At 41.2% G+C, this 144,179-nt stretch overlaps 2 protein-coding genes across 9 annotated transcripts; both read left to right on the forward strand.

The window, feature by feature from the left end:
- Positions 1-6,574: 6,574 nt before the first annotated feature.
- Positions 6,575-41,898, forward strand: TNNT3 (troponin T3, fast skeletal type). The gene is made up of 14 exons (XM_078387284.1): positions 6,575-6,635; positions 10,329-10,346; positions 16,657-16,668; positions 19,218-19,232; positions 20,967-20,984; positions 25,559-25,580; positions 26,957-27,002; positions 29,064-29,180; positions 29,766-29,843; positions 30,150-30,263; positions 32,504-32,613; positions 33,392-33,482; positions 38,575-38,615; positions 41,525-41,898. The coding sequence occupies exons 1-14, from the start codon at positions 6,575-6,577 to the stop codon at positions 41,571-41,573; spliced, it is 792 nt and encodes a 263-aa protein (XP_078243410.1). The 3' UTR covers positions 41,574-41,898.
- A 2,628-nt stretch (positions 41,899-44,526) lies between these two features.
- On the forward strand, positions 44,527-62,506 carry MRPL23 (mitochondrial ribosomal protein L23). Of its 8 annotated transcripts, none has more exons than XM_020788747.3 (6): positions 47,080-47,170; positions 49,904-50,026; positions 53,786-53,868; positions 54,049-54,122; positions 59,597-59,726; positions 61,721-62,506. In XM_020788747.3, exons 1-6 carry the CDS (start codon positions 47,097-47,099, stop codon positions 61,777-61,779), a joined length of 543 nt encoding a protein of 180 aa, XP_020644406.3. In that variant the 5' UTR covers positions 47,080-47,096; the 3' UTR covers positions 61,780-62,506. The 8 variants fall into 8 exon arrangements, with proteins under 8 accessions (XP_078239824.1, XP_020644406.3, XP_020644407.3 ...); XM_072985664.2 differs by lacking the exon at positions 47,080-47,170 and adding an exon at positions 47,638-49,781; XM_072985666.2 differs by lacking the exon at positions 47,080-47,170 and adding an exon at positions 48,680-49,131.
- Positions 62,507-144,179: the final 81,673 nt, after the last annotated feature.

A 144,179-nucleotide genomic window follows, 5' to 3' on the forward strand; every position in this document is an offset into this window, starting at 1 on the left:
TATTTGCAAGTATACATAGGCACATGTATATTTATAAATGGTTTCTGCAGATACTGTCAAAGAAACAAATTACTTTATTAATAAATATAGCTCCCAAACTATATTGTACAAGCCATAGTACAATCATAGTGTTGTTACAGTTTGTGATGTCCTGTTTGTTTCACTTGCAATTTCACTTAACCTATATGTGAAATAAACTGGATGAAATCCTGTTGCTTTGTGTAGTAAGTCATACTAGAGTAGGCCCATTGAGTCATTTGGGATTTGGTGAGTCAACTCCACTATAAATTCTACTGATTCAAATGGGCCTACTCTAGTTGTGACCTACTTTATCACAGTAAGTCACAACTAGAGTAGGCCTATTGGAATAAATGGAATAAATGGAATTTACTTCGTAAATTAGCTGCCTAGAGTCCTCTTTTAGACCAGATGGGTGGAGTATGTATAAATAAATAAATAAATAAATAAATAAATAAATAAATAAATAAATAAATAAATAAATAAATAAATAAATATAATTGTTTCAGCCAAATCCCCATTGAATCAGTGGGCCTACTCTCATATGACTTATTTTGCTAAGCAACAGGATTTCAGCTGTTTTGTTTTATTCCCAGTCTGTTCATGAGAATTTCATGACCAAACATTTAAAAAGATATGGGAACATTTCAGCAAAGTTTTGGTAGAGGAAGAAAGTGAATCTATTTGCTTAAACCGATGTGTTTTTAAAAGGCTTATATCAGATCTGTAAAAAATGAGCATAGCTTTCCTATTGATGCAATTTGTATTTGTACTAAAAACAAATAATCTTCTATGTTGTTGTGATGTGCTGCTAAGTTGATTCTAGCTTATGGCAGCCCTAATAGGGTTTTCAAGGTGACAGTATGTGGCATGTCTAAAGAGTGGTTTCAGCAGTATCACACACATCCCGACTTTCCACAGTCAAGCAGGAGAGTTGAACCCATATCTTCTGAGTCCTAGTCTGACTCTCAGTGCACTTCAGCCATTCTCAACAGGGGCCATATGGCTTCTTGGGGGACCATGGCACATTTGAAGAGAGCCATAGACTGGAAACAGTTCTTCACACACCACCTTATAAGGTTCGTTAAGCAACTTATACAATGCTGATTTGGCCTGATTTCGTTCATATTGTGTTTATGACTGTGGCCAAAAAAAGGTTGAGAATGGCTACACATCTCTCTGGCTGTCATTTAAGTTGCTATTGTAACCAAATGAACATTCAGGTCAGCATCAGAAACTTTGAGGAGCAGCACAACCACTTCCCACTTACTCACAGTTCATTTGTCCCTCCAGCAATGTCAGATGATATACCCTTGGTCTTTGACCACTTTCTACTTAAGAGCCAAAATTAGCAGCAACCTGTATACTGCCTCTCTAGCTGTTATTTATTTTTTATGTCTAAAGAAAAGAAATCCCAAATCCATGAAACATTAAAAGGTCCAAATAAATGTAGTGGTCAGAAACCTTACAAGATCAGTTTGGGAAACAGATTGGAAAGAAACTTTGACGGATCATCTGTCCCGTTCTCTTCACTAGGAATGGCTGTCACTCTGTCCTTTCTCTAAACCAAATAATAGTGTCTGCCTGCTGTCCTGTTGTCAAGAGTTTATGTTTGGAATCTTTGGAGTCCCCCAGCATAGTGCAAGGGGCTGTGCAGGCACACACCATTCTGGCTGTTTACATGGTATCACTCAGTGTTGTCCCTGGGAACCGGGTAAGATCCCTTATATGGCAGGACTGTTGCCTCTGGGATTATTGGATCCTTCTGAAATAGAAACCTTGTGAGCCACAGATGTTCCTTTAGGACGCGCATCCATCTGCCTCTTCCTTCAAGACTCTTCTCATGTATCAGCTGAGTAATGAAGTCAAGGCAAGGCTTGGGTTTCCCAAGGAGGAGCTCTGCTTTCTAATTAAAGCTCCATCCATCATGGATTTAGATGGTTGTGGGATAACGTCTCTCCTGCAGGGCTTATCCCTGAACTCCTTGAGGTTCTGTGCCTCTTTCAAAATAGTTTCTGCAAAGGCATAGCTAAGAGTCATCACAAAAGGGTTGGCTCTGTTGTTGTTCCAACTGCTTCTTCTTTTGGGAAATGGGGGCCTCTGCATTACCTAGCTTATGCAGGAAGTCCTGCTGATGAAATGGAGGAACATGAAGTCCTTCTGAGCAAAAATGATACTGTATTTCTCTGGCATCCTTAGTTGTGCAGAGCCATTTGTTGCAGCTGGGGACTGAGGAAGCCCTTCTGTTGTCAAGTGAAAATAGAATCGCTTATGATTCCAGCCTTTTCCAGATATTACCTGGAATATAAAAGTTGAGTGTAGAAAATACAAGAGCCAGTCAAATGACATTACCCAAGTAATCCTGTGAGTTCTGGCATTTTTTTTGTCCATTTGTTATAAATGAGAACATAGCTGATATACTCATATTTGTCACTGTATGAACACAAACCCTGTAAACTTAACAACTACTAATGTCTGTATACATCTACATGTCCATCATGTATATCTACTGCATTCCATATAGCAAGTCTGATCAGTGAGGCCAGAGGGCAGAATGTTAGGCTGGGACCTAGAGTAAAAAGCCAGATCATCTCCACCCACATGCAGCCTCTATTTCCCAGTCTTTAAATCTCTTTACAGGAGTGATTTGAGAATATATATGGAAGGAACGATATAATGCATTGGCTAACATTCTGTTGTATAGTGTACACTTGCAGAAGATGATTAAGTCACTAGCAGGGGGACAATTTTTGGTAATTGTTTCTGTTCTGTGGCTTTTCCAGCTCCTGTGTAATCCCGTTCATCACACAGAAGCTGTGAGAGCTGCAGGATGGAAGGAGGAAGTATTTACTGAAAACTTCCTCCTACCATTAATGTCATCCGCAACAGACATTTTTCGTAATTAAAGATTTCATCCTTGTGTCCCACAATTTCCACAGCTTCTAGGTGATAAAAGGGAGTCAGTAAATCTTCAGGACAGAAGAAAAATTTTAATTACCAAAAATCACCCCCTGCTGGTGAAATTACCACCCTTCCACAAGTGTAATTATGTCAACAGGAATCCAGCCATTGTGCATAAATTGTTATTAGTGGTAGTTAATTTTATTGCTGTTTTGTAAAGATAGAAAAAAACTGGGTTGTTGCCAGGTTTAAACATTGTTGGAAACCATCTACATGGCGTGGTATAGGACTGGTTTCTACAAGGGCTGCATTAGCAGTGTGGAAATGCTTTGGTGGGTTTGAAAAGTGGCCTTGGACATTCACTCTTTTCTGGGTGTTAAACATATGATGTGTTGTTGCAAAGGAAAGATTCTGGTTGGGCATATGACAGGTTAAAATACTGTTTGGTTATTGGTTTTGTCATAAGTTTATTGTTAAAACAGTCTCATTTACAATGAGTTAAACTGCTATCGCTCTACAGGTATTCCTCTCAATGATAAACATGCATGCAACATAACACTTATTCTGCCTTTCATTTGTTCTTTCATCTAGAAACCTACTGCCAACATGTCTGATACCGAAGAAGTGTAAGTAGTGATCCTGGGTATTAAAAGGCTGTGTGTGTGTGTGTGTGTGTGTGTGTGTGTGTGTGTGTGTGTGTGTGTGTGTGTGTGTGTGTGTGTGTGTGTGTGTGTGTGTGTGATTTTTTTTTAACAGGCGCCATTTGCTCCCACAAATTGAAAGACTAAAATTCTGTTCCACAGTCAAGATCGTATGTACAAATTGCCAATTAATTTAACAGATTCATGGGACCTAGAGTTCCTAGAGCCAAGTGTCTAAATTCAGGGACTAAGGAGACCCTCTCTTTTTTTCAAGACACCTTCCTAACAAGTAGTAACATTAATCTCAATATTAGGAATGTGTGTTGAGTATAATTTTATAGATATGTAATTTGGACTGAACACAGAGAAAGCTGGAAGTGATGTAGTGAGAGAACATAAGAAAAGCACTCCTTCACTGACTGATAAGATAGGGAGAATCCTATGATCTTCATAACTGATCAGAAAAAGGATATGTACATGCTGCACCATGCTGTAGTGTAATAATACAAAAGTGACACTAGTTGAAAATGGTACTTTGGCATACTGTGTAAGGTATGTAGTGCCTTGTCTTCTTTTGGATCCAGACATTTGGTTTTATCTGAACACCAAAGGGAGACCAAGAGATGAAGGTCAAAACAAATGAGATGGAGAGCTTTGCAATTAGGAGAAGAGCTGATTGAAGAAGTAAACATGTGACGATCTTCTAACAGTTGACAAGCTGCAAATTAGCATGCTTTATGTTTGATTAGTCATCAGCAGGAAGCAAGGGGCACTCCTTGCATGCTGATTTTCCAAATATGACAGCTTCGAAAGAGTGTCTCTTGGACCGTAATGTATTACTACCTCCTTATTGGACAGCTTCCCTGTTTGTCTGTTTGGGCTGCAGTACTGAATCTTCTGATAGTGTGACAGTTGTTTTGAGTTTTCTGTGTGGAATAAGGATGAGCAGCAGCAATATACTGTACCCTTGAAGCTTTTCTCTGATTCGCACTAGAACTGCAGATTAAGCACAAGAAATGCAGAAGTTAATGACAAAAGAAAACAATCAGTACTAACAGCTTGGCTATTCAGTGTGTTATATCAATTAGTAATTTAAAGAAGAAACCCCAGCAAAGGCATAGATTCATAGAAAAGTGAAGTTGTAAGGGGCCTACAAGGTCATCAAGTCCAGCCCCCTGCTCAATATAGGAATACAATCAAAGCACATCTGCCAGGTTTATCTAAGATTTTCTTGGATGCCTTCAGTGTTGGAGCACTCACCAACTCCCGAGGTAACTGGTTCCACTGTTGTACTGCTCTAACAGTTACGAGGTTTTTCCTGATATTCAACTGAAATCTGGTTTCCTTGAACCCATTGTTGCGTGTCCTGCAGTCTGGGATGATCGAGAACAAATCTTGCCCCTCCTCTGTATGACAGCCTTTCAAATATTTGAAAATTGTTATCATACTCCCCCCTCTGTCTTCTTTTCTCAAGGCTAAATATGCCCAATTCTTTCAGACTTTCCTCATAAGGCTTGGTTTCCAGCCTCCTGATCATCATTGTTGTCCTCCTCTGAACTTGTTCCAATTTGTTAGCATCCTTCCTGAAGTGTGGTGTCCAGAACTGGACACAATACCCGATGTTAGGCCTAACCAGTTCTGAATAGAAGGGGACTAGCATCTCATACGATTTGGAAACTATACTTCTATTACTGCGAAAGATTTATACGATCTGAAGAGAAATGCAGCCAAAAATAGCATTTGCCTTTTTTGTAGCCATATCACACTGTTGGCTCATATTTAGTTTGTGATCTACAGCAATTCCAAGATCCTTCTCATTCCATCCTATCAAGGCCATTTTGAATTTTGTTTCTGTCTTCTAGGGCAGGGGTCCCCAACCTTTTTAACCCTGCAGACTGGGTGGGCAAGGCGGGGCACCCCTTTGCACTTGCACACATGTGCAAAGGAGTCGGAGGGTGCTCATGCAGGCACGTGGGCACTCATGCACATGTGCAAACTGAGAGGCAGCCCTCGTGTGCATGCACAAAAGGGTGGGGGAGCTGTTGCATGGGCACTGGCACACGCATGCATGTGCAAAGGGGCTGTGGGGGGAGTGTGTGCAGGGTTCTGTAAGAGGTCTGTCTCCGTGGCCCGGTCTGGCTCAGGCCACAGGCCGGCACCAGGCTGCGGCTCAGGGGTTAGGAACCTCTGTTCTAGGGTATTAGCTATTCCGCCCAATTTGGTATCATCTGCAAATCTGACAAGCATTCCCTGCACTCTCTCATCCAAATCATTAATAAAGATATTGAAGAGCACCAAGCCCAGGACTGAGCCTTGGGGTACCCCACTTGTGACCTCCTCCCAGTTAGAGAAGAACCCATTAATCATCACCCTCTGAGTACAATTCTGTAGCCAATTGTCAATCCACCTAACACTTGATCTATCCAGCCCACATCTAGTTAGCTTGCTAATCAGAATATCATGGGGCACTTTGTCAAAAGCTTTCTTGAAGTCAAGATATACTATGTCTACAGCAGTGGTTCTTAACCTTGGGTTACTCAGGTGTTTTTGAACTGCAACTCCCAGAAACCCCAGCCAGCATGGCTGGTGGTGAAGGCTTCTGGGAGTTGCAGTCCAAAAACACCTAAATAACCCAAGGTTAAGAACCACTGGTCTACAGCATTCCCTGTATCAGGGAGGTGGCCCGATCAAAAAATGAGGTCAAATTAGTTTGGCAGGATTTATTCTTGACAAATCTGTGTTGGCTTCTACCTATTACTGCATTGTTTTCTAGGTGCCTGCACAATGACCGCTTTATGATTTGTTCCAGAATTTTGCCTGGGATGGATGTCAGGCTGACTGGCCTGTAGTTCCCAGGTTCCTCCTAGTACAGTGCTGGGAAAATGAAGATTAACTGTGACATTAATGAGTTGGCAGGGGAGCAGTAAGGCAAGGCAAAGGTAGAATGGTCCATAGAAGTAGCATTGCAAGGAAATTAAGATCTGAGGGGAGACTTGAAGGACCAGAATAACGAGATGACAAGCTCAAAAATCACAAAATATTTCACAGACTTTTATGTTCTACAGAATTCTCCAGGTTAGTCAAGATGTTAAACAAGTTCTGATTTAAGTTATTGTATCAACATGGGTTTCTTTTAGCTTACTGACAGGTTACCTTTGCTTTTTAACAAAATGGAAGGGGGATGCTAGTGAATATTTGAGGAACAGGATTCAAATACACTGCCTCTAGGCTTAATGTGTGGTACATTCATTGTTTATTTTTTCAGCAACTAGAATAAATTGTGATAATTCAATTTTTTATATTAGCTACTTTGAAGCTAAGGTTAAAGTGTATAACATGAATTAGATTTATGAGCAGCAACTCAGTCAGACAAGAGTTAACATTTAAGAAGAATATAGGCATCAATCAGATGTAGTTAGACCTGTTGAAAATAGTAAGATTTATTTCCAGGTAAACATCCACTGGATTACAGTGTTAACAAGTCTGAACTTTCTTTCTTTCTTTCTTTCTTTCTTTCTTTCTTTCTTTCTTTCTTTCTTTCTCTCTCTCTCTCTCTCTCTCTCTTTTATATAGGGAGCAAGTAGAGGGTGAGTATGAAATGCCACAAAATGCTTCATTTTTCCTGATTTCCTTTTTGAACGTGCATTCATTTTTTAAAAAATGTACTCAGTAACATCTGATATTAAAATTTTTTTATTCAGTTAAAATTATCTATGTCTTGAAGATATCTCTTAACTTTTTCCAGCCCCTTTTCCTTATTCCATACCCCTATTTTGTCTGTGACCCTGTTTGGTCAGAGGAGATGGCTGTGGAATAAAGCAGCTACTTGGCATGAACAAGGGTACCTAATGCACAACCTAACGGTGCCCTCTCCTGTTGGTACCATGGCCAGCACATGTAGCATGAGGCAAGCAAAACAGAGTTTGCCCAATAGCCACTGAAAAGCAAGTGGAAATCCTCCAACTGGCACAATGCTGCTGCCTGCAACCCCCATTAGGATCAGTGAGCCTAAGTGGTGGACTTCAAAGATGGCAGCATACCTGCATCCTGACTGGAATCTATATGCACTCTGTTTATTTTTCTACATTTCTCTCATTCTGATTTGTGTTGACATTGTCATAAAACCAACATTCTATTTCACATTTTTGGATTTCATCTTCCATGCTTGTTACTCATCCCCCCATCATATCAAATATCTAGCCCCATGCACTGAGTTTGCTCTTTTCCTGTAGAGCTGTCACTGTTGGTGGCCCCCTTTTTTTAAACTGTGGAGCCCTTGAAAAGTTCTCTTTTTTGTCTTGCTTATTCATTTCAAGCTCTGTAAAATTCTGCAGTCCCATGGAGTGTATGTCTTGACACTCTTCTCAAAGATGTTTTGTTTTTAGACTGACTCCAACTTTTGCATTTTGAAACACATTGCTTTCTTAAGGTACTTAATGTATACTATATATACAATTGGGGAACAAATAACTAGATAGTTCTCTATCTTACATCCTTCATGCAAAATTATAGATGGAAACCAACTATTTCAAATATATATATAAAGGTGTGCATTGTATGTGTGTTACTCTGTGCTTGTTAATATGCACATGTTCATTGTTGAAAGCAATATGTTGCTTTTAAAAGCCGCTAAAAGCTGTTGGCACTGGCTTTTCTGTACTGGAGCCAAATGTGAAATTACTTTATCAGCATTGGATGTCTGCTCATGGCAACATAGCTTCTCTTCTCTTTGGACTGAAGACCAATGACATGAATGTCTAACAAGCCTTTCCCTTTTTTTATGAGGAACCTGAGTTACAGAACTGTGAAGTTGGATTGGAAGACAATATAGCACTGACTTTTATACGGAGGCATATCTTTTATGCTTAAAATACTTGATGGAATAGTTCATATCATGTAACAGAATATAATAGACAATTGCAGCTTGTACTCATGCACCTCAAGTTGTGAGCTTTGTCGTAATACCTTTTCTAGATGTGTGATCTGAAGTATGGTTACATGTGAACAAAATCCCAAGGATTTCAGCCCAATGGATCATTTTTTGGTTAGTATGCTGAATTTAGGATTTATTGACAAACCAATCTGTAATTGGACTCCTGCAGAATTCAAGGAGATAGTATGTCAGAATGATTCCCCCCCCCCACATAATGCTGTGGTGAGAATGTATAATAAACCTCATCTGGAATGTTTCTCCCTGCTCACATGTGATGCCAGCAGCCTCAGAGATTGTATCATAGGAAATGGAGGATAAAATATATCTTATTATATATTATGCACTAGCTCCATTACCAAAAATAATTAGGATAGCATATTCCACACTAGACGCCTCTACTGGAAATGAAATATACAGAGCTGTGAAAAGTTAGTTCTTGAATTAAAACTGCCAAGAAACCTCATGGCTATTAATCATAGAATTATAGAATAATTGAGTCTGAAGGGGCCTATAAAGCCATGGAGTCCAACCCCCTGTTCAATGCAGGAGTCAAAGTCAAAGCAGATCTGACAGATTGTTGTCCAATTTTCTCTTGAATGCCTCCAGCATTGGAGTGCTCACCACCTCCTAAGGTAATTGGTTCCATTGTTGTACTGCTCTAACAGTTGTGATCCCCCCCTAATATTCAGCCTAAATCTGGCTTCCTGTGATGTGAGCCCATTATTACATGCCCTGCACTCTGACTTGATCAAGAACAGATCTTGCTTCTCATGTGCATGACTACCTTTCAAGTATTTGGAAAGTGCTATCATATCCCCCCTCAATCTTCTATCCCCCTTCAGTCTTCATGTTGGCTGGGGGGTTCTAGAAGCTGGCGGTGCAGCATAGCCTCTCCCAGTTTGAAGAGACACTTGTTCAGCAGGCTGAGGCAAAGAGGCAGTCCCAAAACCAGCAAAATCAGGGAGCTTGTCAGGGGACAGATTGTATTTGTCTTCCGTGTGGAAGGGACTTTCACTCTCAAATTGGCCTTCTCAGCCACACTAGATACTCTTCCAAGACCTCTATTCAGAGTATGTTACCATAGTTCTCGAGACTGAAGGATGCCTACACTGACTCCAAAAATGTTACTTTTCCCAGCTATAGAAATATTTTAATGAAATAAACCCAGATTTTTGAAAAAAAACAGCAACACCAGGATTTTGCTATTGATGGAACAGCTTCACAAAAAAAATTATCATGGGTTTTAACAGCCTCTGGTTAATTACACTAAGGAGTTTCACAAAGGAAATTTCATTAACATCAGGCCTTAACTTAGTGATCCGTGAACCCATTCCATCACCTAGGAGATTGTATGAATACAATCACATGGGTCTAACTGTACAACAGTGAACAACATTATTCTCTGCAGAAATCATTTGGTGAGTGGAGTTTGTGGATTGTTCTTCATCTTACCCCTGTTTTACAGACACAAGTTATTTTGGTGAAATCTGAGGCTGAATCTTATTTCAGGGCACGTCCAAATCTTTATTAAAATTTCTTAATGTACCTTTTCAATCTCCACCAAATCTCATATTATCACAAAGAACAACACCCAGCTCATTGTTGTTATTATTCCCTTTCAGTTGCCTTCAGAGATTTGAGTTAAAATTTCTCAGAAAACCATGGAAATATTTTTGTCTGTTTTGTATTGTTTCTGCTTTGTATAAAGTAAGCATGCTTATATCCTCAGTGAAGTTTTCCTGTGCACTTCAGTCCTTTCAGTCCTTGTGTTGCAATTGCTAAGCAATTTTGTTGATTCTGCTGCTTTTCTTGTTTTCTTTTTTATCTCAATGCAGAGGAGTATGAAGAAGAAGGTAACCACCCCACCCCACCCAAACTGTAGCATCTCTTCCCCCTATTATTCCTTGATAGTCAACTCTTTCACTGCCTGTCATTTACCCCTCTCTTTGTCATTGCCTGCTAAAGATGATCTTGAATGTTATGTAAAGAACCAGTCCAAACACTTTAGGTTCAAAACTGGAGTGAAGGCCAGATCAAGCCCAAGATGTAGATCTTGACATACAGTATATTATATGCATGTTACAGAACTAACATCATACTGAAGTATTTATCTGATTGTTCCACTCTGTGTTGAACTGAATTCACTTTCTGTCCTTCATAAGTGCAGAATTAGAATCAAATTTGTGATGGTAGAAATTTAATATTTCCATTCAAAACAAGCTACCATCTGTACAATAAGTAAAGTATACTTGCTGATAATATGAGACTCCCTGGATATCATCTTGTATATCATCTTTAGCTGAATAATGATTTGACAAGTTCCTGTACAGCTTTACAGAAAGGCTTAGAAGATGGAGTTTAGAAGAATCCCTCCTGTATAGGTCCATTATAGCTGAATCTATTGTTTGTTGGATTTTAACGGGGAGTCTTCATTGCTCATTTTGTTTATAGGTTTCTTATTCTCACACATGATTGTGCAAATGTGTCTTGCAAGTTTAGTAAAAGGAAGTTATTTTCCTCCAAGTTTAATGTTATCACATCTTATAGGCTTGCCCAGATGGGGCAAATGTTCGTGTCCCTTGGTTCCAGTTTTTTCCCTGTTGGTTGCAAAGAGGCATGGGGCTTACCAGGATTTGCACTCAAAGTGCACTTTTAATATTTATTTATCTGATGCCTTTTCTAAGAAAATGTTGCAATCCTCTTTAAAAAATAGTTTAAAAACAAATTCCTGTAGCTTCCATTCTGTGACCTTTTGAAAATATATATTTTATGCTTGATTGAAGCATAACTGAATTCTAATTGAAAGCTTCTGACTGGGGACTCTAAGCATGGGAGTGAACGTCTCTGCTTCTTTTCCAAGAAATGTTGAAATCCTTTGAAAAATATTTAGAAAAAACAGATTCCCTGAAGAAATTTCTCTTCAGAAGCTTTGCTCCTTTGCTTTTGTGTCTAACCAAACAACTTAAACCTTCTGATTGTCTAGGAAGCTCTGACTTTGGAAATGAAATGAGGGGTGCTTTAGTAGTGCTAAATTTCACCCTAGAAGAAAATGAGATAAGGAAAAAAAAACCTTCTCATGGTGACAAAAACATAGAAAGTATCATATTTTGTCACTGAAAATACTGAGACAAGATTTATGTTATGTAGATGATGGGAAAAATAGCAATATAGTCAGTGTCCCATAAAGACCTAGTTATTTTAGATTTCTACTATGTTGCTCGGAACCAATGCATTTCCCTAATCTGCCTAAATTTTAAAGCAGTATCATAAAGGTAGTCAAGAAAAATACAGTAATTTTTTAGGGTTCTTGTGAATGATGATACTTTTCAAACTCCATCTTCAGCTACTTGTCAGTTTTACAAAGAGACTGTCAAGGGTGCTAACCAAATACAGGCTACTTCTCTCAGGAAAGAAATGTCCTTTCCCTATTTTTCTTTTCTTATCTAATGTTCTTTCTTCCTTTTTGTTGGATGAAAAACGTTAATTTCAATGTGAGATTACATGGCTAGATGTTTCTCCCCTTTAATCTGCATGTACCTTTCTATGAAGAGTGCCTTCCTGGTTTCTGGATTTACATCTTTGCCTGACCTGCATCTGTCTTCTCCTAAGGTGGTTGGTCCCTGTTCTATACTTTGTATTTCTCTAATCCCTCCAGCCTCAGCTAGCAAAAGAGTTTCTAAGTCCTAGCAGCTGTATTAATATTTTTTCTCTCTTTGTTCTGCCTCTTATTCCCATGGCATTTCCCATCTGAAGAAGCAGAAGAAGGTATGTGATGTTGTCTTTAGATTTCTCTCTTTTTCTTTTCAAAAATGTATTTTGTTTGATTAAAGGGATCTTGTGATGGCAGAAGAAAAGGAACAAGAGAAAGCAAAGTATTAACGTTAAAGCTTAATCTAATGGCATTAACACAGAAGGACTAATCTCCCTTGGCAAAACTGTGTTGGTGCCACAGACCAGATGACTACTCAGTTAGAAACTGACTGTATTTCAAAATAGGTGGACAGAGAAATATGGGGAAGGCAGAGAAGGGTGGATTTACCTTCAGTCAATAAATTCATTCCCCAGGAAAAGAACCATGATGGTCTTTTGCTACCAAAGCAACAGAGAGACTACCAGCATCTAAAAACTTTTGAAGACTTTGATCCTTTGAAGTACCCCATCACTCTTTGATCTGAAACCAATGTATACTTCATGTGCTGTTTGTTAGGCCCTTAACATTTAACTCCAGTCAAAAATATCTGGTCGTCAGAGGGATAAATGTGTCTATTGCAACAAAAAGAGGATATCTCCTGGCAAGGTGCTTTGTTTTGAAACCATGTGTACTACTTCAGTTTTGTTTGAAAGAATAGTGTGGACTAGAGATGGGGGTATTTGTATTCGTACACAAATACGAATACCCATGCATAGATGGAAATAACGAGGGTCTGGCCCCATGGGGTCGGACTATCCACTCACGATTTCGCCGCTGCCACCGACTCAGCAGAGGCTTTCTATCCTGTTCTCCGCAATGAATTAGCCACTCTCCAACCTAGTAGAGAGGCTTGTCATCCCGCCTCCTGTCAGGACTGGGTAATCGATTGCAGACAACGGCGCAATAGGAAACCTCTGCAGGGTCAGTAGCAGCGGTCCGACCCCATGGTGCTGGACCCTCATTATTTCCACCCTGTGTGGGAATATTTGCATTCATATATGAATACCCCCATCTCTAGTGTGGACCCATTGGTTGAAGCTTAGGAGAGCACCATCTCTTTGGTTTCTGCTCCAGTTTATGGCTGGAAGCGGTCATGTCCTTTTCTCGAAAAAGGCAGATACTGAGTCCCCTGTGCCAATAGTGGAAAATCCACTTGTGAAGAATGTTTGAGACATATTAGTGTCATCACACCACATCCATACCATTTGAAAGAACATGTACATGTGAATGAGGGGGAACAGGAGGCAATGAACCATTGGCCCACTTACGCTGTGGAGCTGATTGTGCCCAATGAGTTTCCCTTATCCCCATAAATCTGGTAGAAGGGATGCAACAGCTTTGTCAGTAAACCAGAATAAGCACTTCTCAGCTTTCACATGATTTGCATGCCCTAAACTATTTACATTTCCTATCCTGCACCTGTGTGCTCTGCATTTTTCTCTTAACTCTCCAGCGACATCATGCTATATTCTATGATCTAACATTTTGCTTTTGCCTAGACACATTTCTTTATCGCTATTCATATTTAACAGCATTAACTTGCTTTTCTGTAATGAGCTGATCTTATTCTTGATGCCATCTTGAATTACTTCAAGGCTGTTATAATCGTGCTGTTTCCCCTTTCTATGATATTTTCATTCTCTATTGCCTCAATTTTGCTTGATCCATGATACTTCTTACCTGGTGAAGCTCATGAACCAGGTATGTGACCTGACTTCCAAATTTTTCTCTTTCCATCCTATTTTGATATGTTCAAGAATTTGAAGGTGATGGAAGAGAACAGGAAGGCAACACAATACCTTAAGATTTACATTTGTAACCATTGATCTCTCTCTCTCTCTCTCTCTCTCTCTCTCTCTCTCTCTCTCTCTCTATCTATCTATCTATCTATCTATCTATCTCTCACACACAAACAAATATGACATGGATCAAGCAGTATCACAAGAACACATTGTTACTTGAGAAGCCAGATTCTCAGCATATATGAACCACAGTTTTTCCATTGACTTGTGATCTAACAGGTGTATGTCAAGTGAGGATCTGCTAAGGAAGGTGTTTTGTTAGGCGAAGGATGTTTAACTGCAAAATATTTTAGATCAGGCATGGGGAATGTTTTCTGGCCACCATCCCTTAAGTGGATCTGTGGCAGATACAAAAATTTATTTATTTATTTATTTATTTATTTATTTATTTATTTATTTATTTATTTATTTGATTTGATTTGATTTGATTTGATTTGATTTGATTTGATTTGATTTGATTGATTTGTATCCCATCCATCTGGTCTGGTCGACCACTCTGGGCGTGAACAAGTAGATATTGCCAACCCACATTGTCACCTCTGATATCAAAAGCAGCATGTTTTGAGTTGCTGAAGAGCATAAGGAAAATGAGGCTGTTACCTTCAATGGGCTTTCAATGGGCATCTTTTTAGTCACTGTGCTGGACTAAACAGAGCTTTGGCCCAATCTAGCAGGCCTTTTGTTACATTCCTATGTTCTGACATTCATATGGACTGTCTCATTGGTATACTCAGCACACATATTGGCTGAAATACTGTTGCTTAACATAGGAAGTCACACTAGAGTTGGCTTGCTGAGTCAGTGGGGAATTGATGAGGCAATTCCTCAGGAAGTTCCATTAAACCAAAGGAGCCTACTCTAGCTGTGACTTACTTTGGAACAGCAAGTCCTCACTGATTCAGTGAGCTTACTGTAGCATGACTTACTACGCTAGGCAAAAGGATTTCAAACACTGTGTTCCTGTTAAAAATAACAAACATAAATCTTGAAGTAATATGAGGAGTTGGTGGAAGTTCTTTCAAACATTATTACTGTAAGAATGATATGACATTGGTATTGTATTGATTCTGAAGTCTCTCCTTTACAATTCCATGTTCCTCATACAGTTTGAGGAATTCTAATGTCATGTTTCTTATTTTAATAGTCATTTTTTCTCTTGTTCTTTCTCCTCCTTTTACAATGTTTATCACCTGAAGAAGCTCAGGAAGAAGGTATGTCTTATGGTGTCTCAGTGCTGAATTTGTAAGTGGAAAACGTAGTGCCTTAAGCTGTCTCTTAATGGCATTTATGTCCACTGGTTTATATTGCTGCTAATTCTAATATAACGTTTCCCCTACTGGGGAATCTATGTACAAGAATGCAGGTGGGAAAACATTACATTGGATTTGAAACCACAAAAGCTTTTTTTTTCCTGGCATGGCAGCGCTCACATATGTTCATAGATGAAAAACGTGTTGTAGAAACTAGCTCTTATATGAGATTTAGGATTGCCCATATAATGGAAACTGTGTGTGAGTATGTGGCAAAATGCAGCCCAAACTTTGAACTCATGAATATGAATCCACCTGGATGATCCAGTTTGCTTTAGGACTAGCTCTCTCATCCCGGTTAGATAGGTCATTCTATACGATTCTGACTAGTATGAAGGATGATTTTTAAAACACATCAGGCATAACTTTAAAATATGGTTAAAATAAAATACATATTTGTTCTGTTCACTTTTAACTGAAATCACTTTCAAGTTTGCCCTGCATTTTAGTGTGTTGCTGAATCTCATCATGTGCTTATCATGTAAAACATTATTTACTTGCCTATGTATATGCCGTTAGGTCACCTTCAAACACTAGATCCATTCTTCAGAGGAAGGGGAGATTTTCATCATCCATAGACTGTTAAAGCTTGCTGCCTATAACCCTGGTTCAAGTCAGGATTTAGTTGTAAAGATTAACTGTGTCCTCCCACTTCCTTATGGGTCAACTGTGTCCCTCACCCCCTCCCCCAACTCATGGATCTGGGTTGAAGTCCTGTGCTGAAAGTTCCATACAATAGACAGACAATCATGACAGCATGTGCAAAGACTGCATTCTTGACATCTCTGTGTCTGGAAGCAGCAGCATTGGCACCAAGTTGGCTGATGGAAAAGTCAGTTGAGGAGAATGCCTGGGGCATATTGGTGTCACCACAGTTCTCTGTACCATCTAGTGGAGTGTATGTGTGAGGGGTAAAAGAAGGGGATGAGCTCTTGGCATATCCAGGTTGTTTTGTGGATGTGCTCCATAGGTTCCCCCAGTCTTTGAAATGTGTAGATGTCTGGTAAAAGGAATAGAATAGCTGCGTTAATAAAACAGTAGAAGTGCTTTTCAGCTTACACATCATTTGCATGGTCTAAACCGTTTACATTTCCTGCTCTGCATCTGCATGACCTGCATTCTCTTCTTTACTATAAAGCATTTGCATTTGCTTATACACATTTAATCCTTTCTGGTCGTATCTAATTACATTGATAAAAGTTATATTAATATAGCATTATTATAATGAACTGGCATTATTTCTGTCACTGTTTAGAATTACTTTAAGGCTGTTGTAATGCTGGTTTTTCCTCCTCTCTAATATTCTCATTTTCTATTGCTTCAATTTTGTTCCATCCATGATACTTCCCATCTGGTGAAGTTCATGTACCAGGTATGTGATCTGACTTCTGAATATTTCTCTTTCCATCTCATGTTAGTGTGTGCAAGAATATAAAGATGATGGAAGAGAACAGGAAGGCAACACACTACCTGAACATCAATATTTGTGATCATAAATGGTTTGTCTCTTTAAACTAGCAAAGGGTAACATCAGGCATAAAAACAGTCAAGTTAAATACAGAGCAGACACTCACTATGTATCAACAAGGATGTTTGCATAGACTTCAGTGATCTTTTGTATGTTCACCAACTGAGAACCTGCTAAGGATGGGATTTTGTTAATCACAAGATTGTTACCTACACAAGTCTTTAGACACAGGCAACCTGTGTTCTGAGCAAGGGAAGGCACTACATTTGGGGAAAAGGCGCCTGCTTTGTTGGACCAGAAGCTACTCCTGGCATTAGACCAGACATAGGAACCCTTTCTGAGCCACAGTTGTTTCCTGTGAATCTTCCAGGGACTGCTCACCAGAAGCACCCCTAGGACAGATGAGTGATTCTTTCCCACATTCCTACTCTCTCAGGCACGTGCGCATGCACATGCATGCACGCATTCACACGCACACACACACACACACACTGTAAACTCACATTACACACACAAAACATGCAAATACATAACCCAAAACTCGTAGTTATGTCTTTCCCCCATTTCACGTGTGTGCATATGCATGTGCACGCACACATGGATGTAGAACCACAAGAGTTCTTGAAACTCTAAGTACCAAGGGACATGCTATATTTTTTCTACAGCTGTACAGCCTGCTGCTGTGCACACTTTCCTTTAAAAATTAGACCAAATCTAATTTAATTTGAATGCCTAATTAATCCAGGACATCAATTTTTTAAAAAGGTTGCATAGTTAGCTGACCCTTATGAGTATAGGGTCTCCTACACATTTGGCATAATAATGATATGAATAGTTTAGTTGCTAAAAAAGCCAGTGTGGTGAATCAAGTGATTGGCTACGACTCTGGAGACTTGAGCTCAAATTTTCATTTGGCCATGGAAACTCACTTGGGAGATGTGTGGCAATTATAAATCCCTCTTTGGGCATCTCACTTACCTGAAGAATCCTCTCAGATTGTCATAAACTGGAAGTAACATGATGGCACAGGACAACTGCACATTCTACTTTTCTGACAAGGGGAATTAATATGTAGCGGCCAAAAAATTTTTCTTAGTGTAATAAATTGCACTGGATTAGGCCGATTAAATCAATGGGGATTTAACTCCTCAATAAGTCTGATATGCCATGTGGTGCAATCCCTGTCTCCAAATGGCATATCAGCCTCAAGTGACCCTATTCTGGTATCCTGAAGTGGCAAGTTATGCAAAGCTAGAGTTTGGGGGAAAGGAAAGGGGTGAATGGGTTCAGGTATAGGCAGAGGAAGAGAGGAAGGGGAACACTACAAATCAAATCGCAGTACAAGGGAGGGAGCTGCTGGTCATTGGCCAAAAGCAGACGGAAACCTGTCTGCCCTTTGCACTCTGCTTTGGCTACACCAAGTTTGGAGACGGGGAGGGAGGGACAGGGGGAAGTAGCAGGAGATGCAGAGAAAAGGGATGTGCAATGTCCCATCATGCCCCAGTCTCACCAGTGGAGACAAAAGAAATGTTTTTCACATGCATGTGAAAAAAAATGAGGGGGAAAAAAACCTAACAATGAATGTTAAGAAAGCCTTTGCTTTCTTAAGTGTCTAGTTTGTTGATATCCTGAACCAGCACTTTACGATACCAGAAAATCAAACCGGAAAGAGTCTCAGCAGTTTTGACAGTTGCAGGGCTCGATTTTAGTCTGTTGCTGGCGACTGCACACCCTTGGAATGGTGTGCCCCAAACCATGCCAAAAAAGGAGAAACCCCTGACACGGGCTTAAAAAGATGTGGGTTGGGATGCCCAGGGGGCAAATTGATTCACTTGTCATGTGGGAAAAAGGGTGGACAAATTTGCAAGCAACGCACCAAACAGGGACAAATGCCTATCTGGACATGCCCTAAGTTACAGAGCAAGCCCATGGGAATCCATGAGCCATGTGGAGGCATTGGCTCACCAAATCCTCATTCAATGGGCCTACTCTAGTGTGACTTACTGTACTAAGCAACAGGACTTTGGCCTTCGTATTGTACAGTAAATGCCTTTAGCTGTACAATAAAACTTTTGTCCCACTTGATATCCTTTTAGGAAAAGCAGCATCTGAAAAGATAGTGAACTTCACCTGTGCCAATTATGTTTTAAAGACATGAGTAGTCTCTGTTAACACTTGTAGATCGAGGAGATGTAATCTGATATTATTATATTATTATACTTGTTTGCAAGTCTCTCTTCCACCTCACCCTCTTTTTGTGTATGCCAGTGCTCTTTTCTTGTTCATGCTTGCTTCCGTCCTGTTCATTTTAAACACATAACTGATTTGATTTTTGTTTTAACCTATTCATAAACTATATATTTTAACTCTGACTTGTGAGAGTGCAAGGTTGTAACCTGTATGTCTAACTTGTTTTCCTTCTTCCCGATTGACATTCCCCCTTCCACCTCAAGAAGTTCATGAACCAGGTATGTGACATGACTTCTGAATTCCTTTCATTGTGTCAAAGGATAGTGTGTACAGGAATTCAAAGGTGGACTAGGAAGTAGGAGGTGACATTAAATAATTCTTAACTTTGCTCGGTTTTAACTATTCTCCTTTAACTTTCTTGATTTAATAATCCAGTTTAACATCTTTTATTAAAATTAAGTAACTGAAGAAAATAATGCCTTTTAATATTTCTTATGTGTAAGCGGGGGGAGGGGGAGGCTGTCAAACGTCTGCAAAAAAGAGAGAGAGAAATCTAGAACAGAGGGAGAAAAGGTATATGGTTTTATTACGTGAGCAGCCAATGGAGGACTGTATGAAAGTGTGTGCGTGTGCGTGTGCGTGTGCGTGTGCGTGTGTGTGTGTGTGTGTGTGTGTGTGTGTGTTCTTATTACAAAAAACATGGGCAGAGAGGCAGGCAGGGTCACACTCAGTCTCTTTGTTCCTGTCCCTATATGCATTCAGCATAATACATAGGCCACACTTCTATAAGCACACGTAGAGATCTGAAGTGAGATCTAGAGGTACAGTCTTGTTCCCTTACTGATATCTGATCCGTATAATGTGATGAGACTAAAACTGAGGGTATTTTGAATGGTTTCCATGTGTTTTATTACATACAGTGGACCCTTGACTTACAGACGGCTTGACTTACAGACTTTTTGAGTTACAGACTTCTCTGGCCGCAAAATTTAGGTTTGACTTGCAGACTGAGATTTGACTTACAGACCAGAAAAAAACCAAAATGGAACAAAAACGGCCTGTTACGGGATTAAGCGGTTTTCAATGCACTGTAGGTCAATGGAGACTTGACTTACAGACTTTTTGACTTGAGAACCGCCTTCCAATACGGATTAAGTTCTCAAGTCAAGACCCCACTGTAGTCCATATTTACACACACACACACACACACACACACACACACACACAGTCAAGATAAACATGATAAACATGATGGTGAATTCTTCTTGGCTGTGGTGATAGATGATTCATAAACAATATTAATCCTCTCACCTGATAGTCACTGTTCACCTTCCCCATTTGCTGCCTTTACAAGGTCCTTATTAACTGCACATCCCCTATTCAGTCAAAAGTAGGCTCCATTGAGTTCAATGGGACTAACTTCCAGGTAAGTATGTATAGGATTGCAGTGCTTAATGCTCTTAGTTTTCTTTTCCCACTAAGTACTGATATGCCCTGCTGCTCTCTTTTCTCTCCCCTGACCCCAATCCTCTGGACTCTCATGGCAGAGTTCAAAGACCTTGCATTAACATGTTCCTCTTGTTTTCATCTTTGTTGCATCTTGTTCCATGACACTTCTCACCTGATGAAGCTCCTGAGCCAGGTATGTGGCATAACTTCCAAGTTCTCTGTTAGCTCTGACATGTACACAAAATATACATATGTGTGTCAGTGGGACATTGGAAGAGAAGAAACAAGATCAACAAATATTATTAACAAACAAACAAACAAAAACTTACAGACTACTGTACCTCCCCCAGCTTTACCTCTCCCAGCTATATTAACCTGGTCTTTATTTTTTTTAACATTCCCACAGCTTTTCTGGATGTCTATGCTGCATTTTTCTATTACTTGTTCAACTAGTTTCCTTTTCCTTTATCCATTCCTTTTTCAGCTCATTCACTTCAAAAGTATTTACATACATGTTCTTTTCCTCTTATTTTCTGTCTCCCACCACTGCTTGTTTCCACCAGAAGAAGTCCATGAAGAAGGTATGTGCTATCCACTCAACAATTTATTTTTCTTTTCTTTCTTTTCTCTTCTAGGTTGCTGCAAACCAAAGTAAAAACATATTTTGTTTGCAGATAGTGAGGAAGCACTGGGCAACTGTAGAACACTAAGTTTTTTTCCTAGCAAATTTTCACAGGATGGTCTGCATGAATCCTTTCTGTTCACCTACTTCAGTAATTTGCCGTGAGCATAATGTTTTGAAGGCCGGGATAAGACTCGTGTACATTGCTGCCTTAAATTCCTTGCAGGATAGACAGCCAAAAAAATGCAGTTAAATGAATGGAAAGTCCGACTGGATAAACCAAAGATCAAAATCTTCACAGTACGAAAAAAAAGTCTTTAGAAATTTAAAATGAAGTAATAATCTTGAGTTTTGAAAAAGATGGACTGCCTTGATATTACTAGAGAGGACAGTGCATTAAGAGATACTGTTATTTTCACAGGGTAACTATATCTTGCTTTATCCTGACTTATTTATTTATTTAACTTATATGCCGCCTACATTACCTAAAGGTCTCTGGGTGGTTTACAACAATTATTGAATGTATCCTATGCAAAAAACAAAGGGATGGCTTTTTCAGTGGTATTATATAAAGAGCTTCTAAAGGAGTAGCCATGTTAGTCTGTTGCAGCAAAGATAACAGATCCTGTAGCGTCGGAAAGATTAAAAATATGAATTTTCATTGACTACAGAGTTTCATGGCATGTTAACCAGAATTTGAGATATACAGGAATAGTCCATTGAGCAGTGGTGGCTTACCTGTAATGGTTGGATGACCCTTTCCCCACTCAGAATACAAATCACTGGTGCAGGTATATAAAGAGACAGCACTCTTGATTGAAGGTGGGACTTCAGACAATAAGACTGTAGGGAAATTAAATCAAGAAAGTAATTATAGTGCTTTTAACCCCCCCACCCACCCTTTTTTCCTTTTACATTTGTTGTTGGTAACACAGTTCATAGGAGCAAAAATAGGTCCATGCCTCAAGAGACTGACAGTCTAAATAAATACACATTGCCACAGATCCTACCAAGTTTTTGTGTACAACACAGTTGATACAAATCTCTGCAACAAATTACCACAAGTTAAGAAGTTAGTGTAAGCATTTGCTGTTGAGCACCGAGTTACATGACTTGGCACATAACAGCAAATGCATGTCCTAACATCTTGTGGCAATTCACTGCTGACTTTTATGCCAATTGTGTTATGCCTGTAAGCGTAATAGAATTTTTGCCATTAAACATGACACTTATTCACACATGCATATGTGCAAGGAACGTAAGAAGTCCTTGGGTGGAGAATAATGGAATTTATGATTTAATCCTCAGACACTGGAATTTCTCACATTGGACACACTTCTGATTTTCCTCTTGTGTTTAGAGAGCATGAAAAGCCACAATTCCAGAGATCCTTGAATTTACAAACAATGAGACAAAGAAAATAGTGAGTTAGGCAAACAGAAAAAAATAAGATATATATATTGCAAACATATTGATTGGATTACTTTCTTTGCATTTCATCTACAGCTGGCGAAGAAGGAGAAAGTGTTGATGGTATTTTGGTATCATTTAGAGAAACAGTATATTCTAACACCCTTTTTCTCCCATTGCTTCTAATCCTTACCTGATGTAAAACCAGGAACCAGACCAAATCATCAGAGCTGCAAATGTACAGCCTTTCATGCCTTTCATGAAAGGGATTTGCTTTGCCTTAAACTAGGTTTTCTCATAACAAAATATTCCCTTTACGACCACAAATATTTGTGGCAATCCCCAACAGATGTCAAAGAACATGGATTCTGGGTCAAAATACATGTGATGTGACATCAAATGCATCTTTGCATTAACATGCAAGTATGGTGGATAAAAGATGAATGATTTTTCTTCCAATAAAATTGATTTAAATTGTGATTTAAATCAACTTGGTTTAAATCAAATCTACCCTGCAAACAGGTTTTTTAAAAATGCAGATAGCATCAGTTTTCAGTCTGATGATTGTTGGGGAAAATAATTATTAGTGGTACAGGGCATGTAACCCTTCCTTCTCTTGATGCCTTTGGAGAAAAATCCTTCTTCTATTTGAACTGGCAGGAAATCCTTCATGAATACTTAGTGTCAATTCACATCTTGGCATTTATTTCTGCCAATGATGTTTCACTAGACACTTGAGGTTTCCTAATGGATACCTGAGGTTTCTTAATAGAGCCACTAAGTACAGGAGAAGAGAAGAACTTTCTTTACTGAAGAACATTTTTACCGATTTTCAGATTCTGAGGGGAAAATTCAAGTTTTTTTCTTGTTTTATTGGCAAACCTCCATTAGCTTCCTGTCTATTTCCATGCCAAATTCAAAGTACTAGCCCTGAATGGTTTGGGACCTTGGTACTTGTCCGAGTGTCTCTTTGTAAGATCTAATACCTAGGCCCTCCAGTCATCTCAAGCTGTATTGTTGTGGGTGGCCACCTTGAAGGAAGCCTATAAAACGTCTACCAGGAACCGGGCCTTCTTGATGGTAGCTACAACATTATGGAAATCGCTGCCTGCAGATGTGCACCAAGCTCCCTCCCTTCTCTTCTTCAGGAAGCAAGTGAAAACAGTGCTATTTAAACAGGCAATAAGGTCCATCATCACCACATGAGAGATGCCTTGGCTCATTTTGTGTAAATGTCAATTGATCTGTTGTTGCCATATCCGGGGAGTTTGCTAGTTTATGCTTAGGATGATAGTTTATGCTTAGGATTAGAGATAGGCAGGAACTGTCAGTTTGTGCTGGGTTGTCCAACAGGTGTTCTGTGGTTCTAAGCCCTGCATCCTCTGGTGTGCATCCACTCAGAGGCAGCACTCTGGCTTCCCTGCCCCGCCTCCTCTGGGTACTGCCTCTGAATGGGTACCTGCTAGAGGAGGCAGGGCTTGGAATCACAGAACACCAGTTGGACCAACAGATGAACTGGCACAAACTGCTGAACCAGTGGTTCATGCCTTTCTCTACTTATGTTCTTTGTTTTTTATTTTGTCATTCTTAGCATGGCTATATAAAACCCAGAGATAAAGAAAGGAGCATCAGAGGAAAGGATTTTGCCACAGTGATTGTGGGGCTTTCTTTCCCAGTTCCTGAAGAAGGAAACAAGCCAGCCAACCAAGTTTTAAATATCAACCTTAATCTCTGTGTCTACACTGCTTCTCTTGCTGTCATGCACTTGAACACTTACTGTTGGTTATAGAAACACATAACATTGACTTGTTCTGTTTTGTTTTCCCATGATCTGAAGTGTTTCTAGACTAGGCTTTTGTCCTCACTTGGAATTTTACAAGGGATCCAGTGGACAATGTCTTCTGTTTGTAACTCTCCCACATTTTTCACCCTTTCTTCTCTTTTTTTCCCCCCACCACAAAAAAGAAGGAAAAGATGGAGCAATGTCTTTGTACTGCTAGCATTGGGAGTTCTCTGTCTGGAAGCATCTCTAGAAATACCAAAACATTCCTTTTTATTCTAGAATCACTAAACTAAGTTTCCCTTACCACATGTTCATGGAATTTATCCCAAAGGTGCCTACATGGATCAGGGATGGTGAAGGAGGATATTTGACCAATGGTACATGACGTTCAGAATGAAATGTATAGAGCAGACAGACAGAAAGACAGACAGACAGACATAATTTCTTAATGAACAGGGAGTCAGTATATATTTCCATATATTCCTATATATACTAGCTTATTGATTCAAGATAAAAAGGGAATATAGAGGTCATTTTTTTAATATAAGAGGTTGAGGGAATAGAACTTCTGTGTTTCTGAATAATGGCCATGAAAAATTGTTTGGCATATTTTCATCCTGTACATTTCAGATCAAAAAGTTCACTGCTTAATAGAAGAAGAAAATTAAACTATAAAACTTTTGCCCTCATGATAGGGTGACAGTTTTTCAATCAATTCTTCACATGAATTGACTTGTAAATTCAGAAGCAGAAAGTTCACAAGTCTTCAGACTGGGTTGCATTAAAATATTAATATCTGGCCAGTAGGCGGAGAGGTTTTTATTACTGAAATTTCTGCACAAAAATGAATCATTCAGAGTGCATTGTATGACTGAATTCTGTGAATTCATGCATAGCATGTGGTTATAAAAGACATCCAGGTTTGGAGAACTAGAATTCAATACACCAAAGCCAGAGTAGAATATCTCTGACCCTCCAGATGCTGGCCTGCAAATATCATCATCCTTGGCCATTGGCTGTGCTGGCTGGCACAGATGGGAGCAGGCACTGAATAACTTCTTAAAGAGCATGCCACCCCCATTAAAGGAAACTGTTATCTTCCAGATGCTATGCTGAAACTTTCATGCAAGCTTTTGATTCATTTTTCTACATTGTTTTACTTGCTAAGGACTGTTTGCCAGGAGTGTGGCCAAGTGCCTTTAGAATGTTACTTAAGGTACATTGGACATTCCGTTTGTTCTTGCAAATCATATTAGCTTAGATTCTGTTTTTCCTAACATTTTCTTTCTCCATCTTTTCTTCTCTTTCTTTTGTTTTGTTTCCTGAATTGTTAAATTTAGAGAAGAAACCCAGAATACCAACGTAAGTATGTAGTAACAAATGTTCAATATATTGCTAAATATATGAAATATTTAATATTCAGTATAGCAAAAATATTTATTTATTTCTTCAACTTCTATACCGCCCATCTGGCTACAAAGCCACCCTGGGCAGTTTACAAGATGATGACGACGTGCAGTCAAGTCAATTTGGACTTATGACAACCCTTTCCAGGGTTTTCCAGGCTAGAGAATACATAAAAGTGGTTTACCATTCTCTTCTTCTGGTTTTGCCCTGCGACTGTGCAACTTGCCCAAGGCCACAAAACCTGGCTCTGCTCACAGGAGACACAGTGAGGAAACAAAACGCCGGCCTCTGGCTCTGTAGCCAAATACATAATTACTGAGCTGTCCAGCTAGCTACAGTGTTGCTATAGCAATTCTTTTTAAAAACATTGACTTAGGATACAGTTACTTTATGAAAAGTAGATAGATTGAGGGGTTTTGAGGTTGGTTTAAAATCATAGTAACTTTTAATCTGGTTTTAAACGGTGTCATATACCAGTCAAGGGGACTACATCGGTTTTTGGAATTGTTGTATTCCCGCCTGCCCTCCCACTGGCTGCCTCTCACAGCCACTCACCACTGCTGCTGTGGTGTTATTTTTAATTTTTAAAATTTATTTCAAAGTGGGATAGCACTAGATCAATGTTACAGATAGAAAATTTTTTAAAAAACAGATCAGTTTGCAAGGTTTCCATGCAGCACCCCCTCTCTCACACACACCAGAGTGGAGAAGGAGGGGATGGAGGAACTGGCAGCTGGGACTGAGGAGTGGGAAGACACAAAAATAACAAGAGACCAGAGCAATTGGAAACACCGACATCTGCTAGGCTTGCAAAGGAGGGAAAGTTTTTCCCTATTCAACCTTTCTCTCTTTAATCAGACTACAGTGTTTCCCTGCAGCCTGAACTCATGATCCTGGCATCCATTACTTGATGAACCCCACAGACACAATTTATACTGACAGAGGCATTCACATATGCCAAAACAATTTAAAATAAATTGATTTCACAAGTGATTTAAAATAAATGACCCTCTTGTGGTGGAGTAAAATGCCTCTCTTTCCAACCAAAAAAGTATGCTTCCCCAGGGGAAAAAAACTTGCATGTGCATCATTTTTAGTCTGAATTTTAGTCTGAATTTTTTAAAACTGGCATTACCACACTTGAGTTTAGACCTCTTATGTTCAAAGTCATCATAAAACAAAGGATGTTTTAAACTGAGGTCTGATCAAGCTTCATCACCATTATGTTTTCATGTGTATAATTCTTTCTAACAGCAGCAGTACTCCAAATTCTGAGAATGCTTACTACTGTTACTCATATATCATTCTTTCTCTTTGCCCCATCCTTAAAGGCTGACTGCACCTAAGATTCCAGAGGGTGAAAAAGTAGACTTTGATGTAAGTACTGCTGGCTTCCAACAATTCTCTACAATTCCTTCCAAACCTTCAAATGACTTTAAATTAGAAGTTTAAAAATAAGGACTTCCATTTAAATCCTAATAAAATTTCTGAGTAAGATCCATAATTATTAAAAGAAGTGAGTTGTTTGGAGTAGAAATAAATGAGGACACAAAATATTCTGGATTATACACATAAACTGGTATAAATCAGGGGTGTTTAATTATGATAAAGATGAAAAGAAGACAATTAGGAAAAAAACATGATGTTAATATTTGAAAGTCTATTAAATATTTGAGTATAAATACTCCAAAGAATTTAGTACTTTTGAAAGTGCAAAACGTTAACAAATTGAAGCCAGAAATAAATTAGATGATTTTTTTTTGGGATGATTGGATTTCATGGTTTGGTAGAATAACAGTATGTAAAATGAAGATTTTACCCAAGATGACGTTCTCAATGAAGATAACTGAAGAAGAGTTGAAAGACTGGTAAAATATAATTAAGACAATGAAGATTTTAAAAAGTAAGAATTAGTAAAAAAAAAAAAAGAGAGAGAGAGAGAGATCGTATAAATCTCAAAAAACTTCCTAATTTAAGGTTATCTTATATAGCTAACCAAATGATACATATGCTTGAACTTATATCTAAGTTTAATAATTTTTTATGGTTAAACTTGCAATTACAGGAGGTTGGTGGAAATCCTGAAGATGGCTGGCATCTTCAGAGGACAGGAATTAGAACTCTGTCTGTGTTCTGGCATAGTGTGTGGGATAGTTCAGTATTTGTAGCTGTGGGATCAGCTTTTTGTCCTTTTCAGGAGATTGGGTGATTGTGGTGAGCAGGGTGTCTTTTGTTATGGGTGTATAGTTCTGATAAGGGGGAGATTATCTGTCACTGTGATTGGTGGGTATCATTAGCTAATCTTTTTTGTGCAGTGATCACCGGTCCTTATGTCTGGGTAGAGTTCTTTGATCTTTTTTGCAGGCTGTAGTTTTCAGTGCTGGGAGCCAGGCTTTGTTGAGTTTTAGGCTTTCTTATTTTTTGTTGAAGCTGTGCTGGTGTTTATGGATTTCAGTGGCTTCCCTGTATAGTCTAACATAATGATTGCTGGTGTTGGCAAATACATCTGTGTTTTGAAATAGGATTTCATGTCCAGCTTGTTTCAGGGCATGTTCAGCTGATTTTTCCGGTTGTTTTAGTTTGCAGTGTCTTTCATGTTCTTTGATTCTGGTGTGGATGCTGTGTTTTGTGGTCCCAATATATACCTGGCCACAACTGCAAGGTATCCGGTATGCTCCTGCAGTGGCGAGGGGGTGCCTTTTGTCCTTTGCTGACCATAACATTTGTTGCTTTTTTGTGATGGGCCTGAATACTGTTTGTAGGCCTGATTAAAAAAACAACATGTTTTTAGTTATCATTTAAAAATTCCCAGTGAAGGAGCCATGTGGATTTTGAGTGGGAGGTTGCTCCAGAGTTGGGGAGCGACCACCAAGAAGGCCAGGTTTCTAGTCTTCTCTTTCCAGGCTGCTCTCGCGGTCAATACTCTCAACTGCCCTTCCTGGGAAGAGGATGAGAATGACATTGTCTTGATATGGTATTACAAAAGGAAAAGGTAGATGAAAATAAGAAAATGAAGGGGATAATAAGTAGAATTTACAAGATATTAATAGAATCTGAGACCAACAAGATTTTCTTAAAACATCATGGGAATATGATTCGGGAGAGGAAATAGGTAGTGAGGTTTGGAAGAGTATATGAGATAAAAGAATATTAAAGTGCATGTCTATGAAGAGAAAGGGAAACGTTTTATAAATTAGTTTATACTCCAGTGAAATTAAATCAAATAGATGCTAATTATTCTAAGTTGTGTTGGAGAGAATGTCAGAAAATAGGTGCTTATTCTTATATGTAGTGGAATTGTGAGAATATATTGAAATGTTGATGGTTAGTTTTTAAGGAAGTAAATGAAATAATTAAATTGAATATTGACAAGATCAATATAATCATTGTTTTAGTGTCATCATAGACACTGTGACATCTTCTGTCTTATTTTTCCAGGACATCCAAAAGAAAAGGCAGAACAAAGACTTGATTGAGCTTCAGGCCTTGATTGATTCTCACTTTGAAGGCCGAAAGAAGGAAGAGGAGGAACTCCTTGCTCTTAAAGAAAGAATTGTAAGTCTCTATGATATGGTTTCCACTTCTCCAAAAGAATATATTGCTTATGAAGATTCTTATAGTTATACAGTAATGGGCATAATACATAATAAATGTACTCTTCTCACCAACAAAAACTGAGGGAAGAGAATTTTAAAGAGTGGTCACATCCAGGTCCAAGTTTGTCATTTTTGTAGACATGGAACAATTACCACACAACTGTGTTCCTAATAAATTTGTTTTTCAAGAAATTTTTGTTCCCTGTATGGCTACTCATTTCTATGTCAGTCATTTGACTTACAGGCATAAGATCATGTTGTCAGTGTCAATTCAGAGAGATCAGGTGGCATCATGAAGTTAAGCACATGTTTTTTTGGAGGCAAATGCTGACCATCATTTTGGGATACATCAGCATACACTAATGTCCTTGTAACATTTTTGTGATCTTTATGGGATTGCAACTTAATTGATTTGTTTACACATTGTTATTCAGTCTCGGGGCAATTTCTTCCCAGAAACAATGGCAGATGTTAGGCAAGACCCTTTGTTCTAGCCATGATTAATCTACTCACTGCCTCTTCTCTTTCTGTGTGTAATGGACAGGAGAAGCGTAGAGCTGAAAGGGCTGAACAGCAGAGAATCCGAGCCGAGAAGGAAAAAGAGCGCCAGGCCAGGCTTGCTGTAAGTCTCCCTACATCTCATTCTCAATATCGTTATACAATCAGGTGTGATGCCTTAAGCAACAATCTTCTTCACACAGAATTATTGGTGTTTGGAAAAGTTACTTTACAAAACTACAACTCCCAACATCCAGGCTTGGGATTATGAGAGCTGTAACCCAACAGGTCAACTTTCCCAGCACTAGCATTCTTCCACTGTTCACTGTGTTGTATACTCTACAAAAAGGAAGCACAGAGCGCAACTGTCTTATTGCCCACCTGCAATTTCTGATGCTATTTATTTCTGCTTTTTGTGTGTGTTCCACAGGAGGAGAAGGCAAGAAGAGAGGAGGAAGATGCCAAGAGAAGGGCTGAAGATGACATGAAGAAGAAGAAGGCCCTGTCCTCCATGGGTGCCACATACAGCAGCTATTTGGCTAAGGTGAAGCTGTCACTTGGCTGAGGAAATGGGAATGCAGTTACTGGCAAGCCAATGAAAATCCTCCTAGTTAGAAGTCGATAAGCTATTACAGAATCATTCTTTGATAGGAGTCTTGTTGCCCTATCTTGGTAAGAGCTGGAGAGACCATTCAGCTTGAAAAAAATCCAAGAAACTTGAATTGGAAAGCAAGGATTTTCCCTGTAGAATTGCCATGATTTTGCAAAGAATGCCTTGTATTTTTTTTCAGCATATGCTCCCATAACATGCAGGAGTTCTCCATCTGTCTCAGTTCTCCCAAGGTTAAGGGAACAGCTGTTTTGGTTTCCACATCTGGACTGGATCTTGGGTGGCACTATGAGGTGGGTCCAGAACTGTAGGGTGATACCAGGTAGAGGTGGCACCAGGTTTGACAGCATTCTAGGCAAGTGGCTCTCTATTCTTCCCCATCTTGGTCCCTCTTTGGGAAATTGAAGTGGTTGCAGTTTCTGTAGTCACTTCATTCACAAATCCCTGTTGGACACCAAAGTGAATGCTACTACCTTTACCTATGCTCACCCTTTCTACGTTGATCTGAATGGCATTGGAAAGACGTGGCAGCGGGCCCACCACGTCTACCTTGAAAAGGAAGACACCTGAAAGGCCTTGCTTGCCTTGAGAATCAAACAACTGGCCTGTAGAATGGGCTCAGTCCAGGGCCTGGGTATCATTAAGAAGGGGACTGAAAATAAAACAGCCAGCATTATAATGCCATTGTACAAAACTCTGGTAAGGCCACACCTGGAGTACTCAAAAAAAGACATCATGGAAGTGGAAAAGGTGCAGAAGAAAGCAATTAGAAAGATCACTGGACTGAGGAAATGCTATAGTGTTTGGGGCTCTTTAGTCTAGAGAAAAGGCACCTGAAGTGGTACATGATTGAGACATATAAAATTATTCAGGGGATAGATAAGGTGGATAGAGGAAAACTGTTTTCCGTCTCATGCAATACTAGAACCATGGGACATCCATTTAAATTGAGTGTTGGGAGGGTGAGAATAGAAAAAAGAAAATGTTTCTTTACCCAGTGTGTTGTTAGTCCGTGGAACTCCTTGCCACGGGATGTGGTGATGGCAGCTGGCCTAGATGCTTTTAAAAGAGGATTGGACAGATTCCTTGAAGAAATGTCCATAGCAGGTTACAAGCCATAATCTCTAAGGTGAAAAAGAAGGTACCTCAAAATGCCAGATGCAGGGGAGGGGTATCAGGAGACAGGTATCTAGTTGTTTCATGTGCTTCCAGAGGCATCTGGTGGGGCCACTGTGAGATACAGGAAGATGGACTAGATGGGCCCTTGGCCTGATCCAGCGGAGCTCTTCTTCTGTTTATCTGCTAAGACAGATGCTGCAACATAAAATTTGGGGACTCTCCCCCTTAGGGCAGATGTGAAAATTCCCATTTTGAATCCTGGCAGCTTCTGATATTATTTCCTTAAAAAACCAAATTGTTGAACCAGTTGCATAAGCAGGGACCCAATAGCAACTCACCAAATAGCAAAACTGTATTCACAAATGTAGTTGTGCTTGGAGAAATCCCCATCCAGGATAGTGGACAACTTTCCAGGAACTTGCCTCAGTATTTCTTCACCGGAGATGGATGTGAACACAGCAGTTCCTATACAGAATCAGAAAGGGACAAGAGGCTTATGGGCTGCCAACGTAACACAGTTGATCAAAGATTGGACGCCATTGTGAGGAACAAGAAAAAAAAAAGAAAAAGAGGAAGAGGAAGGTCTCTTTGCTTAGCCTAGACATGCAATAAAATAATTTGTAATTGTCTCCTGGGGAACTGCATCAGAACTGGAGAACTGTGCCTCTTGAGCAGGAGTGGGCAAAGTGCAGCTCTCCAGATGTTGTTGGACTATAGCTTGCTACTTTCCTCATCATTGAGTTTGCTGGCTAGGGAAGATCAAGACAAGTTGCAGTCCAGCAACATCTGGGAGGCCAAATTTTGGTTCACCAGGCTCTCTCTCTCTCTCTCTCTCTCTCTCTCTCTCTCTCTCTGTGTGTGTGTGTGTGTGTGTGTGCAGATATCTGACTTTCTCCTTCATAGGGCAGAAACACTTAGAATAATAGAATAATAGAGTTGGGAGGGGCCTATGAGGCCATTGACTCCAACCCCTTGCTCAATGCTTCCTTCAAAGGATTTGAATTAATGCAGAGATGAGTCTTGTGATGCTATAGAAGGTTTTTGTCTCTCCATAGGCTGATCAAAAGAGAGGAAAGAAACAAACTGCAAGAGAACTGAAAAAGAAGGTCCTGGCTGAGAGGCGCAAACCCCTTAACATTGACCATCTTAGTGAAGACAAATTGAGGTAAAAGGCCGTTTCTCCCACTTGGTGACAGATGTTAGTCTGGAATTGTATGGAAGAGAAATTAGTTTTGAGTACTAATTGAGTACTGGTGCCATCTTCTCAGGATTTCTTGGAAGGCCTTGTTTATAGAAAATTAAATTTTGCTATTAATTATGCTTTCCCCCCCTCTCATAATGGAAATAGGATCTCTCTCTCTCTCTCTCTCTCTCTCTCTCTCTCTCTCTCTCTCTCTTCATATCTGAAAGCATAAGCCTAAACCTGCTGCTTGTCCCTACTACAGTAAATCCATCAAATCAGTTGCTCAGCAAATATAAGTCGCATTGACTCAGTTGGCCTACTGCAGTTGGGACCGTGCAATTAGACTTAGGCCATGGCTCTTACAAGGCAGCTGACATAAAAATGAATCATGAACTACAATAACACAAAGTCAACATCAGCAGCTTATTGTCCAAGCAGGGGAAGGTCTCTCACATCGCTATTTCAGGAGAAATTCTGGGAGTTGTAGTATGGTAACACTTTGAAGCTCTGACAAAAAAGACTATGTGTTTGCAGTGCTCCTTAAGCAGCTGCAATATCATTATTTCTTCTTGGTTATATAATGCTCCTAGTTTACATGAACATGAGCCATTTTTGAAAAGCCAAGTCTATTGGTATAATGAGTTGGTGTTTAAGCATATAAATACTGTACCTTTCTTTCTGACATACCAATGTTCTGAGGTTTACAGAATATAAGTGAAATTCACCCGTTTCTTCCCTTTCTGTCTTCACATACCAATAGGGATAAAGCAAAAGAGATGTGGGACTGGTTATATCAGCTGGAAACTGAGAAATATGAATTTTTAGAGAAGATGAAGAGACAAAAATATGATGTGAGTAGAAAAAGTGACCATGGTTGCTCCTTAGTTTAAGGCGACATTGCTTATCTTCCTCAGAGAGGTGTAATCCAAACCTATAAAACTCCTGATTGTAGCCCAGAATAATTAGCAACTGGATTTAAATTTTCACTCAGGACTAGAACTTCTTAACTATACACTCAGAATGGATTTCAGTTTTCTAACAAATTATTTCTCCATGATGTCCCTGGAGAGAGTATGAAAAAAGATTGTAGTCCTTATCAGTGAATTTTCCTGCCACCATTGTAAAATGCTTTCATGGAAAAGTTGATGAATTTCATGGTTTTCTTTTTCATCACAGAAGCCAAGAGAGGGAGCCAAGAATCCCTATAAGCCCATCTACATCCATACTGAACTGAAATAATTAGTGTGGGCAGGGATTAATGCTATACCCTATTATTTTGCTTTTCTTACTCATGAGTCATGATTTTCTTTCATGTGTACTTATGCAGAAAGAGAAGCCAGCATCATATCTTTTGCTGTCTTGATAACTAACCTGTACAGTATCTTCTGTAATAACTGGAAGATGTTTTCCTCATGTCAGGCAAATAATCCTTTAAAAAAAATTAAAAAAAACTAATAATACAAATGTCTGTAACAATTCATAAGAAGCAAAAGGGTATTCCCCCATTTTCACTTTCTTATTTTATTCCATAACAAATATTGCCGATTGCTCATAAAATTTATCTATTACTTGCAAATAATTTATTTGTATACTTTGTCAATTTAGTTAACAGAGCAATGTTCTGGATGTGATTATATCAGTGTGATTGCCAGGAAATGGCTCAAACCATACCATGACACAACCGTCTGATCACACCCTTGCTCTTTAAAATTAAATTTGAATTGGCATTTTCCCAAATTCACTCCGTTCTGTTAAATTTATATTCAATTGCCATTTCCTCATATAACTTAAGGAAGTGGCATTCAAAGATAATAATGTACAAATCTGAAATAATTCAGTTTTCTCTATAAGTTGTAAACACAAGCCCTTCTTTACATCTACATGATGAAAAAGAAGTCATGCTATACATTTATAAGGTGTAATGTGCATAGAGTAAATAAAACAAAGTAGAATCACACATGATCAGCCCTATGCACATTCAACTATACATGCGCATACTTCACGCTGATGAATGTAGGTAAACTGAGCCCTGGAGAGCTAGTGGGCAAAGCAAATGAGCAAAATCTGCTCTACCACTGTTTTGCTAAGAGTCTGTGTCTTCAAGGGATAAAAGAAAAATTATCTTAAAGTCTTGTTTCAGGTACCAGAATGTTAATTTTAAATTAATCTTTGAAATGAGCTTATGTACTTTTTGGATGACGTGATCACTTGCTGATTCTGAGAGCTGAAGTTCAACCTGTGCTCAGAGGACATGATAGAGCAGGGGCTGTAAAATGTTAGACCAGAATCTAGTTGGTACCCTCAACTAGAGTAGACCCACTGAATCAGCAGAATATATATGGGTTTCATCATTCAACAAGGTTCCTTGGATCTACTCTAACTGGTATTAGAAATTGGACCAAGGCTTTAAAATGCAGTTATGGTGTTTGTCTTTTTCTGAGTACATGCAGCAAACATCAGGATTTGTGAAGTGTATTTAATTTTAGTGGAACTTAGCATCTATATGCATTTGGTAAGAATCATAACATGATTTTTTTTTCACAAGTGAAACAATGGTATCTTTTAGCCTGCAGTGAATCATGCATTAATGGAGGGTAGGCCATGGGAAAGATGATTTAAAATCAAATAATAGACTGCTAGATCAGGCACACAACAGCCCTTGAAATGTTCTTTGGGCTTGTTCATCTCTTCCTGAGTACATATTGCAACCATCTGGATTTGTGAAGTACCCCAAAGCCAATGTAATTATCTTGATCTCTCTTAGATTTTATCACTACGTTGCAGGGTGGAGGCACTGTCCAAGTTGTAAGTACAAAGAGTTCACCCAAATGACAAAGAACAGCAAAGGCTGTTTACATGCATGAGCCTCCTGCATGTCAAGAGATCGGGTGCTCCAGGTTCACACAGATGGACAGCAGACTGGCACTCAGTTCCTGGCACAGAAAACAAGAAATTGCACGCTGGACTGCCTTCAGTTTCCCTCTCTTCAATTTATCACAGCAGGCTAAAGCAGTTGAATAGACATGCAACTTTACTCAGTGTAGAATACATGTGCTGTTGTTCTTCTGGACTGTTTAAGGAGGCATCTTAACTAGAGGATGGCAGTAAAGCAGAGTGATGGCATGTAAAGATAGCACCATTACCTTCCTTACTGAGTCTGGTTTACACAACCAGTTGTTATGTCACTTACATGCTTTACAGAGTCAATATACAAAAAGTTAATTTCTCTGAGAAAAAGAATATTTTTGATGTAACTATTTCTACAGGATTAAGCCTGCAGTCTTGACATTATACAGGGAAGTACTGCAAATGTTTGGAAATTAAAGATTGATGAGGAGCAGTGCATAGTTCAGGAGACATTTTATTTTGTCCAAGTCATGGTCTTATGGAAAATCCACAATAGTAACTGGTTGAGGAACTGGAAATATATGTTTACAGTGACCATTGACTTCATGTGATGCTTGTGAGTTTCCTTGAATCAGCAGTCTGGCTGCTGGTTAAAACATATAGTTGGATAAAATGAAGGGTGGATGATCAGTGGTCTGCAAATGTTCAGCTCCAACCATGCCATTTACTATTCTGGCTGGAGCAGATGGGAGCTAGAGTCCTAAAACATCTGAAGGACCAGAAGGCAGCTACCACTGAACTAGATGATGGTAATTGACTCTGATCCATAAAACACAATTCATATAGTTTTTTTAAAGTTTGAGTTATAGAGATAAAAGGCATAATTGATGAGAACTATAGAGATAGGTCAAAAAGCATATAAAAAATGAACAAGGTAACAGGATAGCTGTGCTGCAAGGTTGGAAGACCAGCAGTCATAAGATCGAATCCACGCAATGGAGTGAGCTCCCGTCACTTGTCCCAGCTCCTGCTAACTTAGCAGTTCGAAAGCATGTAAATGTGAGTAGATAAATAGGTACCACCACGGTGGGAAGGTAACAGTGTTCCGTGTCTAATCGTGCTGGCCATGTGACCATGGAAACTGTCTTTGGACAAATGTTGGCTCTATGGCTTGGAAACGGGGATGAGTACTGCGCCTTAGAGTCAGACACGACTGGACTAAATGTCAAGGGGAACCTTTACCTTTACTAGCAGGGTGAAATCAGTAAAAGGAGAAAAAGAAGGCAATTTGAACAAGAAAGTAAAGAATGACAGACAGAAAGTATGGCTTTTGAAGCAAGCAAGGTTCAGTGCTTGCCTATTTCTTGGTTTTCTGTGCGGCCCAGAAGAATGAGTGCCATGTCTGTTATCTTCAACTCACTGCAGGCTTAAGCAGTCAAGGTAAGTCTTGAGCACTGAAGTTAAAATGGTGAGCAAAGCTAAACTGGTTCTATATCAAATATTTGGTCTGGGAGGAAAACGCAAGAGCCATTAGTGAACTCAATTTCATGAGGCAGTTTTTGACGATCCACAAGTAAGTGGCTGAGCTTTCCTTTTCCATGTTGTCTTGTTGCTTCCATTGTCACAGTCTCTTGTTTCTTCTAGACCTCTAAAATCCGAGGTGACAAACAAAGTCAAGATGTGAACCCTTGTTAGTTTAAATACTGTTTATTTTAAAATATCAGAAATGATATTGCTGAGTGATCAATTTTAGGGCTGCAAGTTTGCTCAGAAGAATATGATCGTGGCTAATAAAGCATTTTAACTACAGTTTATTTGGCAGAGGTCTGTTAGGACCCAGATCTGCTTTCTTTCAGGGCATTTCTAATGGGTTGGGAAATAATCACTACGTGGCAACCAGAGAAACTGGAATAGCAGAAACAGCATTGTAATCAATTGTTTAATATTGATGTTATATTTTCCACTGATCTCGATTTCCATTTCAGTTTTGGCTTCTGTCATGAGTAAAAATCCAACATCTTTGTCATCCAAAATGCGAAAGCCATACAGATTTAGAATTTCCACTGTACTTCTCCTTCTATGGTAGATAATGCCTACCTATAATATTTCCTTCCTTTACCTTTTTTGGAATGCTCATCTTGGCTAGCTAAGTGGAGCTGGCATAAAGAGGGCTATTTGGGCAACAATTAGTTGAGAAGGAACCATGTGAATGGCCTTGTCCACATAGTTGTGGTTTTATATGCAATATATTACTACAAAAAGTATTGTGTAGAGGAGGAAGCAGGCATTGTATTCCTGGGATGACATATGAAGAGCTCTTGGTCTCGTCTATATACCAAGAATAGTCAGCAAGAGTATTCATTGTCGCTACTTATATATAGGAGAATTTCCATTGCTATAATAAGTTTGTAGAAGTCTCTTGCTTCTATGGTACCCAACAATTCCAGTTTCTCTTTGCAAATGCAGTGCTCCACACCCCTCTGAGGATGACTGAGTTCCCTGGAATGGCTGTCAACATGGCCTTTATGTTTCTAATGCAGGAACTGGCAGGAGACATCCAGAAACTAATTTCTGCTGAGCAAACCTAAGTAGCTAAATATCTAGCTTCGGAGGGTTTTTTTTTATTTTCAGGTCTTCGTCAACAACAACAGGTCAATCTTTGTCTTCTAAATCAATGTTTGCTAACTGGCTGGTAAATCTCCAGCAAAGATGATGAGTGAGACTGCAAATTGGACTATGAAGAAATAGAAAGGACACATACACATACAGCAATTAATTGATTTCTTAAAAGGACAGCATCCTAATATTTTTTTATTAGGACTAATCAAAAGTAACAAAATTTTCCAACCCTTGGGGATAGAAATAACAGTCTTTCTTGCGTCCAACTTACTCAACCAGTTGTGTCCCAAAAATAACACTTTTTCTGGTGAATTTGCTGCCAGTTAGCAATGTCTGTGTCTCTCAGTTGAAAAAGAGAGAAAGACCTCAGGATTTCATCCAGCTGCATATAACAACTCTTCTGCCAGGTAAAAGCCTTCCCTCCACTAAGGGAAATGAGATCACTTTTGAAAATTTGGTCATGTGTATTGTTTGCAGATCACTACCCTCAGGAACCGGATTGATCAGGCCCAGAAACAGTGAGTACCCCAATGCTTTTCCTGGCCTCAATGTCCAGAAAATCCACCCACGTAGTGGCAGCAGTCACTTCAGTCTTCTTCCCTAGTTTTCTTAGTGAAAGTAGAAAAGCAGGAGGACCTTTTCTGGGCCACCGCTTTCCATTAAGAAAATTCTGTTGAAACTGAAGTGAATCCATAGCTACTGTGCAAAAGAACCTACTTCTCTTCCACCAATCTCAGCAAAGCTCACCTCTAAATATATCAGTCTTTGTACTGGTAGATGTATGAGGAAAAAAAAAGAAGAGGGAGATTTATCAAAGGGGTTCCACAGCTTCTGAGATTGGAAAGAAGATTTTACAGCACTAATCATATACAGTTTTGCCCCACCACATGCTGTGTGCAACATGTGGTTGTGGCCAATGGGTTCTTTTCAGCAAGTCATATGACTTTCCTATTTTCCTCCCCTGTCTTACTTCTGTCTAATTCAAATTCTTTCCTGCTTGTTTTGTTCTGTGTCCTTACTGTTGCATGTGTCTGCTAAGAAACACCTAATTCATCAGAGAGATGGAGGCCTGAGGGAAGCGATGCAGTAGTCAAACAAAAAGGAAGAGTTCAGATTCTATCGTTGTGCGAGGAGAAAGGAAGAGTTACCAGCTGCTGTGATTCTCCATGTCCAAGTCTCTCTTGAATCATGCAGTTCAGTGGATAGGGACAGAGAGGCAGGGGCAAAACATGACTTTGTTTTGCTTTATTTTAGCACAATTCCATACTGAATGATGAGCAGGCACTGTGTTTTTCTATGCTCAATCGAAGGAAAGGTGCCTGCTGGCTGTAACTGCTTGTAATCAACTAAAGCACAGCATACTTCCTCACCAAGAGAAAAGCAAATAACCAAGACATGCCTATTTGTGGGGTTTTGTTTGCTTTACATTACTATATTTCATTTTGAGTTTAAGAAATTTAAATAGTGGGGCATTGCGGCCCTCTCAGTTCAATTCCCCAGATGCGCAATCCCAGGACACCCCCAGGATAAAGGACGGTAAACCACTTCTGAATATTTTATACCTAGAAAAGCTTGAAAAGGGTCATTATAAATCAGAACCAGCTTGTTGGCACATAATAACTATTATTTTTAAAAACCATACCTTATCTAGACAAGATAAGGAATATCTAGACAAGATAAGGGAGACTGGTGTTACCCAGATTTTAAAAATAAAAGGGCACCAGCATGAGGTTTAAAATCTGTGTTTAGGAAGTTGTGACATTTTGCATAAAAGATAGCCTTTCACTGTAACTCAAAGAACAGTTCTGCAAAAAGCATGTGTGACCATTCTGAAATATACCCTAAGGCTGTTTATACTGTGTTTGAATGTAATAGGGGACCCAGTGTGAATAAGGCCAGCATGACAGAACTGAGATAGGTGTAGAAGACCTTGAGCTTCATGAAGCCAATCAGCCTAATCCCAAGTATAGTGAAGATGCACTCAAAAGAAAGCATACAAAATTTGCCTGCTACAGGAGTGCAGAGTCAATGCAATAAGCATTGTTTGTTGCATAGGCATATGGGAGCACAAAGGGACAGGACTAGGGTGTCTCTGTTCTCTGAGAAAGGTGTGGCAGTGGCTTGTCTCTCATGTCTAAGGTTGTTTCAGGACAGAGTGTCCTAAATTAACTGACAGGTAAAGTATGCACTCTGTATGTGTGCGCGCGTGCATGTATGCATTTCACTATAAGTCATTTCGTACGTAAAGCTACAGATGTATAAATCCACTGGTGTTGGAAACCATGTAAGTGTTAAAAGATACACCTTATTGCTGTTGCACTGGAACATGTCCCCTATTCCCTGGATGTATCTCTATTACAAGTTACCTGAGAAGGATGTATTCTTCTAAGCCCCAGACCACAAACTCCTGGGTACTAATCCAGGTTGGCTCACTGGGCAATTTGTAGAACCATCCAGGGATACATAGTGTGCAAACATTTGCACTGCAGGGCGATTCTGTTCTTGTTGGTGCCACAGTGAAGAAACCTTAACATGAGACTAACTTTACTCACTTATTTACATAACTCAAGCAGCAAGGTAAGTGGCATGCATGATTTGAGTGGTGTTTCATTTGCATGGAAAGTCAAGCGATTAAGAAATTATTTGAATCATAGGCAAAGAATTCTAAGATAATACTGTATTTTTATTCCCCATGACATTAATTATCATAAAATAATTAGATTGTTGCTCCCAGTGAAACTCTGAAGAATAGTGCTGTATGAGCCATCATATGTAGTAAGCACGCTGTGTAATTGGGGTCAATTTCTGCACATAGTTCGTATTAATGATTTCAGCCAAGAATGGACAACTTCTCATCCCTGGAGATACTCTGGGACAGAGTGGTGCAGGAATTTGAAGTGCGTTTTCCTCTGCAACACAACCCCTTCATGGTTGATCAGATTGCATAATAAAGTTGGCACAATCTAGGAAAAAGAGGTTCCCTGTTCTGAGTTATACTATTGCACTATGTGTAACATTCTGTGAGGGGGATTTTCATAAAGGAGAGGGGCTTCATTTCTGGCAAGTGTGTGATCCTCTAGGCTAGTTTTGTGTACTCTATGTTAATTACAACACATCTGGTCTAGGGCCCCTGGAGGCAAGATAATATTACTTTGCGGGCTAGATCTGGTGCACAAATGGCCAGCTGGCTGCATCTTAAGACAAAACTCTGATGCCTGTAAGAAAACAGCACACTGGACTTTGCTTCACCAACTCGAATGTTGGTCCCCCAGCCCAGCTGTAGGGATAGCAGATCAGCTCTGTTCTAACAACCTGAAATTTTAAATTTCTTTACTGAAATGCAGAAGTCAAGGTTTGGAAAGAGCATGGCAGTGGCAGGTGCACTGAACTGTTGTATCACCCCCCCACCCCAATATTTGTATTACAGCAGCAAGAAGGCTGGAGCCAAGGGCAAAGTTGGAGGACGCTGGAAGTAAAGATCCAGAAGGTGCCTGCAGGCAGAATCATCAGCGGTGGCATGGCGAAACGTTGTTGGCCTCTCTTTTCCTCTTGCAACGTGAATTCCATTCCTTTGCCTGAGCAAACCCATAGCTGCAACATCAGCCTGGATTATCTACTGCTTCTTTCAAGGGCTCTCACATCATCCAGAACCATTGCCCTGGAATAGAGATGACTCCCTGCTGACACCTTTTATTAGCTGCTTCGTGTGTCCTTTATTTTCCTAACCCTACGCTGCCCCATAGATCGCAGTGTACAAATCCTATGGTTTTGTAAATAAAGTGTGATCGATAATATACTTCAGCCATACTGCTCATGACTAGTCAATCTTCCTTATCTTCTATTAGCATTGACTCAGAGTTTTTCTTTCACCAAAGACCCGGAGTTCAGCAACCCCAACAATGGGTAATATTGAGTAAAATGTCCTTTGAATAAATATTTTCAGATTTATACCCAGCAAAGACTGAACAAGGTTTAAGAGACAACTTATTCTGTGCTTCTGTGCTAGTTTACCCAACAGTAAGACACACCACACTCTGTGCAAACTAAACATACCTAGAATTGCAGCTGTCCAGCTAAAAATGACCTTTGGAAAAGTTGGAGCCGTAATATATAGGCAATATGATTAGTAGCCATTGAAAGCCTTGTCTTCAACGAATTGTTCAAGAGAAGATAAATGTTACTGATTTGGATTACAGCTCTCAAAATATGACAGTGAGCATAGCATGGGATGAAGTTGGCTGGGGCATTCTGGAAGTTGTAGTCCAAAAAACAAATTAACGTTTTCGATCTTTGGATTAATTTCATTCTGTTTTAAAGCTGTCAAGTGGGTGGCTACCACTATACCTTGTGGCAGGAAATGCCATAGTCTTTGTCCATAGTGTAAAGTACTTCATTTTGTCTGTTTTGTATCCCATAATTCCACTTTACTGGATGACCCAAAGTATTGTTATTACTATTGACTTTCTCTACACTGTCCCTTGTTTCTGCAGTTCTACCATGACTCCTTTTTCTGAAACAAAATGGTACTCCATCTTTTAACTTTTGGTCACTAGGGAGTATTGCCATCCCCTTCATAACTTTAGTCACCTTTTGAAGCCCAACAAGGTTTTTTTTTTGAGGTAAAATATTCACAACCATTCAAAATCTGGTTGTATCATACATGTGTACAGTATAAAGGCATTATGATATTGACAGTTTTCTGATACCTTTCCTAGTTATCTACGTATTTCCAACTCTTCATGGCGCAATTTGCTGTCTTCTTTTTCTCTTTTCTGTCCAACACAGTATCTTGCCCAGACAGGGAAAAGAATCCTTTAGGTGTGCACTTCCCACCCCAAATTCTTTTTGCCACAGCAGCTCTCTCAAGATAACATTAATTAACAAGAACTATACATTCTCTGATTCATCATTAGGAACCCACAGGAATATCAAGCCTAATTATTTTTTGCACAAAAATCCTATAAACTTCATACACTGGATTACACCAGCCCTCCCCAAACTAGTGGCCACTAGATGTCTCATTCAATCAAGCATCCTTCCTCCCCCTGTGATTATCATCACCTGAAAGGGAGAGTGAAGATTAGTCCCTCCCATTTAGGTCCCATCATTGTTACTGCAGGAATCTATATACAGTATTGGGGATTGAAAGTCTGCAGTGGGAGCCTCTTCCACTTGAGTAGGCATAACTGAAGATCTTGGATGCTGAGGTTCAGTCTCTGACATATCCAGTAAAAAGGATGAGGTAGCAGATGACTGGAAAACCTATGTCTGAAGCTCAGATGTGAATAGTCTAACCCAGTGATGGCGAACCTTTTTGGGCTTGAGTGCCCAAATTGAGGGGGGGGGGAGGAAAACAAACCAGTAGGCAGTGGGCCATGGAGGCGGAACCGGAAGTAGCAGCAGAAGAGGGAATTTTGGGCATGGAGGTGCCTCGAGACCCCACTCCAGATCTGCCGCCAGTGCCAGCTGCTCCGGATCCTGCCCCACCGGCTGTCAAAGCGCCAGCACTGCAGCTCCCACCACCTCTGCAGGTTTGGCTGGGGGGGGGGAAGTAGCAATCCGGTGACTTATGGCTCGCATGTCCACAGAAAGGGCTCTGCGTGCCAGCTGTGGCACGTGTGCCGCAGGTTTGCCATTGCTGGTCTAATGTAAAACAGCCTCCTATATGTGTATCAATTCCTACAGGGGAAAAATAAGTAAAATTGCAGTTGAAGATAATGCTGATAAAGGCAAAATCTGCTCAGCCACCATGCCTGTTAGAGGGGGAAAGGAGGGCTCTTCCACCATAGACAAGGACAGTGGGGAACTTCTGCATCGTTTTGACGGATATGTTTATGAAACGTCTTCCTTCACAGAAGCACATTTTGGTGGCCAAACATATGGAAGATATTGAAACGAAGGAGAGTGACCACTCCAATATGAATGTTTGGTGCTTTCTGAGTGCTATTACTCGTAACACATATCGACACACAAATCTCTTTCGGAAAGGCTAGAGAGCTGCAATGAGATTCTTCAACCTGAACTTCAAGCAGTTCATATAGAAAGCATATTGGCAAGTCTGTTGGGTGAAGACTATCAGAATGCATTGATGGGAACTAGATCTGCTGATTATCAAAACTACTAAATACTGACTCTAACAATCCCTGCCTGGAGAAGCCTAGCACTGCCCTGGGACTTCCGCCAGAGCCCTGACGCCTTGCAACCTGACATAGATCGTTCTGAGCGTATAGGGCTGGATATATTGTCATTAGAAACGGATGGACTTGCTTAATTATTGCCCAGCTTTGGCTGACTTTCTAGCTTTAGTTGCTGTATTCCGCACCCCCCCAACCCCGCTCCCAGCCCTTGATTCTTGGAAAGAGAGTGATGCCCATTGGATCTGATAAGCCCCCCTGCTTTCTTAGCACTGCGCCTATAGGCAGAGGCCTATAGCCTATAGAGAAAGACCGCAGTGAGTGTAGCTCTTACTTCCGAGCTCCGTTGATCAAATCTCTATGGTGCTCTGAGTGGGAAGAACGTTAAGTAAACGTTATTAAGAAAACCTTAGGGAGTGTATAAAGGTAAGCGGCTTTTCTTCATAGGTTTATAATTTTAGCACCATGCGTAGTCTAACTTCCGAGATTCTTCTCGCGCCTTTTTTTTTTTTTTTGGTTGGGAGGCTTGACAGAAAGCGATGAATTTACACCCAAGATTTCTTGGAACGGCGCGTCCTCGATCGGAAACAGAAAGTGAAAACGTTGCCTTTTTTTTTTCCTCTGGACTACAGCTCCCAGAATCTCAATGATCTGTTCTGGAAATTCAAAAAAGTTAACTGTTCTAAGCTGTACCCTAACAGTTCTTGGATATTTGAAACCTCGGGGACTGCGTGGTGTTAAGCCCTGCCTTTGAGGTACAAAAAGGGATCCGAGGAAGTAATGGAGCAAGACTAGCCTTGGCTGCAACGGAGGGATGATGTTCAGCCGGAAGGACTGGCGGCAGTGCCGAATATGCCTGAGTGTTACCTAAACCAGTGGTTCTTAACCTTGGGTTACTCAGGTGTTTTTAGACTGCAACTCCCAGAAGCCTTCACTACCAGCTGTGCTGGCTGGGGTTTCTGGGAGTTGCAGTTCAAAACACCTGAGTAACCCAAGGTTAAGAACCACTGACCTAAACCACGGGCGGCGGCACAGCAAGGCGGTGGCATCGCCTGTTCTCTCCCTTTCCCTCCCAAACCACGGCGTACGAGCTCCTCTGATACGGTGCAGGGGATTGTCGTTTTGGAAGAAGTAGCCGCGTTAGTCGGTGCAGGCGTATCAGACAAAATCCGAAGAAACAAAACAAGACAAAAACCCGTGGCACCTTGAAGACTATTATATTTTAATATGAGCTTTCGTGGACACGCCCACTTCGTCAGATAACGGAGCCGCACCTCAGTGGCATTTTTACCTGTTAAGAACGTTTAAAATGGCTCTTACATTCTCCACGTCGAATAAGACTGGAGTAAAGGCTCAGTTCCTCCTCTTTCCTGCTACATTTTGTAGGGAGTGGGGAGGCACTGCCACACAACTGTCTTCTACCGACTCCTTTCCCAAGGAAAAGCTTTCCAAGTGGCAGCGGTATACTGTAAAGCTCCAAAAACAACTTGCGTCCAAACTGCCTGAAATACTGTATCACTATAAGCCTGCCTGCGTTTTAAGATCATCAGAGGTGGTCTACCTTTCAGTCCTGCCACCCTCACTTGTGCTTTTGGTGAGGACAGGGGAGAGGGCTTTTTCCGTCGCTACTCCCAGACTCTGGAACTCCCTCCCACAGGAGGCCAGACAGCCCCCCCCCCTTTACTGTCCTTCTGCAAGCAAAGACTTTTCTCTCCATTAAGGCTTTTTCTCAGTAACTGGCTGTCTATGGGCTTTTAAAACGGGCTGTTGTCTTTTTTCCCCTCAATGTGCTCTAAAAAATTGTTTTCAGATTTTGATGAACTAGTTTGAATGGGATATTTGTTTAATTGCTTTTTAATTTTGAAACAGTTCATTGCATTTTTTAAAGCTTGTAATGTGGTCTGTTTTAATTTTGTAAACTTCCTTGGATCCTTTTGGGCAGAAAGGTGGGGTGCAAATAATAAAAACAAACAAAATGTTTAAGCATAATACTCATTGTCTGAAGAGAAAGGTGGGTGATACCTGTTGTTTATGTGCCACCAAGTCACCTCTAACTGATGGGGACCCTATGAATGAATGATCTCCAAAATGTCCTTTGCTCAACCCTTGCAGACTCAAGCCCATGGCCTCTAATTTTAGGGAGTCAGTCCATCTCATATTTGGTTGTCTTCTTTTCTTGCTGGCATCCATCTTTCCATCATTTCCATAAAATTCTGCCTTCTCATGATGTGGCCAAAGTAGAGCAGCCTTAGTTTCAACATTTTTTTCCAGAGATAGTTCAGGCTTGATGTGAGCTTGGATCCAATTAGTACAACATTGCCCCCCCCCCCCCAAAGGCCAGATATAAGTACCAGGATCCTCTTCTGAAAGTAAAACTCAGGCTGGAGACTTGACTTAGGTCAGAGACGGGTAGGTTTCAGATTTCACCTCTGACGGTGTGGATCAGAATGTCCTCCTTCCCAATCTTGTTGGACAAACGGTTGTACAGTGCCCATTGCACAACCAGGATCAGCAAAAGGCAACGTCCCAAATGAAAGGACATTGACTTAATATTCCTATTTTTTTTTCTGCTGCTTGAATTCCTGTATCGTTCTTCTTAAAAGTAACTTGTCAAACTCCAGGCAGAAGAGGATCTAAGGCAGGAATGGCCAACCTCTGACCCTCCAGATGTTGTTGGCTTCCAACTCTCCTTTCTCCCTCACCATTGGCTGTGCATCGCAGCGCTGATGGGAGTTGCAGTCCAAGAATATTTGCATGGTTTTCACGCCTCCGAATCGAAAGGGACCGAAAAGTTTTCGCCCTCGGCGCAACGACATCATGAGTCTATTTTTTCACCCTATCTCTATAGTCTTCTTCTTGAACCGGATGTCCCTTTTTTTCTTCCGGAAGAAGTGCGGTTGCTGGTGGAGCGGGGCTGGCGTCATGGCTAGGCGAATGATGTGAGTCGGGCGGCGGGAGAGGAGGAAGGAGTGCCTTGTTTTTGCACGCGGTGCAACTCCCTCCTCGGGTCGGCTTGGCTTGGCTTGGCTTGGCTTTCCTTATGGACTCCGGCGGGCGATCCTGGTTCCGGAGGGGGGGGGGGAGAGCCGTGTCGTAGAGAGCCGATGAGGCACAAGACCCACGAGGGAGGCTCTCGGGTTCGAGTTTGACCCGACGTCCTCCAGGCAGGGCATGACGCCTGCTGCCGCCGCCGTGGGGTTTAGGCCTTTCCCACTTCGTTCGAAAATAGCCTTAATTAATTACAAAACAACATGGGGATGAAAAATTTAAATTGCGTTTTTTTAAAAAACAAAAGTCCATTGAGAGATGTTTGAGCAGAATCAACAGTGCATTTCCTTTTCCAGAGATACAGTATCTTGTTCCCCACGTTTGAAAGGCGAAGCTAGTTTAGGACTCCATCCCCCCCTTTTTTTTTGTCTCAGCTAGATCAACCCACTGGAATCAGTGAGAGTTTAATTAGCATTGATTTAATAAGTTCCTAGGGACTGACTCCTGGAAACAGTGGTTCCCTGCTTTGCGTGTCTGGATGTTCTTGGGCAAAAAACTCCCAGAAGCCTTCACCACTAGCTGTGTTGGCCAGGATTTCTGGGAGTTGTAGTCCATGAACATCTGGACACTCAAGGTTGGGAACCACTGTCCTAAAGGAAACCACAGGCTTGAGTTTGCAAGAGCTGAGCAAAGCTGTAGAGGACAGGACATTTTGGAGGTTGCTCATTCCTAGGGTTGCCAGAAGTCGGAGGTGACTTGACAGCATATAAAAACAATTCATTAGTGCAATGCAGTTGCAGCTGTGTTTAAAATTGTGGCCCACTAAGACTCATGCATGTGATTGTTCTGTCTAAATGTAGTTAAATTATACTTTTTAGTTTGTCAGCATTTTAAAAGTTATTGCTAATTGGGTTTTTTTTTTAAGTTTTATGTGATCACTTTAATTTAACATGTACTATAGGTCAAAGATTTCATTGCAAGATAAAGATTAAAAATTCTGCTTTCATATTATGAGCTAGTGGTCAGAATCCTGCTACTTAGTGTTGTAAATTGTACTAGAGTCAGCCCATGGAATCAATGGGGGTTTGGTGAGTCAGTGCTTCTGTATTCCTGCACTGAGCAGGAGGCTGGACTTGATGGCCTTATTGGCCCCTTCCAGCTTCACTATTCTATGATTCTAAGTTCCATTGATTCAAATGGGCCTACTCTTAACTGTGACTTACTTAGTACCCCTAGTTAGAGTAGGCTGCGTTAAATTAATGGAATTTATGGCCAAGCTGACTCACCAAATTGTCATTGATTTTGGTTAATGTATTCAAATAATATTTTCTAAAATGTTTTCTAAATAAGTGCTAACATGGATTGTGCATGTTGTGAAATTTTGTAGCTTTTGCATGGATGGATTATGTTCATCTTTCTATCTCCATTAGCACCCAGTCTAGTAGGTATCCTTAGGGTAATCTGAATTTCTTAGAATCGGTTTGTGTCTTCATGAATTAATAGTATGTGGAAATGAGAAGTAACCAATGTGTTCAGTCCTATTTTCCAACTCTAAATGCTGTTATTCCTGCAGCCTTTTCTGTGTCAGTATTATATTATGTTGGAAATTTTTGGAACCCTTTTCAGAATCTCCAGGATTGCTTGCAGTGGTTTTTCTTGAGTGCTGCAGATTCCTTTAATGTGTCTATATGCATCTTTGTGTAGACCAAGTCCAGCCCTTACCTCTTTCCCAAGGGCACACTGGAAGTGTCACTTTCTTAGAAGTGACTAAAATCAATTTGATATAGATCAGACCCATCCTGACTGCCTATATGTTGCCATTACCAACAGTTTTATTTGGACACTGCTATCACAGCTTCCTTGTGATTCAGAAGGAAACTGGCTTGCATCAGAGTTCCTTCTTGAAAATATGGTAAATAGTTGATGGGAAAGAAACAGAAGACTTTATCACAAGGTGTTTCTTGTACTGTATATCTTCTTACTAGAAACTGAATTCTGTATGTAAAATAGCTGAATATGCAAATTTCTGGGTCTCCATCACATTGCTTTCGTATTCTGCTATAGTTAAAGAGAAAACCAATTTAACCAGATAATTAGGCTGTCTGACAATAACTGTGGGCTTTTTATGACACACAAATGTTTTCTGGGCTTGTTTGGGATTGGAGGGAACACAGTGGCTGAAACCCTGTTCTAAACATAAACCAAATGATAACTTTATGTCCATTTCTCCCAGGTAAACAAGATCTCCTTACTATGGGTTCTTGAGAATGTACATGCACATTGGCTTAGAATTGGGGGTGGGATGCTTTATTTACTGGGTAGGAATGGACAAAGTTATGATTTGGCTTGCACTACAAACAGTATTTCAGACTATGTATTCCTTTTAATTTATTGTTATCTTTCTTTGAATGTCTACATAAGGCTTAACATATTTATGTTAGTTCTAACAACAACAACCTTACAACTGCAGAGATGGAAGGAACCTTCTGGTTCATCAAGTCCAACCCCTGTCAGAGAGGCACAGTGGGGAATCAAACTCCCAACCTCTAGCTCTGCAACCAGGTGCCTAAACCACTGAACTATCTAGCAGTTCTGATTCCTGTGTCATGGTAATAACCACATCCATAGTAGTTTTGTAAGAACTTCAATTTTTTTAAAATGTGATTTGCTTTCTTTGCTTATAGTTATCCCCTGTACCAGTTTGGCAATCCTCAACTGAGGGTTTTCCGGACAGATTACTTCTTGACATTGGTGAGGCCTGGAGTTCCACTGTCAGAAGACACTGTGCAATTCCGCATCCCTATGGAGTAAGTAGATGGGGGGGGAGAGAAGTTTTGCTTGTTCAAACAAGAGATAATGTGATCAACCTCTTTCAGCTGTCTTGCCATCAATAAGTAAGTATGCTGAGCCCAGGGCATCTGTAGTGTGAAGAAATAGCTTATGCCTGGCTTTTCCTGCAGAGTCATCCACAGTATCAAAGGGCTGCTAAAATCCTCCACTGTCTTTTGCTTCAACCTCAAATCAGTGGATCTTCTCTGCTTCATAGGTTGGGAAAGCTATTCTGAAGTACTCAGATTCTTAGTTCCTGCAGAACATTTTCTGCCCTCAGAGAGAAAGAGAGTTTCTTAAAGAGAACTTGGTTACCTTCCTTCCTATCTATCCCTGACATAAATACTTTGTAACAGATGGAAGCTCCTCCCCCCCCCACGACCATTAATAGGACACATTTATTTCTGGTTATATGGCTAACTCTTTGGAAGGTACAGTTTATAAAGGAAGTAATTGCTTGAGGAGCTAAAGCTTGAAAGGTTTAATTTTGCTTACAATAAACCATAGGGTTTTCACAAGGGACACTGTCCAGTCATATCTTTTCTAATATGGCACAGAATAGAAGGCAAAGGATGAGAAATTTGATGTGGTTTGTAAGCAGAACTTGCTGGCCAGAATCCTTGTGATTTGCTGTTGTTGTTTAGTCGTTTAGTTGTGTCCGACTCTTCGTGACCCCATGGACTAGAGCACACCAGGCCTTCCTGTCTTCCACTGCCTCCCGGAGTTTGGTCAAAGTCATGTTGGTAGCTTCAATGGTACTGTCCAACCATCTCGTCCTATGTTGTCCCCTTCTCCTCGTTCCTTCACACTTTCCCAACATCAGGGTCTTTTCCAGGGAATCTTCTCTTCTCATGAAATGGCCAAAGTATTGGAGCCTCAGCTTCAGGATCTGTCCTTCCAGTGAGCACTCAGGGTTGATTTCCTTCAAAATGGGTAGGTTTGTTCTCCTTGCCGTCCAGGGGACTCTCAAGAGCCTCCTCCAGGACCACATGTGATTAGTTATATTGATAAAAGTGCAGCATTTCAAATTGCAGTGGTGAATTGTCACTGGTGACCTAGTTGCTGCAAGTATTCCTTGTCATGTGCCAACTTATGACAGGTGAATGGCAAACAAACAGCAACTTGTTAACTAGTGGGAATTCACCAGTGAATGTTATGTTGCTGTATTTACATGGTTGTAACTAACCAGTAGATTCTATTCACTACATGATGTCAGATGCATGCTCATACATCCTGATGTTGTTGTGTACTGAGCCAAATCCTGGGGCGGTGGGAGGTCCCACCAAGCAAGTTAGGAGGCCTGGCTTCAGTCCCACTTCCTTGCAGAGGAGAGTCAGGAAAGGAATTCCTTTGGGCTTCAACCCATGATTAGCAACAGATGGGTCTTGGAGATGAGGCCATTAGAGAGAGCAGAACTTGTCTGGAGGTTTCTAGAGGTTGAACTGGGAAATAATACATACCTGTTGGGGCTACCTGTTGACTTCTAGAAAAAGCATTGCTACTGGGCTGAAAACCATTTTGTCCTCATTGATGAATTGGAGAAGGAGCAGTTCTAAGGAGCTGGTTTTTCCTTCTTCCCTGCCAGAAACAAGACTTGGAATTTGTGTTTGTTAAGTCAATGTGACATAGAGTGTCTTGATGACGAAATGCAGGATATAAAGCCTCAATGCACACATATAAATTTATTCATCTCTTTATATATTTACACATATAGTAGAAAGTGTTCATTTTTAGCCCCCTTGGCAGATCTGCATCCAGAATAGCAGAATGCTGGTCACTGAATTAAACAAATAATAATGTCTCAGAAAAATAACAGCAGTTATCTTTGAGTCTAGAGAGTTGACAACTGATGGGAGGGGTCTTACTTCAGAGCGTTTCAATCACCATCTTGGCCAAAGTATTCTAGGAGTTGCAGGGAAAAGGAACTGTCCATTTCTGTACTTAATGTAGGCATATAACATAAACATATGGTTCCATTATTTCAATTAATAAGCATCACACTTTCAGTTACAGTTCTTTACATGGATGTTTGGTGTCTGCTAGAGCGGTGGTTCTTAACCTTGGGTTACTCAGGTGTTTTTGGACTGCAACTCCCAGAAGCCTTCACCACCAGCTGTGCTGACCGGGGTTTCTGGGAGTTGCAGTTCAAAAACACCTGAGTAACCCAAGGTTAAGAACCACTGTGCTAGAGGGTTCCATGAGTTTCTGTTAGCTCTTAAAATGCCTCTTTTCGAAGATTTTTCACCAAGCAGCAGGAGGAATGAGTATCATTCTTCTGAATCTTCTAATGAAATTGTGAGTGCGTTTTCTTGGAAGGAAGCCACCGATTTCAGTAGGGCTTCCTTCAAAGTAAATAGGTTTGCAGAAAGCCTTAGCAAAAGCTAACAAGGACACGGACTTTTGTTTTCCAGGTCACAAGTCTGTTTTCGGAAGTGCCAATAGCTACTGCCAATGACGATAGTGTACTGAAAGTAAACACAGTCAATGCTATTTTAATCAGTGTGATTCTTTTGCCCATGGCTGTTCTTAAAAAGTGGCTAAAGTTTGCTCTGAAGTCATATTATAGCAGATGTCCTGGACCTACTGCAGGAACTGCTGCCTGAATTCCTGTATCATGTTGTGCTTGGAATGGTTGCTCTGGGACTTTTGGTTGTTATTGTTTGGTTTCTGCCGTGCCTTCCCGCAGAAGTATTCAAGGTGGCATACTCTAAGCAAAACAGTATCATGAAAAAAAATCGGCAAAACAACATCCCAGTTGCAGAAAGGAAGAGAAGACAATATTATTCCAGATTCTAAAACAGCCCACACTAAAACAAGCAACAGCAGTCTGAAATAATAGGAGAGCAGTGCAGTCCCAATGAGTAAATCTAAAATGCTCGGCTTAAGAAAAAATGTCTTTGCTGCATGTCTAAAACCAGGCAGTGCTAGGGTCAGATTTAGGCAAAAACCTTCTCACGGTTGATTGCCTGTTGTACACTTGACGGGAGGGGATCCTGATGAGAGGTCTACTCCAAAACTGCAGTATGGTTGTTTGGCAGGCTCATTGCAGTGTGGAGGCAGTTGTTGGGATATTCCACACTCAAGTTGAGGGCCCCAGATCAGTAGGCACTCAGCACTTTGGCAGTCACCTTATAGACCAACGTAAGTATCTGGGCCCCACTGCTTGAGCCTCCAGGAACAGAACCAGTCCAAAATGTGAAGCTGAGTGTGTGAGAGAGTGTGTATGTGTAAAATTCAGCCACATCCTGGATGGTCTAATTAGTTCCTCTTAGATTGGTAGAACCCCCAACAGGTCACACAGGTTTGTGTGGAGTAACATTTTGCCTTCATTTCTGTTAATAAAACAGTTTTCCCCATCTCGTGCAGTAGTACCCTGTTTCACCCAAAATAAGCCCTAACCTGAAAATAAGCCCTAGTATTTTCCAGATGCTCATAATATAAGCCCTACTCCCCAAATAAGCCTCAGTTAAGTGAAACCCCGCCCTCCACTGCTGTGCAGCAACCAGAAGAAGATGACATGACTGTATTTGAATAAATGTAGATGGTTGTACATGAAAACAAATAAAACATCCCCGAAAATAAGCCCTAATGCGTTTTTTGGAGCAAAAATTAATATAAGACCCTGTATTATTTTTGGGGAAACATGGTATCGATAGTGAAGTTGGGGTAGTTATTTTAGCAGTTTAAAATGAAAATGTTGTGTTTCTGTTTTAATTATTTCTTTACATTTGACACAGGATGACAAAAGTGGAAGTGAAAGATTACCTTGAAAACATCTACAACGTGCCTGTTGCATCTGTAAGAACCAGGATACAGTATGGTTAGTCTAATGGATTCTATTAGAATGACTAAAATTCTATTTTTTTTGAAATACATTTTCGTCTTTTACAAAGGTGGACTTCATAAAAGTCCAAAGCTGACTGTAAGTGACGAAACAATCAATTAGGAAAGGAAGGGTTTTTCATTCATGAGGATTTAAGGCCAACCATCTCTTTAACAGGATCAATGAGGATGAGGGACTACAAAAACTGTCGAATCAAAAAGCCAGACTACAAAGTTGCCTATGTACAGCTGGTGAGTAAATTAAGTAGTACAACTGGAAAATTAATGGTGTTGGAGTAACTTTGTTAGGCAGCTAGCCCATGCAATCTCTGAATTGAATTTGTGTGTCACAGTGATATTAGGATAAGGCTGACCAGAAGGAACTGAGTAGCATTGGTTTGCCACTGTGGGAAACAAGATGCTGGGCGAAATAGGCTGATCCAGTATAGCTGCTTTTATCTTCTTAGCAGAAACTACCTCTTAGGTGTATAGGAGCCATTTTGGTTCCTGGTGAGATGCATTGTTGAAGGAGCAAAATGTAGGAATTGAATTGATCCTGACCAAGGGTTTAAATCCTGAACATTCAGACCAGGGTTACATTCATGTGTTGACCAGTATGCAGGAGAGAAATATTTTTCTTACCTTCTCTATATCAGCCTATTAGAACAAAAGAGATTTCTGGAATTGTTCTTGGAAGAGGTTCATGGTGGGCCTGCACTGAAATGTTAAATTACTTCAGCTGCTCTGTTTTCCTCACAAACTACCATCAGATTCCTGAATACAGGATTCTGAGCTTCCTCGGAGACTTCCCAGAGTCTTTAGGGGGAGGATGTGACACTGAAACTCATCCCTTCATTAAAGAATGTTTACTAATTTTCCAGTGTCTTTACATAAAGATACCAGATCCTATATGTGAAATAAGCAGCGGCACTTAGGCAAATTACACATAATGTTTCTTAATTTCAGCACTTGTTTCTTCATGAATTTTTCCTAGATTGCAAATTTTGACACCCTGCCCCTGCTTTCAGAATTCTTAACTTTCTAATGCATTTTTCTTCTCTTGTCAAGGGGAGAGGTGGGGTCAGGCTAATACCACCACGAGGACTAGAAAAGGTGATTGAAAGATGGTATAATCTGAAAGATTCTGCTCAGGCAAAAGAGTAGCCAGGAGGGATGGGATATACAAATTATTGCAACACAAAGACCAATAGCAGCTCTTGTGGCGGCAACAGACAAGGAGGGTTAGTATTAATATTGGGACTTCTATTCCTTTGCATTTCCCTTGTGGTACAGTAGTTTGTAGGCTCCAGATGTTAATCCATTCTGCAGAATGGAATAGGGTCTGCTAGTCTTATGGTAGGTTCACACAAACCTTCAAGACCTGTGAAGTCATTTGTTCCTGTTGCCAGTATCTGTACCTGTTTGCTCGACCTTGTTTACTTTTTCTGGTCTTCCTACTGGTTAGCCAAATTTCTGTCATCATTAACCTTCATCCTCCCTCAACATAGGCAGGATGCATTGGATTTCCTAGGATTTTAGAAGCAGTGAGAAGCCTTGCTGCTGCAGAGTACCTCTGAAATTTAGTGTAACTAATAGATGAGCCAGGCTTGGCAGAATGGGAAATCACAGCTGAATTTACAGGGGATCTTGAGTGACTCAAATACCTAGTTCTGAATTACCTTTACTGTATACTTTAAAAATATTTTGAGTTCTCATTCTTCTTTTTTTCTTTTAATTTGCTGTCACTTTACTTGGAGAAAAGAACAGATCATTTTGGTTCCTAAGACTTTGCCATAATATCTCCACCAGTAATCACTGAAATCTGATAGGACTCCTAGTTATATTTCTGAAACAACTCCTTTAATTAAAAAAATAATAATCAAAAAACATTGTTATTTAGACTTAACTAGTTTGCTATATCCTCCTAATATTTCTTTGTTGACCTTGCTCTCCCTGAGATCTGGGGAATGTCAGGAAATGCCCCCTTCCCTGGACCCTCCAAAGTTGTCCACCTCTTCCTCAGCCAAAGGTGGGAAACCTTTGGGCTTCCAGTTGTTTTGAACTTCAGCTCCTATAATCTTTTATCCAGTTCCCCCATATTGCTTGCTTATGATAGGTAGGGCTAATAGGAGGTAAAGTCCACAATATCAGGAGGGTCAAAGCATTACTCTCCCCTGTTCTGAAGAATGTCTTATCTTTGGTTAGTCCTGACGAAGCTTCTTTTGATTAGGTTTTAATTGGTTGCTAATCCAAGGAATTTCTAGTATGTTTTTCCAGACAGAGTAGTCTGTAATTCAATATTCCATAAAATTGATTTTGCTCATGAATTATGTGGGAGGAAGAACATTCCTAGAAACTGTTTTATAAGATTCAGGATACTGTTTTCCACGTTAGAACTGATAGCTGTATTCTCAAATACATCAAATTCTCAAATACATTCATAGGTAATAGCCTTGATTAGTCCAACCGAAAAGGCACAGAAAGTGTGTAAAAATATAAACAGCTGTGCAGGCTTCCGTGAAAGCCTCTTTATCAGGCAGATGTGAGGAGTAAGCAGAATGGAAGAAGGGCGAGTGGAAAGTGAGTTCTTTAAGTCCTTGTTGTCCACATTTAGCTATAGGAGGTGATGCAACAAGATTTGATTTCATTGCTTTTTACATCTGCCTGATGAAAATGTTCTCTCAAAAGATTGCATATTTATTTGTGCTTTTAACACTTTCTGTGCCTCTTTGATTGCCCTAATAAAAGTACCATCTTAGTGGGTATGTGGAAATTAATTAGAAGTGGTTATCCTCAGTGAACCAGCTCAGTTAGGCTTTGTTACATTAGATAAACTGTGTTGTTTTGGCATGAATTGTCTGCTCATTTGGGTGACTTTCTACCTATGACAACATGGTATTATTTTCATGGGATTAGTCCAGGCTGAAGCAGACAAGGAAGAAATCCCCAGTCATGCAGAAGTTCCTGGCCTTGTTTTTCTTTTGCTTCAACCTTTGGTTCACCCTTTGATTTGTATAAACAAAGCCATGGCTCAAACAAGTTTGTGTTTGTTGCGAGTTTCAGGTAATCCTGTAAAGAAGCCATCTGTTTGGGATGGTTTTCATGTTGGCCTCCTTTAAGAATCAGTAGGTGGCAGTATTCTTCTTCTCTGCATTTCTTTCTTTGCTAGCCAGTATTCTTATGTATCTGAAAATATTGTTTTGTCTTGAAGGCAACAGTTACGTTTCCCTACTCTGGAAGTCATCAGCTTCTGGTTTCTAGGCCAATTTATGCAATATAATATGCACACATTAATCATTGCATTCAAGTGTTTGGAAGATGAAAAGGCTGATGTGTTAGACATCATATAACACATAGCTCTATGGATGAAAGTAGAAGATTGACTTGTATGTATAAGAATTGGACTGTCTTGAAGGTTCGGGATTCATACTCCTCCACCCAAACTTGGCAGATGAGGATTTTTAGGGCAGGTGGTATTTCTCTCCCATTGCAGATGACCTCAAATTAGTGTTTGTGGTCAGTATCACCTTCTGGAGTTTCAGACTGTTCTTGGTGTGCTTTTTTCACCCCATTCTAAGGAGAAAACATTTTGTAACCTTGGTTATGGTAAAGAACTACTGCTTTCCGTTTATGTCTCAAAAGTTAGAATTAGGAGGGGGGAGGTTATCCATAAGAGAAGAGTGTTGGTGCCTTCAGGATCTCTCCTGTTCTTTGCCCTGAATTTTTCTTCCTCTTGTTTCTATCATTTGGCTCTGGAAGATACATAGATGCACCATTTATGCTGATGCCAAACACATCCCACATGTTTTTGTTTTTGCAACCTGCCTGTAGTATTCCAGAAAGTTACGTTCATAAAATTAGCATGCCGTCAGTGGAGACTTCCCTTATTACAAGATTCAGATCTAGTGACTGTCATTTATATATTTAATTCCTTAGGGCTAGATTATTATGTAGGGCAATTGATGGATTTGCCCTTTGATGGGTCTTTGAAGCTTCATCCCCAGGAGTTTGTTGGAGCAGACATTGCTGAAGAAAAATGGGCCTTGAGATCCTTGTTCCCAGCCTCAATAGTTTGTAATCTTAAATGAGATTGGTCTTAAAATGTCCATTGTTGTTACTGAGATAAAGATTTTGTTCATTGGATCCCCCCAATAACCACTATAGCAGACATGAAGCTTAACTTTCAGCAAGTAAAAATAAATCTCTGTGTCCATATTCAAGTTGATTCTGACTTACAGTGACTCTCCTTGGGTCTCCAAGATATGTGAAACATTTAAGGAATAGTTTTACCAGTGCTACCCCCAGTTAGTTTCTATAGGTGAGTGGGGATTGGAACCCCAGTCTTCTACATCCTAGTCTGATGCTCTGTCCACTACACTGGCTCTTTACACCCTTTAATATCTTAGTGGACATGTCGGTGGACCTCAGTCTTTAGTCCCCAGATGCATTGGGCTTCAGCTCCCAGAAAAATCCAGTCTGGATGGCCGAAGAGCAGGGATTCTGAGAGTTGAAATCCAAAAGTTCTGGAAGACCAAAGGTTAAGAGTCACTGGCATGGCTATTTATCCCTTACTGTACAATCATTCCTCTGGGAATAGTTGAAGTTACAAAATGGTAAAGGTACACTAGCTACTGAACATGCACAGTAAGTATTTTTCATGAAGCTTTCAGCACTCCAAAGTCTAAACTAGTACAAAATTACTCCATGGTATTGTGGAGGATTTATAAGGCTTTCAGTTCTGAGAGTTCAATGTAATGTCTTGGCTGTTTCAAATCCTATCTGGCTGCCGGCCAAGATCAGCAATTCTCGGCAAAACAAGAGATGGAAAGAGCCAAGTTGTCTGCACTGACTTTTATTTATTAAAAGGTTCCAGATACAGATTGACTTTGCTCAATATTTGATTTCGTCTTGCCCTGAAATGGGAACCAAGAGCACTTTCGTAGATGGCTGAGAGAACTTTGTCTCGTTGCACTGTCATGTCTGGACATTCTTCATGCCCTTTTTCTTAACACAAAACAGAAAAGATGGTGGGAAAATGTGTAGCAATTCCTAGAAACATCTGCTCTGAGTCATTTTGCCTTTAACCTCCTCAAGTGCAGTGACAAATATTGGAAACATAAAAGAAAGATGGGAGGACTGGCACCTTGGCTCGTTTTTATAGGCCATCTCCTTGTCCTTGGTTGACAGAAGTGCTGTGTCTACCATAGACAAGGCCTCCCAGTTCTCAGCTTGGCAGTCGACCCAGCCCTAGTTTGTGTAGCAGCATAACTCAATGACAACATTGTGCACTACAAGTACGAAGGGCAGATGGCAACTGTGCAAGCATTGCTTGATGGTTTTCCAGTGCACCCCTTGGTGGTGTATAATGTATATATATATATATATATATATATATATATATATATATATATATATATATAGAGAGAGAGAGAGAGAGAGAGAGAGAGAGAGAGAGAGAGAGAGAGAGAGAGAGAGAGAGAGAGAGAGAGAGAGAGAGAGAGAGAGAGAGAGAGAGAGAGAGAGAGAGAGAGAGGGAGGGAGGGAGGGAGGGAGGGAGGGAGGGAGGGAGGGAGGGAGGGGGGGGGGGCTGCTGTCCTGATCCCTACAAAGGAAAGTGTGCAGCAACAACTTTAAGTAATATACAATGGAAATACTCCCCCCCCATCCCCTGCAGCCATTACAAGGTACTTCAATTTTTCCTTAAAACATAACACCGTTGTTTATAGGAAGTGTCCAAGCTTCGTCTTCTCTGGCAGAGGGGAACGCTAGAGTTACCCAGAAGTTTGCCTGATCCTTCCCAGCAGATATGTAAGGAGACCGTGTCAAGGAATTGCCTTTTTCATATAATTCTTCCAGGTTAGTTATGGCCTCCCTTGTTATTAAGGCCTCAGATGCTGTATATTAAATAAACATTTCAGTGACCCAACAGTGTTGTGCCTTGAGACTTTGTTCCTTTTAATTGTAATTAGAACGAATCTCAAAGGGACTGGTACAAGAAATCAGGTGCTGTGGTGTCCATGTAGAGAGTGGGATTGGAATCCAGAACTCTCATGGAGGCAGCAGGCTGAGAAGCATCTGTTGCTTTAAATCAGGTTTCCAACCTTCGGTCCCCAAGCATTCTTGGAGTAGCTCAGTGGCTCAGCTGTGGAGTCAGAGGTTGGGAGTTTGATTTCCCACTGTGCCTCCTGGACAGAGACTGGAGTCAGAGATCCATAGGGTCCCTTCAAGCTCTGAAATGATGATCATCATGATGATGAAACTCCCAGAAGCTTTCACCACCAGCTATACTGGCCAGGATTTCTGGGGATTGTAGTCCAAGAACATCCAGGGACCCAAGGTTGGGAACCACTGCTTTAGATGGACAGAAGCAAACAAAGCAGAAGGCTCCACCTAAATCTCTGCCAGCCTTCCTTACATGTAATTCTAGAGTAATTCCAAGTGCTGCTGGTTTGGGGGAAGGGGAGAAAAATTACTGGTGAGTTTGCAAAGCATTTTTTAATTTGTAAAATGGCAGCCAAAAAAAAAAAAAAAGGCCCATGTCTTCTGAGTTTATACATGATTTCCTTCTAAGCTCTTTAGGGGTGGGCTAATGATGTTAAGGTGTTTTGGAAAATAAGTTTCAAAATAGCCCCAGACATTATTTTTATAACACATCTTTGTATGCCATGTTATTGGCTGATAGTTTTATTATGCCGGGTTCTCTACTTGGAGTGAATAGAAAGCTGACAGAGTTGATTTTAACAAGGCTGTCAACACTGCATACAGTATGGAAAAATAAAGAGATAGTGTCAATGGAAGAGAATGCTATCCTCGAATAATAGGTTCCTGCTGTTAAATACAAGCTAAAAGGTCAGCCGAAGATTGTTTTCCAAATGGGAGACGTTGAGTCTGTGGAAATGCTCTGTGTTGGCATTGACTCTCTTCATTATGGAGAATGATTGCTGTAAATTTTAATGCTGCATTTCAGGAATTGCATGAATTTCACAAATCATGTTTTATTTCATATCATTATAAAGCTTTCCTCTCTATATAATTTTCTCTTTCTTTCCTTTCACCGAGGCACTAGATGTGGTCTGTGCTTTAGTAAGCATACTCCTTTGCTTGCTTGCCGCCTTTTGCTCTATGTTTCAGCGAGTGCTGGAGCTGGCTGGCACAAGGCCAAGGAGATCACCCTGACTGTGCCTGAATTGGCCAGTTTCCGTTGTAGTAGCTCCTCATATGCCTTTTTATAACTATCTTCAAGACTTTTGGACTCTGAAACTTGCATGTAAATATACGTCTTTTTTATATAGTCCTCATTCAACAAACCAGAATCTTCCACAAACCAGAGTCCCTTCAATTTCTGTTGCCTTTATCTTTCTATTCTTGTCCATTTCTCTTAGTTTCTCTCAGAACCATGAGTGCAGGTCTTAAGCTATGTGAAGGTGTGTTTGTTCTAGAATTATTTTCTCCCTCCCTCCCTCTAAGGGAGCTCCTGATCCTGAGAAAACCCATGAAACAGAGTCACTGGAAGCCCATAGCCTTTAGAGGGTCCACCTGTGATTGGGAAGTCTCACATGGGAATGTTTGTTTTGCCATGATGCTTACTGTGGGTGACCTTGAAATAGTCACTCCTTTAGCAAAGTTGTTTAAACAGAAAAAGAAAGAAGAGGAGGAATGGAGTTTGAATTTGTTGAAGATGGATTTTTAAAAAGCATAATGCCTATTCTGCACAAAACATACTGAGTCCTGCTGAACCTCTTGGAGGTTGGCAATAGACCTCTGGACCAGCTGAAACTTCCCACAGCTGTCTAAAGAGTGTTGGAGCTACTACTGGAACGTAAGCTTAAGCATTTGTTTTCTGTCTTTAGGCTGCAGGAGAAACCTTTCAGTTTCCGGACTTGTTTCCAGAGACCAAAAAGACCATTGAGCCCGGCTCTTTTGAGGACGTGCAGCAGAAATATATGGACAAAAAGAAAGAGAAGCTGAGTGAGGATGTCAGACGATCAGGAGTTCCTAAATGGTTTGGACTATGAGAAAATCAACCTCTGTTTTTTTTTAAGTTTCTATGGAAGGACTTGAACCATTGCATCAGATGTTGGTCTGTCTCTTGTAATGCCATGATCTGGGTTTTTTAAAACCATGTAACAAGTTGTTGTTTGTACTCATTTTGCACAATGGAATTATTTGCCAAAGAAATGGATAGGTACATGTGGCAAATCAAGAACAGCCCTTTTATTTGCAGCACATAGGTTTCCCTTCTGTAAAGGAAAAGAAGCAGCCAGGTTCCTATCTGTATGGAGAGGGGACCATCCAACCCACCACTGTCTTTCTTCCTGCTCCAGATCAATTATTTGAAGGTTGTTTACTGGAGCAGACAAAGTATATGTAAGGACTGGGAGAGGCAGCTTCTGTAATGTATGAATTGTGACAATTTAGCTGCTTCTGAATGGTTAAAGAGGCTAATGCTTTGGACATCTTGTGTGCAAGTGATGACACTTTGGGAATACATGGAATTATGGTCTCCTCAGCATTCCTTATAACTGGAATTAGAAGGCAGCATAAAATGTGTTTTCCAGACCTGAAAATAACATTGAAGTTTTGAAATATGGATGCACCAGCTGAAACTGACCCAATAAAAGGCATTGCATTGCCCACTTCCTCTCTCTGTGTGTTGACTCTTAATCTGATTCTGAAGGACTTACCTATTGTTTCACTGTTCTCCCCTTTTTCCTATGCCTAGTAGTGAAGCAAGTTGACTTGGAAGAAGAGCTTGCTTTTTCATCTTTTCAGGAACTTCTTCATCCTTTGTAGAGGAAAAAAATATTTCAGTCTGATTTCTCTTTTCTACTTGTGCTTTCAAGTTTACACTGCAGTTTTTAATCAAAACAGGCCCATGGGAACACTGCTGTATGTAGAAGTTTTGATTGCTTGCTTTTTGAGGAATTATTAACTCAGATATAGAGGTCTGTGGCTGGATATCCTAGAGGCTTGTTCAGATTCCGAACCCAACGGTGTGTTCTGGTAAACATGCCCTTTTGGTTTCACCAGTTTTTTTTTTAATTTAGCAAAACCAATGCCACTTTTGGTATGCACCAAAACATGGAAAAGCAGGTTGGCCATGGCAACCTTAACTATACAGGCATCCTTCAGTTGTGCAATTCTAGGGCTGCATTGTACCTTGATGGTGGCTGGTGTCATATGGGTTTCACCTACTGCAGTGGCCAAAGTCCTGTCTGAACACGAGGTCAGAGCATACAAAAAATACCGTAGCTGTTTATGGAAAACACCTCTCTGTATCAGTCTCAGGAGTAGATGTGAGGAAGGCCCCTCTAATTCCCTGCCAATTAAAAGGAAATCCATGGAAAAATTGTTGCCACCAAGCACTGCAATCCTTTTCATTCTCACTGGGAACATTTTCATTGTTGCTTTTATTGATGTTAAGTGCTGCCAAGTCATTTCCAACTTACAGCAACCCTACGACTTAACAACCTCCAAAAGGTTCTACTGTCAACAGCCCTGTTTAGGTCCTGACTACTTTTCTTGAGTCAATTAATTTTAATGTTGAGTTTTCCTCTTAGTGCTTCATGACCATCTCTTATTGAAGTTATACAATTCTTCTGTAGTCCTGATTTTTGTCTTAATATTAGAGTTCGGATATTCGTATATGAATATTGGCACCACAGGTGACTCAAAGATCCAGTCCCTGCCCCCCCCCCCCCGAACTGGCTGGTCCTCTCGCTGGTCCCCATGTGGCACACATGGCTGACATCCACATTGCTGTGCCAAACATGGATGCAGCCTGGCTGTTGCTTCCATGCTTCTCCATGCAGCCAACCATTCCGGTGAGGAAGTGGGATAGAGTCTTCCCACTCAGCTGTTGGATGGTCAGCTGCACAAAGAGCTGGAGAAGCACCAGTCAGGATGCTTCCATGTTTGGCACGACAACATGGACAACAGCTAAAAATTTTGCTGATTTTTTTTCCAGATACGAACCTGGAAGTTGGTGGAACAGTTAAGAGGCAGACAAGGAACAGACAAAAATATAAACCCTGCCTAGTTTTCCATGGAGTCCACACTGTGGAGCCTTGATAGCTGGAGTTTTTTGGGTGGTATTTATTACAGAATGTTAGCATTACTTGGGGCATCTGTTGAATTCTTCCATGGACAGTACAATATATTAAATGCTTGAATATCTATTTAATGGATATTAGTGGCTCTAATTCTATACTAAAAAGCATGTTAGTAGCTTACTGTTCTTCTTTGATCTACCCAGGTAATGGAATATAGTGCTGGCTGCTTCAACCTAGTTTGTAGTCCAGCAAAATGAACATACATTTTTCCATCGATTTACATGGGTCTAAACAGCACGGTTTTGGTTATACAGAAGGTTTTTTCAATCAATAAATATTCAACAAATACTTGCCGAATACAAGTATTTATTGAATACTTACATTCAATAAATACTGGGTGGCCCCTAGCCACATAGAACCCCAAAAGGTCAATACTGAAGGTCTACTTATCTCCAAACACAACATCTCTAATTCAGTCTCAATCATAAGGACCTTTAAGGATCATTACACATGGCATTATAGAAACGGTTATCAGCACTATGGAAGAGAATTCTGAGAGAGAACTGTTGTCTCTCTCTGTTTCTCTCGCTGGCTCGCTGGCTGTCTGTGTGTGTCTGTGTATGAATGAGCTGTTAATGTTTTGTAGTTAAGGTTTTGGGAACATAAAAGTTATACACAAATGTTGAACTACTAACCCTAGCATCATTGAAGGGAGAAGTGTATTCACCTGCCTATGAATATCTTCAAAGAGTAGACTCTGTATCTATTCTCTAAGTGTTCTTTGGGGAGGCAAATTGCTCTGTACTCAGTCCTACTTTTCCTAGTAAGTAACATATCAAAACCTTTAAATAGCAAAGAACTATTTTAAATTTGAAGTGTGTGATACTTCTGTTCCCCTTGAAGAAAAGAGTACCAAGATCTTTCATCTTTTTAATTGACTTGTGTATGTACCAGGCATGATTTTGAATAATCTCAATAATTTTGTAGGATAGTATTGATAAATAAGATGTAGTAAACCTTGATTCATCTGCTTAAATGAAAATAGGTGAATAGATACTCTCTTTGAGGCAACTGTAAATATGGCCTTGATTTGCATGCATATGTGCTTGTGTGCACAAACACACACACAATGTTTTTGTTTGTATTAGGCTGCTAATGTTGGGCGCAATTTGCTTTGATATCTGGCTTATTATGCCTTTTTTATTTATAAATTTTTAAAGATAAACTGGTGCCTTCCTAGAGAAGTTGTCTTTTTGCAACTCTCATACAACGTGCATAGAATTAGCTTCTACACCATCTTACATGTAAATCCAAATTGCCCTGAGCATGTTAGGACAGCCAGCTAGTTCTGAGCTCTGTCATTTGGGTTAAATCCCATTCCTGCATCTGATTTTTTTTTAAAGGAAAAGGTCACCAAAATGTATATTTTCATGCACATTTCTTCTGATGCATGCATTTGTACGTGCTGTATGTACCAATTTTTTCAAGCAGTTACGGTGTTTTAAAACTTGGATTTGGTTCTTCTTCGTGGCCTTTGTGAATGCACACATATGGGTCTTGACTGCGCCTGCGCTGACATTCTCAGAAGATTCTAGAGCTAAAAGTAACAATTTTATGGTGCAATTCCCCACGAGGCACATGCTCCTCCCACCCACCACTCCTCTCAATTCCTGGTTTGCATAGTTTTAGTATAGTTCTTCATGTTTATACAGTTTCCCCACAAATACACACATTTTTATACACATTTCCCCCTGACATATGTATTTTGGAGGTGAGTCTAAAGTCAACAAAACATGTTATTCTTTAAACTGCTGCAAGACTTTTCTGTCATTGCCAACTTCCTTGGTATAAGGAGGTGCTTTTATCATTTCAGAACTGCTTTGCAAGGTGAAAAGTGCAAATATTGAAAGATAATTATATTGCTCTGTGCATGAAATTTGGAAATTCAGGAATTTTGTAAATTTGTATCAAGTAATGGAATATCAAGAATGGAATTTTCCCCTTTCTCTAGCTGAGTGTAGAGAGAAAGAGATAAAGTTTCTTATTTGAAAGGGAATTGGGGATTATTGACACATAAACTCACTTACAGTATGAGCTTCTATAGGTGAATGATTCTTGGGTTACATGAGAGAACTCTTATTTCTTTACATCATTTCAAATATGTCATTTTCCAGTGGAGCCAGTTCACATATTCAGGTACTTTATCTGAAGTACTGTATTTTTTGCACCATAAGACTCACTTTTTTCCCACAAAACAGGGGTGTGGAAAGTCTGTGCGTCTTATGGAGCTAAGAAACAGATTATATTTTCCTGTTTTCTTCTCCTAAAAAATTGGTGCGTCTTATGGAAAGGTGCGTCTTATGGAGCGAAAAATACGGTATATCATAAACAAGCAATGTGCACATAAATTCTAAGTTAGATCTATAGGCTTTTGTTAAGGGAAAAGAACAAACTGTAGGTGGAAGATGGGAAATTATGGAGTAGAAGTAAAATCCCAACACACAGTGGTAGGTCAAACCCAGTAATCTGGAATCTATGTCTTATAAAGTGATACAAGCATTGGAAGTCATCATCATTGAATCATAGAAAAATTAAATTAGAAGGGGCCTGCCAGGCCATCATGTCCTACCCCCTACTCAGTGCAGGAATACAATCAAGCCATATAATAATAATAATAATAATAATAATAATAATAATAATAATAATAATAATAATAATAATAATAATAATAATAATAATAATAATAATAATAATAATAATAATAATAATAATAATAATAATAATAATAATAATAATAATAATGCCATCAGATCGATTTTGACCTTGGGTAACTTTTTCCAGGGTTTTCTAGGTAGAGAAAATACTCAGAAGTGGTTTGCCATTCCCTTCTTCTGGGGCATCCTGAGACTGTGCAGCTTGCCCAAGGCCACACAGGCTGGCTCTTCTCTCAGGAGGCACAGTGGGGAATTGATCTAAAGGGGCAACAGAGGATGGAATAGCTTCCATGTAAGGAAATAGCTTCCATGTAAGGGAAAAATATGACTAAGGTGAGGTGGTAGAAGTTTATGAAATTATAGATGAAAGAGAGAAAGAAGGAGACTTACACTACTGAAAACTCACAAGGTGCCAATGAGATAGATGAGCAGTAGGTTCAAGGCAGAGAATGAGCTCTACCATTTTAAATGGTGAAAAAATAGTGAAGTGATGCAGAGTGGGAAACCCCTACAGAATCACATTCAGGAAAGGGGATTTGTTTTCCAGACAACCCATGGCCATGCTGATGGGTTTGGGGAGTTGTAGCCCCCACCCCAATAATTCTTTGTCTAGAGCAATGTCCACTTGCACTGTTTGCTTTCTCTGAAGAGGGGACTGGGTCCTTAAGGAGGCTTCATTTGAAGTTGCCCTGCTACTTGGAAAAGCATTGAACCTTCCCCGTGGACACCTTATTTTCTCCCTAACCCGCCTGCCTTTGGCCACAACAAATGTTTTTCATTCAAACTTGAAATCAGAACAACTCATAAAAATGTTTACAAGAAGACAGCTGTTCCCCTGAGAGGCACTCTAAATAGGATTTTACGCACACCCCTTCTGCTCATTAGCTGCCTTTAACCCTCACCCCCCCCCTTCCATTTCCCCTTTTGACAGTCTGATGTGTGGTTTGTTACTTACAACTCCTATGAACTGCCTACCCCCCTTCATGTCCCATGACCAAAACAAATATTGCAGAGTGCGTCATGATCTACTTAGGCTAGCAGGTTGATCCAAAACAGAGGACGATCGGGGAGACCTTGCCATACAGTAGTTAATGAGAAAAAGCACTGGATCCACATACAGCAATTCCTAAAAATCAACATATATGCAGGTTTTCTAAACGGATGCAGCGTGGAATTTACAAGGAAATGGCTTAATGGTTTTGGACATGACTAGTTTGGCAGAATATTTGATCTTTAGTATTCTGTGCAATGTATTTGCTTTAGGGCCACTATATAATGCCACCTGTGTGTGAGATGCTGCTGTTGGCGATGTTGTTCTGGGATATTCCTGGGTGCAAAGCCAGAGGTTGGGAGCTCAGTTCCCCTTTGTGCCTCCCAGGAGGAGAGACAGTCTGTGTCAAACAAGTGAATGATAGATCACTTCTGACTTCTTTCTACCTAGAAATCTCTGAAATATTCCATTTGGAATTGACTTGATGGCATGCAAAGCCTGGTGGTATGGAAGATGCTATACAGGGTAGAGAATGTAAAATGCCTGCATGGGGCTTTGGAACAGAGCAGTGCATAAGGATACCAGCCCAGATAGTTGAAAGTAGGACCTCCATTCTTACATTGAAAGCCAGTATAGCATTGCTTATTGGTTGCTAGGAAATATAGCAGGAGATGGCCCCCTCTGAAGTTCCCTGGGACATCTGGTTAGCTGGTTAGTGTTGGAAGCTAGACTTCAGATCCTCCAAGATAATTCTTACATTTCTTTGTTCAAGTTTAGAGAACAAAGAAGGGTGGGTGTGGAACAGCAAAAACTGAGAGATGCATAGTGTGATTTCGGTAGGGCACACATGAATAGCAAGTAGGGAGATTGTACGAAACTAAGGTAGATCAGAAGAGCCAGGCTTTACTTTAAAAGTAGGTTATGTAGATAGATGGGAGAGATTTTTTTGCCTTTGGCCCTGCAGATGTTTTGGAGTTCAGTTCTCAGAAGCCTCAGCCAGCATGGCCAATGGCCAGGGATTCTGGGAAGTCTAAAGCATCTGGAGGACTAAAGGTTGTGTACCCCTGTGTTTTGGACCAGAGGAAAATGGGTTGATAAATTCACAGTAGAGGTTGGCGGCCTGGGGCCAATATGGCAGAATCACGTAGAATGAGAGCTTCTTACTTAGAAGTTTCCTCTCTGAAATCTTTTTCTTAGGGTATCTGAGTGGCACTCTGCAGATGCCACAGCTAGTGTTTGTGTTGTGTGTGCTTTTTGCTTTGTCCTAGATAATTTGAAGTTAACCATTGGACTTCAGATTTGGTCTTTCTATCTACTGTACAGAGAGAATCAGGATATCTTCAATACCAGCTGGCTCTGGAGCAGTTGACAAGACCAGCTGACCAGCAATGGTGACCTGGTCTTGGGGGAGAGCCCATTGGCTCCTCACTTCAAAAAACATTCAGTGCCCGTGAATGATCATTCTGTAGTCAGAGCTCTATAGTAGAAATTCAGCATTAGGTTCCAAAGTCTGTATCTGCACAGTAGGGTTGACTCAAACCATATTGCTACATAAGGAAAGCTGGCCTATTACATCTTAGGAAAGAAATGGATGAGAGAACAGCTTTACAGTTAGAAGCATAGATGTATTTGGAAGTAAAGAATATCCAACTACTCTCCAATGTTTTCTAGCTTTATTGTTGTAGTGGTGGTTGTTGTTACATTTTGTCAAGTCACCTCCTACTTAGAGCAGCCCTATAAAGGAGCAATCTCCAAAATGCCCTCTCCTCAACGGCTCTGGTCAGCTCTTGTAAAGCCTGTAGCTTCCTTTAGAGCAGGGGTTTTAAACTCAATTTACCTGGGGGCCGCTAGAGGCTGAGTCTGGGTGAGGCTGGGCCGCATCAGATTTTCCGCCAAGCGGAGGAAGAGCCCGAGGAAGCCGGCCAGGGGTTTCCTTAGCCGACAGATAGGTGGGCCAGCTGGCAGGCTGTAGTTCTGGATGGAGGGTGCAAGAGGTGCTGTCTTGGGAGAGAGCCGGTGAGCGAGGCAAGGCTTTTTTTTTTACTCTTGACAGCAGAGGATATGAGGGCGCTTTAGGGGGGCAGGCAAAGCGAGGGCCACAAACTATCATCTGGGGGCTGCATGTTTGAGACCCCTGCTTTAGAGAGTCAGTCTATCTCATATTTTCTCTTCTTATTCTGCTACAGTGGGGTCTTGACTTGAGAACTTAATCCGTATTGGAAGGCGGTTCTCAAGTCAAAAAGTTCTCAGGTCAAATCTGCATTTCCCATAGGAATGCATTGAAAACCATTTGATCCGTATCTGCTCTTTTCCGTCCATAGAAACTAATGGGAAGCTGCTATTCCGCCTTCGACCACTAGAGGGGGATATTTTGTTTCTTTTTTTCTTAGGTCAAGAAAGGTTCAAGGAAGGCAGGGAATATACAGTCCAGGGCAGTACAGTACCAGGCAGTCTGAAGACTGTCTCCCAATCCACTCTCTAAACGCTGGGAGGAGTGAGGAAGCAGACAGGCACCCTTTTCACTGGCCAACAGTTAACTGAAAGTTCAAATTTTGCACTTTCCCTGGGTTTTTTTCAGTTCTTAACTCAAATCTAAGTATGTAAGTCAAGTCAATATTTTCCTATGAGAGTGGTTCTTAAGTCAAAATGTTCTTAACTCAAGCCGTTCTTAAGTCAAGACCCCACTGTACCTTCCAACTTTCCCAGCATTATTGTCTGTTCTAAAGAATCTTGTCTTTTCATGATGTGGGACAACATCAGTTTCATCATTTTTCTTCCGGTTTGATCTGGTGTCTTTTTGGCAATCCAGGGCATCTACAAAGCTCTCCTCTAGCACCATGTTTTTTTTCTTTCTTTAGCATCCAGATTCCACACCCTCCTGAGGCACCCTAATTGACTAAGCAACCTAAGAGGTTAAATTTTAAAACAAAAAGGAGTCAGAATGAAACTTGGTTAGAAAACGGCCTAAACATCAGACACAGACAAAACTAAATATGAGCTGACCCACCGTTCCAGTTTTCCCCTCTTAAGAGCCCCCTTTCCACAGAAATAGGATATGCAGGCCGAGCCAGGAGACATTCATCATTTTTATGAACTGGCTGTTGCTTTGCTGACACTGGGCACTCTGAATACTTTACAAATCCCAGTGTCACTCTTCCCCCTCCAGATTTTAGGAAACAAAATGTTGAAAGGTATACATATACTATTCTTCCTGGAGTGTGCTTTGATCCCAAGAATACCTACTTTTCTGGGTGGTTGAAGAAAAAAGAGAGAGAGAGCTTTCTTGGGGTAATACATGCAGGAAGACTTGACATGATTTCAGAGCTTGGAGGCCTAAACTTGTTTTTTGTTTTTTGTTTTTTTTTACTACAGTTCCCAGAATCCCCAAGGCAAGATGATCATGCTGGTTGGGATTCTGTAAATTGTAGCTCATGTGTAAAATCCCCAGATTATGACTGCTGTAGCACAGCTATTCTATGCACACACAGACAACCACCCTTCTATTTACAAGAAGTGCTACATGGAAAGAAAGAAGCAACTCAGCTGCTAGTTGGTATTTGGCTGTTTTGGGTGGCTCAGGAGGCCAGCAGCTGTATCTTTGGGGGTCAGGCCCTGGACACAAAAGTGGGTGCATGCCTCCAAGGAGTGAAGCGAGGATTTGACAGAGAAGTGCCTGGAATGAAGCAACCTCATTTCTGGAGTGACGCACAAAGCTGTTCCTTAAATTTGGCACCGGGAGGGCTGCAGCTGCCGGCCTGCCTATGAAGTAGCATAGCTGCGAAAGGGATCCTTCCCCCCTCCCCCCCCGCTTCAGCGCGCACACACACACACACACACACAAACACACACACACACACACACACACACACACACACACACACACACACACACACACACACAGATCTTTGATAAAAAGTGAACCAAGGAGAGCCTGAAAGGATTAATGGTGTCTTCTTGCTTCATCTACTCAAGGCTGATGACTCTGTGTCTGTGCATGTGTGAGGCTAAGAAAAAATGCAGAGAACATTACACTGTGTCATAAGATTTTAATAATCTTAGAACTATAGAACAAGGGGAACCTTTACCTTTACCTTTTAGAACTATAGAGCTGGAAGGAATCGTATGGATCATCAAGGCCAGCCCCTGTCAAGGAAGCACAGTGAGGAATTGAACTCCCACCCATACCTAAGCCAGCAAGATATCCAGCAGTTCATCAAGTGATCCTTGCATTACACCTCAGGAAGGTCTGACAACAATTTCCATTGTAGGGCAATTTGAGCATCTACAGTCTGCCCATGGTCTCAAATCTAGCGTAGACTTCATTGGGTGGGTGGGTGCAAAATTTGCCACTATTTTGAAGACATGATCTCATGAAGCAGGAAACCAAGTAAGCCTGGATTACTCTGTATTTACATGTTGGGTTAGGTTTCCAATTCCACCATTTGCAACAGGTACATGTTACAGCAACTTTTTCAATGGGATATTCAGATGGGGTTCATTCATGGTAAGCCGCATACTTGACTGAGCTGCCAGGTTTGCAGCCAGCTCTTGGTTTCAGACCATTTGTAGATTTTCTTTTCTTGATTGCAATCATTGTCCAACTAGGTGCCCAGGAAAGCTAGCCTGGAAAGTTATGGAAATCTGGTTTGTGAGCCATTCTAAAGAATGTATATTATCAAGTGATCACAGTATATATAAGTACTGTATGTGTATTTCAAGAAAAGGAAGAAAGCTTCAATGCCTAAATGTTTTTAAAGCCAATTTGAATCAAAGAGCTTCCAGTGATTTGAGAGCACAGCAGTAGGGATTCACTCCCAACTCCTACAATATCCATCCATCCATCCATCCATCCATCCATCCATCCATCCATCCATCCATCCATCCATCCATCCATCCATCCATCCATCCTTCCTTCCTTCCTTCCTTCCTTCCTTCCTTCCTTCCTTCCTTCCTTCCTTCCTTCCTTCCTTCCTTCCTTCCTTCCTTCCTTCCTTCCTTCCTTCCTTCCTTCCTTCCTTCCTTCCTTCCTTCCTTCCTTCCTTCCTTCCTTCCTTCCTTCCTTCCTTCCTTCCTTCCTTCCTTCCTTCCTTCCTTCCTTCCTTCCTTCCTTCCTTCCTTCCTTCCTTCCTTCCTTCCTTCCTTCCTTCCTTCCTTCCTTCCTTCCTTCCTTCCTTCCTTCCTTCCTTCCTTCCTTCCTTCCTTCCTTCCTTCCTTCCTTCCTTCCTTCCTTCCTTCCTTCCTTCCTTCCTTCCTTCCTTCCTTCCTTCCTTCCTTCCTTCCTTCCTTCCTTCCTTCCTTCCTTCCTTCCTTCCTTCCTTCCTTCCTTCCTTCCTTCCTTCCTTCCTTCCTTCCTTCCTTCCTTCCTTCCTTCCTTCCTTCCTTCCTTCCTTCCTTCCTTCCTTCCTTCCTTCCTTCCTTCCTTCCTTCCTTCCTTCCTTCCTTCCTTCCTTCCTTCCTTCCTTCCTTCCTTCCTTCCTTCCTTCCTTCCTTCCTTCCTTCCTTCCTTCCTTCCTTCCTTCCTTCCTTCCTTCCTTCCTTCCTTCCTTCCTTCCTTCCTTCCTTCCTTCCTTCCTTCCTTCCTTCCTTCCTTCCTTCCTTCCTTATTTATTTATTTATTTATTTATTTATTTATTTATTTATTTATTTATTTATTTATTTATTTATTTATTTATTTATTTATTTATTTATTTATTTATTTATTTATTTATTTATTTATTTATTTATTTATTTATACCCCACCTTTCTCCTAAAAAAAAATCACCCAAGGCAGATTATATAATTAAAAACAGTAAATTAAACATTTTGAAAAGATTAAATAAACATATTAAAAATGTTAGGTAAAACCATTAGTAGAACAAATTTAAAAGCAACACAAGTACACCCCATCCTGTTTTAAAACCTTTTTTTAGACAGACAGCCACTAAGGAAAAGCCTTTGTAAAGGGAAAGTTATTCACCTGCTCACAGAAGGACAGCAACAGACAACGGAACAACTTGTCTGTTTATAGAAAAAATATATATCCCATCTAGGCTTCCGGTTCCGGCTCAGCCAGGCAAGACGCTCATGGCTACGCAGCGGTGATTTTATCTTTATTTTATGTAATTTTATATGGTTTTTATAGCTTTTGTTTAGTTGAAGTTCCTATTCTACTTCTTGGCTGAAGGCATGATTTTAACCTTGGTAAAAGTAAACACAGAGATAATGACCACTGGAGCTGCCGAGAGATATTAGAAATACCTCTGTACGACAAAATTACACAACTGCAGCCTTGGGAAGAAAACAGAAGAAAATAACACCGCTATTGTGGACAGTAAGCACCTGCTTGAATTAAGTCTGCAAGAAAAACATTTACTTTGTTTAAGAAAAGCCATCTGCCTTCGGGGGTTGTTTGGCATACAGCAGGGGCTGATCCGCTGACTCCGTCAATCTACAATTGACTCACAGTGAGTAAAAGTCCTCCAAGGAACGGGTGGAACAACCTGCCCTTTAATGGTTTATGTTTGAGTGTTTACCGGAGCTAAGAAGTGTTTTTATACAGCTACTACTGACCGTAACTGTGAAACCCGCATTCTTCTCCCTTTGAGTGGTAGTTTGCACCTGCAGAAGTAGAAGGGGACACTAAATAAGCTTAATTTGTGGAGTATAACTATGGTCACTACTAGGACCAAAAAAACCTATGGCAAGTTAAAAAAGGCTCCCAAAAAGCAAAATCAGAAATCTATAGCAGACTTCTGTGTGGTCTCAGATCAACGTGAACATGTACCCTCCTATAATCAAAGGCCGCTGAGGGAATTTACATCAAGTACCCCACTTACTACGGACAATGTAGGCATAAGTAATGGAGAGACATACCAGGGGGCTGCAGTCGGAACTCCGCACTCCGGAGGAGAAATCGGCAATTGGTCTCTGGACCCAGAACTCCTAGAGAAGGCTCTCTCTGCCTCTATGGAATCATTCTATAAATACTTAAATCTATCAACACCTGGGCCTAAGGAGAACCATATGGAAGGAACAGTAGGCCCCCAAGATGCTCAAGGGCCCGAGAGTGAACAAACTAGGATTATTTACACCCAACTACGTGATCAGTGTCTCCTCTCAGCTAAATCCAACCAGACAATTTTCAATAATCTGCATGATCTAAAGAAAGAAATCGCTGATACTAAAGCAATACTACAATGCATTGCTGACATGATAAAGTTGGGGATTTTAAAAGCAGCACCCCCCTCAAACCCTCAGAATACTGAACAGAGAGGTCTTCAGGCAAAAAAGGAGCTGGGTACAAAAGATCAAACACACAAAGATAACTCCCTAGCCTTTAAAGGTCAGAGTTACCCACAGTTATCAGAAAAAGCAACTCAGGACCGAATGCCCATCTCTGGGAAGACCCCAAAGGCCTGGGCTGATCCATATGTGCGAAATGAGGACACAGAGGGACCTGACCTAACATCCTCTAATCTAGAGCTAATAACCATAGACGAATGGTGGGGAAACACCCCAGAAGAACCCTATCCCCAGCATCCACTTGCTGTGACAACATGCAAGGAAAATATACAGATTAAAAAACCCCAATGGTCAGCAACCTCAGACAGTGAAGGGTCCACCCCTGCTGAAAGCCCATCACTCAAGCCTGTGAACCACATCACCATCTACAACTGGCCACTAAGAAAACCAAATGGCACCTGGGCCTCCAACTCAGAAGTATTGCGGACAATAACAGAAATTCTGGGCAAGGATTGGGATGCTCAAATGAACACAAAATGTTACTGCATCTATCCCAGCAAGCCCGGGCAACTAAGAGGCAGGGTGCACTTGATCTTCGCCAATAGTGAACAGGCCCATCATTTTTGGAGCCTGTTGTACAAGTTTGAAAAAATAGCAGTATCATTCAAATGGGGAATACATACAACTTACTCAAATATCAACCTAAGACCGATCACAAAATTGGACACCTACAAACTAACAAATACATCCAGAGAAATTCAGGTTCCAGAACAAAGAGATGGCCCCACAGCCGCTTCCATAAGGAAGATAACAGCCGAAAATCCTAGCTATGGCCTGTACAGAGATAGGGCTGAAGCTTCCACCATTTACAACAGATCACCTTCCAAAACCAAATCAGATGGCAGAGGAAAGGAAATGCAGATCAATGTTGCAACCTTCCCAAACAATATCCCAATTAACAAGCCTCGTGATCTTACAAGCAAAATCAAAAACCAGAGTAATCAGGTGAAAATGCTCTCAAGGCCAAGGCATCTTTCAAAAGGTATTACATCCTCCAGAAAAAATAGAATATACCATCCATACAAAGAGAAGTTACATCCAGCCTGCTCGATGGGTATTTCCGACTCCACCTCCGAGTGGCATATGGGCAATAGATATGCCCCTTTAGTAGCTTATCCCCAGAACTGACTATTGGAAGGCAAAAAATATAAACATCTTAAGAAGCCTTTGTCCAGGAATATTGCATGGGGGGAAAACAAACAAAAAGTCCAACTCCACAAAGATACCACAGTTCCAAACACAACAACGACTACCTACCTGGGTAGAGCTGAAAGATATCCCTTTAGCAGAGAGACACAAAGAAATCAAAACAACAAAGACTGGGCCCGTAAAGATTGTCCTTTTCCCACACCAGTTGCTCCCCTCACCTACAGAGGATGTCAGTCATCAGTTGTATCCCTGCCTGCTCTGGAGAAGCTAACGTTATACAAGGAAGGGAACCCCATTAAAATGCTCTATGCCACAAGAGGGGAAATGACTCCAAAGGCAGAACAACTGAACATTCAGGAGCGAAATGAGGCACCAGACACTCAAGAATCGCGGTGTGCTCCAGAAAGCAACCAAACATCTGCATCTAAAATTGAACTTTTATCATGGAATGTGGCAGGTTGGACCAGATGTATCTCCCAAACCCACGATACTCCTTTCTTTCGTAGCAAATATGACATCATTCTTTTGCAAGAAACTTGGTCTGACAAAGATATAATTCTAGATGGTTTCAACTCTTTCATGGTAAAGGCAATCCCAGGGCGCGGACCGGGGAGACTGAAGGGGGGACTGAGCATCCTGGTATCAACGGCTCTGAAAGTGAAATCTACGATGAAACCCCCCCTGAGACAGCTGGCCATGGCAGTAGTACTTACAGGAAGTATGAAAACCCTATTGATTATTAACATATACTTACCTCCCACATCCAGAAAAGCTGAAACAGAAGGAAACTGGACAGACCTTGAAAACTATGTAAGAGAGCTTATCATGGAACATCCGGATGCTTTGGTCCTGACTGGTGGGGATCTAAACGCCCGTATGGGACCAGATGATGACTATCTGGGAACCAAATTTAAGATGATAGCCAACATAAGAAATGATAATGTGGGGACCCTGAATCAGGAGAGGGCATCTAAGGACCAACATGCAAATTATGCCGGGGCCTGTCTGTACAAATTTGCCTACAGACTGGGCCTCTCAGTTTTAAATGGCACAATCACAGGTGATACTCCAGGAAAATATACATTTATGGCAGCAACTAAAGCTAGTACAATTGACTACATCCTGGTGTGCAGGGGGCTCCTTTCCATGGTCAAAACTCTCCAAGTACTTCCTTACATGGAGGGGGATCATTTCCCCCTACATCTAAGTTTCCACCTAAACATCAGAAATTTAGACACAGAACCAAGATATCATACTGAAATTACAGCACTAGAAAGAGTGGGTTGCCGAGTAAGATGGTCACCTAAACTGGCACAAAATTTAAAACAACTTTTAACTTTGAAAAATCTGATTGATGCCCTTAATCCAGTAGGAAGCCAGACAGTCCACTGGAATCCCATAGATAAATATGAAATTCTCCTACAACAATTACAGCCACATCTCGTCCATTCATATAGCAGAAACCTTCAGAATTCATATAACCGATCCAAACCTTGGTTCAACCAAAGCTGTAAGGCAGCAAAACAATTAGTTAATCAGACATACCAGGAACACCTGAGAGCAGAAGACCATGTCAAAAAGAGGCCCTCCTAAAACTACTGGTACATAAGAAAGAATACAAACCGCAGATACATCACAGTAAAAGAGAACACACGAGAGAACTATGGAGGAAGGTGATTGAAGCAGCAAAAGCCAAAAATCCATCCCTTTTCTGGAAACTAATCTCAGGCAGACTATCAGAGCCCAAACACCCATTATCCTCTTGTATTCCACCAGATAAATGGGTATCCCACTTTACAAGTATGTATGAGGATGTCATTGTACCCCCTTCTCCAGTAATGCTTGGAAGCACTCCCAAATGGCCCCTGGTGACCCCAGGTGAAATAATAGCTCATATAGATCAGTTAAAAAATGGAAAAGCCCCAGGCCTTGATGGCATCCCACCAGAACTCCTAAAAGAAAACAAGACATGGTGGGGCTCCTTTCTAGCACCTCTCTTCACCCATATTAATGACACAGGCCAAATCCCAATATCATGGAAAATGGCCACAGTGGTCCCATTTTATAAGAAAGGGAAAAGGGAAAATCCAGCCAACTACAGGCCAATAAGTTTGCTGAATATTATAAGCAAACTATATGCAAGGCACCTCCTAGACAAACTCCTGGAGTGGCTCGAAGTAGAAAATATCATTGGGGCAGAACAAGCAGGCTTTCAGCCAGGGAGATCCACAATAGAACAATGCCTAATTATACAGCATCTTATAGAGAAATACTCAGCCAAAGGAGTAACATCACTCTATGCCGCCTTTGTGGACTTTAAATCAGCATTCGATTCTATATGGAGAACACACCTCTGGGACAATCTATCAAACTCATCTATAGACAAAAGACTTCTATATCTAATCAGGGCCCTACATGAAGAAACATACCTGAGAGTCAGGTGCAGCAGACAGGGACACCTCACGGAATCTGTGCAAACACACAGAGGTGTTAGGCAAGGCTGCCTACTGGCACCAGCATTATTCATATTTTACATAAACGACTTATCAAGCTGGCTTAACACCGCCGATCTCCATTCACCTAAACTTACAGATAGAACAGTGCCAGCCTTACTCTATGCTGATGATACAGTAATTCTATCCAGAACCCCCATAGGGCTGAGGAGGGCACTTAAGAAGCTTGCCTCATACTGTGAATATAAATCATTAACGATTAACTATCAGAAGACCAAGATAGTCGCCTTTGGACAGAGACCCAAGAGTAGGTCATGGCAAATAAATGGACACAGTATCGAGCAGGTGAACAGCTTCAAATATCTGGGGGTAGTATTACACGCCTCAGGATCTAGGCTTCAGCATAGTAAATTTGTGGCTGATCAGGGAGAAAGATCGGCAAATAGTATAGTAAAATTCCATCTCTCCCAAGGAGGGTCCTTCATACCAGCAGCCCTCAAATTGTATAGAGCAAAGGCATTAGCCCAGCTGCTGTACGGCTCATTCATGGGGCCACCCAGTTCTCACTTCGCACCACAAGAAATAGTCCAATCCAAATTCTTAAGAACTATACTCCAGGTCCCAAGATGCGTGTCAAATGCAAGGATAAGGCTAGAAACAGGATGCCTTAAAGTAGAAGCCTGGATTAGAATTCAATCTATATATGTGGCTAAAGGGACAGTTAAATCCAAAAGGCCTATTTTCCTTGTTATTTAAAGATAACTATCAATCTAAGTGGGCTAAATCGGTCCAGGGCTACTTGGGGAAAATTGGCCTCTCACCTCAGGCACTTATATCCTCTGGAATAGAGCAGGCAAAACAAATAGTTAAACAAAGAATAGAGGACAATGAATACCAAACAGACCTTTCTAGCATCCAAAATATGGCAGCAAGGACTTACATCAAAAATTGTATGGTACCGGCCAAATACTTAACATCTTTGGAAATTAAAGGAACTAGAAGAGCCTTTACTCTGGCAAGGTGTTTGGCCCTCCCCTCTGCTGTACTAGAAGGGAAGTATAAAAATACCCCTTTTGCTGAAAGGTTATGCTCCTGCCACCTGAGGGAGATCGAGACCATACAGCACATGTTCTTCACCTGCCCATTGTATGAAGCAGTGCGAAAAGAGACTATAACCCCCTTAATAGATAGATTGCCAGGACGTTCGGAGGGAAATAGGCTAGAGTTCCTTCTCTCAGATGTTGATGTCCAGATCACCTGTCGGGTTGCGAGGTTCTGTGTAGCAATTCTTCGATTGCGGAAGTTAAATACCAATTAGATTGCCGTTCCCAGTTGTATGTATGCCAACATGTTCTAATGGAATACTGAAAGTTAGAAATTTTAAGGTTTTATAAGGTTTTATACTTATGTGACTGGTCTAAGCACTGTAAATAAACTATTGATTATTGATTATTGATATCCCATCTATAGATGACCTATGCAGTTAATAGCAGTTAAAATCTGTAATATAGACTATAAAGAACAATAGAAGTAGGATACAGTACAGCAAAATGAGAATAAAAGAGTTGATAAGAGCCTCGTGGCGCAGTGGTTAAAACGCTGTACTGCAAGCTAAAACTGTGCTCACGACCTGGGGTTCAAATCCCAGGTAGCCGGCTCAAGGTCGACTCAGCCTTCCATCCTTCCGAAGTCGGTAAAATGAGTACCCAGCTTGCTTGGGGGGCAATGTGTAGCCTGTATAATTAAAAATTGTAAACCGCCCGGAGAGTGCTTGTAGCGCTATGGGGTGGTATATAAGTCCAATAAATAAATAAATAAATAAATAAAACTGCTGGATAGAGTGGCTGGATAGCTCAGTGAGAATTCACTTCCCCACTGTGACTCCTTGGCAGAGGTTGGACTTGATAATCAATAGGTTCCCTTCCAGCTCTGCAGTTCTAAGATGATGATGATTTGTGAGATAGATGTCTGAACAAAAAGTCTTTCTTGCATGGCAAAGGTTATCAAAAAGTGGGCCAAAGTAGGCTTTTGGGGCAAGGAATTCCAGAGTTTAACTAGCAAAAAGTTACTTCCTCTTGTCCCAATGAATCTTTCCTCCATCTGATTTGTTTTTATGGGGCCTTCATACTTCACGCAAAAGCATACTTTCAACCTGGTCAGTTAAAAGGCAGATCAAGGGATAGGGATTCTGCCTGTGCTGGATGGGGCCACAGACCTTCCAAAACCACAGGTCCACAGTTTGGGGATGCTCCTGGATTCACCTCTGAGCCTGGATACCCAGGTTTCGGCAGTGTCCAGGAGTGGTATTTGCACAATTAAAACTAGCGAGCCAGCTTTGCCCATTCCTAGACAGGTCTGATCTGGCCATGGTGACACATGCCTTAGTTACATCCCAGCTAGATTACTGTAATGTGCTTTGTATGGGGCTGCCTCTGGAAACCATCCAGAAAATTCAGCAGGTCCAAAATGCTGCAGTCAGATTGCTAACAAGGGCTGGTCACAGAGATCACATAACAATGTGTTACAGCAGATGAAGACCTTTCTCTTCAGGCAAGCTTTCCCTTAGTGACTTGGCTGCCTGAGTGGCATTTTTTAATGGATTGTTGTATCTTACTGCTTTAAATGTGTTTTTGATATTGCTTTTGTTTACCATTTTTAATGTGGTATTTATTAGATCCTTTTTAGAATTTGGATACTTATTGTTTTTAGCTTTAACTGTTGTCTTTTAATGACGTAAGTCACTTTGAGTCCTTTTTAAGGGCCCAAACAAACAAACAAACAATACTATCATCATTGTTATTATCTGGGAGAAAACAAACTAGTTAAGAAGTCAGAAGAAGTCCCTGATAATCATGTAGGAAGTTAATGGCAGATTTTGGATGTGAATCATATATTGTAATGTTTTTCAGTTAAACTGTCTGTAAGCTTCACCAGACCCTGGTTGGATAGATATCAATCAGTTAAGCCATCCAACAAACTCATGTGTTTTGACTCTCAGGCTACAACTACACTAGAAACCAAATCAGAGTGATTCAGCTTTGCTGTAGTGTGATTCACAGCCTGCATTATGGTTGAAATGATAGTCAGTGCTCACACTGGGGCCACAGATTGATTCTGGAGTTCACCAGAATTGCATTACTGGATGCAATCCGATTCATATTCCATAGCCTCCACTTCCTTTCTTCCTTCCTCTGGTCCCACCTCTGCCAATCTGATGGCGAACTGACATGGATGTACATACGGTAAATAATAATGATGAAGACCTGGTTATTGGGTGATCTAACACTAATTAGACATTTGTAAGAAATATTATAAAAATATTTTTTAAAAACGGGCTATTGGGGGAGAAGAAAGACTAGAGAAGCATGTTCCCCTGGCCCTGAACATCATGTCCCAGCTGCCTACATCACTGAAATATCACCTGCAGACATCCACCCCCATCTTTACAAGAACATATTACAACTAAGTACATGGGGAAGAGCGTGCTTGAATCATTTTGGCTTGAAAAAAGCCCCCCATCCCCTGCCAGTGGCGGGGGGGGGAAGCTGCTCTAGGAGCAAAAATGGGTGGATCAACTCAAACCAGCCTTTTCATCATGTGGTCAGTAAGAAATACTTGGAATGCACCTGTTTTATAAGCAGGGTGAAACCCACAATATTTTACCATGTAGTCACAGCCTCAGTTTGGTCGTGTAATCAGTCTCTGAGATGGTGCACAAAAGGTCACAAATTCAGCAGTTAAATGCACTCAATCCCACTTATTCCAGTCAGTTCCTAACTATGCACTGGATCATGGCCCAGGTATTTGCTGAGCAACATAGTCCAAAGCTGCCCTTACTGAATTCTGGAAAACAAATGAAATGACAAGGGAAATATTATCCTCATAATGATAACTTAATTAGTCCAATTTCATTTCTTTACTTTAAAATTCTAAGCCTGAGTAATAATTGTGCATATCTCAAAGGCTGACCATTTTATTTTATTCTTATAATTGCTAGATACTTCAAATTGAAATATATTCCCTTTGAGGCCTTGTTATTTCTCTGTCATGCTTCATATTTGACCCCACTGTGTACGGGGACAGTACAGAAGCCCCTTGGTGTGCCCTGTGTTATGCTGAAAGTTGGTCAGCATACCATCTCTGAAAAACATCCTGTTTATTGAAAAGTAAGGGAACAGTTGACTTGCAAGATAAATAATAAAATGAGATTTTCTGCTTGGACCATTTCCCGCTAATTCCAGATAGAAACAAAAGGAATAAATACTCTCTGCAAGACATGTGGATTTCCACACTCTTCTCTCCTCATGAGGAACATTTTGTGTGTGTGTGTGTGTGTGTGTGTGTGTGTGTGTGTGTGTGTGTGTGTGTTCATCATACCATGTGGTGTGGGAGGGGTGTAGCAGCAAAAACATACTCAAATTGCTGAAAGGAAAAGGAAAGGGATCGGACCCTAGGCACAGTTTAGGTTTCACTGCAAAAGAGCACAGATTGTGAATGAGTTGGCAAGAATATTTTATTCCTCCCCCCCCCCCCACAACTCCGCTTGTTTGCTATTTGCTTGTTGCAAGAGGGGAAGTTGTTTACTTTGCTACAGAGAAGGCCAGATGCAAGAGAAACTTTTGCATGCAAAGGTTTTATGAAAGCATTGGGGAGGGGAGGAGGGAAGATGAGAAACATGCCAAAGTCCTTTGTATGAGATTCGAAACATCCAGAGGCCTGTTGTCTTGCTTGTTAAATATATGAGAACTAAGCTGTAATGTCTCCAATCTGGGCAAGACTCAGAAAGATTGAAATGGCTTTCTGTGCCTTGCCCAGTGCTGAACACAAACTCCTCCCCTTGGCTGTTTGGTAGGACCAGGATGGAAGGGTACTGTAGTACTTGAACACCTTCACCTTGAGCCAGGGAATAGTTACAAGTCCTGTGTAGGTGCTTAGTGCATGGAAATCCCCCTAAGGATCCAACTGGAGAGTGAGTGAGTGAGTGGTGAGGAGGCAAAGGCTGAAGAAGGCCATATAAAAGGCCTCACAGGCAGGCTTTGCTCCACGTGAGCTAAATATAGGTGTGTGCTTGTGTGCTGAAACTCTCAGAATTCTCTTTGGAAAATTATGGAAAGTGCATCTGAAAACACAAAAATGCACACTTGGTAGTTGGCTGGCTCAGTAACACCGTGAGTGAGCCTATCCTCCATATTACTTTACCCAGGCTTCGTGCTCTGGAGAGGACACTCCAGCGTCGCGTACAGCGTCAAAACACTAGATGCTGTTCCAAGGCCTCCATACAGAGCACGCTACTATAGTCTCTCGAGACTGAAGGATGCCTATGTGAGGTATCTAGCTGCAAAGGTTAGCTCTGTGCCTGCAGGAGAAGAGCCTGCTTCTGTAGCCCTAGGCAAGCTCCACAGCCCCAGAAAGAGAGAGACACAAAATGCACATGTGGTTTGACTACATCCAATAAAACAAATGGGAAGCTGTTTCTGGAAGGAAAGCTAGGATCCAGTCACTTCATCAAGATGACAATAGAACAGTAATAAAAAGGAGTCTAAGAGTCTAATGTAATGAACTTAAGTCATGTCTGGTTTTGAACGGGTGAGAAGGCAGTGTTGTGACATTTATTCTAGATCTGATACTAATTTTCACCCTCAAATTATCCTTAAGCATTTTTAACTCCTCTGCAAATGTTGGTGGAGAATATTCCTTCAACTACTGCTTTGACTATTTGGTGTTTTCCAAAGGTTTTGTGGTAGTTCTTAACACAGGACAGTACCTGATAGCTGTCATTCAATTCAACTGCCAGCATCCAGTATGTCAGCCACTTACAGAACACATATGCACTAGCATATACTTTCTGACAGTATTCGGCATGCTGCACTTAGGATTTTATTGGTACTGAGCATCAGATACACATTATCAGCCAATGTTTGGCAGGCTGTAATATACAGGAGTCAGCATTTGACAATATTTGACAGCTGAGGCAGTGAATGTCAGCCTTTGGTAACATCCAAGAGCAGATTTCCAATCAAATTTAGTTAACTTCATTCATTTGTTTAGCAAATCAAAATGGGCAAATGTCCAATTCTTATCTTGTACATGATTTCAGGTATTAGATACCCAATCTGCGAGAGCAAAGTTTGACAACAAAACTCAACTTTTGTTATTTGACATTTGCCAGGTATGGCAAGCTGGCAGAATAGCTTAGTGGTTTCAGTATTTGCTTTCGAAACCAGAGGTTGAGAATTCGATTCTCCACTGTGTGTCTTGTGAAGCAGACTCAGCCTGTGTGGCCTTGGGCAAGCTGCACAGCCCCGGGGTGCCCCCCAGAAGAAGGGAATGGCAAACCATTTCTGAATATTCTCTACCTGGAAAACCCTGAGAAGAGTCACCATAAGTCAGAAATGACTCAGTGGCACACAATTATTATTATGGGCTTGCAAGTGTGTAACACTTAGTTTCAGCTCTATTTTCCCACCCCAGTGCTAAATCTATCTAAGCCTAGGTGGCTGTCCTATGCTCAGTATTGAAACAAGGAAAATTTGTTAAAACAGCAGTCTTCTAACTGAGAATGGATCCTGCTGAATTCTAAGAGTGACTACATTGCAAAATATCATGCATATTGCACCGGAAGTGGCATAGTTAAATTTGATGTATTGTCCATTGACATGACATATAGTAAACCGCAAGTAAATCTGACCTTTCCCCCTGGTCATTCATTGTTTTAACCCCTGCCCAAAGGGGCTTCTGGTGTTTTGTTTTTCAGTGATTCAGTTCATATCCATTTCTGGCATGTGTGATAGTTGGTATTGATGTAAAATAGCAATGACGAGCATGTCTTGGCATGGTGTTGAAGATGACATCTTCAATAAGGTATGTTATGCTAGTACTACCTCCTTCTGTGAGCTCTCTGGTCCCTTCCTGCCTACTGTAGCACTATGCCATATAATGGCTGCAGTTCTGGGGTACAATTGTTTTGCTCCTTTCCCAGCTTTCTTTCTGTTCATTTTTCTGATCACTTTCACTTAATTACTTAATGCAATTGCATTAATTTTTTTTAAAGGAAATAACCATTAGGTTTCCACTGCAGACCATTGGGGGTCAAAAGTCCAGGGAAACCATGTCTGTGACTGCAGACGTTTGACAGGTTTTATATGAACTCAGCGCTGTAGCACTTGCATTTTTTTTAAAAAAACCCTCCCCTAATAATTACACTGGATGTAATAAGTTTTGTACTTCCGTTGTATGTGAGCACACAACATCTACCGATGTGTTATGACAAATTGGAAGTAATTCTCCTGCACTAGCACAGCTGCTTCCAGCCATGACAACTGATAGCAGGGGATGAAAGGAAAGGTGGGGAAAGACAGGGGGAAAGACAGATGAATGGCAGAGGAGGGAGAGCAACTTGTGGTCCTGGCAAGAATTGCAGTGCCCCGAAACTACTCAAAACAATTAAACATTCCCGTATGCATGATAACAATGATTTAAATGCCAAAGGAGAGTTCAAACAATGCTGACTCAAACCAATATGTTTCTCCTGCATATTCATCCCCTCAGTAAGACTTATTGCTGGCTAAGTATACATGTATGGGATTGCATTGTCAGAGTTGCTCAGTTTAAAGTAACTGGTGGCCCCCAGCTGGCATTGCCAATGACAAGAGCTCATGGGAACTGCAGTCTAACAGCATCTGAAGGATCACAGCCTGGTTTAGAGCCTGAATTCCATTTTGTGCCAGTCACAATCAGGGGCCTCAAAGACAACAGTAGAAACTGATCCTGCTATCATAACTGGGCAATTGGTCCTTGGCTCTTCCACTCAGCCTTAAAGTTTTTTTTTCTTGTTTGGACCCCTGCACGGAGTGTTCTCTGTCTATGAAAGATGGAGGTTGTAGCACCTTTGGCTTTATTTTGGAACTTCTAATGAAGACAAGGTCTCCAGTTCCCTCCAGATATTTATTAGCTGCCATTAATTACCCAGGCTAGAGGTTATCATTGCTTACCTTTAATTGGTCCTGATTCTAGTATAGGCCAAATACTCCCATACGCCTAGTCATTCATTTTCTACGGAGACCTTTGCTTTGCTTTTTTTGGCTGATGAAGGGACTATGATAAATATGATAAATTCTTTGCCAGGCAGCAGGCTCCAGGAACTCTTAAGAGTCAAGCATGGTGGGTGTTATTTCGGAACTCATTTGTCAATGTATCGCTTGCCCTAGGCCTTTCTCTTGTTTCTCCAAATATTTTCCCCAGATATTGTGTATCAGAATTTTGCTCCCAGAGCCTCAGTGGTGAGGACACTGAAGTGTCATTCATGGGTTGATTGTGCTGCCTTAATGTCACCAAGGGATAAGGAGGCCAAAGGTTTCTTCCTGCTTTTGCTTGGATGAGTCTGGTCCTGAAAAGGGTCTGGGTGGCACAAAAGGATTAGGGAAGTAAAGGAAGGAAAGGGGCCTGGAGAAGAAAAGGGAGAGGGCCAAGGGAAATGGGGAAGCTGGAAAAGAGAAGGAATGCTTTGGAGTAAATATCCTCTGATCTGCTTTATAGCCAAATATTTGCTGTATAAATCAGGACTCCCCACCACACACTAATTTGGGCGTGGCCTGAACGGATCTTTTCTTAGGTGTCTCTTTGTAGTTCTGGATTGAGACGGGGGAAAGTCTGTAAATATGGTAATTAAAGATGGGCACGAACAGCCAGTTTGTAAGTTTGTGCCGATTCAGCGGGCGGCTGATTCAGCGGTTTGGTGCCTGTCCCCTCTGGTGGGTGCCCACTTGTCAGCAGCGCCAAGCTTCCCTGCTCCCACATCCTCTGGGTGCTGCCTCTGAGTGGGCACTGGCCAGAGGGAGCAGGGTGCCGAACCTCAGGATTCCTGTTTGGATGTCTGTGGAAACAGCACAAATGGCCAAACCAGCAGTTTGGGCTCATCTCTAGTGGTAATTGATGGAGAATAATCTGGGACAAGAGCACAATGCAACACTATCAACTTTGGGAATGTATTGGACCTCCAGTTTGTAAGCAAAGCTCCTGCTAAGCAGTCAGTCAATCTGTCAGACCGGCTCCTTCCTTCCTTCCTTCCTTCCTTCCTTCCTTCCTTCCTTCCTTCCTTCCTTCCTTCCTTCCTTCCTTCCTTCCTTCCTTCCTTCCTTCCTTCCTTCCTTCCTTCCTTTTCCGAGAACCATGTTCAGGGAAGAGGTGTGTTAGGACTGTGGAATTTTTCCCCCTTGCTTACCCAAGAGTGCCCACTCACTGCCTAGTCCCAATCAGAATGCTGCATGTTTGGCCTCTGCCCACTCTGAAACACTCACAAGCACTCGCCACAAGGAAAAAAAAAGGTTCTGCAAATAAAGACCAGTGGCAAGCATTAAAATAAATAAATAAATAAATAAGAAAGTGGAAAACAGGGAGTGGGGCACTTTTCCTAGCACTACTTTGACCTACCCAAGCAACAGAGCCAAACAATCATCTATCCCACATTTACCTAGACTCTGGCTGAAATTCGGTTTGTCTTTGTGTTATCTACAGTTATGCCTGTGCAAGTTTGCTGAGAATTAGGCCAGGCAATGAGGATTGTGCAATCTGATTACGCAATTGTTTTCGTGCAGAAGCCCTTGGCCAAGAGACCTTCTGCTGTGCTCCTCTTTTCTGAACCAGTTCTGCAGCTTTGTATTGCACATATAGAGTCATGCAGCAGGATTTGGGCCACCCAGTCCTATATTTAATGAAGATTCAGTGCAGCTACTGAAAAAAAAAAGGCAAGTGAATTCTGGAACATGGCTAATCTAATGAGGAATGTACCACTGGCCTGGTTGGCTGGGTAGCTAATAAACAGAGTCTGTTGAGGATGATCCAAGCCCTCCCCAGGGCCCAGCAGCTGGAGTTTCCAGGAGAGGATATGGCTGTCATGGGGGTTTCTGCTGTCAATCTTTTTCTGCTTTGGTGCCACCTCCTTTCACTGTAGCAAATGGTGCTATTTTTTTCTTCTTCACATTTCAGAATTGGTAGCCTCCAAAACACTTGAGTAGATGTCGGCAATTTGTACAGATGCCCTGAATGACCCAAGCAAGACTGGGGACTTCTTGACTCACCCCAAATCTCCTTTAGTAGCATCCAAATATCCTTGCTTCACCAATAGGGCTTCTCCCCCCCCCCCAAAAAAAAGCCAGTCCACGCTCCTAGTTTAGAGCAATTAAGTGAAGAGAAAAAGCCAGTGGAAGGAAAACGGCATCTAAAAGGGACACAATCAGCTGTTCTGTCACTTTTGAGCCTTTAAATAATTAGGATGGTCAGCTAATAATTAGATGATTACAAATGCAGGGTGTAGACACAGGCATAATATAAAACAGGAGCCACAGTGATGAATTTCCAGAGGATAGAGACTATGCTTCACAGGGACCAGGACTGCTCACCAGCCAACTCTCTTGCATTCCCAGTTGTTCGTAGCAGTACCATAGCATAACTACATTTCTCAGTACTCCTGGTGCCTGGCCCACAATAGCACAATGCCAAACACCAGAAAGAGGGGGTGGGGGAGAGAGAGAGAGAGAGAGAGAGAGAACTTTCTCCTTCCCCAAGTAAGCATCCTAGGTGAGCAGACGGGAAAGAGGGCTTTATTTCTACTTCAGCTTGGATTCAAAGCCAAGCCAGAGAACAACTTTGGGGCCATAATGTTCACATCATATTTGAGGTAGGCATTACGAGTTGCTGAGGTTGGACTTTCAGAGCCAGGAAATACAGCTTTCAGCAATATTACTGCACATTTCACTATTGAAGATTGGAACAAGACTATATAGCGTGACTGTACATTACTTTTTCACACACTTTTGTGGCTGAAAAACAAAAAAATATCAAGAGTCCAAGACATTCCAGTACAAAGTTTTACATCCACCTCAGGAATTGCAGAAGGCCGCACGGAAGGGAAGATTCAGCTTGTCAAAAGGACAAGCTTCCTATGCTCTTATAGGAGCAATAGAGTTGCTAAATCAGCATAATCCCATTCCCTGAGAGTTCACAGTAGAAATATGAGATTTGGGTAGGTCCTTGTGATGTCACAGGGGATGTCTCATGAGTAGCTGTCATGCGTTGCCTGGCTCAGTTCTCTTCAAAGAATGAAGATGAGGGAGATCTGAGTTAGCAGGGAAATATTAGGACAGAGAATATCCTGAGGCCTTAGTTGGCATCTCTCTCCTTAAAGCAGAAGAGGCTGAGGAAGTGTCAGTTACTCTTAGGGAGGACTGACTCCCTTCAGAATATGAGGAAAGCTTGATAAAGGATGAACATCCTGCTGCAGAGTTTTGAATTTTTTGTAAAATTCCTTTCGTTGTGCAGCAGAAGTGCAGGAATTCACAGAGCAGAATAGCTTCAAGTTCACTAGAGTAATCCATCCTTTTCCTCATTAACAGACACTTACATCTCTGTAACTGATGCTGAGACATTAATAGAAGAAGGAATAAAATGTTTCATTTATTTACAGGTCAACAGCCAAGTGACAAACATGACTGCTTTCAACAACAGACTTCAACAAAATCATGAGAGGGAAAGTGACAGAGCAGAGGAGTGGGATTCCCTTTAAATTCAGAGACAGGCAATTTGTTCATGCTGGATAGATTTACAATCATCCAAGCCCAAAAAGGTCTCTCCCAGCCAAACATGCAAAAGGCAGCATGAGAGGTTGCAAAGACTCGTTCATCCGTGAACCCATAGAGCAGAGGTCGTCAACCCCCAGTCTGCAGCCTGGACCTGGTCCATGGCCTGAGCTGGACCAGGCCATGGAGACAGACTTCCTGCGCCCACGTGCACTCCCTTCCCCACAGCTGCATTGCACATGCGCATGCATGAGCATGAGCCCTCCCCACCCCTTCACGCATGCGCCCATGCACCTGCATGCCTGCATGAAGGGATGGGTGGGCATGTGGGTGTGTGTGCAGGTGCTCCTGTGCATATGCGAAGGGGTGGGGGAGTGTTCACACTGGCGCTGGAGGCCACATGCACTCCCCCACCAGTTCGTGCATGCGCCCAAGAGTGCATGCATGTGCGAGCATGGGAGAGCCCGCCTTCCTCAGAGGCTCAGCTGGTCCATGGTCCCAAAATGGCTGGGGACCGCTGCCTTAGAGAACATCAGTAACTCCAAGTGTTAGAAAAGAGAAAACAACCAAGCCGGGGGGGGGGGGCTTCTCAAGGACAGACACCCGCAGTAAACAATTAGAGCCAATTGAATGGGGAACATGTACCAGGCCCATGGGAATAAATACCACAAGCCCAGTCAAATCTAGATGGCTGGAAACAACTTTTGCATTCTCATTATGCCCCAGTCCTCCTTCCACCATGCCAACCTGATTTCAGCTGCTATAGACCTGCTCCTGTTTGCTCCCTCTTGTTATGTCCATAATTTTCAGCTTCCCTCTTGCCTCTGATCTCTGCTTTCACTCTTACATGTTCCTTGAGCCTTGGCTCTGAGGATACGGCATATGCCTTGAACTGACTGTTGACTACCTCTTGCTCCAGTTAATGGACAAATGCTGCCTTAGAATATGACAGGGGGGGGGCCCTCATGATGACATAGAGGGAGAGCAGACAACAGGTGGGGAAAGTATACCCTGCAGAGCCAGTGAGGGCCAGCTAGGAAGGGGCAGAGAATAGTACCCAGGATTTAAACTTGCCTTACAAAATCAGACTTTCTCCTCCTTCTGGGCTGTTTGCCTGGAGATCTGACCTGGGCAGGCTCAGCAATTCCCTAAAGCCAGGCAACTCCACAGGGCAATTAGTAGCCAACTATTTGGCCATTGTCTTATGTATAACTTATTCTTTGGCAAGTGTTTTTAATGTATGATTCAGCAGAGACATGTTCACACTCAACTTTGTTCCTTTATTGTTGTTGTATAGTCATTAAGTCGTGTACGACTCTTTGTGACCCCATGGACCAGAGCACTCCAGGCTCTCCTGTCTTCCATTGCCTCCCGGAGTTGGGTCAAATTCATGTTGGTAGCTTCGATAACACTGTCCAACCATCTCGTCCTCTGTCGTCCCCTTCTCCTCTTGCCTTCACACTTTCCCAACATCAGGGTCTTTTCCAGGGAGTCTTCTCTTCTCATGAGATGGCCAAATTATTGGAGCCCCAACTTCAGGATCTGTCCTTCCAGTGAGCATTCAGGGTTGATTTACTTCAAAATGGATAGGTTTGTTCTCCTTGCAGTCCAGGGGACTCTCGGGAGTCTCCTCCAGCACCACAATTCAAAAGCATCAATTCTTTGGCGGTCAGCCTTCTTTATGGTCCAGCTCTTAGTTCCATACACCACTACTGAAAAACCATAGCTTTGACTATGAGGAACTTTGTCGGCAAGGTGATGTCTCTGCCTTTTAAAGCCATAATATAATAAGCCATAATAGACTCTTTATAATAAGCCATAATAAACTCTTCTAGAAAAGTCCCAGTGGCTGTAAAATGCTGCAAAGCACATGAGAAGCCCTCAAAATGGGTTTGAACACATATGGTTTGGAATGGCCTGTTTTGCATTTGTATTGCATTTTCTTCTCTTTTATTTCTGTTTTATCATTCTCCTCTTTTCTTTATTATTTCAATAGAACTCTTTCTAGTCATAACAAGCAACCTTTTCCACATCTGGCTTTGATTGGTTTCATTCTGCAGATGCTACTTATGGCTGTGAAAAGGGGTGAGGAAAGGAGGGAGGGGGAAGAGGGCAAAAAGGTTCCCTCCACTACTTTGCTGTGGAAGCTGTTTTCACCCAAAGGGGAAAAGGAAGCATAAGCTTGCCAGCTAACTTCATTCACTGCAGTCTGAAATTTGCCTCGTTTGCATATGAGAGCTTATTGATTTTGAAGCAGCCAAATCTGGCTCATGAGACAGATCCACTTCTGGCTATTGTGTCTGAAAGACATAATTGAGCAGTCACCTTGTGACCTCGTCCCCTGCTTTAGTTGTTTAACAACTTATTTTGTTAAAAATATGGTCGTTGATTAAATGTCCTTTGCTTTAAAATCCTTGTTGGTACTTGCAAAATTCCCATTCCACCCCTGCACAGAGAGACATCAGTGCCACAACCACACGAGGGAAATAATGTGCGAAAATGGTATTTGTGAAATACGTGGGCAGAAATGGACATGGAAGATGCCTCACTGAAAACATGAGTGCCCTGAAGACATTCAGGCATCCCCTGGGCAACAACAGCATCATGGTGGCTGAGCCGTCCATTCTGGAAAGACCACTGGTTTGCTTCCAGTGTGAATGATGAAGAAGAAGATGTGGGAAGAGTGACTCAAGAGGCACAGCTTCCATGACATGAAGGCGCTGAATGATGGAGTGAACAGTGGACTGTACAGTTCATACTTTATTTCCTTCCCAAGGCTATAGTATCAAGGCCCATTTTGCACTGCGGAATTTACAGGCAGAAATCTTCTCTTGCCACCAGAAATGCCCCTGTGTTGGCAGAATATTCTTCCTCTGGCTGATCTCAGTGGTTTTGAGAGATTTTGTTTCAGCAATCCATGCCAAGCCTATGCTTGCAATCCTATGGACTAGAGCCTTGATTTTTTAAAAAATGAAAGCTGAATTTCCTCAATTTTTGTGTGGTTTTTTTTTTACTTGTAAAGCATAACTACATGTAACTTTTTTGTTGCTTTTGTTTTCCTCCGGGATGCTTAAGCACCTAATATGAGCAACCTTAAAGGCACAATATTGAACAAAGTAATTTTTTAAAAAGACAGTTTGCTTGTTTACGAGGACAAGATGTATTAACTTCTTGTTACATGTTTCATTGCAGTGAAGAAGCAAAATGAAAGCATCATTAAAATAGGTCCCAAATCTCATTGTGTATTTTGGCTTACAACTGGCTGGACCTTTTCCCCTTCTGCTTTCTTATTTCCCAGGCTGAACTAGGCCATGAAATTCAGGTCAATGTTTTCCAGTTATTCAAGAGTGATTATCTTTCTGAGAACAGTAAAATCCTTGCTACAAATGCTCGTGTTTTCAGATGTTAACCATGGTTCCTCAGTATAAAATGAGGGCAACAACCGTGTGGCAACCAGAGTAAAGGAAACATAGCTACTTCTTCCAATGTTTCATTTTCATGTGTTTTATGATCTTTGGAAAGCAAGCCTGGGAAACATTTGGTCCTCGGAAGTTGTTGCACTACATTTCCCATCAGACATGCCTACTTGGCCAATGGCCACAGATAACAGGAGCTGTAGTCCAGGTTCTGATAGGGCAGTGGTTCCCTGCCCTTGCATGCACAGAGACATTGCTGAACTAGGTCAGAGAAACATCTAGTCCAGCATTTGGTTTTTAACCATTGTTATCTAGGTTCACTTGGAAGCTTACAAGTAAAGCATGACAATTAAGGCCTTCCCAGTGACAGTGATCTCCATCATAACTGGTACACAAGGTACAGGCACCGCACACAGACAGGTCAGGATGCTAATTTTCCATGCTAATTACATTGAGGACTTCCACAGGTGGGTGGTCTTCAGTAGCTTCCTTCTGGCCACCATTATTTAAACCAGTCTTCAGACTGCATTTGTTTAGCATAGCTCAGAGATGTGAGTATCAGGCTGTGGAGCTGGAATTTGGGAGTTTGGTCCCCCCCCCGCCCCCCGGGTGCCTCTGGGGAGAAGAGGCAGCCTGTTTTGCCTTGGGCAAGTTGCACAGTTCTGAAATACTGCCAGTAAAAGGGAATGGTAAACCACTTTTGGAGTACTTTATACCTAGGAAATCTTGGAAAGGGTCCCAATAAGTCATTACATGATGGCATGTGATGATGATGATCACAATGACAACGACAATTCATATGCACAATATATGGTCAATACTTCCGCATGTATGTAGTTGGGTAATGCAGAAGAAAATTATTCTCTCCACATAACTGACACCCAGTCTTAGAACAGCAAAGCTGGAAGGGACCTTATCGATCGTTGAGTCCAGCCCCTGTCAGGGAGGCGCAGTGGGGGAACCAAACTTCCAAGCTCTGGCTCCACAGCCAGATGCCCAAACCACTGAGCTTTTGCACAGTATAAATCTATTCTCCATATTGTGTTCCTCTTAAATCTTTCTTTCTGGATCTGATCCTCATTTCATTATCTAGTTTGAAGAAAGCCCTTAAACTAGAATTTCCGGGTTCTAATGTGACAGGAAAGAATGGTTTTAGGAAACGTTCTTGCTAAGTACGAAATGGGAAAAGGAATGGTAGCAACGAATAAGTGTGCACACATCTCTCTCTCTCTTTTGGTATAATCATGGAGACTGAAGCAATGAACTCTGAACTGGGCCAGTATTTTACATAGGCCTGAAACCTTCTTGTGTAGGTATAGAAATAGTGTAAAATGTGGAGACAATTTGCTCCCAAGTTAAGAAATCACTGTAGAAATTATCAGTTACACAGAGACACAGAACTCAGTATGCAACATATAACGTCTATTATAATTCTTAACATATAATTCTGAACTTCAGACAGTTCACCCTCAGAAGTTACATGGTTGGTGTTAGGCCAGCATAACTACGCAGGAAGACTCAGGCCATGGCCACATGGCTGTCAAACCTCAGTGGGGCATATTTCATATGCCGTGTAACAGAGTAGCAGATTGAACAGTAAAATGTAATGGAGCCAAGTGGAAGCCCGTGATAGCCACAGGAAATTAAATAATAAATAAATTGTGGGGTGAGCCAGCAACAAAGTCTTCTGCATAGATTTTAGCATTAGTGGAAAACGAGTTCCTGAGAACACTCAGTATCCATGGTTTTATTGATATATCTAATGAATGAATAGTTATGCTGCTGAACAAATGGTGGTAAATAGAGTATTAAAATGGCAGTAGGCATGGCTTGCCTTACTGGAATGGGGTGGAGGAGGGGTATGTGGAAAAGGATCTGCCACTTCCAGAGCACTGCCAGATCAGAGCTGTCAAGTTTGAAGGCAGGTAGGTACGCTTCTCTTTGCTGTTTCTCCTGGCATTTCTTTCTCGCTTATTGTTTCCTTCCCACTGAAACATATGTGGGAAGATACAGCTATGACACCCTGAGGATACTGTGATTATGGAGCCTGTTCCTGGCCTCTACTGGAGGGTGGGAGTTAGGGGGCTTTGGGGCTGGTGACTGGCCCCATCACATTGGCTGCCAATCCATTTCTGGGCACAATTAAAAGTCCTGGTTTTAATTGATGAAGCCTCAAATGTCTCAGGTCCAAGCAATTTCAAGGACTATGTCTGTTAAGATCATCAGAAGAGGTCTTGTTCTCAGACCCACCACCCTCAGAGGCACGCTTGGTGGGGACACAGGAGAGGGCCTTCTCTATTGCTGCTCCTAGACTCTGGAACTCTCTCCCACAGGAAGCTAGGCTGGCCTCATCTTTGCTATCCTTCTGCAAACAAGCAAAGACTGTTCTCTTTGGGCAGGTTTTTCTCGTAGTGTCTGGCTATCTGAGAGGGCTTTTTAAAAAGTGGTTTGTTGTGCCTTGCTGCTTTTTAATGTGTTTTTAGTATTGGTTTTATTTACCATTTTTAATATAATATTTATTTAACTATAAATATTTGTACACTTACTGTTTTTAGCGTTTAAATATTGTCTTTTAATGATGTGAACTACCTTGGGTCCTTTCCAAGGAGAAAGGTGGGGTAAAAATATTTTAGATTAATGAAGCCAAAAACGCTTGCACTTGTTCAGCAAGAGTGAGTGGATGCTGTTTGAAATAAAGCAAACTTGCATCATTTTCTCATCTTTCCCAAATGTCTACATTTTCAATTTGCTTGACTTCTTGTGGGCTCATAAACGGGCAACTCAAATGGTAGTAGACTGAATAAGAATATTTTTTTTCCTCTTCCTGGTTGCCAGGACCTCTGGTGCATCCTGTCTTGTCTGCCATCTTTCTCTTCCTGCTGAATGCCTCTGTGCTCTCGTTCCTTTTTCTTTTGCCTTGACCACTGAAGTACTGGATGTGATGAATGTGACATAGATTCTCCCCCCCCTCCACCCCACCACCCTCTTTCATTGTGCATACTGCAGGTGTCCCCATCCCCCTGCCCTGACTTTAACTACTGGAGAAATGATTCTGCAAAGCCCTGTTTGACGAAAAACATGTGCTGATTTGTAGCTCTCATAAAATGCCATACATTTTAGCCAGAAAGGAAAAATTATTGATGCGGCAGAAAAAGATGAGAAACTAATATGCCCTTTCTTCTAATGCACACATAGAGGACAGACGTTAGCAGTGACGTGACAGCGCAGCCAGCGTTCTCCAGATAGTTACCTTACTTTTATGTAAACATTTTAATTTCACAGTCTTAACAAAATTGAGCCTGGTTTTTTTCTTTTACGATGATTTACTGGATGACTGATTTTCTCTGGATTGATACTGAACTTTGATACACCATCTTTTGCTACCTGTCCTTTTTATATCCAATTTCTGTAAACATTGATGATCAGGATTAGATGTTTCAAGGATGATTTCTTATGCAGGTGATTAGTATGGTAAGAAGAAACAGTTCTTGAACATGTGCTAGTCTAAACACAAGGAATCTATGCATGCCAGCCTGAAAGCATCTAATCCAAGCAGATGAATATTCAAGATGGGTAGAACTCAGCAAAAATTGGCTCCCAAAATTGTCTACCTTTTTTGGAAGTAGTAAATCTGGAGCTGCCATTTTGTGAAATGTTCTCCAAAAGGGCAGAGTTTTTCCAGCAGTCTCTTGGTGTGTGATTGTGTGCTGCCACCAGTATCAGCATGGCTTCTTCCTTCCTTCCTGCTACATAACTATGTTGATGATTGTCTGGCTGCCATGTCCCATCAGCCACAACGCTGCAACAAGGAAAGAATTTAGGTCCCCACCCACAAAAACAGAATATCCTTCAGAATGATACTCTTTTTTTTTTGCAGGAAGAGGCTGGATAAGGAGAAATGTAATTCTCAGAAATATTATTAGAAAAAAAATATCTTCCGGGTATTTTTGACTTAGCTCTAATTTGGGATGGTGCATGAAGAAGAGAGTTCATCACATTACCTGGATTATGGCAAGGTGTGTGTGTGTGTGAAAGGAGAAGGCGGGGTGGTAGTGGTCAGCAATGATCACAAAAGATAATTAGTATTTAAATTGACATTAGTAGGGTTTTGTATGCAACACTATTCATGGCTAGTAGATAGTACTATTGGTTAAAAAAAAAACCCCACATACTGTCTTTTGAACCATTCAAATTCCAACAGAGTTGATGGAGAGATTATTTAATTTGGCCCACAATTTAATCTCTTTCTCTGCTGGGTCTCATTGAAAAGTCTTTTTTTGCCAAGGGTATTTTTCTCTCATGTAGACATAGTGAATGAAAGAAGTAAATCACAGGGCTATTGAGCATGGTTTGTAATCACGTTCAGAAAGCACTTGCAAAAGCATTTCAGGGAAATACTGGAAATGAAAGCCACATCTATCAGTCAGAGAACTTTCCAGGAATCATATTAAGGAGAGGCTTTTGAAACACCCATTTCCTTCGTAATTTTCAATATCATCCTTACACATGTCTATTCAGAAGTGAAACCCACCGCATTTTGGCTGAATGGGCAAGCATGTATAGGATCACAATGTTTATACAGTATTGTGTTTTACATTGCATCAGAGTCCAACTGTTGAAGGTGTTACTGTCTGATAGAAAAAAGACAGCTGTTATTAATCCAGTTACCAACTGACGCAAGAACCAGGCTTTTAAGATTATATCAACATTTTCAGCAAGAATACAAGCATGCTATTGCTGAGTTGTCGTCAGAGAATTAGATGATCTTGAAACATCTGTATAAAATAATGACAACGAGTACCATCAAATGGGAGACTCACAGGTTTTGTGGGCACTGACTGGATAGTGTGCCAGATAACCAGTGCTCCCATCTGTGCTATTTCATGACACAGAAGACTGTATTTTATTGCTTTTTAATAATTTTTTTTTTGAGAAGCAAGCACTCCCAACTAAAGAGAGAGAAGGAAGCTGTAACTATGCTGAACCATATGCCCTGGAGCAATCATATGGTTGGACACCTGGATCTGGGACATCATGTCATATCTGGTTTATTTTCAGGCAGACTGGTTACATTTACCATGGTTCACTATAACATAACAGCTACAAAGTGAAAGGAAAACATGCTCAGGGACATTTACTGCCCTGTAAAATTTCTCCCCAATCCCATCAACCCAAGCTATAAGAAGGGTGGGCAACCTTTGGCCAAGAGACCTTTAACTCTCTTTATATAAACCTCCCATCTCCAAAGCATACCCATTCATTGTGTCTGCTCCATGTTATTGGTGTTATTTATTCCATTCTGTTCTATGTGAGTACAAGGAGCTCTGAACAAATTAGAGAAAGAAAATGCCAGCATACAGCTACACATCTCCATCCTACCTGGAAGTGTATACTGAACAAATCTAGGATTCACACCTATAACTCCATCTATGTCTGGTTCTGTCAATGACCAGTGCTGCAATGCATACACTAATAACTTCCCATTGGGCTAATGTGAACTCTCAGAATGGAAAAGGTTTGATTGGTTGCAATGGGAGCTGTCGTAAGAGCTATGACAGCTACCATGTGAAATAAGCCTATGCTTTGGATCAGCTGGATGGCAGTGCAGAGTCAAAGATTTATCTATTTTCCCTGGCATTTTCCTGCCCACAAACTCAGACTATTATCCCTAGTGATTTTAGTCATTTTAATGAAATGTTTTATTACTGTTTTACGGTTTTAGTACTTGATTTCATTTCATTTTTTTGGATTTTAATATATACCATTGTAAATGTCATTGGGATGTTTGGAATGAAAAGATATATAGAAAGGTCTGAATATACAGCTAGAGAAATTAATGAATGACTATCTGACTATATAGGGGAGGGAGGGAGGGAAGGAAGGAAGGACCCATGGAAGGCAGAAGGAAAGGAACTGAGGATTTTATTCAGCCTTGCATCTTCTTGTCAGAGGTAAAAGTACCTTAACCAGGTACTTGTGTCTCTGCATGGGCAAGCCCTCAGAGGGATCCTAGAACTGATGACTCAGGTACACTGAAATCTACTTCAGAATTTTGTTTTTTTACTTCTGTGTTTCTTAAAGTTGCCGTCATTTGATAGGAAGGATTGGCTTAGGATGAACTGGAATGGTACATGAATAAAAGCAAAAGACATTTCAAATTAAAGGATGGTGCATCCAGAAGAATGTGCTCTTCTGTGATTCTTGCAAGCTATCTTGAATATGAGCATTAGAAACAATTACTATTTGAATGTTCTGCCTCAGGCATCAAAGTATCTTGGGCCACCCTGGTAAGGTTCACATCAGATTAGGTGGACAAAGTTAAGCAAGCAACCCACTGCACCTCCCACTGTTAGCCATGTCATTTATTAGTTTTGCAGCCAATCTCTAGATCACTGGTTCCCAGCCTTGGGTCCTCAGATGTTCCCAAAAATCCTGGCCAGCACAGCTAGTGGTGAAGACGTTGGAGAGTATTAATCTAGAAGCATTTGGGGACACAAGGTTAGAAACCATTGTTCAAGAAAGAAGAAGCCATGCATGCCCATTGAAACCTTACAGGTCCCAGGAGATGTCACAGGGGTTCTGCCTAAACAAATACTACTCAGCTTAGAAGGGGCAACCAGGTAATGATCTCTTGATTTGTGACATCAACTGCTCTGCTGTCACATTTACGTTCTTCCTGAGCCAGATGTGTGAAGCAACATTTAGTCATTATGACCAGAGTTCTGTTCACTGGAGGTGGCTTCTGTGAATTCCATCTTGCTGTTGTGTGGGAAATTGTTTTCAATGGGGCTCCTATGTAGACAAGGGGGTAGTGTATCCCTCCTGCAAAATCTCCTTCAAAGCCCCACCACCCCACAAAGGAGTGTGTGCATACAGTATGGGGTAGTATGTTTCTTGCCAATGTTCTCTTCTAGAAACTGAAATGAGTCCATAATCATGGTTCAGAGTGCCAAACTTAGGTTTAAACTTTAAGTGAGTTTACAAACAGAAAAGAACAGAAAAACTCCTGTCCATGTGTCCTCCCTATTCAACAGTAGTGTACAAATTTAGCTGGGCTTGCTGACCAGGCTAAAAGTCTTGCCACACCCAGTCCCTTGTCTGCATACCCTCCATCACACTCTTATGCACACCGATCCTGTGTTTTGCCCCTGACTTTTCTCAAAAGTGTTGGTCTCTGCAGCTGGAAGACTAGCAAAACTGCACCCAGGGTGCTCCAGAAGAAATGAGCCCAGAAGGCCTCCTCAGCACTAGCAGGCAATGCTAGCTTTTCAGTCTGGAGCAGCAGAGGAGAATCAGTTGGGGGGGGGGTGTTTCAAGTCTTCAGAAGTTCTGCTCAGAACCACTCTGCAAGCTGAAGTAAACAAAAGGCACACACAGTGAAGACGTGATGGCAGGAACTGGGCTGAACTGTTTCCGTTTATATCCAGTTTGCTCACGAGTTCAGGCTGCAGGCTGCAGCCCATTCTAAGTGCTCGGCCACAGGGGAACTTCCAAACAAACTGGCTCTTACTTGTACATAGCTTAGTGACTGCATAGCTGATCCTAGCACAGTCTCAGGAAGCTTCCAGAGCAGAAGAACTGGAAGAGAGGAGCTGAAAAAGCTTGCACTCTTTATTTGGCAGGCTGCTCTGTCTAGACCATATGCATCAAATGGCGCCAGTGATCTAAAACAATGCCATTTGTATTCAGTTGTGTGTTTTGGATGCTGCCATCTTCCCATTATTCATACCTGAACAGTTTTATGCCTGTTTACTCAGGAATACATGCCTCTGCAATCAGTAGCATTTACTTCCAATGTTTCTGATTACAGCCTTCATCTGTTAGATTAACCAGAAATTAGTTTAGGGTGCAAACTTGTACCCATTTATTGGGCAGGAAGAGCCTTAGAACTTAGGTAAAAGTAAAGGTTCCCCTTGACAATTTGTCCAGTCGTGTCCGACTCTAGGAGGTGGTGCTCATCTCTGTTTCCAAACCATAGAGCTAGTGTTTGTCTGAAGATAATCTTCCGTGGTCACGTGGCCAGTGCGACCAGACATGGAATGCCGTCACCTTCCCACCGTGGTGGTACTTATTTATCTACTCACATTTGCATGCTTACGAACTGCTAGATTGGCGGGAGCTGGGACTAGCGACGGGAGCTCACTCTGTCGCATGGATTCGATCTTATGACTGCAGGTCTTCTGACCTTGCAGCACAGAGGCTTCTGTGGTCTAACCTGCAACACCACCACATCCCTCCATAGAACTTAGGGAGGCTTAATTCTGAGTCAACCTTATTACGCTTGTAAAACTTTTATTTGACCAGAAAGATGTAACCAGCAAGAAGCACTGCCTCATTTCCATACAGAAGGAGTGCCTCCTTTAAAATTATGCCTGCTTTGAAGCATGCATGAATCATCTTGAAAACATAAGGAAGGATATTTTCTGCTTCAAAAGTATTGTTTTACGTTTAGCCATGTATAGATCTGTGCACACTTCATCAATAGATCCCTCAACTAAAATGTGTATGATTATGGTATTAAATTAACTGTTACTGTGTTGTGTGCGTTGTTGTGTGCAGTCAAGTTGGAACTGATTTTCAGTGACTCTAAAAGGAAAGTGAGATATTTAGGGAGGGAGTTTCCATGGCTGAGCAGGAATTTAAAATCAGGTTTCTTGAGCCCTAATCCATCACCCTATCCACTATGCCTCTCTAGGTATTTCAATATGTTGTAGTCCTGCTATAACAACTGCTTGTTATTTATAAGAACTGCAGTAATCCATTGTATGTATTCTTATGACAGGTTGTTGTGAGCTGTCCTTGTTTTAGTGCAAAATATTTAGAGATGGCTTGGTCTTGTGTGTACAGTGGAGACTCACTAGTGCTATAAAAAGCCTGCCCCGGTGCAGATGAAAATAGTTAAAACTATGTTGTTGATATGGATGTGGCTATCTGTATTTTCAGACTCTCTTTGGGAGTGTTGCTATGAGGACTGCCATGACCAACAGCTGCAGCTGGCGATGACAGTCGGATACCACCTTATCAGACCAGCAAGCTGCAAATCAGGTCCCTTTTCTCCATCTCTATGCTAATATTGCTTGTGCCAGTCAGCTGCTTGCGCCGAGTTTGACAGCACCATAAGCAGGTGAGGAGGCTGTGAAAGGCAACCATCAGTGTCCACACTTTTTGTTTCCACCCTATCCAATACAAGCAGATGGGACCTCCTTTTGAAAAAGGACACACCTCATACAACAATTCCTTATTACAGCTAAAGCCTTAGATTCCTGAAGAGTGTATCCACACTCTAAGGAGGGCTGAGTCATAACTCCAGGGATTCCACAGATAGCTATAGTTCTACAGATTCTATAGAAGACAAGCAGTAGTTGGAAAGTTTTTACGATGGCGAAAGGAGCGCCGCAAACAACCGGGCAAAAATGCTTTTCCATGATCAGGGAATAAATTTAGGACACAAATGACCTGGGAAAAGGACTAAGGGAATGTCTTCTCTCAGTTACCTTGTTTTTGTTCTTCTGGAACTAAAACAGACTGCTGTTATTCCTATAAATTACACAGAAATGTGAAATCCTGTTGCTTAGCATATGGAAATCCATAACTTCAATAACTAAGCAGCAAAGAAAAGGCCTCTGCCAGGATTCTACGGTGTGTGCACAGAGGCACCAAGCCAACATGTGCACATGCCCCCCAAGAATTGGAATGAGGACTCTTTATCTGCTAGCTTGGAATGGACTGGAAGTTTATGAATTTTCTTCTGCTGAGCAACAGGATTTCAGCCAGTATGTGTAGCATTAGGCACTTAGGCCTAGCTAGTGGAGAGCTTGTGTTAGGTAGCTGTGTAGGCAGAACATAGACCAGGCCAATGCTTTTCCAGAGAAAAGAAAGGTATATCCTACATAACCCTACTAGTTTGATGCCACCTTGTTTGTCATGACTCCCTCCTAAAGCATCATGGAATGCGTAGATTGGGGAGCAAACTGAAAATTCTCTACTATAGAGCTCTAGCCCTACAACGTGGATTCTGTCACAATGAGCAAGGTGATATCAAACTGCTAGAGTTATGTAGTATAGACAAATGCTTCAATGAAGTAGTAAAATGAATAAAGAGAATGAAACAATTTCCAAGACAAATTACTGAAGGCTTGTTCCTGAGAGGAACGGAGACGCACAGAAAGGTGACGCAGTACCCTGCCAGAAGGAAGTGTTCTGTGGCGTTTCAGCCAATTTAGACAAAGGAGTAGGAAAGAAGTATTGGGAACAGGGAAGTAAATCCTGTATTCATCACGCAACTGAACTCCAAGCAAAGTAAGAAACTGGACACTCAGTTTTATTGTATAATCTTAGAAGGCTGTGAATCTTATGGGAGGTGTTTGTGAAGGGACATAGCTGCCAGGGCAGTAGCCTGATGGAGGGACCTGGCACTTCTGTCTACAATCCATCACTATCTTCCTGCCAACTTTGAAGTGAGAGAAGTGGCAGGGCTTGTGACTGGTCACCTGATCCTGCCCCGTTTTGCAGCTTCACATTTGGGAGGAAAGCTTGGCACATGTCATGTTTGCCAGACACCCAGAGCTGTGCCAATGAGACGCACATTTTCTGGAGGCTGCTATTGGCGCCATTGAACAAGTCTCCGGGGGTGGAGAGGGGATGCAGTGAAAATCTAGCAGCCAGATGCTGAGAAGGAACATGTGTGGCACTCAAAGGGGAAAGTCAGCAGGGGGTGGTGGAGGCCAACAGAGGATGAGCAGAAGTGAAACAAAGATTGATTGGCTACCCAACATTCTCCCATTCTGCTATACTGTACTTGGATCTCTTTCCACGGTTCTCCTAATAAAAAAGGGGCTCAAAATGGAAGCACACACTGGACTTTTTACATTGTAACTGCGCTGCAAAGGAGTTATTCATGTCAACCAGAGCATGTGGCATATGTGTTAATTAATCCAATGTTCCTGACTTGGGCTAAACTGGACAGTGTAATGACAAATGGTGTAATTATTTCATTGTGTTCTCTTGGCTTTATTTCTCTTGATATTCACTCTTAAATTATTTTTCAGGGTTTTAATGGTCGTCTGGAGTAGAGTATTTTCCCAGTAACAGAACAATCTGCATCCCACGATGCTTTCCTGTACAAATAGCACCCCATTCCAAACCGAACCATGAAAAGTTTAAAAATATATATTAAAAGAGGAAAAAGTATACTTGGCAAGGCTCCATTTAACATTATCTGATGTATGGTATTGTTATCCGTAGATGGCCTATTATTGTCTTTCCTTCCCAAAGCAACCATGTGTGTGTGATTTGCTTGCATTGTATATCAATCCAGACACCCACAGGGAAATCATCTAATGCAGTGGTTCTTAACCTTTGTTACTCGGATGTTTTTGAACTGCAACTCCCAGAAACCCCAGCCAGCACAGTTGGTGGTGAAGGCTTCTGGGAGTTGCAGTCCAAAACTCCTGAGTAACCCAAGGTTAAGAACCAGTGATCTAATGGACAGCGCATGCCTTCAAAGGGTCATTTCGGAAGGGTGAAAAGCCATTGGCCTTGGCCAGAGGTCCAGCCTCATTTTATTAAAGACAGCAGTTGCTTCTATATGGGTCTGGACATACTTTGCAAGGAGACTATCTTTCATTGTGATGGCAACCCCTAAGTCTTTATTCGCTGGACAGAAGGCTCATGTTGGCAAGTATGATGTCAAGAACAAATAGGGGAAGGGAGAGAGGCTAAACTGGCATTTTCCTTCTCTAGACAAGTATTCATGCCACGTGTCTATCAGTACAATGCAGTACCTTTTGGTCTACATGAATTGCATCCTACAAGGCAGGTTCTGTACAGAATCCTCCTGGTGTTTACCCCAACTGATCATGGCAAGTATTACACTCTGGCTCAGACTTCAATGGAAGCCTCTTGCAGTTTTGTGAACATAGCCAGTCATATTACTCTGTTGAAAATGCACCGTACGATTGCTTTATTAACCTGACTGCTAATGTGTTTGGTGGCCTTGACAGTTGCTCATTCTCTCTCACCACCTCTCCCATTGCCTAAAATGCTGTGGTGTCCAGAATTATTTTTGAATATTCTAAATCCTTAGTAATAGACTTCTAGGACAAACCGTGTCAGTATTGTGTGTTGTTAGTAGACAAACATCATGGCTCATTTAGTTAAAAGCAGCTTGGATATAAGCAACTGTGTGCTGTTGCAATTAGAAAAATGGTATAGATTGGCTGGAATCCTATTGTTTAACAAAAAAAATAAACTAGGCCCATTGAATCAGTGGGGATTTATTGAATCAACTTGTTCATAAGTTCCGTTGATTCAAATGGGCCTTTCTCTAGTTCTGACTTACTGCACTAAGCAACAGGATTTCATCTTACAAACACTAGAACATAATCACTTTTCATATTAAGAAAAAAATATAATTAAAATTATGTAACAATTAAAATAGTTACAAATTAATAATTTAAAAGTACAGCACTTGTTTAAAAGCCTGTTTTTGGCACTTAAGGTAAAGGTAAAGGTTCTCTTTGACAAATGTCCAGTCATGTCCAACTCTAGGGGGCGTTTCCAAGCCGTAGAGCCAGCGTTTGTCCGAAGACAGTTTCTGTGGTCATGTGGCCAGTGCAACTAGACATGGAATGCTGTTACCTCCCCACCAAGGTGGTCCCTATTTATCTACTCGCATTTTTACATGCTTTCAAACTGCCAGGTTGGCAGGAGCTGGGACAAACAATGGGAGCTCACTCCGTCACGTGTATTTGAACTGCTGATCTTTCAACCTTGCAGCCCAGAGGCTTTGAGGTTTAACCCACAGCGCCAGGCACTTATCAACACATAATTCTAAGAAGCACCCCAGAGTTCCCTGGGAATATTTCAGTTCTACAGTGAGAGCATGCTGGTGGGTTTACTAGATTTTTACTGCTTAGTTTCGGGGAAAAGTCACCTATTGTACTTTACTACAACAACACATCCGGATTCGGGTTCAGAGGAAAGAGCTCCCTTACTGTGCCAATGAAGCAGGAATGGATTAAGACATGCTGAGGCCAGACATAGATCTGAGAGATAACACATCACTGAAAAGTACATTAATGTTGTAGAAAGATGACTGAAGCACTCTTTCCTTGTTTGTGAAAACAGACTTCAAAGACTTGCCATGCTTCAGTCCTGAAGAGCAACCACCAAACAAAGCAAGGCATTATGTACGAGTATAATCCCGGACGTGAGAGAAATTCATTCTGTGACACTTAGATGCTTGCATCTGGTTAAGAATTTCCTTCTTCCAGGACTATCTGTAACGTTTGTCTCCGGCCTGAGTCCCCATGTTATGTCAAGTTTAGCTATTGTATTACCAAAATACTGTATGTATTATTCTAATATACAACTCAAAAATTGCCTGGCAGCAGGGATACTACTTTCTCATGGGGATAAAAGTGGATAGAGCAGCAGACTAGCGCTAAACAGATCGAGGTTCAAATCCCCACTTAGCCATGGGAACTCACTAAGAGGTGGAGTAGTAAACCCTCCTTGAACATTTAACACATTTAGAAAGCCTTACTAGGTTGCTATAATTGAGCAACAAGTTGACAGCACAGAACAATATAACAAATGTAAAACTTAAAGTTGCCTGAAAAGGGATACATTACTAATACTGCCAGGGAACTGCAACACAACCACAACTGAGCCAGATGACTTCTTCCACACCCATTAGCCAACGGTCCACCATTCTTAGTCCATATCCAGGGAAGTGGTTGACCTCAGCCTCCCCTAATCTACCACTTTTGTTGGTGGTGGGCATCCCAATTGTGATGCTTAGGAATCTAGGTTCAGGTAGTCCTGACTTCCCTTTGGTCCTCCCAAAGGGTGGCTCCTGGATGGCTGGCACAGGAACTGAAACTGGTGTTGCTGCCTCTACCTTCCCAGCTGGGTGGGTGGAGGAGTTGGATACTGGTCCCTGGAGGGTTCTTATGACGACACTGGGCTAGGACATCATGTTCATGTTGGATCTTTGGTGCATTTTGTAATTACTGTCAAAAAGCCCTTTTGGTGTCTTGCCTGGACATATTCCTAGTAGGCAGATTACTGACTGGGTGAATATCTCATACAGAATGTTCACTTCTGGTTTTTCCACCAAGCACTTCCACTGCTTTGCCATTTAGAATGACCTCCTAGCAGATTATTCATTTCTTGGTCCAAAACACTACTTTGAAATGGACTCTCTCCCACTTCCAAAAAAGTGTATGATTCTCTGAAATCTAAGCACACTGAACCCTCTCTTCAAGGTCCACAACATTCCCAAAATTAATGATGCTGAATAATACCTCCATTCCAGGCCTTTGTTTTCCACGTTCACAGGTGTACATCTGTGTGTGTGTGTGTGTGTATGGTTGGGTGTGTGTTAATGGCCAATCTAGAAATGTGCAAATACTCACATGAACCACAAAACTGATCATATTTGACCACCTCCAAAACAGCTTGAAATGGTTCAGTCCCTATCTGCATATGAAATATTTGGATATGGGTCAGATTGGGAGATAACCCGACAACCCTTAATCTAAATAGATCCTGCACACAATTTTAATTTATTTATTTATTTATTTATTTATTTATTTATTTATTTGATTTATACCCCGCCTATCTGGTCCGAGAGGACCACTCTAGGCGGCTAACAACCATAAAAATAATACAAGACAATGTAAATAGACAATTCTAAGAGATAAGGGACGTGGTGGCGCTGTGGGCTAAACCGCAGAAGCCTGTGCTGCAGGGTCAGAAGACCAAGCAGTCGTAAGATCGAATCCACGCGACGGAGTGAGCGCCCGTCGCCTGTCCCAGCTCCCGCCAACCTAGCGGTTCGAAAGCATGCAAATGCGAGTAGATAAATAGGTACCATCTCGGTGGGAAGGTAAACAGCGTTCCGTGTCTAAATCACACCGGCCATGTGACCACGGAAAGATTGTCTTCAGACAAACGCTGGCTCTATGGCTTGAAGAGTGGGATGAGCGCCGCCCCCTAGAGTCGGACACGACTGGACAAAAAATTGTCAAGGGGAACCTTTAAGAGATAAAAACACTACGTTAAATCACATAATACGTAAGACAAACAAAAAGAAAGAGAAGAGGAGGGTCAAGAGGTGTATGATGGAAAGGCCTGCCGGAACAACCATGTCTTTAACTGCTTCTTGAAGATACCCAGCGAGGGAGACCCGCAAATCTCAGGAGGTAAGTTGTTCCAGAGGCGAGGAGCCACCGCCGAGAAGGCCCAATTTCTTGTCTTTTCCTTCCAGGCCTCCCTCGGCATTAGGCTCCTCAGCCTCACCTCCTGGCTCGCGTGAGTGACACGGGTAGATCTTGGTGGGAGTAGGCGTTCCGCGAAGTATCGAGGCCCTAAACCGTTTAGGGCTTTATACGTGAGCATCAACACTTTGAAGTCGATGTGGAATCGGATGGGCAGCCAATGCAAAGCGGCCAGAGTGGGTGAGATGTGTTGGTATTTTTTCACACCACTGAGCAGTCTGGCTGCTGCATTCTGCACCACCTGTAGTTTCTGCAGCAGCCTCAAAGGTAGCCCCACGTAGAGCGCATTACAGTGGTCTAATCTCGAGATTACGAGTGCATGTACCAAGGTAGTGAGCCCCCCACATCAAGGTAGGGCCGCAGCTGGGCTATCAGCCTCAGGTGAAAAAAGGTGGTGCGGACCACCGACGCCACCTGGGATTCCATAGTGAGTGCCGGGTCCAGGTGGATCCCCAAGCTGCGAACCACATCCCTGGCAGGCAGGGTCACCCCCCCAAAAGAGAGGGAATTTCCCAGATCCCGAGCTGCGGGGGCACCCACCCTCAGCACCTCCGTCTTGTCCGGGTTCAGCCTGAGCCCGTTCTCCTGCATCCATTGCAGTACAGTCTCCAGGCAGCGCTGAAGGGACGGAACGGCATCTCCTGCGGTTGGCAAAAAGGAGATATAGAGCTGGGTGTCATCAGCGTACTGATGACACTTGACCCCACACCCCCTGATGACCGCTCCCAGCGGCCTCATGTAGATGTTAAACAGCATTGGGGAGATAATCAACCCCTGCGGAACCCCACAATTGAGGATCCACGGGGCCGAGACACTCTCCCCAAGCTGAACTCTCTGAGGGCAGTCCTCCAAGAAGGAACGGAGCCAGGACAATGCCAGGACACCTATTCCCAGCTCGGAGAGCCTCCCCAGGAGGATACCGTGGTCAATGGTATCAAAGGCTGCTGAGATATCAAGGAGGACCAACAGAGACACTTTGCCCCCGTCGGCTTCCCTCAATAGGTCATAACACAGGGCGACCAATGCCGTCTCTGTACCATGGCGCAGCCTGAAGCCCGACTGAAATGGATCCAGGGCGTCTGTTTCATCCAGGAGGGCTTGCAGCTGATCGGCCACCACCCTCTCCACCACATATACCCTGTCTGCATGGTCTGTACCTTACATTGATAAGTTACAAGGACAAAGCCTTGTGCATGGACAATTTTTACATAGGTAAACTCAGACCAGAGATTTGTATGAAAGCATGTCGGATAAGGGTGGGGACCAATGGTTTACTCACTTCTGTACATTCATTCTCCCTAATTTGTCATCATAAGAAGGGTTGCAGAAAAACAAAAAGAGCCATTGCCAATAAAATAAGCATAAAAAAGCATGTTCAGCAGGAAGGCAACTGTTCTCAGTGTGTTTGGAATGCTCTCATGAAGAACCTCTTGCAATGTTCTTATTTATTTCTCTTTCCTGAACTTTGTCTCTTTGTTTCTTCCTTTGATTTGCAGTGCATTTTAAGCAGGTGTCCCATGCCTTCCACCTCATTCCTTCATTTTAGTAAGTTGCTGGTGGCTATGCTAAGAATCCGGATTCCCTCTTCTCCAGTCTTGGTGGACACTGATCTTTCCTCCCACATATCTAAAGGAATTTGCCATCACCGGGTGATTACCTAAGCTGTTGGGCTGGGAGAAACTGGGGTTTTTGTGCATGACAGTGTTCCTTGACATGATTTGCTTCTTATTCCTATAAAATCTACAATGGAGTGGTCTTGGTTCCTCTTGTTCACCAGGTCTTACATACAATGGTATGTTTCCTTTGTCGGTATGATGCTCTGACTGTGGAAATCACAGTCCAATATACAGCTGGAAGTTTCATAAGTGACTTCAGGTTTCCACACTCTTCATCCCAAAAATACTGTCTCTGCCTGGACTCTTTGAATTCAGGCAAATTCTGGGAGAATAATCTGCTGGTGTGTTGTTGTTGTTATGTGCCCAGTGAATGAGCAACCTCCAAAATGTGCTGTCCTCAACAGCTCTGCTTTGCTCTTGTATACTCAAAGCTGTGGCTTCCTTGAGAGAGTCAATCCATTTCATATTTGTTCTTCTTTTCCTGCTGCCTTTAACTTTTGCCAGCATCATTGTCTTTTCCAGAGAACCCTGCCTTCCCATGATGTGCCCAAAGTAGGATAGCCTCAGTTTCATCATTTTTACCTCCAGATAGTTCAGGCTTGATTTGCTCAAAGATGCTCTGGAGCATCGATACATTTAATGATCTTTTCTCATTTTTAAATTGCTGTCCCTCCAAGTCTCAGGCTTCTGATTTCTTGGCTGCAGACTGCATTTAGATTGATGACTAAACCAAGGTATACCTTTAACAATTTCAGTCTCTCCATTGTCAACTTAAAAGCGGTATAGTTCTTTTGTAGCCATAATGTTTGTCTTCTTAATGTTCAGCTGCAGTCCCGCTTTGACACTTTCTTATTTCACTTTCACTAAAAGTGAAGCTTTTTTTCACTAAAAGTTGTTTCAAGTCACTGCTGCTTTCTGACAGTGAGACTGTGTCAACTACCTATCTTAAGTTATATTTTTTTCTTCCACAAGTTTTCACTCCTCCTTCTGAATCTAGCTCTGCTTTTCATATATGTTCTGAGCATGGACTGAACAGATAAGGGGGCAAAATGCATCCTTGTCTGAAACTTTTGCCTGTAGGAATCCATTCAGTCTCTCCATAGTCTGTCCTAACAGTAACTTCTTGTCCACATACAGACTATGCATCAGAAAAATCGAGTGCTGAGGCAAACCCATTTCTTTCAGAATAATCAATAGTTTCTTGTAATTCACACAATCAAAGGCTTTGCTGTACTCTATAATGCACAGACTGATCTTTTCCTGATTCTTTGGTGTGCTCCAATAGCCAAGAGGATATTTGCAATCTGATCTTGAGTGCCTTTTCATTTTTTGAATCCATCTTGAACATAAAGAACTGTCTTTTCCCCTAATAATTTCTCTGGTTTTAATCCACAGTTCTTCTGGTGCACAGTCAATTAAATTTAGTAATGCAAATCTGTTTCTTATGTGGATTTTAAATTTATTGGGTAAGTTGTTTAAATTACATTTTGGCACTACAATTTTTAAAATGTTCTTTTTAACTCTAATTTCGGATAATTATTCATTCATATTTTAATTAGTGTGCAGCTTAATTTTTTAAAAATATTTAATTTAAGCTTTTAATTCTATTATTTTTATATTGTGAGCCACCTTGGGTCCCCTTAGCAGAAGAAAGAGAGCTTATAAGTAAAACAAACAAATAAATAACAAATAAAATATTAACAGTTCATGATCAATTCTATAATCTGCTCCTGGTCTTGTTTTGGCAGAAAGAATACAGCTTTTCCATCTCTTGCTTCCAATTATGTAGTCTGTTTGATTTCTATATTGACCACTCAGTGATGTCCACATGTACAGTCATTTGTTGAGTTCCTTGAAACATGTATTTTAAATAGGCAGATTGTTGGCTTTGCAGAGTTTTTATTTATTGCAAATAAATGCTTCAAGCAAACAAATGCATGAATTCTGCAAAACCAACAATCTGCTGGTTTACATATAAAGCAAAGCATGCTAGAAATACTGTCTAATGTGACCAGATGTTTTTCCCTCATAATACTGTGCTGCTTTAAAATAAATATAAGCTTTCAGAAAAATTGCCTGACATCAAATTTTCCATCCAGTGCTGTCATCACCTTTGTTATATATACCTTACCAATCAGGCCTATAAAGGAAGTCAGTGTTTACATTCCAATGATCAATCAGTTTTTAAAATCAGACATCATGTGCCATTCGAGAGAACATTGTTTCAAGATACACAGGATTATTATCTTATCTAGTTCAGCCTTCAAGCTTTAGATGGGCCATCCTGAATTGTTCTCTGGAGAAAAAGTCTCATTCTAAATTTTCTCTGAGGCATGCAAAAAACAAAGATTGCCATGTTAGCCTGTTTTTTGTTTTTTAAGAAATTCACAATCAGTATAGAATGCTTTGTTTCAGTGCTCTACTATGTTAAAATAAAATTCCTTGCATGTGAAAAGTTACCATGTCAAGAAAAGGTTAGGCTAGAACTCTTTCCACAGACATTCAAATTTTCAGTGTGGAGAAACCACTTGTATGGGGAAGAGCATGCAAGCATGTGATCTTCCACCAGCTTCTTGAAGAGGACTTGTGCTTACTCCTTCAAAAATACAGCCCTCCACATTTCCAAACTCACATCTGTTGCATCATGGTATGCAATGCCTTTAATATGATTTAAATTTGCCAGAGGCTTCAGAGGTTGTTTTGTTTGATGTTTTAAATGCTATGTTCCAAAGGATATTACTCAGAAAGGAAGATGTTACAATTTAGAATTTCCTTCAGCCAATGGTTTGCTGTCAGGTACAAGCTCATTTCCTTTAAGTCAATGGATTGTATTCCATTAACCATAACATGTGAGGTGACTTCACAAATCTATAATCAGCTTAAGAAGAAATTGCACTCTGGACATTTCTGCTTTTCCAATGGGTTGAAGAAACTGCATGAAGCACCTCTGGGTGAATTCAAGGAGGACATTTCAATCTGTAGACATTTTGCATGGATGTTTGAATAATCTGGAAGAAGCATGCACCTGCATGAAAAGCAAGTTAGTGAAAGCCTTGTGGCTTTTAGAACAGTACCATTTCCAAGGATGACTATTAAAGTCTTCCAGTACTTCATTTTTCATGGCAGAAATGGTTAAACATTATTCAGAGAAAACACCAATAATAGAATAACAGAGTTGGAAGGAGCCTGTAAGGCCACCAAGACCAACCCCTTGCCCAATGCAGGAATCCAAATCAAAGCAGATCTGACATACAGTTATCCAGTTTTCTCTTGAATGCCTCCAGCATGGAGCACTCTCCACCTCCTGAGGTAACTGGTTCCATTGTCTTACTGCTCTAACAGTTAAAGTTTTTCCTGGCTTCCTGTAGCTTGAGTCCATTATTATGTGTTATGTGCTCTGGGATGACTGAGAACAGATCCTGCCCCTCCTCTGCATGACTGCCTTTCAATTATTTGAAAAGTGTTCCCCTCAGTCTTCTTTTCTCAAGGCTAAACATGCCCAGTTCTTTCAGTCTTTCCTCACAGGGCTTGGCCCTCCTTTGAATAGTTTGTTAGCATCCTTCTTAAAGTGCGGTGTCCAGAACTGGACACAGTACTCTAGATGAGGCCTAACCAGTGCTGAATAGAGGGGAACTAACACCGCATGGGATTTGGAGACTATACTTCTGTTGATGCATCCTAAAATAGCATTTGCCTTTTCTTTCAGCCACATCACACCGTTGCCTCATATTCAGCTTGTGACCTACAACAATTTTAAGATCCTTCTCACTCACAGTATTATTGAGCCAAGTCCTCCCCCATCTTGCAACTGTACATTTGGTCCCTCTGCCAGGTGTAAAACTTTGCACACATCTCTGTTTTAAATTTCCTTCCGTTGTTTTCAGCCCAGTGCTCAAGCCTATCAAGATCTTTTTGAATTTCATTCCTGTCTTCAAAGGTATTAGCTATGACACAAAATTGAGTTCCTTAATTCCATCCACTTTATGACTGGCATTTTACACACACCTGCCTCCTCCTTAGATTCCATAGATGACATGCTTTGGTGATTCTGTTTATTTCACTGTATCAAACTGGTCACAATTCTCAGTCTTCAAAGCTTTATTTCTTTCTAGTACTTTGTTTCAGATTTACAGGTTGGCTTCCTTTTCCTGAAATGTATTTTTGCAGAACCTTATTCAAATAAAAACATGGCCATCTTGAATTGTTCTCTGGAGAAAATGCCTTATTTTAAAATGTCTCTACGACATGCAAAAAGCAAAGGCTGCCATGCCAGCCCATTTGAAAACATGCATAATCTGCAGTAAGGAATATCTTTATTTCAGTGGTAGGCAATTTGTTGAGGGCAAGAGTTGAATATTGTCCCTCCAGCTTTATAGTGCTACCAGATTTTTTTTTTGGGGGGGGGGAATGGAATGGACTTGTGATTGTACACATTCAGAAGTGTCATGGATCAGAAATAAACCAAATTATTGATCTACAGAAATCCCTTTTGAATGGTTGAAGCATTGCCATCATCACATCACTGTCTTTGCAACAAGAGATACTACTGTAGGCTATACTAGCAGCTGCTGAAGCTCTTGAGTGTTATCTATATGTCTGCATTGAAAAGAGTTAGCAAATGTTAATCATCCATATGCAGACAACACATTGATAATCAGTCATTAATCTATTAGTTTTTAATTCTTTTTGTTTCTTTTACAAAAGAATCAGTAGAAACAGAAAAGTGGTCCAAATTCCCTAAATGCTCTAAACAAAAGTTAGGAAAATAAATAATTTTTATTCCTTATACCAACAAGAAAGAAAGAAAGAAAGTTAAACCATGAGGTCATTATATCCATGTTCCTTTTGCCCAGAATGTAATACAAATACTTCTGTAAAATGTAATTTCCTAGGTATGAAGAGCCTCCCTCAAAGTCTGAAAGCAAACTTAACTTTTTCTTAAGAAAAATGTTTTTGTGGTCATTAGTATTTTCCAAGACTTACAGTTTCCTAACTTTATGCCTTTAGAGGCAAGCCAAATCATCTTGTCAGTAAAATGCTGGATTAAGAGCAGTACTATAACTTCTATGACTAAATATATAAATGGTGCAGCTAAGAGTCAGTGGAAGACGTCTGTTCTACAATGCACAGTATATAAATGGTGCTATGGCAGCCAGTTTGGAATACTAATGGTATCATAAAAAAGATCTCTGTAGAACAGTGTGCAGTATATAAACAGGGGAGCAACAGGCCTATTTTCCAATCTGGAATGCAAAATGGAAACAGTGGAAATAAGAGTGCCCTGGAAAACCCTTTATTTAAAAGAAGCAATGCTGTTTATAAATGGTGGAAACACTGGGCTAGTGTAAGGCCCATATTCCAGTCAGTGGTGTATTATATGTGAAGAAAGTATTGTGTATAAGGGTATGTTAAGATCTTTGCACCTGAGTCCTTTTGGAAATGTAGTTTTTGGATGCTGGATAACCAGAAAAGTCACCTTACTTTAGTATTGAACAGTATTGCCGACTTTGGATTTTAATAAGGTTGTTCCCCTGGCAAGGAGAAGAGGTTGATTCAGAAAAGGCATCTGTCAGTAAATCTTCAGAAAAGGTTTACTGATAGAGCCCACTGAAGTCAGTATCAAACAAACATTGTTGTGTTTGTTCTGTTCCCTGGGTTTATGGTTCTTACTAGAATGAAGCAATTTTACTGGTTGGACTAGTAAACAATATACAGGTGACAGCAGTATTCTCAAGAGAATTGTTGCAGAGTTTTGAATTTTGGTTTAAAAACCTCTAGCTGCACAGGAAAAGTACAAGCTCTTCTGTCCCCTCTTGTTAGCTTTCTTTTGTTCCTCAAAACGAACCATACGTCTTGTGCTGACTTCACCTGTTTTGAAGTTCATCACTTTATAGCCTTTGCTGGCAGGAGCATAGCCAAGCAAAATAGTCTCTTCAATTGTAGAGTCCAGTTTGTGCCTTTTGTGTTTTGGTGCATGAGAGTAAGCTAGGCTTAAAAAAACCGCTCAGATATGCTCTACACTTTATACTCTGTCAAGCCACAGCTCAAATGCTGCTTTTGTGGTGCCCGTAGCTAGGGTTCTGTTCTGGAAATATGTTGCTCTCATGATTGCATTAGCCCAAAATTTGTTGGGTAATATTGCATCCACGAGCATACATCTTGTCATCTCCAAGAGCGACCTCAGCTATCTTTCAGCTATTCCATTCTGCTCAGTAGTGTGTGGAACAGTTCTCTGTGAAAAAAGCCTTGTTCCTCTAGGAAAGCTTGTGTGCGGTGCAAAAGGTACTTACCACCATTATCCATCTGAAGCACCTTAGGTTTTCTTGCAAATTTGTTGCTTACTGTGGTCATATACTTCTTCAGCACATCATGTGTTCCACTCTTCTCCTTCAGCAGGTGGGTGACACAGTACCTCAAGAAATCATTTACAAATATTAGAATATATCTGTTATAGAATGATGAAATATTGAGTGGATCACATAAGTTACTGTGTATCAGATCCAGCACTCTGGTGCTTCTTCTCTCAGTGCTTGACAGGAATGAGGGACTAACACTCTTTTCTGTGATACAGCATCTATTTCTGGTTGCCTCATGTGGATTTATTTTGACACCTGTAGCAAACTTTTGGTTTTGTCTGGAAAATACTTGTTAGCTATTTGCCTTACAAAGCAGACTTAGCCTCAGATCTCCCCAGAATAGACCACTCCTTATTATGCTCATGCACTGGTATGTATAACAGTAATTATAATAGTAAACTTAGAACTGCAGAGCTGGAAGTGACCCTATGGATCAGCAATCCCAGCCCGTCAAAACAGCATAGTGGGGAATCAAAATCCCACCATCAGGCTCTGCAGCCAGATGCCTAAACCATTGAGTTATCTAGCAATTCCATACAGTCACAGTAACTTTTTTTTCTGAGACATCAGTAAGAGAAAGAATAAAAAGGTTTTCTTGACTCACAGTTGAACAAATCAAAAATAGCATACTGTACAAAAAATAAAGACTGCTTAAAGCAACAGGCCTCAAGAGACTCGTAGCCTGCTTCCTGCAGACTACATTCTAACAGCACTAACTGCATACAGCAGACTAAAGGAGTGGAGAAAAGACACTTAAGCAGAGAGGCATGGCACTCTTGGAAATCAAAGGCAGGTTCATAAATCCTTGGTGTTATTTTGAATTGTCATTACCCAGGCCCACATCATGGCAGCTCTTTTAGATCATAAATTCTGGGGGTGGGGTGAGGTCTGGAGGCCACTGCAACACAATGTAAAAACCAGACATTGATATTTGGCAACCTTTTTTAAATGCCCATCATTTATAAAGACTTTTCATGATGAATAACAGTAACAATAAATAATGGGAATGAAAGAGAAGAATTATACTAAACAATTTTCCAATAATCTGGAAAAACAAATACATGGTCCTTTTGGTTAGTATAAAGTTATTTGAAAGGAAAGAGGATGTTAATGATTATGCCCCTGTTCTTATTGTTTTGGGCCTTTGGAGAATCATTGAAAAGCCAGTTTTCTCTGATTCTTTGCTCAGATAATAAAGAAGACAAGGAACATGACATGAAAACACACACACACAATTTTTGCTTTACGACGATCAAAAACAGCTGATCGTCGGGTTTTCAAAATGGCCGCTGGGTGCTTAAAATGGTTCCCTGCTGTGCTTAGGGACGGATTCCTCGCTATACAGGCAGAGAAAATGGCCACCATATGGAGTTTTTACCCCATTGGAACGCATTGAGGAATAAGAGGGAAAGGACAGAATGGGAGATGAGCTAACTGGACAAACAGATGATTGCTCTGTTAGAACAGTTTTTTTGGAGCAGAATAATACTGTAATCAAATTATTGAAATACGTTCTAAATCACCTCACCATCCAGGGCATGGAAAAGTAACTTCTTTTTTTGGACCCAGTCTCGTCCCAATTTCCCATCCCAGGCCCAATGCTCAAAATATTTTGGTTGCCATCTCCACTAAAGTTACAGTCCATGCACAATTTATTTGCACAACTAGAAAAGCAGTTACAGTATGTTTCTCTACAGCTCAATTGCTAATTTAGGATTACTGTAATGTAATACTCTGAAAACCTCTGAAAACAGCCCAGAAACTGCACAAAAAGGTTTGGCTTGATTATGAGGACTGGTTGATACTTCTGTAGTATGTCAGTGCCTTGCTCCCTGCATTGGCTATTTCTCAGTCCAATTCAAAGCCTTGGTCTAAAGCAGATGTTCCTCAGATCCTCTGGTGTTCTCCCAGAAGCCTTTGCCATTAGCTGTCCTTGCCAGGATTACTGAGAGTTGCAGTACAAAAATATCTGGGGACCCAAGGTTGGGAACTGCTGATCTAATGCTTTAAAGTATTTAATGATTTAGAGCCAAATACATGGAAAGAGTGTCCCCTTCCAAATTTATTTACATGAACCCCACTCCAAGATGGGTGCCCCTGGAAGATGCAGTCAGCCTTGTGGTCATAAGAAAGAGAACTTTTCTAGTGCTCGTGGCTCATCTGTGGACTGTTTGGTGCAAACTAACTCACATGCTGGCGACTCTGCTAATGATATTATTTTTCTCTTAATATTCCAGGAATGATTCTTAGTAGCTTAAAACGTTTGAACTTTGATCCTGGCAGTTAGATTTAATTTTGGTTTCATTATATGGTATTCATGGTTTCCATTGTTTTTAACCTAGTTTTTACAGTGGTGTCTCACTTAACGACGATAATCCGTTCCAGGAAAATCACCGTTAAGCGAAAACATCATGAAGCGAAATTAAAAAAAACCATTGAAACGCATTGAAACCCGTTCAATGCGTTCCAATGGGTTAAAAACTCCATATGGTGGCCATTTTCTCTGCCTGTATAGTGAGGAATCCGTCCCTAAGCACAGCAGGGAACCATTTTAAGCGCCCAGCGGCCATTTTGAAAACCCGACGATCAGCTGTTTTTGATCGTCGTAAAGCAAAAATTGGTTCCCAAAGCAGGGAACCGATCATCGCTAAGCGAAATCCCCCCATTTAGACCATTGTTTTGCGATCGTTGTAAGGCGGATTCGTCGTAAGGCGGGGCAATCATTAAGCAAGGCACCACTGTATTTTGTTGTTTATGTGTTTTAATTGTTCAAGATATAAGAACTTTGGTTATTAAAAATGTTGTAAATAAATAAATAATTTTTTGGGGGGGGAATTATATGAACACATATAAAACTCTAAATAACAGAGAACTGGAAAACATTTTGTGGGTGTGACCACGGCCTGATGTAGGAGATCCAGAACATAAAGGTCCACAACATAAAGATCCACAACAATATAGCTCCAAGTATATTGTCTTTAAGACCCTAAAATAAAATTCACATTCAAAGGGAGGTACAGAAGGTTAATTTTTGGAGTGCCCTCCTGCACAAGCATATTAGCTGCCTAGAGTGGTCCTGACCTGACCAGATGGGCGGGATATAAATAAAATAAATAATAATAATAATATTGCAATTCCACATCTTAACCCAAGGTGCCAAGGTAGCAATGGCTTTATCATCCTCCAAGGGAACAGTACTCCCTGCCTCTCCAGCTCTCCTGCTCTTCCCAACTCAAATCTGGAATCACGCTCTTTTCTAAGATTTCCCCACCCACTGTGCTGAACCAAATACTGTAGTCCAAAGGGATGACAACAGCTGAAGGTATTTGGGCACTTCACAAAACAGAGCTTAAAATCATAGAAAATAAAGGACATAGTGAAGCATAACATAAAACCTAAATGAATATAAAACCAATGGTGTTATTAATACCTGAAAAACACAAACACAGTTTTTGAAAAGTTAAAGACTAAAATCCTCAGAGGATAGAAATTTTCACTGGGTGCAGAGAAGATCATGACATAGGCAGCAGGACAGGATTTCTGTGGGAAACCTTCCACAACTGCCTCTAAAATAAATGAAAACTTGTTTATCAAAGTACTGTACTTGAAACACCTTCCGTACTGACCATCTCCCCCCCCCCCATCTAGAATCCCTTCTTCTGGGTCATTCTGTCTGCATTTTTAATTTTTCCCAGGGTTCATGATGTATATTGGGAGAATGCCATTATTCCCCAGCAGGCTGGCTTCTTTATCTTACCTTCCAAAATTTACAGGATGCACTGGTTTTCTTACAGGCTTGAACACTTCCAAAATAGGTGGAGAATATATATGTGTGTATGTATATGTGTACATCAAAGGTTTCAAGCCCTGTCATTTACCCAGCTCTCTTCATGAGCCATCTGGACTCTGATCTAAATCCAAAAACAATAGGAAGGCTCCAGATGCACAATCCACAGGTGTTTTCACTCTAAATGGTAGGTGTTCAAACTCCTATGGGGAAAGGTGCCATGTTCCATGGAACTTTCTTGGCAGGTAACTTTCCTGTGATGTCAAGAAAATTAATCATTGCAATATGTAGAGCCAAGGAAAACAGATAAACATTTAGGAAATAAAATACCAAACAACTTGATCTACTGATTCACTTTGTTCTGGAAATCCCCAAGGTCTCAGGTTTCTAATCCTGGCCTTGTTTTGCACTTCTCTCTTACTCTTTGTTGAAGAACCCCTTTGTCTTGACGTGCAACTATAACTAGCCAGAGGAAGTATTTTTCCAAGGCTACAGCTGTACTGTCCAAGCCCATTCCTGGAATTAACTTAATCTTACCCTGAAACAGGGCAAAGAGGTGAAAACTGGATACATCTATATTCCTGACTGATTCCAGCCTCTAAGAAATGATCTCCCTTGGGTTTTTAATCTTGAATCCAGATGAATTCTGTTTTTTGTTGTTTAGTCGTTAAGTGGTGTCCAACAGTTCTTGACCCCATGGACCAGAGCACGCCAGGCCCTCCTGTCCTCCACTGCCTCCCAGAATTTTGCTAGCTGAACCTAAAGTGAAGACCTTGGCACCACCTTTATTGTGCCGGACAGGTGGTTTAAAAATAAGAAAGCAAACAATAACTGTTCCATATCATAAGCATTCTTCAACTTTATCATGTTCTAGAACCCAGTGATTCTTCTGATACATTCTTATGTGCACCATACAGAGATGAAGCTCAAAATTTGAACTGAATCAGGCGTCTTTGGACTGATTCCGGTATTCCCTGGGGCAAAACAGGCTTCTCTTTGAAGCTAACAAACCAAAGCTGGATCCAAAGTGAGGCTTCATGGAAGTTTTAAGTTTTGGAAAGTTGGGGGGGGGGGGAGTGACATCTTACCTCTGTCAACATGCTCAGGGTAAAGAAGAAGAATTGGGATTGAACAACTAAACATACCTTCTATATGTAGAGCATGTTTTATGATGAGCTCTCCGGCTGCTGTGTTTATGGGTGGGACAAGATTGGAGCCCTCAGATAGCAATTCCTCCAAGGCTATTTCACTATTTAAAAGCTGAAAATATTTTTCCAGTGTTGTGTTTTTCCAACCTGGCACCTATGCTTCTGAAAGTCTGCAGTGTTCTTGCCTGGAGATGATGTGCACATTTGTCTTGCCTGAATCCATGTGGTGAGGGGGAAAAAAAACTAAGTCTCTCTCTACCAAGTTTTTTGACTTCCCTTCCACTGCACCCACTACATTGGAAATTAACAGGTTTTTTTAAAGCCACTTTTATGCTATTTTGTCATTTTCAGAACAATAGTTTGTCGTGAAGCCAAGACTGCAAAGATATTGTGGGCAAAGCTCTTTGATTCTGAAATTGGCAGTCTTGATCAATTTAGAAAGGATAACTATTTCTGCAAATTCCTCCCACTTCCAACAATAAATAAGAAAATAAGAAAATTGTCATTGGTCCTTTCTGCTTACAAAATTTTAAAAATTTAAAGTTGCTTATGGAATATTCCCTCTACCTCTTTATATGCAAAATGGCCACCATAATTCCCTCCCCAATATAATTAAAATGATAGATCAGGCAAAAACAAAGGAAAAATTTTGAAAGAGACAAAAGTGTTGTGGCAACTTAAATGTAAGCTTTCATGGACTAAGTCTCACAAAAGACCATGAAAGCTTACATTAAAATGTAAGTCTTTAAAGACAATGCCTTTGTCTTTTAAATTTATTTTTCTCTTGGTTTTGCCTTATATGTTTGCACAGACTGGTATGTCTACCTCTTCTAAAACTAAAAAGACAGAGCTTACAAAACTTTTTTTTTTTTTTTTTTTTTTTTGGACTACAATTATGAGAGTCCACTGACTGGGTATTCCTGGTGTTATGGGAATTAACTTTTTTTAAAAGTTAGGTTTCTAAGCTCTGTAAAAATTTCCTTTGATTGTGACAAAGAGAGAAATTGTTTACAACTGGCTGTGAATAGTCAGTGGGAAGCATGACTTTCTGAATCAAAATCCAGAATCCTGTTGGTGATTTATGCTGGTGTAAGTCTAATTATGTAAACTGCAATGAGGAATTACTTCTAATTAATGAGTCACCACTCACATTTCTGATCACATGCCACATCATGCGACTAGCACATGGCTAGAAATGTGAGGAGCAACTTATTAATTAATGGCAACTTGCCATCGTGATTCATGCCATTACGCTGAAAAGTAATGGTGATTATATGCAATCAAGTCAGTTCTGACTTCTGGCAATCCTTTTTTGGGGGGAGGATTTTCTACATATAGAAAACCCCCTAAGGCTGTGCAGCTTGCACATGCCTTCACAGGCTGGCTCTTCTCCTGAGTGCACCGAGAGGTTAATAATCCTAACTGCTCATAATTGTAGTCCCCAAAAAATCCCATACCCAGATAGCTATCCAGCCAGCTCCACTGATGTAAATCCCCAATAGGATTCTGGGGAGAAAATATACCCAAACTAGGAAACTACCAGATGATAGTGTCATGGGGAACCTCAGAGTGCTGAAAAGGAACCTCAGGAGGGTCAGATTTGAGGTTTCCCACCCTTGTACTAGTGGAACCCCAGTTTTCATTCTTGTGCAAATAGAACATGCTGTGACAACACTTCACTGAAAGCAAAATGGTAGTAATAAATTTGGATTAGTTTCATTTTGCTCGTGTGAAGTGTTGTTACAGCCTGTTCTGGAAAGTGTTATGCAACTTTTATTTAGCCAACTGTCACTGATATTAATTTTGCTCCTCTTGTTGTTTCAACTTATATATCAACACCTAGTGCTAAAGCACTCTTTGGGCAGTCTACAAACATAATTATGGAAACAACTCTTTGCCGCCGCCCCCCCCCCCCCCGCAACCTGGGTACTCATTTTACTGACCTTGGAAGGATGGAAGGCTGCGTCAACCTGGAGCCAGCTGCCTGAACCTATTGGGACTGAACTCAGCTCATGAGTGGAGATTTGACTGCAGAAATGCAGTTTATCCATTCATTACAGAGTTCTTGCAATTTTGCTACTGATTCTGCAAATATTCACAGAAAACTGTGAATATGGTTCCAGTTTATCATGGGGTATAACTCCTGGTGTTTTGACACCCCCTATAGCACCCTATAGTGCCCCTTCCTCTTTAAAGAAGCAGTGGCATCAGGAAAATAGAACTAGTATTCCACAATGCATGTACAGAGAAGTTAAGAAGAAACATCTCTCACCAGAAGTGAGATAAAGGAGCAGTAGTTTTCCTCTCTTGATGAATAAAGGAACAGAAATGCAACTTACATGTGTCTGAAGGACAGATTTCCCCAGTGTTCTCTGAGCTACAACTTAGGGTGAGATCAGATGGGTATCTGTCCCACTGCTTAGTTCACTGTGGGGATGGGCTGGTTCTTTCCTTTTTCTGGTGATCAGATGGCATAATAGGCAGAGCGAACCAGCCCATCCCTAGAGAATACCTATCCACACTTTTGCTTTAATTTCCCAGCTGGCTTCAATATCCCCATATTATTAGTGAATTAAACAAACATCATAACCACTTAATAATGTGGGGAAACTGGAAAATTACATCAGGAAATTAAAAACGTCCTTCCTATGCTCCTCCACATAGACAGTCCCCCCCCCCTTCTTCCTCTCTTCCATGGATCTGAGCAAGGAAGCAGATATATATTCCTTCTGCTTGGAAAAGGCAGGTTTTATTTTTTTAAAATTTTATCTAAGTGATGCAGCACTGCCCTAAGTGGTGTGTGTGTGTGTGTGTGTGTGTGTGTGTGTGAGCGTGAGCATGTATGTATGTGAAATGTTCCTCTGTTTACTTTGCATATATTTAACAAAAAGGAGAACTCCCCATTTTCTTTAAAGAACTATCCACATTGTTTGTTTTAGTTCCCTTGCAGATTTCTCTGGTGTAGCTTTCACTCTCTGCTGCTGACCCCAAATAACTGGAGGCAGAGGGTATGTGACATTCTGTGCCCCACATGTTGTCTGTGATAGGCTTGGTATTGATTCAGCGGCTTGCTGAGGGAGACAGACAGATCCATGCCACAGGGAACAAGGATATTAGGAACTGAGGAAGTCATGGGGTGCAAGCAAACATACACCGTACTAGGTCACCAGTGCACCTCCTTTTCATGGCAAGAAAGAAAACAAGTGAGTAACAAGTGGGAGCGAGAAGTAAAAACAGGCTGCCTTGCCAGAAAGGGGGTGCATTTGTATCCCAGCTCTTAAGCTTGCTGCTCTCAGAAGATGGCCGGTATCAAGGCATTGCCCAGGCATGACTTCACTTGTTTCTCCTTGTTTCTTTTGTCTGTAATTGAGAAACGAATGAGCTCATCTCTATAAAGCAGGAGAGGAGAACAGTGATGGAGAAAAACACATTTATGGGCTATATTTTGGTGTCAAAACTTGAAGTTCTAGTACGCCCTGAAAGTTCTGTGAGAACAAGTTTGTTTCTTAAGTTTCCATGAGAATAAGTAAGCTCCCATCTTCATGGAGGGTTGCTATTCTGTGCCCATTTTCTCTCTAAGCATATACCTCATGCTAACCCCAATAAATCCCTAATTTTGGGGTGATAATTAAGGAATATTTCCATCTGCCTTTCATTCTACATTATTTGTTAGCCAGTCTGTGTGCCTTCTGTTATTAATAAAGACTTACTTTAAAGCCAGTTTCCCCGTTGGCAGTTCTTAAATCAGAAAATGAATTACTACTTGATTCCTAGGATCTGATTGGCCACAGGAACAAAATAAAATTTGAATCCCAAAGCATTTGGCTTTTTTTTTTAAAGAGCAGTCTCCTGATAGGTCTGTTCAAAATCATCCACCTTGTGGAAATAATGCCTCTCCCAGATCTTCTACAGGAAAGGATGGACATCTGAATTAGAAAGTTCTAGGCAAAAAGTTAACTATTGTGTAAAAAGTATTTTGAAGTACATTATAAAATGCTAAGATGCGTATTGTCAATGTATTAGATCTATGAACAGAGATAAAGATACAAAATGCAGATTACCGGATGTTACTCTTCTCCAACTGCATACAAATAATATTTTAAAAATGCAGGAGGGGAACAACTTACTGGATTTTATAGAAAGGCAGAAAGAGAATTTCAATACTTATCATCATGATGATTATATATATTACTTCCAGCAGGAGAGGCAGTATATATCACTATACCAGATGCTATAACCTGCTTGAAACTCAACTCTGTTTTTGGAAATGCAGAATATAATTATTCAATTCTTAAAAATACCTCCTATTTATGAATATGGGATATTCTGCTTCTCTATCCATGATTCAAAACACCAGGAAATGGCCTGATATTGCTGCACAATATCATGCCCATGTTGCCAGCAAGAAAAAGGATACTGAGCTTTACATAGCAAAGGGCAGCCTGAATGCTGGCAACACCAATGGCAGCAGTCAAGGTGGTCTACAGGATACCTTCTTATGCTCGCTACCATTCACAAAGTGACACCACACAAGGGAAAATCCCAGAAGCTCACTCCCTTTTTCATCAATTCACCACTTCTCACCCAAGCATTAAGCAATTGTCAGGGCTGATTTTTTCTGTTTTTGTTTTTTTGACAAATACGAACAGTAGTGAGCATAAGAGAGTATCCTGAAAACCCCGCACCTCTTTTTTTTTTTTTTTTTTGACATTTTACAAATGAAGGCATTACATTAACCAACATCAGGCAGCTCTGAGCCCCTTTCTCCTGAATTATCTACTTTACAAAAATTAGATTCCTTACTGCTGGAAAATTCTGCCTCCTGGACAGTCTCTTATTCATTTAGTCTTTCTGAGAAACTGTTTTTGGTTGTTGTTGTTGTTTTTGCAATATCAGAGCTTTTTAAAAAACCTTCTGCTGATATTGTTAAATACTAGCCTAAAGATCCTGTAAGAAAAAGAAAGTCCAGGAGATGAATAGATGTGACATTAAGTAAATAGCTAATATTATTTAAAATATCTACAACTGAAAACTAAGGGCACAAGAGTAGAACACTCTGTAAAGAACATTGGAGCCATAAATGACTCGAAACACCCTTTGCCAAGATATCTCTAGATTATTCTCATCTAGTTTTACTGTACTATGGTCTTCTCCTGATAGAGGTTAATCCATTCACCCAGAGGTAAGCACTGGCTTGTGCAGGATTGCAGAGCACATATTCTGAAAAGAAAATGCAAAACTTGTATATTACCCACCAAACCTGAGAGTTAGAAAATCAGTCCTTGTGCAAGTCAGTCTGAAGAGGATCAACAACGTATCTGTGAGTTGCCAAATGAATTCCCGGATCAAATTAGAACTTGCATACCACACATCCTAACTCTAGCCACAGAAAATCTGTAGGCAGAAAAGGAATGAAAAAAATGTTGTTCTATCCTTCATTCAGTGACCTTTCTTATCATGAAGCTCCTGCAACATTCATATATTTCCTGTACTTCCTTTGGATCACTGGTACTGTTAGGATTTTCTCTAGTTGCAGGCAGTATCTGTATTGACTGATTATTCTATCATTGTGACAATAGAACAAAACATTCATTTTCAGTTTTAGACTGTCTAAAAGCCTTTGCGAAGATATCAACGCACAAAAACAGTCATCTTCTCCCTAGATAATATGGGCAAGGTCACACTTAAGTCACTCGTGTCCAAAACCTCTGCACAGTTGAGAAAAACGAGCCACAGAGCATAAGCAAAGAGTAAATACAAGTTGGGGGGGGGGAGAGAGAAATCATCTTTTGTAGTTGCTACTCATTAATCAATGATGACTTTGAGACACAGTGTTGGAATAGGGTATCTTTGGAGGGGCTCCAGCACACAGTACAAATAGCTGCTGCAATCTCTCTCTCTCTCTCTCTCTCTCTCTCTCTCTCCTCTTCTCTTGTGTCTAAGACATAAAACCTGCCTTTGGCTCAATTAAAATATGGTCAAGACAGATATTTCCTAGTTCCTTGATTTGAAGGCAGGACTTACTGATTTCTGGAATTTTTGGTCAGGATGTCAACAGCTGCTCTACTACCAGCATGGGTGCTATCGCATAACAAAGCAGCATGTGTTTTTTCTCGCCTGGCTGATACAAAGGTGCAGTGGTTAAACTGCAGTCAAACCTCTGCTCATGATCTGAGTTTGACCTTGACAGATTCAGGTAGCCAGCTCAAGGTGGACTTAGCCTTTCAATATAGTGTTTCATATAGGGCTAACTCTGGCTGATTTTGCATGGCTGTAATTGCATCTGATAGTTTAATACAGGTTGTTCTTCACTTCACAAATCTTATTCCCTGCTTATCTGCTGTGATCAAAATAAATATTTCCATTAATTATACTTGCAAGCGGCCTAGTGTCATTTCTGGTTATGCCCTCTTGTCCACTGGGGTAACAGGAACCTTATTTTCACCCAGTCCACTGGGGGAAGGGCAAGGCATTGTTTATATAATTATGTTGTAAACTGCCCAGAGAATGCTTCAGCATTATGGGGCAGTATATAAGCTGAAACAATAATACCAACAACAAGAGAAGCTCATGAAAAATCAACAACTACACCAGTCTATGCCAGTAGACAGTTCCATGAGAGCTGTAAATCCACGCCAGAATTTAGTCTGAACTTTACCTTTATAGGAGCTATCTAAATTGCTCAACTAATCCTCAAAATACGGTCAGCACCCTGGACAGCTCATGTAAAGCTAAAAATGGACTAAAAGTCTACTAGTCCACCCCCATGACTAGCAATATCCACACACACTTCAATTACTTCTCCCTCTTGCTTATCAGATGCTTCCTCTTTTCTCTGTGGATTGCCACTGGTCTCCTGATGCATATGTCAGTAGCTGCAAAATGCATAGCCTTTGTGGGCTTCAAAGCCAGACCATAGCAAACCCACACAGATGACAATATAGGGACACATTTATACAAGAAAAATGACTTTTTCTTGAAGTAATGACAGGAATCTAGGAATGGGGCATGGCATCTTAGAAGCAAGGTCACTGTTTGAGGTGTGTGTGCTTTCACCCTTTAGACTCTCTCTAGTGCCACCCCTGCAAATTAGCATTTTTATTTATATTTTAAAGGAGCAGTTTAAAGTTACAAATTCCACCCCACCCCATTCTCACACCTCCATGGCTATATCAACATTGTGTGTCCTTGGCTTTTAAATCCATGTTCCTTTACCATCTGACATCATCAATCTCTAAAGGTTCATTCAATTAAAATAGTGTACCCTAGCTAAGGGAAAACCTGCGCTTCGAACAGGACCTGGGAAAGTCTCTCTTGCACAAGTAGGGGTCCCATAATCCTTATACTATATTTATTTTTCCTTTGGTTATTTTTATATGCTCTCCTTTCTTCTTTCCCCCATATTTTTTTTTCCTTAATGAAACAGTAACCTAGTAATATTCAAGCCTACCTTTCAAACCCACAATGTTTTGGTAGCCCCTAAAATGGGCAAAACAAGTTTGCCCAACCCTAGAACAGACTGGACTCATTTTCTAACTCACACACCTTCCTTTAGGTCATTGGCACAGTTTCTTTGCATGCCCTAAAGAAGCATACTTCTGTTCTCAGCTTGGAATGCCAAGTAGCAGGCTGACTGTGATGAAACAGAGACAAGCTGCAGTAGGTAAACACAAGAGAGATTGAGGCTCATCTTATGAAACTAAGCAGGATATCTAGATCTGGGCATTCCATTTTTCACGTTTGTTGTTTAGTTGTTGAGTCGTGTCCAACTCTTCGTGACCCCATGGACCAGAACACGCCAGGCCCTCCTGTCTTCCACTGCCTCCCAGAGTTGGGTCATATTCATGTTGGTAGCTTCTATGACCCTGTCCAACCATCTCGTCCTCTGTCATCCCTTTCTCCTCTTGCCTTCACTCTTTCCCAACATCAGGGTCTTTTCCAGGAAGTCTTCTCTTCTCATGAGATGGCCAAAGTATTGGAGCCTCAACTTCAGGATCTGTCCTTGCAGAGAGCACTCAGGGTTGATTTCCTTCAAAATGGATAGGTTTGTTCTCCTTGCAGTCCAGGGGACTCGCAAGAGTCTCCCTCAGCACCACAATTCAAAAGCATCTATTTCTCAGCGGTTAGCCTTCTTTGTGGTCCAGCTCTCACTTCCATACATCACTACTGGAAAAACCATAGCTTTGACTATGTGGACCTTTGTCGGCAAGATGAGGTCTCTGCTATTTAAGTTGCTGCTTAGGTGTGTCATCGCTTTTCTCCCAAGAAGCAGGGGTCTTTTAATTTCATGGCTGCTGTTACCATCTGCAGTGATCATGGAGCCCAAGAAAGTAAAATCTGTCACTGCCTCCATATCTTCCCCTTCTATTTCCCAGGAGGTGATGGGACCAGTGGCCATGATCTTAGTTTTTTGATGTTGAGCTTCAGACCGTTTTTTGCACTATCCTCTTTCACCCTCATTACGAGGTTCTTTAAATCCTCCCCACTTTCTGCTATCAGAGTGGTATCATCTGCATATTGAAGATTGTTGATATTTCTTCCTGCAATCTTAATTCTGGTTTGGGATTCCTCCAGTCCAGCCTTTTGCATGATGTTTTCTGCATATAAGTTAAATAAGCCGGGGGACAATATACAGCCCTGTCGTACTTCTTTCCCAATTTTGAACCAATCAGTGTTTCCATATCCAGTTCTAACTGTTGCTTCCTGTCCCACGTATAGATTTCTCAGGAGATAGATAAGGTTGTCAGGCACTCGCATTTCTTTAAGGACTTGCCATAGTTTGCTGTGATCCAAACAATCAAAGGCTTTTGCATAGTCAATGAAGCAGAAGTAGATGTTTAGGTGCATCATTTAAGATTAATATACACATTTCCCAAACAAAGTATTTCTTAACGTATGCCTATGTTATATGATTTTTCATGGATGGATGTGTTTCGGTATGCACTTTATCATAATACCTGCATCTTCATACACTGGTTTTGTTTGTAACAGTGCATCACATAATTCTGAATATTGTGATTAATGCAGGAAACTGCATTGTGGTTCACATATGCATTCCCAATGTATGAAAATAGGAACCAAACAAAATTCTGCCACATCCATATCTCAATCTTAAGTCCCACAAAGGATAGAGGAAGTGCCAAAACTCTTCCTAGTTTGGATGATAGGAAGTGGAAGGTGAGAGGCCAGTTGTTTCAATCCACCTTCACTGAAAACTTCTCAGCACATAAAAAGCTAGCTATTAGATTAGGAAATGTGTAATAGCTTAGCCTTCTCACTGTATGTTAATTTTATACATAAAATAACTTTGTTTTTCATAAGAAAACAGTCAACTGCATGACTCTAATCAGAAATCCAAACTAGTACAGTAGAGTAATTTTTTTACATCATCCCAGTGTGCAGAAGCAACTATGTTGGGTAGAGTTCATCGTAAGTGTAGGAATTATGATGTTACGAGGCTGCACTATGACAGATGCAAAACAGCAAGTGCTGTCGTCTGTAGCTCTTGTGATTTGGTATTAATGTAGAGAGAAGATCATGGTATGGGAAGCTTATTTTAATAAAATAAGATTCTTTTATTACTTGTGCACCTTAATTGTGATGTCTATATTAAGAATCATCCAATGATTCCATCACTGTCTTGTATTATATATTGACTGCAAAGAGCTTGAAGATGCTGATCACCACTGAGGGCAGGAATTGTATTGTTTTGTGGTTCCTCCCATCATTTAGCTTTTGAAAAAAAAATATTACACCACCAGGTGTTCATTTCACAAAGAGTTTTGCCCCTGTGGTACTGCCAGACCTTCTAAGAATGAACTAAAATGGGAAATATTGAGATGAATGCAGATAAAACTACACCACTAAGAAACAAGAAGGAGATATCAACATGCTAAGGGGACTGTTTTCATATTTCTTTTAATCTTAAGCATTTTGTGGACTAAATATACTTAGGAGTCAGAGAATGAAGGATTACCTAGAAAATTTACGAAATATTACTTATTATTTCTTTAAAATATTTTTACCCTGCCTTTCTCTTAAAAATAGTCCAAGGTGTGTTACATTATTAAAACACAACATAAAAAAGTTAGAACAATACACTATTGAAATATTAAAGCAGAATTCATAACATTGTATCAAAAATGTTAAGTAAAATGTTCTATCAAAAATGTTAAGTAAAATAATTAGAAAAAAACAGATTTAGAAGCCACAAAATATAAGCCATCCAGTTTTACATCTCCTAGACAGCCGGTCACTAAGGAAAAGTTTGCTTGCAGGGAAAGGTTGCCTGACTGCAGAAGGACAGAAAAGATGGAGCCTGACAGGCCTCATGTGAGAGGGAGTTCCAGAGTCTGGGAACAGTGACAGAGAAGGGCTTCCTTTGTGTCTCCACCAAGCACACCTGTGAGGGTGGTGGGACCAAGAGAAAGGCCTCCCTTGATGAACTTAACACCCAGGGACACTGATAAAATGAAATACTTTTTTGACATAGCTTGGACCCAAACCATTTAGCGCTCTCTAGGCTAAAACCAGCAATTTGAATTGTTTCTGAAAACAGATTGGCTGCCAGTGGAGCTGCTATAACAGGAGGGTTATACAGGATGACCCCTATAAACATCCCCAGTTAACAATCTGGCTGCTGTATCTTGGACCTGTTGAACTTTCTGAGCACTTTCTTAACACAGGCCTTCATGTAGTGCATTTGTTGTTGTTATTTAGTCATTTAGTCATGTCTGACTCTTCATGGCCCCATAGACCAGAGCACGCCAGGCCCTCTTGTCTTCCACTGCCTCCCGGAGTTGGGTCAAATTCATGTTGGTTGCTTCGATGACCCTGTCCAACCATCTCGTCCTCTGTCATCCCCTTCTCCTCTTGCCCTCACTCTTTCACAACATCAGGGTCTTAGAGTGTACAACTAAGGCATGTGTCACTGTGGTCAGATCAGACCTCTCCAGGAATGGGCACAGCTGGTGCACTAGTTTTAACTGTGCAAAGGCACTCCTGGGCATCTAAAATGGAAAGAGACAGTCCATGAAAGCTGGAATGACTGGCTAAAACCGCAAAGAGGAACACTCTTCATTTAGGAGGGAGAGTGTTCCACACCATTTTGTTATAAAACTGAGTGCTGTCAATGAATATGAAACAGAAAAATAGACTGAATATTCCCTGCCTCGTGCTCATTCTTCTGGATGATAAAAAAAAAAGAAGCCAGTTCTCCCCTCTGTCCAGGGGAAAAACGTTGCTCTTTCACTTGACACAGAGATAGGGTTACAATTACATTTGTGTTGCTAGAGATGATTTTTTAAAATGACATGTTGAAAGCAACAGTTTATATTTGTAGAGTAATAGAGTCTAACTTGCTGCTAAAGCTGAAAATCCACAGCTAAAGCATCCCTACCAGTTGACCTTCTAACCTGTTTTAAAGACTCCAATGAAGGAGAGCACAAAAATCTAAATAAGAATGAGACAAGACAGCCCAATTATTGTGCTAAATGGGGTTGCTTGAGGTTTAATTGGTCAATTCTTGCATGTGGACACAAGGATCATCCCCAAATGACATATCATATTTCAAATAACCTTGTTTCAGCTCAGTCTAGACAGGTCTTCATTCTCTTCAAAGAGAAATAAAACAACAGCAAAAATTTCCCTCTGGTCTCCTCCCCCATGTTGGTTCATACTAGCTTGTGGTTGAGAGTCACAGGAAACATGGTTCATACAAATAGATATCTGCACATGAGTGCAGAGCTCGGGAAGAATAACTATAATGATATGGTAAAGGCCACCATCCCATAAATGAGCATCTTCCTACCGCTACTCTGGATCTCAAAGCATCACCAATCAGTAGAACAGTTTGAGCTGGTTATTATATTCTGTCTTCTTAAAAGGAAGTTCCCATTCCAGTGGCTGTTCTTATAAAGAGGGTGGCCCCCACATGAAGGTGGGCTTTCCCGCCAGTAGTGATTCTTTGTCGATATTGCCCTGAAGTCAGCCAATTATCCTGACCAGTGCCGAGGGCTGCCATTGAGTTTTCACCAACCTTTTTACTCCGGCCATTCAGCCTTCTCCCAGAAATTTGCTCTGCATCAAAAACAAAAACAAAATTTATTTAATTGATTTAAAATATTTTTACCCCACCTGTCTCCTTAAAAGGACCCAAACAAACAGCACAACAGTCTGTCTCCTGCATTATAGCCACATCAGCTTGGATCACTTTCTCCAAAAACTAAGGTATAGGTACAGAACACTATGTACATGCACTTATTTGCTTTTTCCTTTGGTGGATGGTGTGGGAACATGGCTGCCAAACATAGGGAGGCGTTTGGGCTCACTAGCTCAGCGGCACAATTGCCTGGGTGAAAGAAGCCACATGGACCCTTGTTCTGCCAATCCTGTCCATGAACAATCCTGTTCATGAGATGAACTCTCATCCTGCCTGCCAACAGAGTCGGTCCTCCTTTCCTCTGATCTACCTGCCTTTGTCCACTTCAGTTGTATTCAGTTGGTAGGTTGCATGCCAAGAGGCCTGCTTTGGAAGGAATCTGTCCCTTTCAAGTGAGGCCAGAGGATTCTTCTTGCTTCTTCCATTTCAGTTTTATTGAACTGGTTCATTTAGAAAGAAACTCAGCCACTCTTTAGAAATGGAACTGTTTGAAATAATAATCTTTCTTCCTTCACCCTCCTCCCCATCCCCTGGAACAGGGGAAAAGAGAGGTTCATTTATGCCCTATCTTAAAAATAACCCACACAACTGGGTCTGTGTTTCCAACATCCACCCCTCTCCTGATACAGTGGAGAATTCATGGCGGAGGACATTACAATATGATGACTCTTTCTGCCAGTTAAAGCTTTTTAAGTAACATCAAACCCCTAGAAAGATTAATAACAACAAAAACAACAATAATAGCATGTTTACATTGACAGAAAGGCAGAGAAGCTATTCTCTCTGTGTGTGTTTGTGTGCGTTTAGAGTAGGAAAAAGAGAGGAGCTGCTATTTCTAGATAATTATTCAGTACAATTGAACTAGTGACTTATGTTCTCATGCCCTCTTCCTGTAAATCTGACTTTCTCAGCCAGCAAATTGTGCTGGAAATGTGGTCACTGGTACCATTACCAAGAATAGCTGCCCTTTAGCACACGTGATACTGGTGTTTGGGATTTCTTTTACATTTATAGGCTTCTGCCACCTTCTCTGAAACCAAAGAGATGGTGAGGTGTTTTGGGCGGAGAGCGAAACAAGCCTGGGCTGACAATGAACTTTTGATTAAATGCTATGACTGTTTCGTTTTTCTGTATATTAAATGTGTAGCCTTATCTAGCCCAAAGGCTCAGTATGAATAACAACATGATAAAAAGCATGAAACAGGCCTATAATAGAAAATGGGCAAAATTTTATAAATATCTAAATCATAACCTTCTCACTAGAAGGGTTAAATATCAGTCAAAATGGCAGAAGCTGTTATTTTTAGGCCTAACGTGGCCAAGGGAAATTTAATCTTCAGGGAACAATATTTAAACAAACACAGACCATGTCTGTACATTCTTGTGCTCCTACACTGGCGCATTGGTGGTAGGCTTAGGAAAGCATTCTGGTTGAGACTATGGTGTGACCAGTAGCAACTCATAACCAGAGTCCTCATCCAAACCTGGCCTCAGGGGCTGCTCCAGTCATGATCTTGTAACTATGGCAGAACATATGCATGGAGGCACATTGTCACATATGCTAGGCTTAAGCTGTTGAGTGTTTTAGGGTTTATGTTATATCATCTTCCTCTGGAGTTTCAAAAGAACATGCTTTCAGCAAGCCACAACCATCCACGGGCAAAGCACAGCTTTGTGAACCACTTGAAACTTTTGAACACACAAGGTGTTTCGCACGCTCAGCTCTGTCTCCCAAAGGAGGGCATGGCCAAGGAATTCAGATGGAAAAGCCAAATAGTTTCTGCTCCTACAGCATCTTTCACCTGAGCCAGCTGACACATTTTGCCTAACAGAGAGTCTCCTTGGCAGCAGGACACCTACTTCTGGCCTGGCTTCAGTTGTAGAAAACCTAGCTGGGCAGAAGAAAAGTTTAAGTGCTCCCATACCTATGTCCTCTGCTCCTGTCACTCTGCATTCAAAAACCAGGTTCCAAGAACGGGATCTTGGCTGAACATACAGTTCTATCTTTTCTCTCCACTCAAGCCACGTTACACGGGCTTAGGGGAATAAAAGAAAATTATTGAACCGTCAAGACCTCAGCAGATGAATCCTTCAGCAAGGTTGAGCCTGGATGACCTGCTTGACCATCTAAATCCAGGACCCTCAGTGAACTCTAACTCTCTCTCTCTCTCTCTCTCTCTCTCTCTCTCTCTGTGTGTGTGTGTGTAGGCAGAGCCTATGAACGATAGGGAATCAAGAGCAGAATCTGAGAAGGAGGTGGGACAACCTCCCAGCCCTCAGTTGCAAAGAAAACTGAAGGCATGAGCCCGCTTTCAAGCCACCAGGTGGTGTGCTCAGCTGTAGAGTTCTCATGAGAGGAATCTTGGTCCAGAGGAGACCCAGAGACCAAACCTTGTGGCTTGCTTCTTCCCTCGCCACCCAAACACCTGCAGCAGCACAGCAAGGCTTCACTGACTGGACGCAACTTGTCTGACAGCATCTGCCATATTCCTGAATCCCTTTCTTCGGATTACCTGGACCTTGTGTGACCATTTGGACCACTTCTTGAATTATGATTTTGGATTGCCTTGCCTGTCTTTAAAGTTCCTGCTTCTAGTTTCCCCCTTTTCTGATCTGGAACTTTTCTAGCCAGCAGCTTTGCTTGTCCTCACCCAGTGTAGAAGAGGTTATGAGCAGCATCGCAGTGTTATAATATTAACTCATACAATAGTGTTCTGGGCTAAATCTCAAAATGGCTTGGATGATGTTTCCTGAAAAGGCTGTTGTTCTTCTTAGCAGGTGGAGTTGGTCAAAAGCTTTCCTGGCCAGTACAGAAGAAAGGGCAGCCAAATAGAAGACTGTAAAGAAGGTCAACATCATGGCCTTACTTTACTAGAAAAGGCAGAACGCCATCAAGCATGTGAACTGCTTTCTCTCAACATTGATGATAGTTTATCAAGGACTGCTCAGTTTCTATCAGCCTGGCCAGTCCCTCTGTATATGAATAGAGGCGTCATCAACATATTGGTGGTAATGATCTTCCACAGTGTGTGTGTGTTTTTTTTAAGTAGTCTTACAATATGTATGTACATTGCTGCAGCAGGGAAAGAACGGGATCCTGAAGGGCAAAAATGACTAGCTGCCTATTGTTGCCCTCTGGTATCTTCCTTGGCTGTCCAGATACTTGTCAGGTGTTACAGCCACGTTTCATTATTTATTTGATTTGATTTGATTTATGTACCACTTCATTTGTATATGCACTACTCTGGGCAATTTACAGATTAAAAATTCCAGAGACCTCATGCGACAAGACATATAAAAGTATGGTGATTTTAAAAACCATTTTAAAAAGAAAAGAAAAGAGAAAACAAGAAAAGAAAAATAAAATATTTGTATCAACAGCATTTGGGAGGTTCAGTTGTTAAAGGCAGCTTTGAAAAGTTCTGTTTTCAACTCTTTTCTGAACATAAAGAGGGAAGGAATCTGTTATATCTCTGCCAATAATCTACTCCAGAGAATGCTACAGAGAAAGCCCTGTTCCTTGTCTTCACTTTCTCTCTCTCCCCCCCCCCCCTCCCCATTGTGTGGCCACATTGAGAACCATGGATTGGGGAAAGTGTGTGAAATAGATAGCTGATTTCTGGAAGAGACATTCTGACAAATATTGAGGTCCTAAACTGTCAAGGGTTTTTTCGGTCATAGCCCACACCTTGGATTGAGCACAAAAGCCAACAGGGAGCCAGTGAAGATACAATGAGATGTTGATATATGATTGAACGTCAGAAATCAGTCTAGCTGCTGCATTTTGCATGTGATGAAGTTTCCATACTGTTTTCAATGCAGATATCATTGCCGTAGTCTATTTTTGAGTTTGCCAATGTACAAACGACTGTCACTAGACATTTCTTATCCAGGTAGGGACACAATGGGGCACTCAGCCAGAATTGATAAAAGGCACCCTTGGCCACAGATAATAGCCTCCAAAGAGAGTGCTGGATCCAGGACTAACTAAGCTGTGGGCCTGATCCTTCCAAGGCAGTATAGTTCCATCAAGGCCAGGTCAGTTTCCCTCTAAGTTAGGGGTCTCAAACATGCAGTCCACTGGATGATAGTTTTTTGGCCCTCACCTTGCCTGCCCCACACGTCCTCTGCTGTCAAGAATAAAAATAAGCCTCACCTCGCTCGCTGTCTGTCTCCCAAGACAGTGCCTCTTGCACCCTCCATCTGGAACTGCAATCTGCCAGCCCGCCCGCCTGAGTGTGCCTTTTTTTGAGGGGGGCCCTCAGAGAAAGGTTGCTGGACCTCCGTGTGTGTGTGTGCATGCACACATGCATGCGTGCGTGCATGCACCTGTGGGGGGCCCAACCCATTCTGTTTAATTTCACAGGTACTGATGGGGGCTTTTCTCCCCCCCCGCTAGGCAGTTGCCGGCGCTCCCTCCCTTCTCTGTTTCTTCGTCCTGCTGCTGCTGGTGGTGGTGGTAGTCAAGAAGGAGCCGGAGGGGGTTGCGGCTGGCGACGACACCTCATGCGCTCCTCCTCCTCCTCGGAGCCCCAGCCGGGTTAAGGAAAAAAGACCTTGTTCCTTGGAGCTGTCTAACATTGTCCTGTCGGTGCAATTCATGTTCAGATGTGTCATCAAGTAGGACAGCAAGCAGTGAGAAGATGGCAAGAGATGGATGCATCCTTGGCTGAGCCTTTAATCCACTCTAACGCACCTAATGTCCAGTATTTGCATGGAGTAAAGAGCTGTCCATAGAATGTGTGCATACACGGGGCATTGTCTTTTGTGGGCACACACACATTTTTCTACAGATACTGACAGAACTCTGAAGCTGACACCATTCCATTTAAAATATTACAGTAGCTACAGCTTTAGTAAGATATTTTTGGCAAATCATACTGAGCTGTGTTGCAACAGAACTTCTATTCTGAATATGATAGCCCTCTCATAAGTACGAAGGAATCAGACAGGCCAGGAATCAAACCATATGGAAAGATTGTGAAAGGGCTTTGGATATGGTTGAGCACATGCCAATGGTAATCACTAGAAATGACTGTTTCACAGTAAGCATCAAGAAGAATATGAAATACTGTACAAACAATGCAACATGCTTAAGCATGTTAACCAATACTGTACACCTTTTCTCAAACCCAAGGGACAATGAATAGTATGGGATGTTTTGGTATGATGGAGCTAAATAGAGTAAAGATCTATCTATCTATCTATCTATCTATCTATCTATCTATCTATCTATCTATCTATCTATCTATCTATCTACCTACCTACCTACCTACCTACCTACCTACCTACCTACCTACCTACCTACCTACCTACCTACCTACCTACCTACCTACCTACCTACCTACCTACCTACCTACCTACCTACCTACCTTTCTCCTTAGAAAGGATCCAGGGTGGCTTGCATCATTTAAATGATGAAGTTTAAAAGCTAAAAACAGTAAACAATCAAATATTTAAAAAGAATTAAACGGCTATTAGATTTAAAACAACAATAAAATCAAAACTAAAAACACATTTAAATGCACAAAAATTCATTTACAGTAAAACACCTTTCAGACAGTCGCTCACTATGGGAAAACTTGCCTGAAGAGAAAGGTCTTCATCTACCTGCAGAAGAACAGCAAAAATGGGGCCAGCTTTGCTCCCAATGGGAGGGAGTTTGAGAGAGAAGGAGCAATAACAAAGAAGGTTCTCTCTGTCCCCACCAAATGTTCTTGTGATGGTGGTGGGACCACTAAGCCTGGGCATGCAAGCTCAGAGGCAAATCCAGGAGCACACCAACATTGGGCAACCTGTCTTTTCAAAGGAAGTGTAACCCCATTCAGCACAGATCAGGTCTCTATTCCTTGATCTACCTTCTTCTGACCAAAAGCACCTCTGTCTTTTTTTCCCCCACGTTTTCTTTTATTTTTTAACATAAGGGGTGACAGAAAGGAAAAAGGGACTTGGAATATATGAGGAAGAGGAGAGACAATAACATACTAACAACCATTCTATACCTCTTGCCATATCAAGATTTTAGGTTATTCTGATTACTTTTTTCTGCCTTCTATATTACCGTAAATTCTCATTTCAATATATGCTATTTACACGTTGCCTGTTAATTCAGTCCACTTGTTGAATAGATCCCATCTTTCTGTTGCCTTTTGCAGGGGATAGTCCTTCATGACTTCTGATAGAATATCCTGCAGCACCTCTGTCTTGTCTGGATTACGTTTCAGTTTATTCACCCTCATCTGGTCCATTACTGATACCAGACACTGATCTGGAGCTGAAACAGCTTCCTTGGATTTAGATAAAGTTGGGTGTCATCCACGTATTTGTCACACTGAACCCCCAAACTCCAGGCAACCTCTCTTAACAGTTTCACGTAGATGTTAAATAACATGGGGACAGAACCCCAATGATCAATGGTTAGGGTGTCAAGCAGGTGTGTCCCCCCAGCACCATCTATTGAGTTTTGCCTCTCAAAGAAGGGCTGCAACAGTGTCTCCAAGTCCCATTCCAGAGAGACAGCTCAGAAGGATACCATAGTTGATGGTATCAAAAGCTGCTGAGAGGTCCAGCAGAACTAACAATGACACACTCATCCTGCCCAGTTCCTGGTGTAGGTCATTCCCCAAGGTGATTAAAACAGTCTCTGTCCAGGCCTGATCTAGATAATTAATTTCATCTAGGAATCCCTAGAGCTAAGAAGCTATGACCCACTCCAGCAGCTTGCCCAAGAATGGAACATCAGAGATTAGCTGCAGTTATCCGAATATCATGGGATTTAAGGATGATTTTTTTTTCAACAATGGTCTCACTACTGCCTCCTTTAAGCATGCTGAGATCCTACTCTGTTGCAAGCAGGCATACTCAATTCACAGACTTGAGTAGAGTATAAATAGCTATATAATAGATAAACATTTTATTGTTTGGAAACCTGTGTCAGTTCTAGCTGCTGTCGCTGCTGGTCCCTCTACAGTAGACAGCTGATGTATAGTCAGTATTGAGCAGCTCTTTGTGTTGCTTGATTCAGGGTGAACAGAATGCTGTGTACTGTAACCTTGACTGTAGAGCAGCCATTCTCAGTGGGGGAACCATATGGCCCCCTGAGGGGCACTGGCACGTTTGAAGGGGAGCACAGACTGCCTCCCTGAGACTTCCTGCCACAGACAAGGAACCCCACTTTGAAGAATTGTTCAAGTTGATGTGCTTCACTTAAGTTGGTTTCTGTCAACATCCCCCTCTATTTGTGCTTCAGTACAGAACAAAGACTGGACACAACCAAACACTCACACCCATTCTAGTGGTTTTGCAATTTGTTTTCAACTAGTAGGTAAATATTTTTTGAGGTTACATTACCTCCTCTTCCCTCTGTTGAGTTCAGGACATATACATAGCTCCCCCCACCTTCTCCTTCTTTTCTTCACTTTATCTTCTGAACAATCCTGTGAGGTTCACCAGACCGAAAGAGAGAGATTGGCCGAAGATATAAGCAGCTTATGGACTAAATGCCTCTTCTGATATTGTTGAACAGCCCACCTTGGTCCATAAGTCACTACTAGCCTAAGATCACTTGGTGAACTTTATGATTCAGTGGGAAATGGAACCTGGATCTTCCTAACACAACAATCCAGCATAATAACCACAGTGACTCACTGTGCTTTACTCAGATACATCTGACAGAGAGCTCTTTGGCCCACAACACATAGCTTTTGTTGCATTGTAAGATGCCTGTAGGAGGCCAGATACTATTTGTATGGAAAATCTGCATGGACCCAACCAGTACTGCTAACAGACCTTTAAGATGTGTTAAAAATAAAACATTATTGCAGTAGTGAACCTTAGTTTCCTGTAAATACGATGATCCTAAGAAAATATATCCATGTTTGTGTTTATAGAAATTCTGAAAAATGGCCCTTTGCTATACAAGAATGTGCTAAGGTGAACTTGGAACAGGGCACACAGACTTATGTGTAATTAATTTTTGAAGTGCTGACATATATAACAACAAATATTATCTTAAGAATAGTCTAGTTCAGAATCCCAAAGTGGGGTGTTTGGGAAGAGGGTGGAGTAACCATTTGCTCCTTTATGGAGGTCTTGATTCCTCTGCCTGCCATTCTGCCTCCTCTCCCCCCACAAAAAAAACAAAAAAACTGGTATGAATACTGTATACTAGTCCATAGAGGAACTCCGGTTTCTGCTTAGCTGCTAGAAAATCTCCTTTTTGCCAGTGAGTTCTGTGGTGGAGTAATTCCTCATGTTTCTAAACCCCAGTAGATTGTGTTTTCAGGTCAAGATTTAGCAGAGGTGAACAGGTTGAAAAAGAACTGTTTGCGTCTTGGGAACATCATGCATAAAGTCCAGATAGCAATGGCAAAAACAGGAGAAACACCAAGTAGGATTAAATCACACCAGGTCTAGAAGTGGCAGAAACATAGGCTGTTGTGTTACAGGCATTTAAATGTAACACTCAGTTTACCAGTGAGATGTTAGTAACTACATAACTGGACTGCATGAAGGAGACCTGGGTACAAATGCCTTATCAGCTGTCTAACCTAATAGGTGGGCTTGAGCAAGTCACTATTTACGAGGCTAGGTTGACAAAACTGTTGTGTTTTATGGGAGTAGCCTACATATATATGAGCTTTTTAAAAAAGAGTATGGGATATAACAAATTAAATGATGAATAGATGTTACTGAAATACACAAACATTTCAAAGCATTTGCCTTGTTACTTATGGGACTGTTACAGAACTATTTTGCCAATATTCTAGCTTTATGATTTTTTAAAAAGGAGTTTTGGTACCACATTCTTACCTCAGGAGTGTCTAAATTTACTGCCCATGTCTTGGCTATGTGACGATATACCACGACATGTTCTTGATGAAGTACTGGGAATTTCTTCTACACATTTCAAAATGATTTGGCACATATCTTTATTTGAATGTTTTTTTTTGAAGACAATCACCACAGAATTAAGATGTCCTCTTATTTCTTCCTATATAACCACATTTTAAAAAACAGTGTCTTAAATAGTCTGCTGGCAATGATAGAACTGGTCTATGTGCACATTTCCACTGATTCTTGGTTACATGTGGATCCTCATGCGAGCTAACACCTGTGGACAGCATCAGTGGCTGCCTATGGTCTGAGCAGGGAGGGAGCCTCATCTGAACATTTTCAGGTGGAGTGCTTCCCCTATACTTATCATGACTGCTTGAGGGCAATATACTCATTCCCATGGATAACGAGTCAAGCCCACAAATGAACTGTAACCATTCTCTACCAGTTTTCAGACAGTGACATAATCATATAAATGCATTTTCTGCTTATTAAATAATCATGTAAAAGCCCTCATGACACATATTATGAATATTTGTTTGGTTATCAACCAGGACTTTGATTCACAAAGACAAGCTTGGACTCAGGCCCATGTGTTCATGCGTGCAGCCACTTTATATATGTATAGCTGCTTTGCTGCCTCCACGCAAAACATGCTCGGTTCAGCAACAAGTCCCTACAAGTTCCTACAAAAATCTGTTGCGGGATCTTCTCCGCCAAAGCACCGAGAAGGGTGTTTTGCTTCCTTCCCCCACCCCACTGCTCATTCTTCAGCTCACAGTGGAGTACTTAAAATTAATGAAGGCCAGATGCGAGTGTATGATCACTTCACTTTGCAGTAGGATTTGGCATGCCTCCCCTTGTCTTCTTTTCCTTGTAAAAACAACAAAAAACCCTGCCTCCCTGAGCTGAGATGAACCCATTTTAGTCACAACATATCTGCAGTTCCAAATAATTTCTGCTTCTCTCCCTTGAAAACTAGAAAATTCCCAACTTTCAGCCGTGGACTTCCCAGCAGCCTCTCGAAGGAGCACCCAGGAGGAAAGCAGATGGATTTGGCTTAGCTAATTATGACTAAACACCACCCTGGATAGCCATTGTACTGATGTTAGAATAGTGTTTTCCAAAGCAAATTCATACTCTTTAATTAACACACATGAACCCTTCAACTCCCTTGTATTGCTGCCAAAAGCAACCTAAAGATGCTTCTGGAGTGGTAAGGTAAAGGTTTCCCTTGACATTTAGTCCAGTTATGTCTGTGCTCATCCTCTTCTGCAAGCCATAGAGCCAGCATTTGTCCGTAGACAGTTTCTGTGGTCACATGGCCAGCGCGACTAGACACGGAATGCTGTTACCTTCCCACCAAGGTGGTCGCTATTTATCTACTCGCATTTTTACATGCTTTCGAACTGCTAGGTTGGCAGGAGCTGGGACAAGCGATGGGAGCTCGCTCTGTCGCATGGATTCAATCTTACGACTGCTGGTCTTTTGACC

The sequence above is a fragment of the Pogona vitticeps genome, chromosome 1 (assembly GCF_051106095.1).
Source record: "Pogona vitticeps strain Pit_001003342236 chromosome 1, PviZW2.1, whole genome shotgun sequence".
NCBI lineage: Eukaryota > Metazoa > Chordata > Lepidosauria > Squamata > Agamidae > Pogona > Pogona vitticeps.

Coding starts and splice junctions, on each gene's coding strand:
- TNNT3 (XM_078387284.1), top strand. CDS start 6,575: ATGACAAGCTCAAAAATCACAAAATATTTCACAGACTTTTATGTTCTA. Junction 27,003..29,063: donor GTGAAAAAGTAGACTTTGAT/GTAAGTACTGCT, acceptor TTATTTTTCCAG/GACATCCAAAAGAAAAGGCA. Junction 29,181..29,765: donor TTGCTCTTAAAGAAAGAATT/GTAAGTCTCTAT, acceptor TGTAATGGACAG/GAGAAGCGTAGAGCTGAAAG.
- MRPL23 (XM_072985664.2), top strand. CDS start 49,522: ATGCTTTATTTACTGGGTAGGAATGGACAAAGTTATGATTTGGCTTGC. Junction 49,782..49,903: donor ACCTCTAGCTCTGCAACCAG/GTGCCTAAACCA, acceptor CTTTGCTTATAG/TTATCCCCTGTACCAGTTTG. Junction 50,027..53,785: donor CAATTCCGCATCCCTATGGA/GTAAGTAGATGG, acceptor CATTTGACACAG/GATGACAAAAGTGGAAGTGA.